The following is a 140545-nucleotide window of genomic DNA, read 5'->3' on the forward strand; positions in this document are numbered from 1 at the left end:
AGCGGCAGTCATAAAAAAATAAATAATTATGCAGAGACAGTCGACAAGAAAGCGGCATAAAAAGTGTGACTTACAAAGTGTGTTTACAGTGTTCAGCAAAAATGGTGAAAGCATTGTAAAGATAAATATTATTTTATAGAAAATGAAATTATGAAGATAAACATGAGAAAAAGTGTTTAGTGGGGAATAACAAAATATTATACCATAAATATCCATATATTTTGACTTATATCACGTTTCGGTAAATACACAAATGGGTTATTCCGTTTACTCTACTAATGCAACAGCTGTGATCCATTTATCTGCCCAGAGCAACAGGTGTATAAGCCCATAGATAATCCCCTCCGCCCAACCCATTTGTGTACATAATGCACCTCATATTTGCCCGGGCCAAATACACAGATTCCGCCGAGTTAATGTCGCATTAAGATGGCAATCCCCGACTCGGAAACCACATATATTCTGCCCCTGAAGTCGGGATCTGGGATGCGGGAGGTGGTCAGGAGATGGAGGGGCTGCAGAGATGGGGCAGATAAATTTTCATGTTGTCACACCTTGCAACTTGCATGCCACATAAATATATTTCCACCTCGAGCCGCCGAAAGGTGACACTGTCTGCATTTTTGTGCACCCCGGTCTCCTTTTTTACGTACTGGGGTGGGGTAAATAAAGATATCACCAGGTAGCACCACTCGATTTCGTATTCATGGGTATCCCCCGGAACCCCCGAAGCAGCTTCCTCGCACCTTTCAGCGGATTGAAAGTGAAATATTATTGAATGCCGCCAGAGAAAGAGGATGGGTCCTTCTCGGAACTGGCCGCATTTAATTTATTGGGAATATTTGATGTTTGATTTTGTTGGCTGCCCCATCCTTCTTCTCTTATCACCTTGGCATTGACATTTTATTTTTGGCAGACATTGCACTTTCGGATTGGAGTTGAAATACGAAAAATGCGAAAATAAATAAAGGAGAGGGAAATGTCGCTGAAATATTTGCTTATCAACAGAAAGCGAACTTCGCCTCTGCCAAAATATTGGTATTGTGCAACAGATGTGATATATAAGGATGGGGATGGGGTTACGATGAGATAAGTGTAGCTCGAACCCATAAAAATGAAATTTAGGTGGTAAATATGGACATTTTTTTAATCCAAATGGTTTTTTCAGCCATTTTAAAAATGTAAATACCATTTAATTTTGTAGTTACCTCCAACTAATTTAACTAAGAAAGTATATTATATTTTATATTTCTTGCGACAGTTACAAAATTTAAATAGTAATTATTTTTTAGTTATGCAAACATTTCCTTTATATTATTATCTATAACTTATTACTTCAACTTATTGTATTGTACTTTAATAAACGCCTTAAAAAAAATTTCCAGAAATCATTTCATTTAATTTCCTATAGAATATGGTGATTTTCTTAAGTGTAAATATACAAAACCCCAAATAAAAACAGCTTTAATTGGTATTAATTGAAAAATGGGCTATCATTTTTCCCCCTGCCGATCCTTAATCATATCCTTCTGAGATCCACTTAACCGGCGAGCAACCGATTAACAAGAAGTCCAATCTACGTAGAAATCAATTAGCAACTGCCGGTTTGCGGGCCAGAAAAGTGAAAATCCGGAGCAGACAGCATAATGCCACCCAGGAGCTGTCAATGGAAGTGGAGGGGACCACACAACTGGCCGAGGAGGAGGAGCAAATGAAGCCTGGTCACGCACAGGGGATGGACAAAGAGATAGAGATCCCTGTTCCCAGCTCGAATATGGAATTATTCAAATGCAGCCACAACATATAAATTCAAGTTAATCCGCACAGCTGGATGTCAGTTCCCCGGAGGCGAGCCAGCGGATCTGGTTAGTGGGGATCTATATGGTAGAGCCACGTTTATAACGCGAGCAAGGACTCAAAGCTGCCTGCCCGTTGATGGGCGCCAGCTTTTAATCATTATTAATTATCCCAGCCGAGGGTGAGGGAGTATAAATCACTTGTGCTGGCGCTGCACCATTTCCAGTGGGAGGAGCGGCTAATCTATTTCCAGCCAACTTGCAAAACGCTGAGAAATGCGGCTAATTACAGGGAAGGCAGTCAGGCATCAACAATTCATTTATTTCAACGTGAAATGGGAATGGTGCAATTAATTATTGTATAGAGATGGCTCTGCTGCGATCAGTCAGACCCGTTTTCATCGAAGCCCTCGATGGCTTGCATCTGAGGCCCATCGGAGAACTCTTTCTCCTCAGCTTTGTAGATGACGCACAGGTCCAAGTAGTCATTCCCGTTCAACTTGAGTAAGTCCCTAACTAGCTGCTCAGCTTCACTAAGTTTCAAGTCCTGCCTCCAGTGTTCCAGCAAATAGGACAGAATGTCATCTTCCTCGGTGCCCCTGACTGCATACATCACTTTACGCGATCCCTTACTCGACTTCAAGCTGTAGATGTGGAGGCCACTGCCGTCCTGACCAGCTGTTAGAGTATACACGGAATCCTCGTCCTTGTACTTCCAGCTCAGCATGTCCTGCACTTGGTCCACCGTAATTGTTTGTCCTAGATCTCGGGTTATGTATTCAACCTGGGCACACACTTGTAGGATTTTATCGCGATTGTTGGCGGATCGTGGGGCACACAAGCTGTGGATTGAAGGTAAAGATATTATAAATAATAAATATTTAATTTTAGGGATTAATAATATGATCAAGGTTTAAGTAAATAAAAAAAAAATGATATCATATATAATCTTGTTATATATTCTTAAATCTAGTAAGTATTTAAATATTTTTAGCTACGATTAAAATATGTCTTTAAGTAATAGATACTACCCACTACAAGAAAGTTTTAAGTCCAATATTTGATAATATATATATAAAATAATCTCACAAGATGCTGTCATCCAGGTGGTAGAGTAGATGATCCCTCGAATTGGTGGCCAGTACCAAGCCCTCATCACAGGCTAGACCCACCATGTTGCCATGGTTAAAATATCTGCGGGAATAAACATAAGAACAATAATTCAATCAAATATCGAATTCCAAACACAAACTTACGTTTTGAAATCTGACATTTTGCAGAAGTGATCCACGAGAAGCGTTCAAGCTGAAGTGCCAGTTAAGTGATCTGAAATAAACCGAAAAGTGAGATTACCAACTTGAAACGTGACCAAGGTCCAAGCAACGACCTCGAAAATTTGCTAAATTGGATTAAGGCAAAAATAGTGTCAGCGCCTGCGAAAAAAACGCAGAAAAACCTGTGTGGCCCAAAAGCGTGGATAACCATTGTCTGGAAGTAAGCGATATTGGCAGACCGAGGCTATCTGTCACCTACACTTGATGGCGTATCATCAGAAGACCCAGAAGATAATGATGATGGGGTTCCACCAACTGGTTCGCATTGACCAAGAATATCATCTATGCAGCGACTTCTGAGGCAGCTGCACCTGCTCCTCGAGGGAACTGGCCCTAAAAATAGACCCAACCAGTTGGCGGAGTCAAGACCAGAAGGCCTCGTAATCGCAGACACGGGAGATATTTTAACGAGCCCCATCAATTTTAAGCGACACTGTCCGCACAACCTTGTAATCGATGTGTTAATTAGCTTAGCCCAGGGACAGGGATTAACTAACCTGGAGTCCGAATGGATTACACTCTATTCCGCGTCAATTTACAACGAGATTCTGGATCTGAATGACGTTTGGTCATAATTAAGAGCCTACTTGATTGCGACTTAAAACAGGGCTAGCAACTTCTAAAGGGAGTTACCATTCATATGAATATAAAACTGACAGGGGTGATATGTATACTTTGATTAACGCATGATTTAATGTTTAATCTACAAAGTGTCATCAATTGTTTAAAAATACTCAATACTGTTAAATGAAAAAGGCTCATCAAGCGAATTATAACCTCATAAAATGTTTACTATTAATTAAATAAAAAAAACTTTTAAGGTAATTAACACATGCTAAAAATGTTTAATAAAAAAACTTTCAAGGTAATTAACACGTGCTAAAAAGTTTATTAATGGGAGTAAATATGGTCATAATCTATGGGTGTTAGTTCAATCAATTTTAATAATCACTAGCTGTCAGATATTTTTAAAGCCCCTCCCAATGATGCTCCTTCAGTTTCGACCCGATATCATTTTCCCATTTGACAAAATAATAATCGCGTGTGTGTCTCTCTTGACTTCCCCCTACATTATCATTATTATTATTATTGGTACTCGTCTGCATGTCTGGAATTTAATTTTTTCTGGCATTTACAAAACACTTCAACCCGTTTTGACAAGAGCCGGCGATGACAGCAATTACCATACGATTTGCATGACGTTTATGTTTATTTTCGCTTTGTATTCTCCTCCTCGACTGTCGTGAATATTTTGCCCCAGCCATTGTGTTCTTTTGGCCCCCAGTCGAAAGCGAAAAAATAAAAAAGAACGAACCTGCAAGTGCTCAGGTTGATTTCGATTTTGACAGCTGCCTGACTCACTCGGTTGGTCGCATTTTCGTTGGATTCGCATTTCATTAGCTCGTTATGGACCACCTACGGCCAACGCTGACAGACGACTGACTGAGCCCCCCCTTCCTCAGATCCCCGCCCATGGTTTTGGCCATTTGGCAGACCCACAGCGAAGCAATTAAGCCGCCTGGCATCGAAAACAATCCCAACCAATGGGGCAATTTAAGGTATTTACAAAAGCGTAAAAAGGTAAAGAAAACAAGGCTGGCTCCTCCCAATCAAAACAAGACGAAAACCACTCGAGGCCCTCTCCGAAATGTCAATCGTCCAAGTTAAAACTTAAGACCGTATGCGAAAAAGGCAGCCTCACCGAAGAAACAGTCCCTACTACCTGCCCTTAAAGTCGTATCATTCAGTTTTTCAAGCAGGCAGCAAAGCACAAAGGTTTAAAAAGAATAGGGCTTCTATCTCGTCGGGATATGATAAGTAAAATAATTTAAAGTATTACAAAAAGTTATAACACGAGAGTTAAGCAAGCAATTATGTTTATTACAGTTTTGATGGAATAGGTGGAAAGTTCAAAATACAAGATGTACATATTTTGAAATTAATGTTTCAGGAAATACAATTTTTATTAGTTTTGATGGAATGAGTGAAAAGTACAAATTACCTCATCACTTAATAATTAAAAACACATGTTTTTGTGAATCAAAAATCTTTGAAAATTAGTACAGCCTTTTAAGAATCAGAAAAAGGTTAAACGGAAGTTTACTGAATGATTTTTTGAGAATTGAATTCTTATGAGGATGTTATAAATGCTTTTAAAGTGTATGATTATTTTTTGGCCTTTGCCTCAGCTTTGGCATCATCCTCGTCGTCATCGTCCTGTCCCTGGATCTTGAAGTAGCACATGGAGAAGGTATCCTTGCCAGTGGACACAATTCGCACCCAATCGCGCAGGCTGTGCTTCTTGAGATAGCGCTTGGTCAGGTACTTGAAGTACCTCTTCGAGAAGTGCACACCGCTGTGGATGACCAACGTAGAGTTCTTGACCCTCTCGAAGGTCACCAGGTCGTTCAGCTGGTTGATCTTGCTCTTCACCTTGAGGTGGGTCTTCAAATACTTCTCCAAGTCGGCGACATCCAGAATCAAGTCCTCGGCCACGCAGTCGCAATCGATGACGAAGCGTTCCCAGACCTTCTTTTTGGGCAACTTTTTTCCGCGCAACACATTCTTCGGGCGTTTCGACTTGGGCTTTGGTTTGGTCAGGGCAGCAGTCTTTTTTCCAGTAATTTCAGGATCTGCTTCCGCTTTGGGTGCTACAACTTCCTTCTTTTCAGCGAGTTTCTTGGGCGGTTCAACGGGGGATGCCTTTTTGGGAGCTGGAGCTCCAGCTTTCTTTGCCGGAGGTGCTGACCTCTTTGTATTGGGCACCGGTACCGAGGGTTCCGAAGCTGCTCCTGACTTCTTTCCAGAAGATTCGGCTGCTTTTTTGGCCGAAGAGGCTTTTTCAAGGTTCTTTTTAGCCGTCTCATTCATGGCCAACTCCATTTTCTTTAGAGCCACGGCTGGAGCCTTGGCTACTTTTTTCGAAGAGGCTTTTTCAAGGTTCTTTTTAGCCGTCTCATTCATGGCCAACTCCATATTCTTTAGAGCCACGGCTGGAGCCTTGGCTACTTTTTTCGAAGACACTACAGGGGCAGAAGATTTCGCAGGAGCTGCGGTCTCTGCAGTGGCCACCTTAGGTTGGCCTTTCTTCGCCGGCTCTGCGGCCTTCGATTTGGCCTTGGGGGCGTTCTTTTTTCCAGTCGGCTGATTCATTTCTGCGTAAAAATTATTGTTACCTTTTGAACTGATCTTATTTTAGAACTTCTTACTTTATTTAATGAAAAAAAATTTTAATGAAAATATCTGAAAAACCAGGAGCACGTGACTTTCTTTGGAGGAATTTTTTAGGAAAAGGAATTTTTTAGTGTGGCCAAGAAGCTGTGTGCTTTTTTTGACCGTGTTTTGATGTTGCAAAAGGCTGCCAACTTGCTGGGCAGATAAGTCCCTAACGCGTGCCGGTTGCGACATTTGCTTATATTTTCAAAACTTATTACAACGTAAGTAAAATACGTAAGTGTGGCAAAACGTAAGTGTCAGTAAAAAAGCGAGATAGCTTCAGCGTGTCAGTGAAAAAGCGAGATGCAAGATGGAGAATGGAAGAAAGATTAGGAAAAGGATTAGAGTGGCCAAGTTCATTTAGACCTAGCTGTGTGCTTTTTTTTGACCAGTGTTGCCATCGATGGTTGTTTACGTAAATTGCGAATGGCAATTATTCGATTTCCCTTTGGCGGAATATTTGTAAAAACAGGAAAAATAAAGAAAAGGAGATTGTGGCGATGTTGACGCTCAGGTTTAACGCTGATTAATTGGCTCGAAATTATTATTACCACTTGTCGGCCAGGCATCAATTTGGCCTTGTTTGGCGTGTCGCCTCGAGTTCAGGTTCTGCAATTTGTAATTTTTATATTATACCTGCTCCCTTTTAAGCTGGTTTACTATAGGGTTTTGTACTTAAGTGAAATCGATTCAATCTTGAGGACACAGGTTCGAGATAAGTTACTTAAATTGGGAACTATAGGTGGCTTTACATTCTCACGAGGCCCCAGAGATAACTCACCTCTTCTAGACCCTTGAAAAATTGATTTCCAAAAGCCTGATTAAACTCTCATCACTTCCTTTTCTCTTTGTCTGCCAGTTCATTTATTTCCGAGTTGTACAAACATTTAGCTATCGCCTCAATATTTTTTAACCAAAAAGAAATCCCTAAATTGCATAACATATCGCTTTGCAACGAGCGCCATTTATCAAATTCAAATGAAAGAGTTGGCCACCAACTGGGATTTGGGATTGGGGATTGTGGGATGGGGATGCCACCTCCTATCGGCAGAAAAATAAAAACAAAAAAGTGCAAGGCAAAGTGAATTCCCGGGGAGCGTTTAATCAAAATTTACCGGCGAACGCGTTCGCTGACAATGAGAAATTGCAACAAATTCGCGCTACAGCGAAACCTTCTCTCTCCATCTGTCTCTTTCTGTCTCGGTGCAGCTGTCTCTTTCGCTCGCCACGGCCAAGAGCAAACAAGGCTTAAAAGGGGGCGGAAGTGGGGGTGGCAGAGTGTCGATAGCAGCGCAAACAAAGCGCCGCAGAAAGACCAAAGAAATGCTGCGATCACGTATACGCACCCCTGCCCACTTAAACTAAACCCCCCTCCAACCAGCCAACTTTAATACCCTTGAAGAGGGTGCTACTGTTTTGATGTCTTTTAAACTTTATAGCGATGTTGTACCCCTAGATATTAAGGATTGGGATTTTTGTTTGTTTTTCATATACTTGTGTTCTACATTTTCAACATGTTATTATCATATTACGTGACGTTAAAGCCTGTCATACATTTCTTATAAAGTAAGTAAAGAACCTATCACCAAATCTATCAACTAATTACTAACTTAAAACATCCTTTAATACTTAAGTTTTATAAGTTATTATTATTATTATAATATTATATGATATACAATATAGCCAGTTATTTTTAGTTGACGAACTTAAATGCCCCATGAAGCTTATTTTACCTTTACTTTTATATGTTAAAGCTCTTAAAAAAGATATTACAGTGCATTAAATCAATTTTATTAGGTCCTGCTAGAGTCGACTGAAAACCATAAATTCATATAATTTATAGGGAATTCAAAAAGTCAGCTCCGAATGACAGAACTCACCTTTCGGTTTCCCATCACTCCATGAAGCTCCTGCTGTTTGGATGCTACTCGATTTCCCTGCCGCCGACTGGATATTGTTTTCTGGCTTTGGGTTCTTTTTTCTTGGTTTTGTTTCGGTTGCGGATATGAAAAATGATGCCGAAACAATTTTTACAACCAAAAGCGCTCGCAGGCCTAACCTCTTTGCATCGTCCTCCTCGCGGATTCGGATATTCAGATATTCGGTATTCGGAGGCAGGTAAAAGCAAGTGGAGTCGAGCACTCGAAATTGATTGATGGGCCCGGCGATGGCGATGGGAAAACTGCACCGGTGGGCGTGACGCCTCCTCTTCCCCACCCCTTCCGTTACCCCTTCCGAACCCCTTCCGTACCCCTTCCAAAAGTGGGAGGAATGATCGGCGGAGTCGTGCGGCTTCTGGCCCGAAATCAATCTGGCTAAACGGTAGCAAATGGGCGGATGGAAAGCGGAAAATGGGATTGGCAGCGCGGAGGCGTTTTCAGCCTGGGAGTTTTGATCACCTTGACATCAGGTGGGCAGTGATCGTAGGAGGGTTTTCAGGAAGTGGAAGAGAGGGTGTAGCACAGTGAAGGGGCGGAAAATGCCTGTAAAATGATCTGATTTATGCCAGGAATTCACAGCGTGACAGTTAAAGTGTTCTATAATGTACCACTTAAAAATAAAATCAGTTGTTAAAAAACAATAATTATAAACATTCTATACTAAGCTATTATCTGCATTACTTATTTATGGGTTGATGGTACACATCTTAAATAACAAACAGTTATTTAAGAATAACTATTATTTATATTCCTTACTCAATTTTAAATACTTAATCTACCTGTTAAGGTTTTTATATAATACTTATTATCAGGAGAAAAAGCAGATGTCTACTAAATTGCTAGGATGATTGACGGATGATATCGGCATCTTAATTCAAACACATAAATATGAATCTTTCCCTATCCAAAAAAAGGGAATTGTAAAGATCAACCCAAATTGATATATTAAATATCAACAAAAACCAATCAAAGACCATTCGAACCGATTTTCCCCAGCTCCTAACACCTTTTATTGCCATAAATTTGCTGGCTTAGCCAAATTAATCAGGCTAATGAAATGCAAACCGCCAATTGAGATAGAAAATGCAAATCCAGCCTAGCAGACAAAGAGTTGCCAGTCTCCAAAGCCACAATATACGACTATAAAGTGCTCTAGTTGGCCAAAAAAGTAGAGGAAAAAACGATTACAAACTGACTCAACTCAACTCACAGAAAGACCAGGCCGAAATTGGAAATGTGCCAACTAAAATAAACAGTTATTGAGTTGACTGTTTGACACTTCCCGCTGCGATAGGCCAGGAAAATGGGAAATGGACACAACACCTGGTGGGTGACTGTTGCTGGGACTCCACTGCCCATTCCAACTGCAACTCAGTCTCCAGTCGCTCTATTAATTAAATTAAATTTCAATATAAATTCAAATGGGCAAAGCGTGCTCGCTTACGAGTTCTAATTGGGCAAGTGCGAGTCAATTAGACGGAGGGGGTCGGGAAAGCAGCGGGAAAACAACAAGAAAAGCGGAAAAGCCCGCCCATTGTGAGCCAGTAAGTCAGGATTTCAGAGGCAGGAGAATGCCCAGTGGCTTGCGGGTGGCGAGACCTAATTGTTTATTTATGGAAAGGCCTGCCTTTCGCAACTCTTTCCGAACGGGCCTCTGCCTCACATTTCATTAATCACGCAAATGCTTATCGCCTGACCGGCAGTAGGAGCTCCTTTTCCTCGAAGAGTTTTCCAGTCAAATCGTGGTCATAATTTGTCTGACTTGCTGGAAAAGCAATGCGAAATGCGCCTTGCATGACCAGGCCGAAACCCAGCCGAAACCCAAACCCAAACCCCTCATCACAATCATTCCGACTCCGCCTGCTGACCACTTCCGTGCCCGCCTGCATTTCTGTGGCCACCTCTGATTATGTGATGCTTCAATTCTGGGCCTGGCCAGGAAAAATGAAGGGATTTTGGGGCCAGAAGGGGGCAGAAATAATTCCACTAGTCGCCTAGTGTGTGAAAATTCTGTGGGAGGCTCTGAAGTGACGAGAAAATCTCGCCTGGGCTAGAAACATTCCTTTCGGCCAGACTGCATGAAGGTGTTAAGCGACCACTGAAAAACAGTAGTAAAAACTGTGGTAAACATAGTAATAAAGAATAATGGATTTTACATTACTTATTACCCTATATTACACCTATTAATTTACTTATTTAGAATATTTAATAATAATAGAAATAATAATAAAATTCAATAGCATTCATAATGACTTGGATATGATTTTTTTAAGACCCCTTCAAGAATGGGGTTTTTTAAGACATCCATTAAAACCTTACATGAGACGACTTAACCATGGAATATAATATTTGTTATAATTCATTGTTTGAAAATAGTACAGTTGTAATAATATCTGGAATTAAATATATTAATATTTAAGTGAACATAAATTTTAAATTTAAACATAAAAGATAGAGAAATTCTAAATTTTAAGGGAAAGCGATTAAAGATGACTATTTTTGACAGCACTTTTAATTTTTTATCTGCACTAGAAGGCCTCTTTTTTTAGAGGAAGCCATTCTGTTCCTTTTAGAATTTTCCCTGTTTTGTTTAGGGGCCCATTACAATCACTTAGCTTGATAGTGGCCCCCGGTCACATTGAACTCTGCTCTGGTCCACTCTCTAAATTAAGATATTATCAGATCTGCCAGTCGTAACTTATGTCATTTATGTCCACGATATCTTCGGACCCACCCACACTGTTCCTGTGCCATCTCTGTTCGAAAAAGATGGAGATTGCCCCAGGAACTGACTGGCCAGAAAAAGAAGAGAGCAGTCACCAGACAACCTGGCAGACACTGGGCTCCTTTTCGGCCATATTAGCAAGGCAAATTTCCCAAAAGGCGCAGGAAAAGCGCTCGAAAGAGCAGGCAGATGCGCCAACAAGTATGCAATACAATCTTGAAACTCGAATAACGGAAATAAAAATTATGAGCCTGGAATATTTTAGCGTTGGCAATTTGCATAAGAAAACCGTTACGAGAGCAAAGGAACTCCGGCCGGAGAAGTGGCCACAAGATTGGACGTTTTTTCGGGGGGTTTTGGATGGTATGGGGGTTACTGGGTCCTCGGAGCACGTGCCTAGTAGGCCACTCCCCCGAATGGCCGTGCACTTTATTGTTGTTTGGGCGTTGTAATTGATAAGTTAATTTACATTTTTATTGAATGGCCCAGGCAATTGTTGTGACTTGTCGTTGTGCTCTTTGTCACGAAGGTCAGGGCGCTTTGCATATTTCCCAGCCACCCACACACGCCCGTGTTCAGCATTTTCCCCATTTTCCCCTGCTTTTCCCATTTTCATGCATACCGAAATAAAAATGTTTTATATGCCTTGATCGTCTGTGGCCGGGTGAGTTAATAAAACGAATTTGTGGTTTATGTTCCTAGCAAGTCGGCCGTGTTTAATGCTCAATTGGGTGGAAAGTCTCGGCCAAATCCGAGAGGAACAATTGATAAATTTGCACAAACGAGTATATGTGTTGTGGTTAGTCATAAATCGAACACATCTGTTGTGAGAATCTAAATATTAAATGAGTTAAATTAAGTGCTCAATAAAACATGGCATACAAATTGGAGAAATTGCATGTTTTCCATTTTTATTTTCTACTGAGTGCATGAAAACCATACCAAATGGAGATGTGGAACATGTTTCTATTGTTCAACTTAAGAACATGTTTCCATTTATCCGTTGTGTCGAGGCTTGGAATTAAAATTATGACAAATAAAAATTAAACATTCATATGTTGTTAGGAAACTCAAAGCAATGTCTATTAAACAAGCTCAAAGATTGTTATATAAATTTGATATTCACACGGTAAATTTGTTATGTTTAATTTGAACCATTGAATTATGTAAATTTGATATTGAACAATGGTCTTTATTAGATTTCCTCATTTTGAAAAATCTATTAAATCGAAAGACACTGAAAATAGGAAATAATAATAGTTATTGTAAGATGAAACACCTAATACCCTTATTATAAGGTTAAGCTTATTGATATCATCAAAGCAATCATCTTATGATATCAATATCAAGTGTAATACGATTTTCTGTTAAATTCTCTTTGATGTGCTATTTGTTCTGGTGTTCCCTTACTATTCCACTCCTCCATAGAACTTTAAACCATTCCGTTTACAATTGTTATTAATTTAAATATTTACTCTCGCACGTTGAAATGGAATCCTTCAGCTTGCAATGCTTTCCCCGTTCGATGTTTGATTGTTTTTGCGCACTTCTTTTTCGCTGGGTCGAGTGCCTCTGCAAAGAATCGGGAATGCATATCCATTTCATGTTCCATCGCCCAGTCGTGCATGAAAAGTTAACGAGAATTGATGTTCCATGTATCGCCAAGGCAAAACAAAGCATAAATTTCTCTGAAGTCGCCCGTTGCCAGTTTTACATGCAGTTGCAGCCACAGTTTCTGTTGCTGCTGCTGCTGTGATGTTGCTGCTGCTCCTGTGATGTCGCTGCTGCTCCTGCCAACTTGCGACGAATGCAACTCTGTCGATATCGCACTGCCACCAAGTACATTGTTCAAATACACACACTCGCAGTCGGCGAAGGTCCCCCTATAGGTCCCCATATATGTCCCCCTATATGCCCTCCTATAGGTCCCCTCTATATATCCCCATCCCCATCCAAAACCCCCTCGCATTTGTTGTTTTTGCTTGGACGACGCGACGTTGCATAAATTTTCGGCCAACGAATTCAATTTGCGTAACGCATGCGGATGGGTCCCGAAATGGAAACGGGTTGAGAATGGATGGGGATTGCATTTGGGTTTGGAGGGTCGGAGTAAAATGGTCCCCGGGCTTCTTGGCCGAATTTACGCGTGCGACTTGTACTCTATATATATTTTAATTGTTGAAAAGTCCGCTGAAAAAGATTTTACATATTTTACTCTACTTTAAAAAACAATTTAAGCTATCATTCCCCCTAAATTAAAGACTGCCGCAGTCATTAATTAAATTATTTATGTGGAGCATATATATATTTATTTAGCAATTTAATACCTAAATAGCAAAACCGGTATAGATCAAAACCAATTTTTAGTGATGTATTAACACTTGGTCCAAGCCCACTTGATGCACTTGTCACATTGGCAACTCTGGTTGAAATAATTGTGGTGTATCTAATTATTCAATTAATTGTTTTTCCTTAAAAAGATACAGGGGCGTTTTATTGTCATATACTATTTCTTCCTGGTATATGATTAATCATAAAAAAATTACAATACATATGTTCTGAGATCTAAAACCCAGGGTAGGGTTGCCATACCACTTGGATGAACCCCAACTGATGCACTCGTCAGGCTGACAACTCTGGTCACGGGCCCAATCAGTGTCGCGTCTAATCCGGCTCCTCCTCCCTGAATCCCCATTCCAGCCAGGCCGAAACCAAAACCAAAGCCAAAGCCGAAACCCATGGCTGCATGCAAATCACCTCGTTGACTTGTGGCCACTGTGGGTGGGCAAACTGCCGCCAGGAGACTTAGACGTGTGGATCGCCATGCCCCTGTCTCCTCTGATTTGAGTTGATGAATTGCAGTTTTCAGCCGGCGACTGCCAAATGCGAAATGCGAAAAGCGAACTGCGGCCCCTTCTATTGGCACACGAACCGGGCTTGGAGCTCCAAGGAGTGGGTTAGGTTAGTCAAGTCGCCGATCTGGAGATGCAGCCCGCACAGAGATAATCGCTCTTGAGCTGATTACGTGGACAATGGACAAACAGGGAAAGGCGAAAGGAGAGCTCTTCAGCACAGCTGAGTGGGTCTGAGCCCAGGAGAAGATGCCCCCGAGGATGTGCTCACCCACATGTGGGATTGCTACTTGCGGTGACACCAAATGTAGCTCCATTTGGGTCTCTATCTGCTTTGAAACAGACGGGAAAATATGTGGCAAAACTTTTTACTGCACAGCAAAAAACACGGGTAAATTTAAGCGTATGAAGTTTACCATTGAATTTATAAAATAAATATTGAAAAAAAAAAAAATATAGAACAAACCGGTTACTTTACATGTTTATTTTAACCATGGAATAAAGTAATATTGATATTGAAAATTGCCTTTTATGAGTTTTTTCCTTCATACTCTGAAATCTATAAATTTTAAAAAAAGCTGCGAATTAAATATGATACTCTAAACCTTTTCAAGTACCACGGAATTTCGATCGAACAAGTATTATTCCTTAAAAAAAATTGTCTGATTTTAATGTTTTTCAAATAGTATTTATAAATCCTAATCATTTTAGTTCTGTTAAATTGTGATTGTCTTAAAAACCAACAGAGATATTTTTCCAAGTGATGTTCTCCTCAAAAAGTACATATATTCCACAGGAGAAGCCATAAATTCAGCAGGAAAGTGTGTCAATGGAATACGTCCATTATAAAGTGTCAAAATCCCAAAATATCCCGTGTACACATGACACACGCCAGTCAACGGCTTTCATCAAGTCGATTATACACAAATCTAGCCCTTCATCAATTTACGCTAAATTGAACCCGATATTTGTCCAACTCATTTCCATAATTTGGCATCAACAATTTATGCCATATTCTCGTATTCCGGGGCCGAAATGCAACTGTGCGGCCAAACAAAAGCTGCAAAACCCAATTAAATTCCAATCAGCCAGCCGCTCGGCTGCCTCAATTAGTCGCTCCGACCCAAATGGCAGTGGCCAATAGATTCGGATCCAGAATCGGAATGGGAATCGCTATCTGCAGATGTATCTGTATCTGTATCTGCATCTGTATCTGTATCGGTGGCAGCGGCAGTGGCTGCGTCAATTGAGCGCTAACAAAGATAAATGGCTGAAGCCACAAAATTGATTTGGTTGACAGATGAATTGCGGAGTCCGCTCATCCCCCTTTCCCCTTCCCCACCCCCTGCCTACCCCTTACCCCCTCCCCCCGCTGGATGTCAAATCTGCAACTGCAACAATAAGTGCAACACGATCTGCAAATGTTGCCGGTCAATGGGAATAAAATCAAAAGCATATTTCTCAATCATTCGTTTGAATGGTGGAAAATATTTCGAAATAAAATGGCAAATACAAGAAAAGGGGGCGTGGGCGGGGTAAGGGGCGTGGCTGCATCATTGGAATATCGAATGAAGCACTTAAATGCGTTTTCAGCCGACTCACAGGCTTCGATGCTGACCGGTTGCACTGTCAAATGCAATTACGCATACGCCATGGATGCCCGCTGCCATCAATGAGAATGAAAGGGGGGCGTGGGGGTGGAAAATCGAGGGGAAAATCGTGGCCCGAGGGGGGAAAACAGCGGCGAACGCTACTGCCAATTGACACTTTGACGCATAAATCAACTTTATTGTTTATTGATTTTTATGTTTGCCCGGCGTGTTTTTGTGTCATTTTATTAAATCTTTGTCTCCACAATCTGGGAACTCCACTCGTCCCCCCTCCGAATCTTCATTTCTGTTTGGCTGTTATTTATTTGAATTTATGCGATTTAAATGAAATTGGTCCATTGTTTGCCTCCGTGTTGGGCATCACTCAATGCAGTCAATGCATCAATACGTTGGAGCCATGGACATGTTCAACAATTCATAAATCGATTAAAGATGTTTTATTTTTCTGTTTTTGCGCACTGCACAATAAAAGCGAGAAATGTGGGCCAGGCAATAAATGTGAAAGGTTCTGGTCGGTTGTCCTACAAAAATCTTCTCAGTCGTTTTGAGTTTTGGGATTTGTGGTACAGGAAATTAAGAAATTTATACATCAAAATTGATTTAGCTAAGATGAGAGTTAAAATAAAATTCGTAGGTATATAATAACAAAACTAGTACAATCCCATGACAATATATATCTTCTTGTTATTATAAGTTAATACTATATACTCCTCCTTTTTATGCTACTCCTTTTCTAAGTCCGGTCCCTCAAAACTCCGAAAAATTCATTATGATAATCTTCCATCATCTACGATTACATCCCGCTCCCTCTGCGATGACGAATATCATTCACTTATTCAATCAAGGCACAACTGAAACGAATTCATGAGCCCGGCCAAAAAGTCAACCGGAAAAGCTTTTGAAATATAATGGGAATTCCGCAGAAACTTTTGCGCAGCGCAACTGTCAATGGCGAAAACTTAGTCCTGCCGAAAAACAGATATGGGGGTTATAGTTCCGGGGGAAGATGGGGGCCCACAGACCTAGACTCGACTGCCTTCCAAATTAAAATTTAAATGAGCTGCCGGCGGTGCCGCTTTCCATTCCCATCCCTCGCTGTTTTTCCGGCTCCCCTCGCAAACCCATCTCTGCATATTGACACGTGACAAAGTTGAGATGCCAATAAAATATAAAAAAAGCAGGGCTCCCGCCTTCGGCAATAGAATCGAATGACCTCCCCATTCCTTTGGCAAAACCTCCCGCCGATTTCCTAACTGAAGGCGTAAAATGTTCGAAACAATTTCAATAACCGTTTCCGGGTTTCGGGGAGGGGTTCCCAAAAGTGCTGGCGGAAAAGCTAATAGAAGATGCTACTGGAGCTGTCTGATGAGCGCCGAGTGAAATACTGAATTTAATTGAAAAACGCCTGGTGATGGAATCGATTTTGTTTTGTTTCTGTTTGAATATTGGTCCTCCGCTCGAGTTCTATTTGTAAACAGCCTGGGTAATTGAAAACGCCGCAGGTCTAAATAATTAATTGTGTTTTTCTATACAGATATATATAGAAACTGGGGTAACAAGCTGGAATGCCCAAGGATAAAGTTTTCAATCGAGCGAAACTATCACGAAATCCCGGCATTTCCAGGGGAAATCTGTTGTGCTAATATGACACAGCAACGCAGCTTTTCCAAACCCGGAAAAGCCACCTCCTTTCCACCTGGAAAACTAGTGGTTCCGCTCGCATGTTTTGGTTTTAATCTGCGACAGAGAGCATTAACTTTCCATCGCACACGGCACAGCACGTAAATTGCTTCACTTGGAGCTTCAGATGGCCCGAGGTCAGGACGATGATGTTGCAACCGGGAGACTTTTCCATCCCCTCCCCCTTTCTAGGGCAACCCCCAGCTGACAGGGGCTTAGAGTCCGTTTTCCGGGCGACATTTTATGAGCATTTTCCAAACCGAACGGGGAGAAGCTGGCTAACATGCTGGACATGTCAGCGAGCCATATTGAGGCTGGCTGTGAGCCACTTAGGACGTTGGGGGGAAGTTTAACGCCATTTTGGTGACAGGGCACAAAGTCCGGGCAGCATGATTGGGGCACAAAAATGGCATTTAAGGGATCCCGAAAAGAGGGTAGCTGGATTTGCCATTCAAAAGGCGAAGCAGGTCTACAACATATTTGGGTATAAAAAGACTTATCTTTTAAAAGTGAAGTATAATCTACTGTATTACAAATTATTAAATGTGTAACTAAAATAAAATATTCATTTAATAGGTATTTTTCGTAACTAAATCTATTTATATTAAAACTAATTTAATTATTTTATACACTCCTTATAACGAATAAAATTAAAATATCATAAGATCTCTTTTTTGCTTATAAATAAATCTACATTTTTCATAGATACTCGTTTGAAATTTGATAAAATCAATTATTTTAATAGTTACCATTAAATAGTATAAGAAAATATTTTTTATGTTATCCTTAAAAACATAAAAATCATATAGGTACCTTAAGAAAGTTAATAAGCAGTGTCCAGTACTTAATTTCACTATAGAAACGTGCGTTAAGAAGATTTCCAAATTACCAAAATTTGCTCTAAAATGCAACTGGCTTGGGTTTGTAATTTATTTGGTTTTAAGATACTTGAATAACTGAGCTTGGGGTACATTTTAAAGCATCTGAAAAGCAACCAAATTCCAACCCCAAACCAGACAGCAAAATGCTGTTAAGCTGTGAGATGGACTTCTGAGTTCATTTATTTTGCACTTGCTTAACTTTTTGACCAGTACTGGCACCTCAATAAAACAATTTAAAAGTCATCGTCGTCAGCGTTTGCACAGAAACCCCTGAAACAATTCTTGGCCCCAACTGCTGATTTTCTCCTGACCAAGTGAGCTGTCAGTATCTCCATTTATATTGTTGCACATTAGCTGCAGTCTGCAGATAGAGAGCTCCAGAAGAATTGGCCAGGAAGCCAGACACATGTGGCCCCACCGGCGGTCACAATGTCCAAATTAAGAGCTCAACTCAGCTCTGCTTTATACTTATGTTTAAAATTCCAATTTTCTTTTTTTTTTTTTGGAAGACGTCAGCCTATTTTTGCAGCAAATTGGGCAATCAAAAAGTTTGGCAAACAGGTAAATTGAAAAGAGAAGACAGGTTAAAAAACCTGGAATCCACATAATGCCATAAACCTGCTCGAATGATTGAATAATGGTAAATGAAATTTAAGCATTCAATTTTAATACATTTATTTAACCAACTTTGCAATGTTTTCCAAGGAAAAACAAAGCTGTTTTTAACTCAGAGCTATGAATATCTGATGGATGCAGTCACCTGTGCCAGCTGAAGTAGAGCCAAAAGTGTGAAAAAGAAATCACTAAGGGAGTAAGTAAGTAATTTCTTATTTCAGATTCTGTTTTTGCCAAAGTTGGGCAATTAGAGGAGCGCGCCAAATGGCCTCTGTAACTCAGTTGAGCTCAGCTCGGCTGAAAAGGCGCTAAAAAACACATTAAAATTAATTATGGGAAACACTCGACGCCATTTGCCAGATTTGGTGAGCAGTGGCTGCTGTATGACCATCATCTTTTTTGCCTCGCGCTTTTTGGCAACTAAAACGAAATGAATCCATATGTTTTTCCTGCCCGGCTTTTCCTAACACTCCGTCCTGCAAAAAGGGTCCCCCTTTCTCACTTCAAAGTTAATTATGTTGACATAGTCAGTTTCCGTAATTTCTTTCTTTGCAACCCTTTTATTAAAATGAGGGGCGGTTGCAGTATGAGCTCTCCTGTATTTTTTTGTATTTCTGCGACAGCCACGCCCCCCGGCGCCCCGGGTGGCCAGCGCCCCTCGCCCGCAGTTATTAAGAATTCATGCCACACCCAAAGTTCCACAAAGACGCCCACGGGTGGGTGGAAAATGGACGGGGAGGGTTGGGATCGGTCGACTGCCAAGTTACTCAAATTAATTAAGTTTCGCCTTTGCCAACATCGAGCATACGCCCCATTGCGCGACCGCCCACAATCAAGCCCACCTAGCACCCCAATTCCCCGAATCCCCTTTCCCCTTGCCCCATTTCCCATTTCCCAACCCCCTTCGCTGCAGGGTCTGCGGAGCTTTTAAATTTTTCAAGTGACATTCGCCAGACATTTTCCTCCATGTCTCATATTTTCTAACCGCAGTCGGCTTCAGCTCCAGCAGCGCCCCCTGCCGGCCAGGGCAGCCACTTTCAGAGGGGGGGCTCTACGAGTGTATGTGGGTGCCCTTTTTAAAATTTAAAATTAATTGCTTTGGCGCAGTTTTAATTATTAAAAAACTATTGATGGCACGGAAGTTGCACTTACAATGAGAAAAGGGAAACCCTAAAAAAACTGAACAGCGGACCAACTTTTCCACTCAGCACCACCCCATCAAAGTTGAGACTTTAAAAAGCTTTTTTCGAAGTTAAGCATCAACTGATGGATCGACAAAAGAGCAGTGGACAAACGGAGTGATACAGTCAAACTAATAAATATATTATTACCAACTGATATTATTATTATCTGCAACATTTTTTTATCAATTAGTTAATTAACGTTGTTGAAAAAAAAATAGCATCAAGTAACATGGAAAATATTTATCATAATGAAAAAGTAGTCCATTTAAGTGTCATATATTTATTAAGATTTATAAAAATTAAAAGTATGTTATTTATAAATACAATGATTGCAAAAATAACATATTTTCCTCACTATCTTTACTTAAGCCAATAATGTTGTTAATTTCGCTTTATTTATTTATTTTTTTCAAGGCCCTTAAAGGCTAAAAACAGAAGAAGACGTAGCCGCGCTTCAAATATTTTTTTCAACATTGTAACATATATACCAAACAGTAATATTTTAGTATTTGTTACCAAATAGTAATATTTCATAATTTGTTAGATATAATTCTATCCCAGTAATATTTAGTTTTAAGATAATATATAAAATAATATTGGAAAAGATATAGATGTATCCTAAATAAACTGTATATGTTTCCCATTTAATTTTCTTATTTAATTTGCGGTGCAGAAAATATAAAATCATCCTGGCATATAGTGGTTCCACAGTATTGGCAAATATTTTCCAGCCGAGTAGGACCTTATAGAGGCCCGACTGCCCCGGCGAACCGATAAGTCTCTGATGGCTTTGTTGTGTTCCGCGGCAGGCACGTTCCGCTGGTCTGGGCCGGCAATTAGCCGGGGATAAAATAAAATGAGTGCTTACTGCACTGACAACATTTAGCCAAATTAGCCGCTAAACACAGAAATAAAAAGCCAACATCAAGTCGGTTAATTGGGCAGCATCCATGTGGCCGAAATAAAACAGAAGAAACATCCAGGCGGGCGGCCATATTAGTGCCCGCGATGATGATGATGGTGGCAATTATACATGGGCCGAAAGGTGGGTGGGGTGGGGATTTCCCTGGCCGGGTTTTCCTTTTGGGTGGCTGCGTGTGGGTGTTGCTGTGGCACCACTTGGTCAACTGCACGTGCGGCTATCGCAAAGCCATACAACGTTGGCCAGCTGCAAAATTCAATTTGGCTATGCGCAAAAAATTAGCAACAATTTCCTAAAAATACAATGAGGCAGGCCTGTCCCGCGAACCCCCACCACCCACCTCCCATGGAAATCCCTCGTTTTCCCCACCTCTGCAATAACAAACAAGGCACGCAATATAATTGAGTGGATGCCAAAGTGTGGGTGACTCGGTGAGTGTGTGGTGGTGTGCGACAGAGAGGGGTATCCAGCGCAGAAAGAGACGGCAAAGGGTGCAGAGCAGCACGCGCTGTGGAAATGCGAAAATGGGCTTAGGTCAGTTGCCTGTATTTTCCTAGGCCGGGAAATTCACTCTCGATGACTAACGAAATTCAATTGGAAATGCTTGACAAGAATTAATGCTTATGAAATAAATGTATTTTTTAGAAATATTTTAAAAAGTGTTTCCTAAATACAATCGTTTATAAGGATTTTTAAACATTTCCCAAGACTTGACACTTTATCCATTTAAGTTATAAAGTAAGAGTGTATAAGTAAATGTGTATACTATCATATTAAAAAATGTTTAAGCAATATTATAAGCAAAACTTTATAAAATACCAATTTAAAATATTTACTTAGGCAGTTTAGTTATTCATTAACCTCAGCTTTAAAAGAGGAAAAATTAAAATGTACTTTTGAAAGCCCAATAAAATTATCATTAGGGCATTTTTGGCATCTCATTTTTTGGTAATCCTCGTTATCAATAGTAGCCATAAGTTTAGAAAGAACTGGAAGAATATGAGTGTATATATATTATGTTATTACCTTTTATAAGGCATAATTGCCTGTTTGATCTATAAAATAAATTTAAAAATATTTAAGTAAGAAATAAAATTCTTGGATAATGAGTTCATCTGACAATGGAGAGCGAAGGGCATACCGATAGTCGCTTTTGTTCGGTTATTGTTTCATTATTCCGCCCGTTCAAACGGCTCTCCATAGCTGGCCAATTTCAATTTTTGTTTTGCCTTTGTTTTAAACATTGTTGACGGCGCTGTTGTTGCCGTTGCAATTTCGAACATTTGTTAACGAATTTGTTTGCTTGTTGAACATTCTGAGCGTTCCGCACTTTTCGCATCGGGCATTGTTTGTTTGTCCGTTGTTGCACTGTTGCATTGTTGCAAGTGACGTGGCAGCAGAAATACCCTGTTCACTGCCACACCCACTCACACCCTCCGCCCCCTGGGGATTGCCTACGTGACGCGTTTAAAAAACAATCAATTTTAATTTCAATTTAAATTAGTTGCCGCCGTGCCCACCGCCCGCCCTTTTTGGCTTAATGCCCCTGCAATTCGCCATTAAATTATTTTTGCCCATTTATGCCACTGCCCTTTGCCACTTTTCGCGGCGACTGTAATGCAATTTAGCGCCGGCTGCCTCGCTCTATTGTTTAATTTCATTTATTACTAAATTCCGGCAAACAGTTGCGAAACTGAAAATGCAATAAATTTCACTTTAAAATGTTGCATGTTTTTGGAAACGCTTAACGACGAAGTTGTAAATCTACGAAATAAAAACTGAGCAAAACTAACATCTTGTTAAATTATTATTTCTGAAAATGTTCATTTATTATATATTTTTTTTTGGGCCATTGAATGTATATTATATAAATATTACGGTAAAGTTTTTTTTTTAATTTCCCAAAAAATTCTACACTTCCGAAACGCACTGTTTGTCAAATCTAAAAGCAAAACCTAGTTTTATTTGCATTTCAAATTGGATTTTGTTTCATTTCATTTCTAAATATTGCTCACCTCCGAACTTTTTCACATATTGCATTTGCAAATTACTAAGCATAAGCATATTAAAATTGCAAAAAGTAATAGTTTTTGTTTTTTCCAACATTTTTGTTTTAACAATTAAAAATGTGTGACTCGCTTTTACAATCGTTTCAATTTAATTTGGGATTAAAAAGCTAAACACGCGACGTCAAGAGATACATTTCTCGGATTTGCGGAGCAAACAAAACTCCAACTTTTATGTGGTGTCTAACTTTTGGTTAATCCCATCAGGGCCCGAACAGGTTTTTCCCCCACCCCAAACATATAATTTAGTTCGGGATTCGAGATCAAGTGTTGAGCTTAACCCGCAACCTAAATCAATCTGAGGCATTTGGGGAACTTCGGGGATTCCGGGATGCGAATGTATCTGCCGCTGGCGCTAAACTACTTAACAGCAAATTTTGCGTAATTTACGTCCTGGCCAGGGAGCAGATGGCATTCCTGTATCTGTATCCGAGGGATACATTCGCCTGGCAGCTGTGGCTGCAGCCGCAAACATGTGTTCCCTTAAGCAAGAAACAGATTTCTGGGAGGCGGGCTTTCAGTCCTGTGTTCTGGGTTAGGGGATAAATTATTGGGTGCGCCTTTTGGACTCCACCTCCTGTGTTCATCCCAAAGTATCTTTGTAGCCACACATCCCCACATCCTCGTACACATTTGCGTATCTGCGGTTGCGTGGTCTTAGCCAGAACCGAATCAAAGCATTTAATGGCGCTTTTAATCTTGTTAATCGCCCCTTTCTGGCCCGACTGAGATTTTCAGATAGTTTCGACCGCCGGATGCCTTGTTTATGTGGGCGTGGCCCGAGAAAATTGCCATGCTACGTAGCGGATATATAGTTAAGTTGTGATAAGCCCCAAAGGTTTAGCAGCCGGCAGTCGACTGGTCAGGCGAAGAAGCCCCCGAAATTGTTGCATACTTCCAGGCGTCTTTAAACGGAGCAACGGATCTGGACGAAAATAAAGAACTTTAACGTGGGTTAAGTCCAAGGGGAATAAAAGGAAATCATCTTATCCACTTTAGCGTCCGTCAAGGACAATTTTGACATGTTCAAATCCTTTTTGCACAGTCCTCTCCCTCACCCAATGAATATTATTTCTTTATGCAAATTTCCCCCGGAGCTGCCACTTGTTGGGTGCCAGGGAAACCAGGGAAAGGGAAGTCCTCCTTCGCCCATTTGCGTGATATTTTGTTGAGCAAGACAAATGATTTCCATTTAATTTATTTTCACTGCTCCGCTCGTTTTGCTTGGCTCGTGGCGGCAAAAGGATTTAGCTGAATAAATTATAGGTTGAAATTGTTACATCTTAGATGGGCAAAATGGGGGTATATAGTTGAAGACAAGTGCAAATAAAGTAAGGGCGCAAGCCGCTGACAAATGTTGGCCGAAAGTGGAAGCTCTTTGTGCAGCCAGCGATACGTTGAACAACTAATTTACCTCCTCTCTATGGCTGCTCTTGAAATGTCCCCAAGATCTAGTTACTAGGTTGTATATCATCGTTTTTATAAAGTTTCATATCACTTAATATGTTCAAGATGTGAAAACCTTCATTTATACGTTCTTTTCTCACTCCATTGCATTTTTCAATATCAATTTAACATTATTTAAAGGTTATAATGATACATGCATGTAATATTGATCTTGACAGAAAAGTTGTGAATATAAAACCGTTGTAGTTACTTAATCCCTAAATATAGATTTAAATGTTGTTCATATTTTATTTATTCAGGTAGGTACTGTAAAGATCACTTCCATTTCTATAAAAGACCATCTTTGGAATTGGTTCTATTCCCCGCAATCAATTTCTTTTTCCCATCAGACCCTTTAAGCTAGAAAATCCCCAGTGCTGCATTAATTAGCCAGGAGAGAGAACTTGGTCCGTATCAGGTATTTTCGGAGGGCTTATGCAAACACGGGCAGCTGGTCAACTGGAATCTTCCCTGCAGACGCACACACGTGTGATTCCCGATCCTCCCCAGCCTTTCCTCCCGCGATTTCCAAGTGGGGGCAACGCTCAGTGAAATTTCACACTTTGTCGCTTTGCATATGGGCACGTAAGTGCCAGTTGGCTGTTGGATGTTGCAAGTTGGCTGGGAGCAACAGGGGCACAGGGGGGAAATGGAGCTGCAAGCGATTACAAACGCGCCGACTTGTAAACGGCGGCCAATGTGCGGATTTCGCTTTTGGTTCTGCTTTTGGCCTTCTTTTCTGGCATCGCGTGCCGGGTTCGCGATAATGAAACCGAAAGGCAATGCGCACTGAGCCAACATCCAGCTTGAGCTCTCAAAACATTGCCAACCAGGGGAAACTTAATCGGGAAGTTCCCAAAAACAATAACTCAGGAATCAATAAAGGAGGTCGAAGCATATTAGGTGGTTTTGGTTTGGTTTTAAAACCCATTTAAATGTGTATGGCACTTTCACTACACCTAAAAAATTTAAGCAATAATCTTTAGAATCCAAGAAGTAGAACTTACATTTAAGAAAAAAGTTATTTAGCACTAGTACTACTAATCCATTTTTAAAAATTGCAATTAACTTCGAAACAGTGGTACAATTTTTTATGGATGTTTCTATCAACGTAATGTCTATATCATCTTAGAAGCTTGTACTTTGGTTACGAACTAGTTGATCCCAATTTAAATAACTCTTTAGAAAGTTGTATTTAATTTTAGAAATTCAATTTAGAAAAGCATTTAACCCTTTAAATTTAATTATTGTTAAAAAACATTTCATAACATTACACTTACTTTATGTGAAAAAAGTTTTCTTAAGGAGTAGGTAACTTTTTTAATTCATACAAAAATCCCAAAAAACTTGTATATTGTAAAAAGAAATGCTAGTAGATTTTATTTTGTATGCCGTTTTTTATATGTTATAGTGCGTTGGATGATTATTGGTTATTAATAAATAAGTAATGCAAGTAATCATAAAATGCATTGCCAAGACAGTTATATTCAGCTTGACTTGAACTTTAACCCTGCTCGACTTGTTTAAGACCTTTTTTAAATGAAAACGAAATCGAGAAATCGCTGTTGCAATCGCTCCTCCAACCGGGCGACTAATCAAGTGCGAATCCTTCGGCCAACTGGAATGTTTCCGACTCCTTTGGCGAGCTGCCCTCCAGGAGAGGTGGAGGAGGATGTGGAGGAGCTGAACCTGGAGAACAAGGAGAATCTGGATAGGAGGAGCTAGCGATGCGTGTAACTTTTTCAATTAATTTGGCTAAGCTTGAGAGAAGTTCTGAGTTGAGCTCGGCTGAGACATGGGGCCCCGATCCGCCACCATCCTCTTGGAATCCACCGAGCTCCGGCTGAAACTGTTTACGGCTGAGTTATTTCAAAAATGTTTTGCATATCAGATTGAGTCTCTGAATCTTGGCATGGTAGCCCCGGGGCGGCACTTAAACGCCTTCGTTTTAATTTAATAAGAGCTTGCCAGGCGAACTGATGCTGATTCAACTGGTAACTGGTAACTGGTAGCAGCTAGCTGCTCTGCATCCCAAATGAATGCAGTCCGCGAAAATCCTCCATCTGCGGATTCTCCGGACCTCCTCCTCCAACTTTAACTCCAAGTCGGACTTTGCTGCATGTCAAATTTGAATTTAGCTGCATTTTTACAACTGTTGCAAAGTCTCTTTCAGTTTTTCAGTATTCAGTTTGTAGTTTTCAACTCCCCGCTCCGGATCTGCATTTGGAATCTGCCGGTGGCGGCAGTGGAAATCGCATGTGAGCCAAGTCAGACAGTTGGCAATTTGCATAAATTTAGATTAGTGACATCTGACGTGAGTCTCTGATATGCGGAGCCCGGCTCCTCCAAGCGGCATTAAGTGGGGGACTCGGGGCTTGGGAGATGGAGCCGATTGCCACCTCCTAATTCTCCGACCAGATAAGACCCGACTTCTGTTCTCCCTGCTCCGATGGAACTGCCGCCGACAATGGAATATGATTTATGGAGTGCACTCGGGATGGGGCAAGGAATCGGGCCGAGGGGCTGCGTGAAATTCAACAGCTCAAGTGGAAAATTAATCGCATGCAAGCTCATTATGAGCATTAGTTGACTGTTTGTTAATTGTCGCCAAACGGGAAGCAGGATAACAGCAGAAGGAGCAGTTTCGGGTCTCAGGAAGGCAGGAAACCAACTTGAGCTGCATGCGAAATTGCCTGCAATATTTCAATCAAACTTGAGCCGACACAGAGCTTAGCTAATTGCATCAGAAATGGTACAGCCCCAAAAGAGCAGGCGATTTCACAGAAAATTACGAAATAGTATGGTTATAAGTTCGATAACTAACAACTATTTATATAAGATATGCTTAGCTTACAAAGTTACCTAGTTAACGAAGGGTCGTAGGAATATTTGTGGCTTCTTGTTGGGATCGAAGTGCTCAAATCCCTTGCTCCAATCATAGCCCAGGGCATAGGCGAAGATCTGACCATCGCCGCTGATGGAGCACCTGGTAATCGATTGATCATGCACTTGGCTCTGCATCAACCTGCCGGTCATCCCGCTGCCCCAAAAGCAGAACACCCCATCGGATCCCACGGTGACCATGTTGTTCGTCACCCTGTTGATCTTCACCTCGTTCACCACATGGGTGTCCAGGAAGCCATTTGAAACCTCCGAGCGATGGCACCTGGTGGGCACACAGCCGCTTCTCTTGGTCAAACTCTGTTCGTACACCATGCCGTTTGTTTTGGCCAGGAACCAGCTGGTTTGACCCGTCTGCTTGGCCTGAAAGATGGCCAGGGATCGCACCTGGTGATTTCCCAATCCAGGGGACTTGAGCCGCGCCTGCTCCACGGGTCCTCCATCCAGGCTGAAGGCCAGGACGGACTGATCGGCGCAGGCCACCACTGCCACTGGATGGAGGACATCGGCGGCGAAGCTGCGCTCGGGAAGATACTTTTTGGCCAGTTCCGAGGAAGTACGAGGATCCCAAAACTACGGAAATAGGGGAAAAATATTTTAGCATGAGAAAAATATACGATTTTTAGAGTTAAGTCAGTGGAGAGTTTGTATCGTGTGGGTAGACCGCGCTGCTGGCAACCACTTCAAGAAATTAAAGAAATGTTTACATTCCCCTAAAATGTAATCTATAACTTACCCTAATGGTCTTGTCCCAGGAGGTAGTCATCAGGTACGATCCCACCCAATGGCAAGTGCGTGCTCCTTGGTCATGGACACCCACCCTCCTCAGCTGGTTGGACTCCAAATCCCACTCGTTCACGGAGCCGTTGGTATCGGCCAGGTATATCTTACTGCCCGAATCGTTCCAAGCGGCATCCAGAGGAACGCCATCCAGGGACTTCATGACCTTGGGCTCCACCTTATCCGATTGCACTTCCCAAATGCGAACCGACTTATCCCAACTTCCGGCGAAGATGGCGTTCCAGGAACTCGTTCCCGGTGCGAATTCCAGGGCAGAAACGGAATCGGTGGGCGGATCGGGCAGTTCGTAAACCTTCTTCTGCTCTGCGCTTTTTTGGTTTGATTGATACATAATTGTAATACAGCTATGTCTCTTTGATTTATAAAAATTGCTTATAGTAAAGTTCTTTGGCGACAAACATATGAATAACTCTTAATGTGGAGATTGACATACATTTCAAAGCGCGTACGATGTTCTATCTCACATGGTAAACTTAAATAGGTTTTAGCACTAGAAAGTGTGGGTACTTTTTTGTTAACTAAGCGGAGTAGTAAAGGGATTCAAATACTTTAAAGCAGACTCTATTTTAACCCAGTTAAAGCATATTCTTCGACAGGATTTCGAGAGATGTTCAAACATTTTCAGTTACTTAAATTACATTCACAAAATTAAAAACGTATGCAAATGGGAAGCCCTCGAACCTTGGTATTATCGGATTTGTATGAAAGTTAAATCAAGCGCACTGATGGTTTCCCTGTTGTGTGGATTTTGTGGCAAAGACTAAAGCTGCGGATCGAAAAAGGCGGTGGCAACCGAAACAATTCCCCAGCCAATATGCGAGCGGGAATTCCAATAAAATGAACAGCAAACCAAACAGTGGCCCCCCTTTTCGTCCATGGACGTGCAATCCCTGCGAACGTGCAAATATTTTAACTAAAATGGCGAAGAGCAAGTTACTTTTATCTGCTTTGGCGCAAAAGTACGAATCGGTATTTGCGAGGGGGTGCGGTGCCACCCACCGCCCCTGGAATGCCACGCCCCCTGCATACACACACACACGCTGTTTTTCAGTCAACATAATTTAACTACTTTTATGGGCCAAGTAATACGCCGCTGTTTGGGGGGGAAAAGTGCCCCCACCGACCCACTGAACTCTTCCCTCCTCACCACGTGTTTTCAGGTTTAAATTTTAGCATTTTCTTTCATCTCACGCGTCTCGTGTGCAATATTCACAATGTATTTTACACACCATGTGTTTGCGAGTGTTTGAACCCCCTCGAGCACCCACCACCCACCGCTACGCCCCTGGAAGCCCTTCGCCCGAGTTTATTGGCTTCGCAGCATACTTTGAAATTTACTGAGCTTCCCTTGTAATGCCTTGCTATATTGAAATTAATTACAAACAAAGGATGCTCCTTTGGGCCCGGAGGAAACAGCATGCTGTGCTATGTCTCATCCGAAACAAGCCACCCCCTTCCCACCGCCCATGGATCACTTTCAGCCGTGATGAAACGAATGTTTCGCCAGCGGGTTCTAATTTCTGATGTTTGTCTCGCATCAAGTAAATTGCGGCAATTTATATATATATATATATTTGAGGGCAAAAGGTACATAAACAAACTATTTAAATTGAATTTTTTGCAATTCCACGCTTAACTTACTTAACTCATTTGGCTATAATTGTTATTTTGATAATTGGCAATTGTTGTTTTTTCCTCATTTTTTCATCAAATTAAGTTCAAATGAAAAACTTTAAAGCCATCGAGGCCCAACAAAAAGCCGATAATTAAATTCCCAAATGTGCAACACAATTCAGAGCAATCTTATTTACACTTAATAAATATTATATTATCCAGCCCGCAAGGGAAAAAATTGCAAAAACATCGGGGAATATTAATGGTAATTGAAAAAGCCTTTGAAAAAAGTATTTATTTACGTGAGCTGCTCGTATCTATTGTTATTAAGTAGTATATTTGTTGAGTCTACAAAATACGTTCGCAATGGTATTACATTAATCTACATTATACATTAATTAAATCAAAATATTTATTGACTTTTGGGTTGTTTCCCATTGTGCAGCCTAAAAATCAATCACCAGTGAAAAACCCAACCAAGGCTAATTAAAAATGCTTTACTAAAACCCGGCAAAGGGAATTTGTTCGATTGTGTAAACAATTTGGCAAGAAAAACAGGGCTGAAACGAGGAATTTTCTCGTTTTGGCCGGGATAATTGCATAAGCACCAGATAAATGCATTTGTTTGCCCAACTTTGATGAAGTTCAACAAAAGTCGGCTGGCAGCTGAGGAGGAAGTGTCTTGAACCCGCTCAAGGCCGCTGATAAAAGTCAACACAAAATGTTGAGAATAAACAGAGAAAGTTGCGAGTATATAAGGCATGGTATGTATGTTTCTGAAGAAAGGGAAAAACAATATTCGCATATTTGCACATTACAAATATAGGAGAGAAACGCCTCCCGAGAAGACAATTAAAAGAGCTTCAAATTGCGAGGGATTTTCCCGGCCGAGATTTTCAAGACACGCTGCGCACATTTAGCCAAATTTGATTTGGCCCAGACAGACTGAATAAAATGTTTTATCCCAGGGATTTCTTTTTCAGCGCCCTTTGTTCGTCAGATGATGTCTAGCCAGATGCTAATGAAATTTTCCCCGTTTATGGCGCTGAAAATTGTCCTGCCACAGGAATTTAAAACCTAATCCCGAGAAGGGGACTTTTCTGAAGGCAGAGCGATAACTAAAACAAAACATTCGATTCAATTTCAGGTCGCAGCTGTGAAAAGAAGCTGGGAATAGAAAGAAAACCAACGAAATTTAACAGGCGTTAGAGGGTTTTGAATTTACATATTTATGGGACAGTTTAATGAAACTTTTAAAAATAATAATAAAACTCTACATTTTATATAATTTAAATTTTTACATTCCCTGTGTTTATTCTTAAAGGATGATATATTTCATGGGCATTAGTATGAAGGCATTAATCTACGGAGCAAAAAATATTTATAAGTTTCTAAATTAGAAATTCTAATGACAATCAAATGGACCCTCTAATTTAAAACATATATCATAGAAGTCTATAGTAGCTACACCCAAAATCGCAAAAAAACATTTTCTTTATGAGATGATATTTCTAAAATCCAGGGCGAATATTTTTTTTAACGTAGATCTCGCACGTTTTCTATACTTTTTATGGGGATATATCTCTCCGTCAGCATATCCATTTCGATGGATCCTTTTCTCACGCTGCCATCTCTGAGTCTGGCATCATTCGAAGGCGTCGACTGCGGTGGGACGGATGTGCGGTCGAAATTAAAAAGGAGTTTAGCCAAATTGCTATTGAAGCGCCGAGAAGCGAGCGAGCAGCGGGAAAATTCGGGCGGGGAAAGGCGTGAAGCGTGGCTTTTGCTCCTGCGGTTTATTTGGGCAAAGTGCCAGTCCACAGGAGACCAAACAGTTGCTACTCATTCGGTTGGCCAAAGGGCCAAATTGCAACTGGGGGGACGGGGTGGATGGACGGGGCTACTGGGGAGCAGGATTTCAAGGGGGCGTGTAAGGATGCTATCTGTTCAGTCGGGCGACAGTTTAATTGGGTTAGCAACGTCAACGGCCTGTCCACTGCTGGATCATTGGCGCTGACATGGGCCGCCACATCCCCCTGAATCCGCCACCCATCCTGGTTTCAGCACCCAACACCCAACGCCCACCACCCATCATCACCATCACCATCACCACACCACCCATCGATTTTCCTGTGCCTCACTCGCTTTGGATTATTTCGTAATTAAACGCAAATGCAGATACCAAACTCACTCTTTCGCTGTTTTTCGCGCACTTTTATATTACCCTGCTCTCCTAGGGTACTTTAAAGGGTATATTAAACTAGTATAATAAGTTCCTGATCAGAAAAAGCAATATCTTGGGATCTGTTGATAAAGTCAAAATATTAAATCCAAAAAAATTCCAGAACAACTTACCTATTTTGAATTTTAAATTATAATGTTGGATGATAATTTGTCAATCCAGATCTCTAAATATTTTTAAAGTAATCTCATATAGCTATATATTTGGATATATTTATTAAACCACAGAGTTCTAGACTATCTGCTATCTATCTATCTATCCACATATCTAAATACTTTTTTAATAAATATTTTGAGGGTATCTTTAAAGTCTTGCTTGATATATGCCTTACCTTTTTTTTGGTATTTCATCAAACATCCCATTAAAGCCTCTTTTTGTGCGCCACATTTTGATATTCCTTTTTTTGGCCTTCATCGATTGTTGCTCTTGTGGCTGACTGTTTTTGTGGCTCTACTCGCTGGTGGAGGAATTAAATGGTTGATTTCACCTGTGCCGCTCACCTCGCTGCTTTGATCACTTAAATGTTAATGACCTTGTGGGAGGTATTTCCACCAGAAAGGAGAATTTCGTTTCAAGCTTAAATTGCGTTGGCAACTGTAGGGGAAATGGAGAAAACTATGGAGAAATTATCTAAAGGGAATTTGTTTACCTTTATTACTGTTTACCTTTATTACCCACCTTCTAAAAGGAAAGGTAATTAGAACTATTAACGATTTTTAACTATGGAGAAATTAACTAAAGGAATTTTGGTATAGCATTTAGGTATTCAGTTTTCAGGTATTCTCTACCTTATAAAAGGAAGGGTAATTATAACTTTTAAATATATATATGTTTCCTAGCTAAGCTCGAGATTATAGTTGGCTATAATAATTTCATTACAAAATTGACTCTTAATATTTGTTTTATCCTTAATACTGCTGTACATTTATATTCAATTTAAAGCCCAATTCATGCACACGAGTTGTTTAAGCCCTTGTTTGCTGGCCAAATTTTCCAAAACATTTCATTCGCGGGCGGAGACCTTAACCCATCGCCAAGCTGCTTATGTTGTTTGCATTTTGTTAAACAAAAAATTAAATAACAGCTCCCGCAAACACCCCGCACACACACTTTCGCGCCCCCAGGGACGGTAAGTGCTATTATTTGTTATTTGGTAAATGCAACAAATGCCCCGCCCATGCGGAATGGAGGGGGATCGGAGATCGGGGGACCCAGGGACCCGCAGAACCGCGATGGCAGCAGCAAAAACAGCAACAAATTGCAATATCTGCCAGGACACGGGAACGAGGACATGGGGACCTGCATCCAGGCGTGGCATCATAATTAATTCAAATTTGAATTTCCTTTTGGCGCAATGCACGCGCCATTTTACATAGAACGCAGGGGCGGCGGGGCAAAAGAAAGGGGGGTAGCTAGCGGTGGGTGGCTCTGCCACGCCCACATGTGTGGCATGTTACGGCATTGGGGCCCAGCATAATAAACTGTTTAAATATTTAGTCGAAACGAGTTTTTAATACTCGTTGGCGCTTTTAGCAGCTGCCAGCGGTCAGTGAGCAGGGGTAAGGGTTGGGTCAAAGGTCGCCCGAAAACCTGAGAAGGAAGAGGTACAGAGGGCCACAAAAAAAGGGCAGCTTCCGCCATGTGGCAGCTTTTAAAACCCAAGTCCCGTATAATTACCGACTGCCCAAAAAAAATCCATAAGAAACTTAAGAAGGAGCAGAAGTACACTCATCAATTTATAATAACGAACAACATTTATGTACATTGTACAAATATAATAATGGTTTAAAAATATGGTTAGATACAATTTTTTAAAACTGAAAATAATCTTTTGCCTCGTTCTACGTTCTATGTTTTTTATCATAAGCCTCCTCGTTTGAAATTAAAATTCATTTTCATACACTTGATGCAGACTAAATTAAATTGAAAGTGAGCAAAACTCTCTGTTAATGGCATTCATTGCCATTTAATTTGCATTTAAGTTCTTCTAATGTTCGTATTCTCGGCTGCCTGCCCTTAAAAACCATCAAATAATATTCAGCAGGAACTAATTTGCTGTTCATGAACAAGAGCACTTTCTCTCTGGAGTTTTGTGTGCACTTTCCGATTGCCGGAGCAGAAAAACCCAAAACTAAAACGAACCCAAAGCAGCCACAAAATTGCAAAACGCAAGAAAACTCACAGTGGCAAATGCAGCATTTGTTTCTTGCGCAATTAATGAACAGCATGTGCTTTGTGGATGATGGGGAGTTTGCTTATATGGGGGTACTGCATGTACCGCCTGTCATTTGGCTGAGTGCCGGCATGCGATCTCCTCGAGCTCGTGGACGAGGTGCGAAATGTGGCACGCATCACGGCCAAAAACCTGTCTAGTGCATTTTTCGTTTAATTATTTATGACCTGCGTAGACGAACAGCTGCCTCAGCACTATGACCCTGGGGCCCCGTTTCGCTAATAAATTTTAAATGCCATTTGCATATAACAAAAATAGCCCACAGCTACACAGATCGTAACTAATTTCTCTATCAACGGCTATGACAAAGTGTCAAGATGGAGAGATTTAATTGCTTCCAATATCTTACGAAAATAAACAGTGATTAAATAAATTTTCATCATAAACTTAAGCCTAACAAATGGCTTACTTTCAAAATTACTTGAACACTTGGTAAAATTAAATACATTTTCATCGAAAGGTTTGAGACCAACAAATACATACCACTTAGTGATAAAATCAATTTAAACTTTGGCAAATATGTATACAATAATATTAATAAGCACAATAATACAAATATAATCAATTTGAAAAACTGTCACACTACGCAAATAGAAGACTTCGCCTCGCCCTCTAATTTAAATTTTAAGAACAATGGTAATGGAAAATTTAGAAAGAATGATTTCCAGCCATCAGCGCCAAAAAGAATTGCCCCAACAACCGCCAATCATTCAAGTCCGTCAGCCAGTCAGTCAGTCAGTCAGCATTCCATCAGGATGCATCTCCGGGCGCCCAGCCGAGCAACTGGGTCACCGGGTGATTTTAGCTAAAAATGGTCTTGCTTCGCGCAAAATGCATTTCGCCGGCAAATGACGCGTGCCTCTTGCCTGACAGCCATTGTAGTTGCTGCATTTGTGCGGGGTGGTGCACTGGTGGCGCAAGGACCCTCGGCTGATCCACCACTGGCACTCGAACTGACAGCCGGCAAAACCCTAATTGAAATGGAGCTGAAGAATGAGTTTCCAGCTGGCCCGTGAGCTGTGGCGTAATTAGAAAATGAGCATGGAAATATTTGCGTGTGAAAGCCGCAGACGGCAGATAAATGAATTTGGTTCGAGGCGAAGCTGAAATGGCACGCAAGTTAGTTGGTATATGCCATGTTTGTGGAACAGACTGACTCACCTAATAAATATTTTGCAAACTACATGGTCTCCTGTTTGTTGACGACGGCCCTCTTGAGACACTCGAGAGACTCGTTGTCCTGGACAACACCATCAACCACTTCCCAACGTATTTCACCCAAAGTTCCCCTTTTCTTTCTCTGAAAACACTTGATCAGCCAGCGACCTTTTTGCAACAGTGTAAAAGCACTGGGATACTCAATAATGACGATTGTGCCCAAAAACATAGCCATCTCCACGATGCGCTGTAGGTAGCGATGGCAGATCCATTTCTAAAAGATAAGAATATAAATAAAATAAAAAGTTGCACTGAGTAAGTGGGAGAGCTTACAGGATCTGAGTGTTTTTCAATGTAGAAATCGTTCATAAAACTGGCCGTCACATATTGCATGGATATAAAATCGGAGAGCTATTTAAACAAATTGGAAAATTATAAAATTAGTTTTCTCATTAGTATAAACACAAATATATAAATATAAATTATAAATATATAATATAAATTATAGTACAAACCGTTTCCAAATGGCTAATAATCAGAACCGACTGGTTGACATTGGTGGCCAGGGCCAATTGAAAGGCCACCATTAGCAAGTCCTGGATATTGTGATCAGTATAAGCCCAATAAATGTTGCTTGTATCACCGGCGGCTCTTATGGTGGTCCTCACTTTGGTCAAATCGAAGTCGTCGATATTCTTAATATATAAAAATAATATAAGTTAATGGAAGAACATTTTTTGGGCCTTTGAAATGTGTGCTCACCATAGGACGCAGTTGATCCTTATTGTTAAGACAAGGAACCAAAAACCAAACGGTGTACTCGTTAACCGTGATGTACTCGAATATGCGGCGCACCTGATCAAACACCTCCAATATAAACTTTCGCTCCGCCAAACGCACTGCCTCATTGACATGTAGACATGTTTTGACCAACTTGCAGACCACATCCTGTGGTTGCATCGCCTGGCGATCAAAGAGCTTGACGAAGGTCTCGAAGGGACTGTCGGGATCTCTGAAGGAAAAGGCAGACAGTGAATTAAGATTTGAAAATAAGACTGCATTTAAGGACTAAAAAATTAGTCTCTATAATCCAATTACACATCGGGACCAATAAAACCTACTTGAAGTTGCTGTAGGCGTCGCCACCGCCGTCGCTTTGGATAACCTTCAGCCAGTTGCCGGAGCACTCCTGGTAGAGATGCCTCAAATAGTTGGTGGAGTGCTCGGGCCGCACAAAGAACTTGGCGTGAAAGTCCTGGATGCTGGCGGTTTCGCTCCTGCCCCCATTCATCTGATAGGACACAGAGTCCAGGGAGGAGAAGGAATCGAAGCGGCGCTTCACGGTCACACTGATTACATTGGACTGGAGCATCCTCAAGGAGGCCTCCTTGACCTTGCGCTCATTTCGCCTCTTCAGACGCTCCATTGCCTGCTTTGAGGTGCTGGGCGTCTCATCCAGATCGCTTAACACCTCCTCGGTTGTCTGGGTGATGTCTCCCTTTGCCATTGGATGCAGCTCGAACTTCATGGAAACGCTTCCCTTGCCAATTGTGAGCATCGGAACCTTGGAAAGACTTTCCTCATCCGGATATGTGAGGGAGCAGAGCAGAAGGATGGCCTGTCCCACGGGACTAATAGCCGGTATATCCACTGGCAGATCCTTGAACACTTCATAGATGATTATATGCACATTGTCAGCGGTCGGGAAATTTATGTTCACTGATTCGCAACCCAAACAATCGTTGATACTCAGCTGAAAGGATACATATCACTGATTATCCGAACTTTTTAAATATTACCTTAACTCACGGAAATAAGGTTTAGTTTGTGATTTCTATTTAGGGCAGCGCCTCTTGACATGGTTAATTTTAATTGCAAACCGATCCTAACTTTTGCTCAAACTTTTTTTCAGCGTCCTTTAGTGTTGGACAGTGCTCAAATATGTTGCGACCTTTTCTAGCAAACTATCGATAGTTTTACCTTATCGACTTATCAACTATCGATACGCGGTTATAGCGACTATACAAAAGTGCTGGAAAATGTTCCCGAGAATTCAAAACTTAATTTTTAAAAATACAACGAAAGAACTAGTGACAATGTTTTATGAATAATCAGCAAACTTGAAGATATAATGGAAAATATGAATCTTGCATTTAAATAATATAGTTGAAGTAGGAAATATATTTGTTACTAACAAATTTAAGCTGATGGATTTATGTAGCCTACTTCGGTGACTTTGTTTAGGGATGTATTTAGTCTTAATCTATTATTATATAAAACCTGCTTTCATTTAAATCCAGGTGATCTCTGGCCACTACTTTGTTGGGATTAAAATGGCTTGGGGACTGGGACCTCCACCCATTTGTAGTACACTTTTTTCCCGGCCTAACGTGAATTTATGAATCAGCAAGGAATCAACATTATTATGAGCCATGGGAAGTGAGCCATTAAATTGGCTTGGCCAGGACAACCGACCTGGTGCATAAAATTAGGATTAACGGCTTTCTAAGTGCCATCAAACCCCCAACTGCCGCAACTCCCAAATGCACGCACTGAGCAACAATTAGTCCGAAAGTCTGCATAAAATGCGAGCTGGCCTTGGTAACTTTTAAAAAGCTTACTTGTTGTTTCACAGAGAGATATTAAATTTAAGGCAACGAAAACAAAAGCGACCGAACAAAACCAAAATTGTGATTTTCTTTTAATTTTTATGACACTGTCGGCAGAGTTTTCGCCAGCGATTTTACGACTCGAAAAGAAAAAAGGAAAAGTACACTGATAAAAAATATGGGAATAGTTAAAATAAACATATTCATTAATTAAATACATAATTATCATTATTATTATCAACTGCTACCTTTAAAAATTAAGTACAAAATTAACGAAGATTTTAATTAAGATTAATCTTAATGATTTACATTAAAAATATATGAATCAAGTTAAAAATATAAGGTAAATGTCAGTAAAAACATTAACTATAATTGTAAGATTTTACATTAATAAAAACTACATACATATAGGAGAATCTTACTACTTTCTTTTATCAGTGTGGAAAGGAAGAACATTTCCTTATCGCTGCTTTTGATGATGCCCAAGGAAATCATTTATATTTCTGGGCTCCTCTCTCCTTCCTTTTGGCCAATTTTATGCTTCTTTGCATTTTTAATGATGATTGCCATTTCTGTATTATTTTCCCTGGCGATTTATGACCTCTGCGGGCAGGACCACACGTCACGCATTTAATTGCGATTTAATAGCCCAAATGATCGCCAAAAACTTTTGTGCGAACTTGGCACTGCATTCAACTATTCTGTGATATGTGTGGTCGGTCGAAAATTGTGGAGAGGAGGTTCCGATTCCCTGGCAGCTCGTAAAGCCAGCGAAATTATTGCAATTTAACGGACAACGCCGATCCACCCGAATGACCAGCAATTAGATGCCAGCCTTGGGCAAAGTAATTCCTGGCTTCGGATTCTCCAGAGAACCAAGGAACCAGAAAGCCAGAGAGCCCGAGAAGAGGTTCCAGTCCAGTAGTCGTTGGGGCTTTATCGCCAACATAAATATCCTCAGATAAAAGCGCGAAAAAAGCGAAACAGCATTCTTCGGCTGCGGGGGAATCCCCCCAATTGCAATGTCCAGAAATTATAGCAATTTGCTTGTCAAATTGTTGCCGACTTGGGCAATAAATCGTTGGCTTTATGGGCCGCTCCGCGTCGCCAGGTGATCGCGATAGAGTTGTTTTAGAAATAAATCCGCCAAAAAGGCTCTTGGCCCGGCCGACGATCCTCTTTAGTGGTTCGTAAACTTGTAAAATGTGCAATTTCGTCGGCCGGCTTTTACTTAAGTCGATCTTATTTTTCCTTTGCCCGACTGATTTCGCTAATTTAATGGTGCTTTGCCAGCAGTCCAGCCAATTGAATAGTTGGCAAAATCGCCGGGGGATCCAGATCGATGGGGAGCGATTGAAATATTGTTATGGTGATTTACCTGGCAGTGGGTGGTAATTTGCGATGTTTACGAGAGAAATGATGATTGGTTGTTGAGCAGGCTAATTTGATTGGAATGTGCCAAAGAATTTAATAAAAATAAACACGACTTAGCGCTTATTATCTTATGCTTTCATTAAATAGTAGTCTCTTTATTACATATATGATAAAATTTATTTTTAATTCATTTGCGATAATAAAGAAGTAGTAGTTTATTTGGAGTTCCTCTTTAGATATTTTTCTGACTAAATCTATTTTCAAATATTTTTCAAAGCGCTCTCACAAAATTAAAACTAAAAATTTAGCCATTTGCATTCAACGTTCAAGCATCTAATGTGAATTCTTTCTCCCAACATATGTAAGTACATTCCACTCCATTCCATTCCCAATCCGAAATTCTGACCATGATTCGCATCTGCAATTACGAACATTTTTATTGGCTCGCCTCTTGGGAAACCGCTTGCACCTGCTATTGTTCCTATTTTTACAGGGTACACGTATACAACTCGATGTAGCAGCTTACATCAGCTATAACGATGTTTATCTTACTTTGTAAAATTGTGAATTTAAAATATTTATATATTTTTTTTAAGAGATTGCTTCATAAACTTACTTTAGATGTATCAAAATTAGATAGGTAGATAGCCCTGAAAAGTTGTATATAAACAGCTCTACCATTATAGAAATAAAATAAACACATCAAATTTGATTTACTTTAATTTAGATTTTCAAATTTCATTGGGATTATATTGCATATATCGGTAAGCAGACTCCCATTAGTCATACATTTTGCGATACCTAATGAAGTGTAGATTTATAGACAGCTTTTAAAAGGTATCTTGAGGTCGTTCAACTCAAGTGAAGCGTTTCGCATTGTTGTTGCTGTGGCATACCAGAACCTTGAAGTTGCTGTAACACTCGTAATTCGAAATGTTTACGGTACATTTAATTTCATTTGGATTATTACAATATGCTTTAGGAGGCGACTCCGTTCTTCCCGGGTTCCTGTCCTCCCTGCTCCTCCTCCAATCTCCAATCTCCAGCTCCAACATCCACCTCCATGCTCCATTTGCCAGGCCGAACAATGAGCCATGAAGATTGGGTGGAGCGGTGGATTAAAGGGGCAAATACCCAGACTCCCGAACCCGGACCCGAACCCAAAACCCCAATCCAAATCCCCCCGCTCGCCCCGTTTTTGGGCAGGTGTAGCGATGTAGCAAACGGACATATTTCATTGTTGTTGCCAAAGTGTAATTGCGAATTCCAGACAAATGTGAAATTTGAATTTACAAGTTTAACTTTTCTTGTGAAATCATTTGTTTGGGCTGCTTCTGTGGAACTCTCGTCACTGCTCCTTTTGTGGGGTTTATTTCGTTGTGCGACTCAAGTGTGCAGTTGGCAATTCTCGACTTAGTTCATTTGTTCCATTTCAACGCTTGCCAGCTGAAGAAGTCCTTCGGGAGGAGGATAAAAGGAAGGATGAGGGGTTCCATCTCCATCTTTTCGGGTTCGGCATAAACAAATGTACTCATGTCGCTGCTCCTTTCTCTACTTTCTGCTTTCATCTCGCTCTCTACACTCACATACATCCCTTTCACTTCGATTGTCCCATTTTCGTTGCCACATTTCCGGATTGTGGTACTTCGTTCTGGCCAAAAATGGAAAGGTATATTGTCTGTGTTGAGGAACAGGCGTAGATAAACAAGGTGATTATCTTATTTTGATTCACAAATAGGTAAACCTTTCTTATAAGAAGGTTTTTATGATGATTCTTTGTCAAATTGAGTTTAATTTATTCTTAATTTTATTAGTGTAGCAATACACCTAGATTAATAAATATAAATAAATAATTTAAAAATGAAAAGAAATACGTATGAATGCCAATATGATTGTAATGATTATAATAAAAATCGGAATTTATATGATGAGTAGGTGATAAGTAAATGTTGTATGCATAGTAGATTCACATTATCTTTTTAAATATGTTATATATTTATTTAAAAAGATATAAAGATCTTAATCAAAAAAATATGATACAATCAAATACCATCTTTTGGGATATTTACAGACTTATAAAATAATAAATTATAAATATACTACATAATTTACATTAAACACGTATACGTAATAAAATTCAAAAAATTGTTTAATGGCTATAAAAAGATTATATCATAGATAAATAAGGATAATATAATATATTTTTGATTTAAACAAACTTTTTAAATGGCAAGGTAAAGTAGAAATAAAATATACTTTAAAATTTAAAGACTTTGACCCTAAAACAATTTCCAATATTTTATTACGTATACGTTTATCTTCACGATCTAAAAGAAACCCTTTTGGAAACTATAATCCCTTTAGAAGGTATTGCAAAGGCGCATTATTCCAACCTAGAGCTGGGTGCCTCTAGCGTATGGCTTATTTTGTTTCCTGCTTTCTGTTCCTTGAAGGACGGCATCCGGATTCAGCTGCAGCCGGAGAAGGCTTAGGCCGAGATCCCGGAATGCTCCACCTCAACGTGCCGCAAAAGACCGCCACGAATGGAGGGTCCTCCAAGGCGAGGATATGCGGAATTCGTAGGGATTCGATGGCTCCTTCGTTTGGCATTCTAGTTTGGCTCTTGTACACTTGCCCGGCATTTTGTTAGCTGAAAGGTTGGGTGTTTTGTGTGTGCGCTGGGGAGTGTGTTTTTTGTCCGGTCTTTTGTGCTCGAGCGTTGTGCCGAAAAAGTTGCATTTCACGTCTTGTTGGACTCGGACTTGCTCCTTTCTTGCACTCTGCAGTGCCGCTGATTTGGCTTCTTCATATTTTGCTGCCATGGAGCCACCAAAGTGGTGCGTTCCGGTTTGCCGCATAAAACACACTGCCACGCCTCCGGCCGCACACGCCCACCGCCCACCGCCCACCGCCCCCCTGCACACACGTACGCACACAAATACAATTAGAGACTTGGTTTGTTGGTTCAACTTGTTTGCTTACATTCAACTTTATTTCACTTCTGCTGCGATGGTTTCTTTCAGCCACTATCCCCCAACTCAACCCGTTCAGTTGGCCCAGTCGAGTTGGGTTGGCAGTGTGCAAAGTTTTTGGCCAACTTGCAGCAGCTCCATTGTGTTTTCCAAGGCCGGAAGAGCGGATTCTGATTCTACAAAAAGTGGGTGCCACGGGTAGCAGTCGGAAGCGCCTTAACTTAATTCTGCTGGATTTCTATGCATCCTCCAGCGAACGGGCGCTGGCACTCTCTGTTTGCTTAAATGTTGTATAATTCACTGATTTCTCTGTGGTTCTGTTGCCATTGTTGGATTTTTGTTGATGCTCCTGGCTGTGTGTGCTTCTTTGTGTGGCCATATTTGTGATTACATTACGTATACGTACGTATACGTAATGCTCACTTGGCGAGCTGCAGCAACTTTGCGGTAAGTCCTCAAGAAACGGAATAATTGGAGGGATTACTAATGAATGGTGGACATCAGGTTAAGCCATAAAAATGTTATCAAAGCATACAAATAAAGATAATGTATTGGATTACAGGTAATTATCTTTACTGTTAACAAGATGGGAACTTCTATTATTTTAGACAATTTTTCTACTCATTACTTCTAAATTCTGACAGGAATTGTATTTTCTATTGTGATATCCTTCATTTTACTAGCATTAATTTTCCTTTATTTTTGGGAATCGATTTGAACCGAAATATGTTGAATTTTTTAGAGCCATAAGTTCCTTCTCTGTTTTGGTATATACCTTGATCATCACTTTTCAATTCAATAAAATCTATAACAATTTTACATTGGTTGCTCTCCTTTTTCGACCCAAATTGTTTTCCCTTATTTCTGGAGCCTGGCATTTTGGCATCTTCCTTCAGCCTACTTTTGTTCAGTAGATTGCAATAAAATAACCCAAAATACTTTAACCAGGCCAATCCCAATTCCTGTCGATTTCCTCATGGAAAACGTAAGAAAACGAACATGGCCTGAACATTGTAAATTGTTGTCCGAAAATTTATTGGCAGCACTTATCAGATTCACTCATAAATCTGCAAAAAGCCCGTCTCCAAAGCCGTGCTTGCCATCTCTTTCGCTCCTTGGCGATGCGTGGGTGGGGGTTTTTGTGTGTGAGTGGGAGTATCTGTGTGAGAAGTAGAGTACACACGGAGAAAAAATGAGAAGTAAAGAATTTTGAAGTTCCAATATTTTCTTATATATTTGTGGATTGTGCAGCTAGACCCATTAAACAAGATCCATTATATGTCAAAATATATTTTAAACTATTTTTATACTTCCAATATTTATAAGCTAGTCAAAAAAAATGGCAAGTACAGTAAAACTTCTATAGCTCAACCGACCATATGCAACCAAAAAAATAATTGGAGTTATAGAGTTATAATACTGTTTGTTTCCACAATATCATAATTACTTTAAAACCTAATCTAATTTTTGTTTTGTTAGAAAATTTGTGTCCGATCAGGGATGTCTGAAAAATGATATCACACTAGATCTTAGGTATTTTTGTTACCAATAAAAGTTTGATTATAAATAAAGTTAAACTTATAGAGCTATCGAATTAGAGAAGCTTGACCTATTGGCCTTCAATCATACTAGCAGTTACCATGAGTTTCTTTTTAGTGTATGGTGTGGGTGGGTGGATTGTGCGAGACATTTATTTGCATGCCTCGCCCGATTTTGCCTCTCTTTCGGTGCTCCATTTCGGTCGCACAATCCACAAATTAACATGACATTTTTACAAGCCCAAACATGTGTACACATGGGCCCGAAAGTGAACCGAACCACTCGAAATTAATAGCCAGCAAAGCAGCATCGGGCGCACATAAGCCGCTCATTGGATGCTGATGTGGATGTGGATGTGAATGTGAATGTGGATGTGGATGTGGCCTAAATGGTCGGTGGGACCTTCGGCCGGACATTTATGGACATGGCCGAAAAAGTCAAACATTTGAACAGTCGGGGGCGTAGAACACCGGAGCGTCGAACAGGTTGCCATTTTATGCATCCATAAATTTAATTACTCAAAGCTACAAAATGTGAAAAACAAAAGGCCATTAGCTCAGGTGGAAAATGACTGCAGACGAACTTCCATATCCCGAATTTCCTCTATTTGAAGTTTATAGGGCTATCCGGCCATTATGCTCTATATTCTAAAAATAAATTTAATGACTATAATAATTAAATGTTGTAGCTTTACAAAAGTTAAAAGTCTTCAAAGTTTTCTTTAAAGAACAAGCTATAGATATTGTCATTATAGAAACTATTACATTATCTTATAACTTATCTTACCTCTGTAATTATTTCAATGGAATATACATTGATAAACGTGTATGTAATAAATATTACCAATTTAAAGATAAGTAAACTTTAAAGGTGAATTTTGGAAATACTTCTCTTAATACTTACCTTAAAAGGTAAGTCATAAATCAATAGAATTAATTTAAATTAAGTCATTATAATAACCCAAAACAACATGCTTCAAACATTATTTTAGTTAAGGAACTTAACCTGTGCTTCTTTCTCTTTCACCCCCTATACCGTTCCCCTTCACTCCAATTTGGATGTTCGATAATCTGGGCCAAGAGACGTGCATACCCATTCAAGATGCAGGTTTTTCATTGACAGGAGACGAGTCCATAAGACTGAGACCTCAAACATGGGAGGAGACAGCCATATAGAGAGGGGAAAAATCATGACAAAACATTTGGCCAACGAGTTTTCATTTTCTTTGTGTGGTGTGGTGCATTTTTTGCTTCATTCTTTTCCTTTTTTTATTTTTTTGGTTCCACTTGAATGAGAATGACGAGAGGACGTCGACGATGATGAAGTTATCAGGCAGAAACAAGCCGAAAGTTGGCACAGTTTCAAAAAGTTTGGCCCACATAGAACGTAGGACCGAGATGAGGGGCTAACAATCAGAAAAGCAGACTGCAAATTCTAAAACAAGGCACACGAACTTTGCATCGAGCGAAAGAGACGGCATTGGTGGGGGAGAAAGAGACGGGGCTAAGTCGGGGAGAAAGAGATGGGGCTTACCGGGGCACCGAGGACATCAGGCATTTCCGTCCAAGTGCGAATGAGTTTAGCTCTCGGATCTCTGTCAATAGCGAGGAGTGGCACATGGACAGGAGCCACAGGAACTGCCGGCAAAAACAACAGCGACACCAGGGGCAACAACAACAAATACAGCAGATACAACAACAATACCAGAAACAACAACGACAGCAGTTGACAAATGCAACAAACGACAAGTTAAAATTCATGTTCATTGTAGTTGCCACAAGTTTGCCTTTGCTGAGGTTAAAACACAACATTTCTCGACTTCAAACCAACAAGCTGGGAATGTAAATGGTAATTGACAAACAGCAGCTTAAGTATTTTAAAATGATTTTATGTGTAGTACTTTCGGTAAGCTAGGGATAAATTAAGAAACATTGTCAGATACTTGAAGGAAAATCAAAGTTTTTAGGGTCTTACAAACGAATGCCATTTGCCAGATGCTTAAAAATATATGCATAACTGTTATACTAGCTCAATCAATTTAGGTACTGGATTATGCAGTTTATTCCTTATAGAAAACCTGATGATATTTGAATAATCCTAATCTATTTGCAAAAACCTACAGCTCATCTGAAGCCAAGTATTTCAATTATTAAAATTATTTTTAAAAAAATTAAAAAGCCATCCTGTTGGCAGCTTTCATTTCACTCACCAATCCAAAACAAAACATTTGCGCAATACAAGTGGCCGGAATATTTCACAGCCTGATATCTGCAGATGGAAAGTGTTTCTGCCACCTCACCTGACTGACTGACTTCCGTTTCGTTCCACTCTAGACAATAATATGACGTACATGTTGGGGCCAACATGAAGTTAGCCCGCAAAATAATAAAATGGCTATAATAAATTTCTGTTTTCTGTTTTGCAAAATATTTCCAGGAATTCGGGGATGGATTGTATGCCAGCCAGCCTTTCAAGCGGAAATTGCACATTTTGCAGAAAGTGCTCCCCCGGGGGAATCGGGATGAGATGGAGTATAAAAGGAATTAGGAATGCAATTTGAGGTTATGTTGGCAATGTGCAACCGGGCTAACTGTACCACCACCAACATGGCTGAGCACTGAAAGAAAATTATCTAGCCCTTTTCCAATTAAAAAATCATTTGAATTATATAATACATAAATTTGAATATAACAGGTGAGATATTTTGAGTGAAGTAAGGCCAATGGACACCCAAGTTTATGAATAAGAAATATGAGTTCATGCTATAAGGACCGTTCAGTAGATAGTTTATAGTTTATAGAATAAACAAAATGGGGATACAATTCAAAAGGGCTTTTCCTAGGAATGTGTGTTGCTTTTGTCCTTAAACTGTATCTTTGTTTAATTGAAAACTTCACAAAATTTCTGCAAGTGCATGGCACCACCAACTCATGCTGACCACATCTGTATGCGCATTTGTTTAGATGAGAGACGGTATGTGTGTGTGTCAGTTAGACAAACAGACAGTTGGACTGACACTTGGACAGATGTTGGGATACGTAGAGAGCCTGGAAGTTGGACCCGGCTAAGGTCTGACAGCTGGACCCAGAACTCCTGCTCCGCCACCGCCCCCGGAAAACCCTTTCCCAGATATTAATAGACGAAATTTGAGTATTGCTTCCGTCATGAATAAAATTTTGCATCCAGGGGCAGCTGCAGCAGCGCAAGGGGAACGATGCAAGGAGCCCCCCGAAAACTTTTGACAACCCTCCCCTGGTTCCACACACCGCCACTCTCTCGAAAACTTCTCATCCAGAGTTGGACCATTCGCATTGTCCAGGACTGCAGTTTCCTTGCCCAAAACTTTTCAAATTGTCCATTCAACGTCCATTCAGCTGTCTGTTTTTGTGGCTTCGTTTTCCCATTTTTATTTTTACTTTTTACTTTTCTTTTAATTTTAATGACGCCCTCTGAAAAATGTAAAACGCTTGCATTGCCCCAGAGCTAAAAACAATTTCGGGTATGTGCATTTTATGGCCGCATCGGGATTCTTCCGTTTCCAATGGGTGGAGATGATTGCCCCTCACGTCTTTTCTTGTGGTTTTAGTTTTATTTCAGAAAGGAATCAAATGGGAGCTTGATAGTGAGGCTTGAAATTGTACTGATTCGAATGTGTTTGCAAAATCACCATAAGCTTTTCTTCAAAAACAAAGCTGCACAATAAGTCACAGCCTGAGCTACTATAGACACTTAAAAATACTTTTTATTCTATTCCCCCAAGCATTTTTAAGACCAAATCTCAATTGAAAAATGCAATCTGCATTTAATATCCAACTTAATCAATCAAAAACAAAAACCGATTTGGCCACAATAGTTACGGCCATCAAATGAAAACTCCGGCACTGCAAAATTCAAAATGCAGAAATTGAAAGAAACGCAGCGAAACGAACTGAGCTGAAACCACAGAACGAAATGCGGTAACACGCAAAACTTTGCTGAATCAACTACTAAAAGATTTATGGTATCAAAATAGTGCCACATAAAATATTCACACCTTGGCCCGGCTGCCAGAATCTAACGACTCCGGAGGGAAAGGGATTTTCCGTGGGTCGGAAAACGAGGAGAAAGCCAACCAACTGATGCCTTTGCCCCGATAAAGCCATTGTTTATACTCCGCACAGCGACTGGCTTGTGGATTGCATTTTGGCCATAAGTTGGCAACATTTTTTATGCGTTCATCATGCGGTCAGCATAAATTTTTCATCGCCACTGCCACTTTTCCTTCGTTCAATTTTCCTGCCCCTGCCCCCAGACATGTTGCCAATTTTGATGTCTGACGGCCATAAATCAAGCCGTTTAAAGTCGCCAGAAGAAAAACTAGCCCCGAATAATTCCTTTTTGGCCAGAACATATAAACAATTTATTCCACACCAATATGTTTGTGACCATGTTCAGTGTTCTTGTGTGTTTCAGTGTCTGTGGGGTTGTATGCTTGCGTAGGGGAAGTCGTGGAACAAAGTACGTATAGGCGAGTGCAATTTGAGAGACACCAATCATGAAAAAGTACGAACAACCAACTTATGATGGGCTCAAGGGTCATCAACGCCAATGGGGGACCTTGCTAACCGATTTTCCTGGAAAGAAAATAAATTGTTATTACTATAGGGTTTTATAGATTTGTAATAGAAACTTTCTTAGCTGAATCGTAGTAAAGTAACTTCAATGTAAAGCACGATAAAATGTATATAGTAGTGCCCCAGCGGACAAGGTTTTTTCTCGAAAAATTTAGAAAGGGTGATTCACTAAAGAATCGCAAGTTGTTATACGGACGCTCCCTTAAACGGACAAAGATTTTCCTAACCTTTAAATTTATGATTCAAATCGTATCAAAGATTACTTTGGCCTTAAAATTAATGATTCAAAAAGACAAACAAAAATCCGTATACGGAAAAAGGTTTTACCGAACCTTGAAATATATGATTTTATCTGGGGAAGGTTTAAGGTTTACTACTCACCACAATTGAATGTTTGATTGCCCTTGCCGCACTTTGGAGATTCGTGCATGGATGGTGTGCTGTGGGTCAGAAATTAAAAGGGATTGCTATATACCGGATTAGGATGCTGAACCCCTGGGCAAGATCTACTTACTTCAGTCCATTTCGAAGTTCCCGGTACATGCCAGAGGGCGCCATGTCGTAGGAGGGCTTCATCCGGTTGACCTGCTGCTGTTGCTGGTGGTGATGGCTCTGCTGCTGCTGGTAATGGTGTTGCTGGGGATACTGCGCCTGGTGGTTCTGGATGGGTTGGCTGTACTGCCACATGTTGCCGTTGGTCATCATCTGGCCGGAGTTGGGATTGGAGCTCCAGTTACCAGGATGCGAAGGTGATGAGGGACAGGATGCAGCCATGCCCCCACCATTACCTCCGCCAGTCAGGCGACCTTGGTGCATCTGGGTGGTGGAGCCAGACTGACCGTACTGTTGCATCGGCTGACCCATCTGACCCATCGAGGTCATGGGCTGCAGGTCGGGCAGCACCGCATTGATCCCGGGGGCGTCGACGGCTCCCATGGGATTACCCATCATGGGCATCATAGTCATGCTGCTCAGGGGCGTAACTGCTCCAATGGGCAGCTGAGTGGTCATCGTGGACATGGGAGTCATCTGGTTTCCAGCGGGCATCATGCCCAGCGGCATACCCTGCATGGGGTATGAGGACATCTGGGAGCCACCCGACATGGGCATCTGCATCTGCAGATTCATCTGCGGTGGGTTCAGGGGCTGCATGGCCATCGACTGTCCCTGACCCTGTCCAGGACTCATGCTCAGCGGATACTGAGGGACGCTCTTCATCTGAAAGAAACGAAAAGTATTCATTAAGAAACACTATAGAGCTCATACGGATGCTCTCTTAAGCGGACATGAATGTACGACTTAGTTCGTATTATTGAAAAAAAGTACTATATTTTCACCTTAGAATCCGCGTACATGCCGTAATCAGCTTCGTAGGGCACTGAGCAAAAATTCATTTTCAATTTGTGGAAAATTCGTGTCAAATTCCGAAAAAAATTATACAAAAAATTTTAACTCTAAATTTTTTATACCAATTTTAGAATTTTTGGTTTTACTTTTTTTTATAGATCTGAATCTTACGATGAACGAAATACGAATGAGGTAAGGACCGAGTAACTTCCCAAACTTCTGACAATGGAGAGAAAGGTCTACTAAGATCTCTGTAGAAATATATACAAAAAGGGGAGACATAACATTTGCATCGCACTGGCTTTGAAAAACTAAAAAATGAAATCATTGAAAATGTCAGTGTAATTTGGTTTTTAGGTTATCAAAAATTTGTTGTTATCAAATCGATTAAATGGGACGAAAAGGCCACAAAAACAGGAAGAAAGTCGAAGTGCACTTGAGTGGCCATCATCCTGAGAAAAAAAATTTAAAAAAGCTTGGCAAGAAGAAGCCCCAAAAGATGCACCACATCTGCTCCCAGTGTCAGTGTCACACCCATTCCCGCCCAAGGATTCAAACCTCGAAGGTCTTCCACGACAACTGCTGCAAGTACAAGATTCGTCCGCGACCCATGAGAACCAACCAGTGCAATCTGGCCACCCAGTGTCCCTCTCGCACGATCCCCATCTCCGCCTCTGTGCCGCTCCTGCGACATCCTGTCCAGCGGAAGGTGGTTCGTCTGCCGGAAACCGTGGTCATGGACATGCGGAATACGGAGGACGCCCGCCGAGTGACGGTCGGTAATAAAAATACCCTTATCCGAACCATTGTCCCAGTTCCGGAGATTGAAAATGGAGGGAGTCTGGAGGAACTTCGTCAAATAGATCTGAGGCCACGGCATGCTTATAGAACGGGAAGGGAAAGACCTATACCCAGCGACTTGGATCTCTAATAAGGAATAAGGAAATATGTTCCTTCTAAAAAGGTCTCTCTTGCCAGTGAAAGCTAATAAATATTACTTCGTTTCGCATACAAAGCGCTATTTTGTTTATCATTAGTTTTTTAGCAAAAAAACACTAAATCTCTATCTTATTGCCGAATAAATTTCAGAATGGACACCGAAAAGCTCCACTTCTACAATCCGTAATTTGTTTTAATGGGCACCGATTTAGAAGTGGGATACCTCTATGAATTCGTGATTAAATTCTCTTATATTCTACATTTAAATCTATCTTTTACCCGATGGCCAAAATTTAAACCCATTTTCATGTTCGATTTATCCTTGTTTCCAATGGGCTCAGAAAGGGAACCCAAAACTCCACTTCTAGATTTCATAACTTGAGTTATATGCATCCGATTAAGAACTGGGATGCCTCTATTAATTCGTGATTAAATTCTCTTATATTCTACATTAAAATCTATCAATTTAACGATGGTCACAATTTTAACCCATTTTCATGTTCGATTTATTCATGTTTCCTAAGGGCTCAGAATGGGAACCCAAAACTGCACTTCTAGATTTCATATTTTGAGTTATATAAAGCCGATTCAGAAGTGGGATGCCTCTATGAATTCGTGGTTAAATTCTCTAATGCTCTACATTACAATCTATCTTCTTAACGATGGTCAAAATTTTAACCCATTTTTATGTTCGATATATCCTTGTTTCCAATGGGTTCAGAACGCGAACCCAAAACTTCACTTGTACATTTCATAGCTTTAGATATATGCACCCGATTTAGAAGTGGGATGCCTCTTAGAATTCATGGATAAATTCTCTAATGTTCTACATTAAAATATATCTCTTTAACGATGGTCAAAATTTTAGCCCATTTTGATGTTCGATTTACTCTTGTTTCCAATGGGTTCAGAATGGGAACCCAAAACTGCACATCTAGATTTCATAACTTGAGTTATATAAATCCGATTTAGAAGTGGGATGCCTCTATGAACTCGTGGTTAAATTCTCTTATATTTTACATTAAAATCTATCTTTTCAACGGTGGTCAAAATTTTAACCCATTTTCATGTTCGATTTATCCTTGTTTCCAATGGGATCAGAATGGGAACCCAAAACTGCACTTCTAGATTTCATAACTTGAGTTATATAAACCCGATTAAGAAGTGGGATGCCTCTATGAATACGTCATTAAATTCTTTAATATTCTACATTAAAATCTATCTTTATATCGATGGTCAAAATTCTAGCCCATTTTCATGTTCGATTTATCCATGTTTCCAATGGGCTCAGAATGGGAACCCAAAACTGCACTTCTAGATTTCATAACTTGAGTTATATTTACCCGATTTAGAAGAGGGATGCCTCTATGAATTCGTGGTTAAATTCTCTCATATTTTACATTAAAATCTATATTTTCAACGGTGGTCAAAATTTTAACCCATTTTCATGTTCGATTTATCCTTGTTTCCAATGGGATCAGAATGGAAACCCAAAACTGCACTTCTAAATTCCATAACATTAGTTATATAAATCCGATTTAGAAGTGGGATACCTCTATGAATTCGTGATTAAATTCTCTAATATTCTACATTAAAATCTATCTTTTTAACGATGGTCAAAATTTGAACCCATTTTCATGTTCGATTTATCGTTGTTTCCAATGGGCTCAGAATGGGATCCCAAAACTGCACTTCTAGATTTCATAACTTGAGTTATATAAATCCGATTTAGAAGTGGGATGCCCCTATGAATTCGTGGTAAAATTCTCTAATGTTCTAAATTAAAATCTATCTTTTTAACGATGGTCAAAATTTGAACCCATTTTCATGTTCGATTTATCGTTGTTTCCAATGGGATCAGAATGGGAACCCAAAACTGCACTTCTAGATTTCATAACTTGAGTTATATAAATCCGATTTAGAAGTGGGATGCCTCTATGAATTCGTGGTAAAATTCTCTAATGTTCTAAATTAAAATCTATCTTCTTAACGATGGTCAAAATTTTAGCCCATTTACATGTTTGATTTATCCTTGTTTCCAATGGGTTTAGAACCGGAACCAAAAACTGCACTTTCACATTTCATAACTTGAGTTATATTAACCTTTATAAATTTGTGGTTGATTAAGAAATTTTTATTTTTCAAAAAAGTTCTTCTTGCCAATAAAAGTTAATTCACAAATTTTCCCTTTTCATACAAAGCGGTATGTTTAACCTAACTTAAGGGTATTTAACTGAATCCAATATTTAAGCTTACACTGTATTATACTGTTTACGAAACTAACTCTCTATTGCACTACACATTATTTCTACTTGCTCCTTCCGCGAAACACACACCATTACCCCCGGGAGTAGGGATTATTTAAGTACCTTTAACTAGTTGCTTGGCCCCATGGGCATATCGTGATCATCCATAAGGCCACGCCCTCCGCCAGTCAGCCCCCGCCCCTTCAACCCACCCAGGCTGTCCAGGACAATTAATTTTGCCCCGGCTTGTCAGCTTATTGTTTATCTACATAAATACGGAACACGGAGAACGGCTGCCCTGAGCTGTCGTGTCATTTATTCTGCTCCTCCGCCCGTTCGACTTTCGATATCCTTACGGCCGCGGTGCAGTTGCCACACCATTTATGCCATTAAGTCATTAGCTTTGTTTAACAAATAACAAACTGTCAATGAGTGATTAACGATGTTTTTCGCATGAACTGCAATTAGCCGCCGCCGTGGACGCTTGCCAGCCGGAGTTCTTCTGTTCCTTCCTGACAAATGGGTGTGATTTCGCTCCCGGCGGTGTTTCGCTGGATCCGAGGTGCACTGGGTGGATGTGGAAGTGGACGTGGATCTGGATGTGGATTGATGGGTGATGGGTGGCGGCTGTGGTGCTGGCGGGGTTACCGGGTGACAAGCACTCGTTATTGATGCGCCCCCAAGTTGCCGTCACTTGGCAATTATTGTGTATTGTGCTCCAAGTCAACGGCATTTGCCATAGTCATAGACATAGTCGTGGAACAGTCACACTCAAACTCATCACAGTCACCGTTGAACAAGCAGAGGTGGCACACTCAGCAGTCAAGATATGTTGACTAATTTCATAGGGAAATAATACAGAGCTAACAAACCTATGGTTAACAAACCCTTTACTATTATTGTAACACGCCCTGATGGTCTATAAAATGAAATACCATTAAAATCGATTAAATTAATGATTCTAGAATGTTCCTTTAATAATTTTTAAGCTGATTAGCATTAATAATGTTAGGTAGAACTTGTACAGCAACAGCAGTAATAAGATTGGCTCTACGTTGATTCCTAACAGTTGGAAAGACACTATTGCTTATAAGAACCAGTACATTTAACAAACCTTTGCCAAATATAATAACTCCTTCAGCAAATATAAATAATTTTTTGGCGTTCAAATCATATTCTCCTAAAATATTTTATTTCTGTTTCGGCAACACTTGTGGTAATATCCCTGTTTAGCACACATTAGCCCAACATACGAAGTGTAAAGTATAAATAATAATTAAGAAGCTCTAATGGATTTGACTTAACTTTGGATCCTAAAAGTTGAAAAGGCACTTTTATGAATATAGATTGTGTAAAGTTCACACTGTAAACCCTTCCTTATAGACATTATTTCAGGAATACCCCAGACATTATACCTGCCAACTCTGATGGTGATCTGGAGTGGGTGGAAAAGAAGGAGCAGCAGCGTCAACGCAATTATACCCGTTGACAAGTGTAATGTCAGCCAACCGCGGCTGCCATTCTCATTGGCATCTCGACGAAGCTCCATTTGCCAACCATCCCGCTGTTCCTCCTGCTCCTCCGCTGCTCCTCCTCTGCTCCTCCTGCTGTTCCTGCTGTCGACGTGACGCGCTTCATCACTCACTCGCTGGCTGCTAACACGCTCCCCAGTTACCCACTTAGCCAGCCCACTCCACTTAGCCACTCTGCTCCACGGGAGGACTGTGACTGGCGCCCAGCTCATTTCGATCCCTGCACTATGTTTCCATGTCCAGGAGCGGAGCAGGAGAAATAAAAATGGGGCCTAATAACTAAAATGATTAGTGAATTAATCAGAACCATGAAACTTTTTAGAACTCACAGTAATCTTTCTATATTGCACTTCTTTAAAATACCAAAACAACCTCTTGATATCAATAATATCCCCTTAAAAATATGGTATGTAATATTTGATTAACAATGTAGAAATCTGAAAAATCACTTAAGTATAATAAAATGTTAAAAAAAATGTTGGTTTTAAACCTTGAAAACCTATGGGAATTTGGTGCCTAAAAAATATTAGGCTTAAGGTCTTATAAGGACAGAAGAACGTCTCTGAGACCTTAAAACCTAGTTTTAGTTTAACATACGGATAAGAAATAGTCACCTAATTTATTCCATTTATTAAGGGCGATCTTCCCGTTCGCTTGTTAAACTAAGTGTAGGCTTTAAACTTCAATGTTAAATACTTTTTTAGGTTTAAAGCGTACTTTAAATTTAACATGTGGACTAGTACTATAATAGTATTATGATAGTTAGCATTCCCTACTAAAAAAAAGCACATTCGAAGAAGCCTTGAACCGCTCCTGGCTAGATATATTTACACTGTAATTATTATGCAAAATGCAATTGAGTCCATTATTTACGATATTGTTAAACTTCGTGAGCTGAGTGCTAAATGGGGTGAACCACATTGGATGGCGACAACAAAAGTTTCAATATATATACATTGCTAATTCCATATTTCTATGTACATTTTACATACAAATATTTGTAATCAGGCAGCACAATATAAATGAGTTTGTGTGCGGTCGCTAATTGCCTTTGCCAGAAAGTTAATTACGGCGAAATTTGAAAATTTCAAAATTGGACTTGTCAAAAACATTTTGACGTTTCCCCCCAGCCACCCCGAAATTCAGCCCTCAGTCGGAGGAAATTAGTTTTACAAACTTTTGCGTTTTTGCATTCGCACTGTTTTGGTTTCAGTTGACTTTTAACTAAAAGTTGCTCCCCCATTGTTGGGCTTCGACACTCATTATGCCGCATTATTATGACTATTAGCACTCGAATATCAAACATAAATGAGGAAATGCCATTCATCAATTGGAGTGTTGATGTCCATTTGCATTAAGGGCAAACATTTGCGCGAGCTAATTAAATAGGTGCGAATGTCGGATTCAAAAAACTGCATTTAATTTGCAAGCGAAACTAATTGTAAAATCAGCATTTCAGTTGGTTTTCAGCGATATATAATTTGTGATTTGATTTTTGCCGGTGTCAGGGTGAGCAGGAAATTAAAATGTCGATGACTTTTAAATAACTATACAAGCTAAAGCTAGTTAGGAATGAATACAAACTCTTGCTGCAGTTAACGAACACTACACCATATACTTAATACTATACCTTTGTTAAAGATTTAACGAGCTACCGGGAAATTTGCATTGTTCAGAGCAGCGAGAACACAATCTTTTTGCTCATTACAGGGGAGATACTGAGCAAATAGGGAGGACTTCGGGAGAAACTTTGTCGGTACCCTCCTCATTACTCATTAGACATGCTAAGGTCTTTGATTTAACACCTCACAGAGGAGCCGAGCTGGGGAGACAAAGGCCTCATTAATTAGGAATGTTAAGATGATGAAAACTAATCTGCTAAAAGCACACTCTCGCTACTTTTTAGCACCCCCATACCCGGTTATGCCCGCCTTCTGAATCCTTTAGGTGAGTCATTTGTCTGCCAGGATCAACCGGGATGGTGGGGTTTTTGTAGAAGGGGAGTGGCTTTGGAGGCGTCATTGTTTGGCACCGGTTCACATGCTTTTAATGCACTTGCAAGGAGGCCCCGGCTGCAGCTTCACCTTCGACAATGTTGCTGGATAAGCACAGACGGCAGAACACGGGCAACAAACTAAACCAGCTCCGAGGACCTGCGGAAGCGAAGGATCCCAGGACCAAGGACGTCAGGTTGAAATCTGTGCAAATCACAAAATTGGAAAAATCGAGGCGAAACGTGGGGAGGGGGGATCTGAAACACTGGAGAGACGAGCTAAATGCCAAGCGAAGTAGAAGCCGGAATCAGAATCGAGTCCTCCATTAGAGTTGGCCATAAAATAAGCAACTTGTATCGGTAGCTGCAGCTCCGCCAGTGGCCTCCGCTTTCCCAGCTCATTTTCCACATGGAGAAAAAGGTTTCCTCAAAGTGGAAACCAAACCACAGTGAAAAAACTATAAATTCAAGTCCAAAATGTATAGACGTTGGTTCTTCTTTTTTTATTTTAGCCAAATTGTTAATACTGTTGGGTAATCTATTGAGAATTTGGATTAATAGACCTATTGGAAAATGTAAGACTTCCTTACATATTTAAATAAATTCAGCTTGTGATAATATGCACTACAATTTCCATCCCAAAGTAATTGGTTATGTTTATTATGGCTATAAGACACCTACATAAATTTCGATAAATTGATTTGATTAATTTTCAAATTTGCAAAAAAGGTCTTCTGCTTTAATTTGAATGATTTATAATATTAATTTCTTTCTGGTAATACTTAAGGCCTTATGACACTGGCTTAAATTGTATTTATTGAAAAAGGTCCACAGATCAATCATATATTTTTTACCATTTACATATACATAGATATAATGTGGGTATAATACTTACTTTTTAAATAAAATCAGTTAGTTAGCTCAAATTTATGCTTGTGTCATGTGGCCATTAACTTCATAGCTGTGAAATACTTCCCAAAATTCTGTTATTTTCCTTAAATTGAATCCAAAATATTTCTCTCACTGCACTCGTAAGCTCATGATGCCCCAATGCATGACGCTTGGCTGAGTGCAAATTCAATTAACTTGTTACAACACAAGCTAAGGATCAGCTTTGGCATCAGCATCTGCCCAGACGGGATTGGGATTTGTATCTGTGTGCACCGGAATCTGGGCCTGCAGATACTGCTGCGCCAAAGGAGAGTCCGGAAAAGGGCTTTCTTGGCCTCCGTCCTCCGCCGACTTTTGTTTATTCTATTTCGAATTTTAATTCCAATCAAATTGGTTTTTGCGGTGCGCGCTCAAACAAACAGTTATTCGATTTAGGCCCCTCGTTGGAAAATGCATTTTTCCTCATTCAATTAATAAAAGATTGCGAAGGCAAACATCCATAACCAAGTGACATTTACATTGGCATTGATGGACGGCCACAAATGGAACTTCTGGAGCCAAAGCCATTACATTTCGCATGCAATTCTCAGCAACTCAAATTGAAATTAATAATGAAATGCCAATTACTCAATGGATTAGCAGAGATGGAGATGCAAATAGATCTGCTGAATATTTTGAGGGTAAATTTACAGAAAGCTTTTAGAGCTTAGAGAACAACATTTTATTTTATTTCAGTTCCCACAAACCGTTTTTAAATAGGCCAACTGCAAAAGTTAAATTCCTGCCAAAACCCCTTTGTCCTAACTCAAATTTGGCTTTAAATAAAATTCCATTTCACCCGCTCAACTGACAACAGCCGACGGGCAAAATATTCAGCTTGGCCCCTTTTTTCCGCCATTTTCGACAGTACCTTAAAAATATATCCCCATCGCAGCGGTCCATAATTTATGGCCTGTCCCAATGCCCGCTTCCATTATGAATTCATTAGCACCTGAGGGCTACGCAAAAGAACAGGGAAAGCTGAAAAAAAGGGGGAAGTGAGTTGACGTTTCCAACAGAATACCAAAAAAAGGGTCTCCCGAAAGCCAAAGTTCGGCGGCATGTTTCAATAGGTTAAAAATTAGGGCTCGACTTTCGGCACTTTAAAGTGGCTTAAGCACGGGATTCTTTTCAATGCGACCCGGTCGTATATTTGCATATCCCGAATTGTTATACTAAACCAACAGACAGCTCTGAATCGGAATCAGGATCGAAATCCCCTCGACTGAAACTGATTTGCCCGGGACGCTGCATCGTGTGGGACGTGCTCCGCCGTTTTGGCCGCAAATCGATGGTCCTGTTGGCCAACAGCTGCAGCTCCCAACTGGCTGGCTGCATTCGCAATTAGATGGCCGACTGGGTCTCTCAAGGATTCGCCGAGATTTTGCGGCGCTAAACAGCTAAATGGCCGTGACAGCTGCAATCGAACTGGGATGGCTGGCCAGCCAGCAATTTATTTTTCTGTTAGCCAAATCTTGCGCCATTTTATGACGTCTGCTCCTTGGGTTCCAAGGACCCCCGGTCCCTGTCCCTGGTCCGTGTCACCTTTAAGGCGTTGCCAGCAAATCAACGTCACGTCCGCCAATCCAAGGCGTCCATAAAAAATGTCTCCGTGTCTGGGTTCCCATCCTGCAGCCTGCCATCCTGAATCCTCGTCCTGCCAGTCTCCATTTCTCTGTCCGCACGAGTTGAGGAATAGTTTTGCTGACTGCTGCAGAAGTAGCCATCGCCATCTAAAGTCACCCTTTTACCCGTTTTCTGGGCGGACATGTGTGCTCAGGTTCGTCTACGTGCCTCGATCTGCTTACAAGTTCAGAGTTCCCCGGCGTTTCCTGTGGGCAAGGTCATCGGGGGTCAGCGAGTGGGGTGGTGGGGTTGTATATCCAGTTTATTTGTCGCAGTTGACAAATTGATATGGATTGAATGGGAAATCTGTTGCAGCGACAATCGTAGATGTAACTCGATATAATCGATCTAAATAATTGACCAATTCAATGATTTTTTCAATCTATTTCAAGGTAGGTTTGTTTTCATAGTTATACTTTTAGCGAATCTCAAGATGGTTTGTGGCTTTTAAATGAATACAATACTAAAAGATTATTATATTAAGTAAAATAAGCTAAATATATTCTTCCTCAATATTTACACAAACCTTGAACTCCACACATGCAAATATTATATGATAGTAATAACCAAACGAATTTATAAACCATATCTCGTCCGTCACATAGATGGGAACCTTGAAATATGATGATATTTCAGATGTTTCTTTTAAAAGCTATTTAGTTTTGTTTTTTTTATTTATTTTTTATCACTAAACCTTTTCTAAATTTTCTTTAGATGGTATAGGCTAAAAAAAACAATATTCTAGCAAATAATAATTCTCAATCTTATATCTTATCGAAAACGTTCCCTTGAGAATATTAAAACGCAATCAATTCAGATTGATAAATCATGTGTCCTCCATCTGATGGTCGGGTAACCTTTCGCTATAATTGCCCCTTGCCTTGTGTGAATGAAGTTTTACCTTTCGGCACTTGAAATGTCAAGAGTTCATTGCGTTTCCGCCTGAACTTTTCAACGATTCTCGTATCCCATATCTCGTATCGATTGTCGGAACACGGAGAAATCGGCCCATTCAATAAGTCAGAGTTCGGCATTTGTCATGAATCAGTACCACTCCTTCACAGGTCTTAACCCCCTGTCGCCCACCCTGGCTTTCCTGTCTGCTAATGTCGTTGCACATTTAAGTCCACGTGACCATCGTGTGTATCCACCGGAGAGCCCCCTTCGAGGGGGCTCCTCCGCCCATGTGCTGCTGAGTGTTCGTCGGTTTGTTTCACTTCAATCAGTTGTCGGTTGACTGCTTTCGTTAAGTGCCATCTTTGCATGTGTCCGGGGATCCCTTTGCCCCTTTAACATGTCCGTCACATGAGGATGGCACGCAATGCAGAACGCCCCCCCTTTCGACCCCCTTCACAGACGCCCCTGGTCCCCACAGCCACATTGCAAATTATTTGGGTCTGTCACAGGCGTGATTTGGACTTTTGATTACTTGATTACGTTTGCAATGCGTTTCCTCTCTTTCTGTGGCACTGGACACTGGACACTTGCTGGGTTTTTCCGATGCCATCTGGCCGGGTCTTTGACATCCCTTCTCCGACTCCCTTCCATTTTACACACTCAAAAAAAATAGAAAGATACATTTTGGACTGCAATCCGATTTATATCTATTTTAAATAAATATGATACCTACTCTTTCCGTAAGTTCGTGCTCATTAAAAAGAATATGTATTATCGACATCCAATGTTAATAGCTATATTATCTAAGCAACTTCTTATTCCTTGGGATTTATAAAATAATTATATTTTATAAATTAGAATTTTTGAAACCAGAAACATCCAAAAAAACTGGTGGTTAACTTAACGTTTTGTATAAATAATTAAGATAATAAATCCTTCCTCCTCGTTTAAAAACATGAAGCTTTTATTTAATTACATTTTTATAAACAAAACAAAACACATTAAAATAAAGAAGAAAAATATTTTAATAAAAAATTGACAAGAATATTTAAAATTAATAAATAAACTTTGAAAAACAATTGCTGGTTGAAAACCAAGGAAAAAATATTAAAATTTAATATAAAATCCTTGGATCTACTTCGTTTTCTTATCTGTGTGTGCTATGTCTTTCTTCTATCGATTTATTTCTCTGAGTGCACCAATGGCACCGACAAACGCCATCATCGGATGCGGGCTGGCTCTCGTCAATGATTTAAATGGAGGTCAAGTGGAATTCTCTTGATTGACGCAGCACATTGAACGGTTCGCACTGCCTTCCTCCGACTTGCCCATCTTCTCAGCCCATCCGAGTCAATCTTTTAGCCAAAATGTAATTTGCACATTGATTACATGAAGAGAAAATGAGTAACGCTGCAATTTAGTGCCGCAAATGAAGTGAAACCGATCGGCAATTTGTTGATAGTTTTGTCCCCAGCTGCGTCACAGATTACAATTGTGGGCGGGGAGGGATTTGGGTTGTTAGATGACTGAGATTGGTTACTCGGATGAGTCATGGATTGGAGCAGGTTAGAGGCAAGTCGGCTGACTAGGACTGACTAGGAAGAAGACAAGATATTTCTCCAGCAAATTTATAATTTATTGTTAGCATTATATAAATAAATAAATATATAACTGAAAGCCTAGTTTCTGTGACTTTGTTTATCAACAACATATCAATATGAATATGGGTCTGCAAAGATGTGGCTATCCTAGCAACCTTTTATAAGGTTCTCCGTTTACAGCAACCCTATTCCTACATGTCAAAGAAAATCAGTGTTTCTTCGGAAGTGAAAGTGTTCAGTTGCTAACGAAAAAATGGAAGCGATTCTTGTGCCGACGGACAATTGTCCCAACATGGAGGAAATGCAACTGCATACATCCATTAAAAAACCGGTGAGTTCTTGAGTAATATGCTCATATTGAAAAGGAATTAAGTATATATTACTCAGGAAACTTGCTGCTCCAGTGGAAAACGGGATACCTTTGTGAGCCTCCTGGAGGCAACTCCGTACGAATCCTATAAAGAGGATCTGGACAGGGCCAATATCCTGCTGGCGGCCTGTTTGGCTAACATGGCCTACAAAGAGCACGGCAAACTGCGCAGAGCCCTACAGACCAAGCTTGTAGATATTATCAAGGCACTGGAGGACTACAAGGGATCTGGCGAACTTAACCTCCGGTTAATCAAGGGATTCACCCTGATGCTATCACCCAGCACGGCCCAAAAAGCAGATACGTTTTTTGTCAGCATTCTCAAACATAAGTCGAACCATATTTTAGCCCTGATTGGCCGTGGGTGCTTGGCATTCGATCGCCAGGACTACTTAGGATCCCTGGGCTACTTTAAGAGCGTCCTGATGGCAGATCCTCGAGGTCCCGCGGATGTTCGCGTAGGGATAGCCCACTGTTTTTGGAGAATGGGTGATCTGAACCGAGCCCGACAACTCTTCGAGATGGCTTTAGAGCAGAATAGCCGTTGTATCAATGCCCTAATTGGAATGGCCATTCTAAAACTTAACCAAGGCGACAAGCGTCCCTACAATGAGGGTTTAAGTCTCCTCGAAAAGGCCTTCCAAATTGATAAGCAGCATTCAAGTACTCTAAGTAACCTTGCTACTCATTACTATTCCATTGGCGATCACCTAATGGTGCTGAGGCTGGCTGGAAATGCGATTAGGTTCACGGATGTCCCGGAGCTGAAATCTCAACTTTGTTACCAGGTGGCCAGGAGTCATCACGCCAGTGGGGAATTCGAATTCGCCATGAAATACTATCGGGATGCCGTGGAACTCGCACCTGAAGGCTTTGTGCTTCCCTTTATGGGACTCGCCCAACTTTACCTGAGGGACGGCAAATTCGACAAAGCCAAGATCTGCCTGAGATACTTCCTCAAGTTTCTACCGAACGAGTCCAACGCAATGCGGCTATTGGACAGAATTAATCTCAACAAAAGGTCCAACAAGTCATGGAAAAATCTACCCAAGAGTGCCGCCAAAAACTCCACAAAGAGAGGTGCTTCCAAAGAATCGGATAAAGGTTTGGCTAAGAAACCAAAGTCATAACAAATCTACAAGTTCTAATAATGACGTTGATTTGGGAGAAGGCAAAATAACAAATCCCTATAACAATTGAAACATTCAAAAAATAATTAAAAAAATTAATTTCTTAATAAAATAATTTTAAACTGGATTTTGTTTTCCTCATCTGATACGAGTATATATACTTTATAGGGTTAAAAACGATTCCTTATACCTGTTACATACCTTGTATTCGTCGCAACATACACTATAAAATCGGAATGTTTCCGAATAAGCAATTCAACTCCATGACAAAAGCTAACATGACATTGAGAAATCGGCCCTAAGTGCTATAGATTAAAGTACTCCCCTAAGTACACCCTTCCTTTTCCACCAGACCTCTGCCAATATTGACCCACCCTAGTGAACTATGCGAAATGCTGAACACCTGCAAAAGGGGCCAAAGATCCTGCCGGCAGACAGTTTCCTTCGGCGGCTCCGGCACGTTTGGCTTTAACCAACAGAAAGCCGCTTAATTGGCGGCCATTTGACCGGCGGCGGTGTTCACTCCTCCCCGCCCATTATCGTGTATAAATCAGTCAACACCCAGTCGCTCAATTTTCAACACTTGACTATTAAAAACTTTGGCGAATTTATTTAAGCAGTCGGGAGTGGAGTGGCGTCTCCCGGAGGCGCCAGTCGGGATCCGGAGTTCGCCGAGTTAATTGCTCGCTTCCATGTTGTTTATTCTTGGTATTTTAAAGAAAATAATTCATAAATTAATTTGGACATGGGGGAAATATGAGCGAAAAATACCAGAAATATTCGTTGGCCGCGCGGTGCGGAGAAAACGTTTTATGAAAAATCACCTCATAAATTTGCAGCTACGTGAACGGCAGCAATTATGATGGGTAGTGTACGGATGGGCAGGGGGTTTTGAAGAGGAGGGGCTTACGTGACCAGGTCGAAGAATCAACATCCACTTTTATTTACTCAACAATTTGGCAACCTTTTTGTTAACAACTTATCAAAAATTATGTCAAAATTGCAGCGCCCAGAGGGCCTGGGATGGCTGGATGTTGCATGGGTTAAGGTTAACCCACTGCGTCCTGGCCGTTGCCGCTGATTGGCATTCAAGCACTTCATTACAGCAATTGCCCCATTGAAGCCCAGCTCCCAGTGCGAGGAATTGAAATTTCACGCAAGTTGAGCACACAACAAGGAGTTGCCCGTAAGTGGGGGGTTAAAAGGGAAAAGGGATCAGGCAGGGCCCCGGGTAGGGGTTAAGGGGGCGCAGCGGCAAAAGGGGGTGTGGCAGCAAAAGGGAGTGCAACACATGCAAAGCAATTTAAATGTCGGCCATCGCCTGAGTACCCGCTCGATTTTGCACTGGGAAAAACTGTGCATAAGTGTCATATCATAATAATAATAACAATAATTATAAATTGAGTTTTAGAAATGAAGAATGTTTATATTATTAATAACTTTGTAACTATATATTGTCATTCTATACTTTTTTTTCCCTGGAAAACATTATAATACAGTGGTACTCGCAAAACCCTTAGACCCACTAAAGTATGCAATGGTTTTTTAAGATATCTATCTGTCTTTTAGGAAAATATTTATAAAGTAGTTTTCAAAACCTATGTTATGTTTTGAACTCTACCAAAGGAACTAGAATATATTGAAGCTTAAGAAAAACCTTATTTTGCTAAATTCAGATAACTAAATTAATCAAGTGAACAGACAGTTAAGAAATATCTATTAATCAAACCTTTATGCAAAATCCTAATGTATTCAAATTTTATCCAAACATAAATATTTAAGATTTAAATATTTTGTAATGGAAAATGATAAGATGCTTTAAAAAAAAGACTATTAAATATGTAAAAAAACAAATCTATCCAATTATAAAGTTCAATTTGGAGAATGGCGTCTGAAGAATTCGCGGTACATTTGGTTGAAGCTTAAATCTATCTTGTGTGTGTTAGGTTATGTGGTCCTTTTTGGGTCCTTATTTATGTATTATATTACACTTTTTTCTCAGTGCTTGGCCATTGGACATGCTCCCGTTTTTGCGTTGTTGACCGCTGAGTGATGCAGGTTGCCCCCTCCTTCCTGACCAACCCTTTTCAGCTTGTTTGGGGCTCCTCGCGTTTTTCGCGCCGCGCAAGCCGATAATTTATTAAAGGCGATTATTATGGCCTGGTTCGAACGAGTTTGCACTCGTCTGGGAACTGGGAACTGGGAACCGAGAATGGAAATGGGTTGGGGAGTGGGGAATGGGAATGGGACCTGCGTGTTGTGGTAATTTACTGCCAGAGGCAAAGGGGAAAAGGCGGCCCACAAGGGGTTAAAAAAAATAAAAGAGACGATCCATTGGGATCCCTGGCAGTGTTGTACTTTGAGGTATTTACATATGAAATGTGTTAAATTGAGCTCTTTTTTAGCGCAAGTTTGTTTTAGCGAACAAATTGCTGCCACCCCGCTGCCCCTCGTGAAATTATAGTTTCAACATTCCGGCAACTCAGTCGCGGGGCCCCACATAATCGGCCGACGATTTGATTAAAAAATCGCACAATCATCGCAACGAGGACCTGACCACAAAGGCGCCCCAAGGGTCCCTCGGCGAATGACGATGACGTCGGCGATGGCTCCTTCAACTAATGAAAAATTTGCATATCCCATGTACAGCACCCCCTCTGAAACCCCTTCCCCCTCCCGAAAGCTGAAAGTTTGTTTTGTTTGGGGGGCGTGGCATCGTAAAGTGCATTCAACTGGGCGAATTTTTAAAACAGCACATTTGTGCCGCCCTCCTGTTAGTTTTTGTTTGTTGCCTTTTCACTTTGTGGTGCAAATTTTAATTGCTTTTATTTGAAATTAAAATTAAAGAGAGGTTTAAAGAGGTCTGCAAAATTATAGGACGCGGTAAAAACTGCATTTAATAGAGCTTTTTATATACTTTGATATACTACTTGGTTTTTGTTGTAGGAAATTTTACAGAGACTCACTTAAATCAGTATGAATATATTCATCAAAGTTTAGTTAAGCTGGTTATAAAATGATTTTTAAGTGATTTGATCAAGTGTGCAGTGCCTTTTAAATCCTAGGAAACTTAATGATTAAGCATAATTTATTGGTGGGTTGAGCGATAATATTTAACATGAAAAATGAGTTTAAATCAATTTATAAATTCTTAAAATCATCATAACTAGAAAAATCAAAATAAGAATGAAAATAAAAGGCCTAACTAAACGACAGGAAGTTTGCTTAAACCCTAAACTGTGCTAAATGTTTATCGATAGTCAATAGATTTCGTCATCCCAAAAGAAAACTTTGTATCTTTTTCAGCAACCCCATTAGAGCGCCTTAAGTAAGCCACTCAAATCAGAATTGACAGCGCAATCAAATCTACGATCCTAGTCCTAGTTCCTCCCAGTTGGTTTGGCCAATGGCTAGGATGGCTATCTTTCCATATCCCTATTCCAATCCCACCCCTTTTGGTCATGGAGCCTACTTTTTATGGGCCGCAAAACTTTACGCAAGCTTCCGTTTTGTGTTTCTGCTTTTTTCGGTCCCTTTGGTCTCCCTGAGGAAATGTCCAATTTGACAGCCGAGACGCCCAAATTGAAGACATGTGCTGAATTTTATGGCTTTTAAATAAGAAACCATAAAAGCCAACAAAACAAAAGGACAGTCGACAGGAAAAGGAGCAAAAGGAGTCAACAAACCGGAAATTGTCAAAGGAATCAAACTAAACGGAAAGCGAAAACAGCTCGAATGTACAATATATATATTTATTTAAAAATAGAATGATAAGATTTTATGCGCGTTTCGGGCAACGAAATGGAAAGTCCTTAGGGGCGAGTACTTCATAATGAATGAACACTGTTCCGAGGCGACGCCTTTCTGTCTTGGTTAGAGTTACACGAGTCGCTGGGGAGGGCTGACTTCGTTAACTTGGCCACAGAGGGTCAGGGGTCAACCCAAGGGGAGGAGCCGCGGTCAGGGGTCAACGATAAAAGGTAATGAAAACAAACGAAACGAAACGAGACGAAAATGAAACGCATTGCAATGCCAAATGTTTTTATCTCGCTTTGACTTAAAGGAAAGCCCTCTTTCCCACTGACTTACCTACCAGTAAATGCTATTTACACATCACAAAAAATAAAGGAATGCAACACTGAAAAATGTGGAATAGTAAAAATAAAACAAGGAAGCACTTAGCCGATTACCTCGACTATCAGATACCCCTTACTCAGCTAAAGGGACCACAGGGAAATGGAGATATCTCGATACCCACAATCTCAATATATGGTTATGTGTATGTCAGATTACTAACAATTCTTTGATAGTATATCAATCATAAAAAAGAACTTTTCACACTAAAATCGAAGCATACAATTTTTAAATTTATTTAATAGTTGGAAATCCGTGCCTAAAATTAAATGAAAAGTAAAAAATAGAGGGACTAGTATTTTATACTAACATGAAATCTTTGGATTTACTACCCTTTTTATCAGTGAAGATGGAAATGCTGGAAAAACGAGGAGACGACAACAAAACGAATTCATGATTCTGCCAAGCTAAACGCTGCCAGTGATAATGGTTGGAAATACTGAAAAACTACAGAGCCAGGGAAGAGGAAAAGCCAACTGTTGGTAGTAAAAGCATTTAGATTTCACTTAAAAGAAACTAAAAATGCAAAACGAATGCCGTGCAGCCCCCTCAAAGCGATGATGGAAGGAAATGAAATAGTAAAGGTGTAAGAAAATCAAGGTGGAAAATGGAGAGGGAAATGGTTTTTCGGGGGGTACGAGCATGACCACAGTCCAATGGGGGTACACAATTCCCATTCAGAGGAAAAGCGGGTCTGAGAATTGCAGGAGTGAAGCTAAAAGCTTTGCAATCTTTGTTAATTGCGGGGTGCACAATGAAAATTTTGGTAGGGGGTGACTGGAGGTGGTAGACCCATCTGAAATTTCCTAGAACCTCAATTAAGACGAAAGCTCAAAGGGGAAAAACGGAATGCTCAGACAATGAGAGAGCAAAAGTTAAATGATTTAAATGTTCCCAACTGGGAAGTTAGCAAGGGAAAAATGCGGAATGATGTCTGATTTCGATGAAATAGGTAAGCATTGTTGGCCCTTTATTTTCCTCTTGGGGAACCCTCTTCGGAAAAGCCTCTTATCGAAGGCCCAGTTCATTCCCCCACTTATCCATCGATATAACCGATAATCGTCTCTTCTAAGCCGGGCACAAATCACTGCGATTTCTCGTTTTCCCCTAAAAGCGGTGTTGTCCATCCGATGAAGCGGATACTTAATGTCTCTTCTGGAGTACAGTTCAACTTCATTAGGGACTCCTTAACAAGGAGGTACAATAATACCAGTCTGGAAATGTTTACTCTAGAACCCAATTTTAATGACTATTAGTTTCTGAGCCCCTGAATATGTTTTTTAGAAACGCTCTTAAAAAATTAATAAGCATATATGAAGAACATTTTTTAAAGATATTATTTTCTTAGTTCTTTAATATTTATTTTTTTTATTATATGGTTAGTGAAAATCAAGCAAAACACATTTTCCCCTTCCAAAGACCATATAATTTTAGAATTTTTATAGGGTTGGTCAAGATTCAAGCATTCCTCTCTTAAAGACCGCATAGCCTTCAATCCCCATTTTTATCTCAGTAAGTAAACGCAACTAACTAGTCGTTATTTATACGTCGGGTGTTCCATAGAAGTACGACTGTAACTCTTTATTTTCCCGGCTATCCCTGCTCTTTGTTTGTGATTCCCTTTCGTAGTTGCCTGGGCATAGTGTGACAAAATCGCTTGAGCCGGCTTAACGAGGCTTGTAATTGAATTATGCGATTTCATTGTGATTATTTCCAAAGCTCCCTTTCTTATAGAAGAGGGCGAAAGCGGAGCACTGCCTGGTTGCCTTGTCACTTCTGAGTAATGAGATACATAAAAGTTATTTAAACTTTTAAATCCGCGTCGCTGCCTTTTACTTTAGCATTTCATTTCGCCCCCTCCCAGTTTTCCATCGGCGCCTGTTGGAATGCTACGCCTTTGGGAAAGGGAAGAGGAAAGGGGGCTCAGGGCAGGAGGCTAGTTAAACGTTTGAAAAGTTTTCCAACTGAGCCGCTGAAATGATTTGGAAAATTACAACAACCAAGGACCGCAGCAGGCTGAGCAGAGCAGATCAGAGGAGCTGACAAGGAAATACAAATGAGTCGTCGTTTTTACGGCCGCCCCTGAAGAATGCTGCTGTTGACAGTCGCTCTCACCCCTTGTTTTCCCGAAAACCCCCACCCCCACCCACGCTTTCGTGCATTTTCCACATGCCAGAGGAAAGGGTTGATTGGCATTTCTCGCAGAGTAAGCAAAAGTTTTTCTTCTCCTCGCTATATTTTTTTTGCCCCGACGTTTCTTTGTTTCACTGGGGCGCCAACACCTCCCTGTCAGCCACCCACACACTCAAACAAACGTCAATCACTCGGGAAAACCTGGCACGAATTCGGAAAAGTGTTGGAAAACGGCTTAGTCTTGGATAATATTATCCCAAGCAAAAGTTACACCTTTTTGAGGGAATGTTATCCATTGGCGAAATTCTTTTTTATAATAATGAGTCTTAGTCTTTATAAACATATTACAAGGAAGAACGCTATAGTCGAGTACCTCGACTATCAGATACCCGTTACTCAGCTATATGGAGATATGCAAGCAGCAAAGCGAGATTAAAATGCGCCACCTACCGGCGGTATACAGATTTAAGCGTTATGGGCGTTAGAGTGGGCGTGGCAAATTTTTTTTTGGATCAATCGATAGGTATCGACGAGACCAATACATTTCAGTTAAAATTTTTTATCTAGCATGAAAATTGTGGGCGTCACAGGTTTTCGCGGTTTGTGGGCGTTAAAGTGGGCGTGGCAAACTTTTTTTGGGTCAATCGATAGTTATTGATGAGAACAATACATTACAGTTAAAATTTTTATTCTAGCATCAAAACTGTAGGAGCCACAGTTTTGGGCGGTTTGTGGGCGTTAGAGTGGGCGTGGCACTGTGCCGAAACAAACTTGCGCTGCGTAAGAAGCTCAGGAATCTGCACGCCAAATCTCAATAGCCTAGCTCCCATAGTTTCCGAGATCTCAGCGTTCATCCGGACGGACAGACAGACGGACAGACGGACAGACGGACAGACGGACAGACGGACATGGCTAGATCGACTCGGCTAGTGATCCTGATCAAGAATATATATACTTTGTGGGGTCGGAAACGCTTCCTTCTGCCTGTTACATACTTTCCGACGAATCTAGTATACCCTTTTACTCTACGAGTAACGGGTATAATAACTTGTGTAAAAATATTTCAGGGAAATATTAAACCTTTTTTATAGAATGTTACCCAACACTCGTGCTTTAAATACGAAAAACATTCAACTTAGAAACACTTGTAATATTCCAACAAATATTTTGTATTTTTATTTTTTGGATGGTCATAAATTACTTTATAAGACAATATTGGATATACAAATTTTGTTGGCAAAGATTTATTAGAAAATACATGTTGGGACTACCTCATAATTAATTTATATTCTTAAGAAGTTTTTCTTGAGTGTAGTTCTTGGCACATAGTCAAGTGTTTCATTTTTTGGCTGATTGCGAGGGCTTGGCTTGGTACATCCCTCTATCTCCTTCTATTCGGGGAACGGGGGCTCCCCAGCCCCATTACCCCCCGGCTCATTGCCTTTGTGGGCGCCTATTTGGCCTGGTTGAAGCTCTCTGTCTCTGACGGCCTCCAACGGAATGCCGAAAATTCATTTGTATTTCAAAATCCCTTTTTGATGAACTCTACGTTTTCCTCCTGCTCGTGTTTGCCAGCCGGTTGCTGTTTTTTCCTGTCCCCAGTACGCCAACGTGTTCCCCCCTGGATTTCCATCTGTCGTCGCCCCTGCCCTCAGCCCCCCTACTCACTTTCTATTTTCCTGCTTTTCCTGGTGTAATGCGATTCCCTAAAATGTTTAAAGTTACGAAAGAAAAGTACTCACTTTATTACACTTCATTTGTTTTATTTTATCCTTTTACACTTGTCATTATATGTATCTATATTATTTCTTTAGGCCAAAATGTTTTTTAAGAGAATACATTTCCGTTTCTAGTTTTAAGAATTATTAACCTTATTTTGACGAAGGAATATATATATAATGACAAGGAACTTATAATTCTAATATCTATCTTCTTCATAAAAAACTTACCTAACCATTAAACGCATTTTTATACTATAACAAAAATATAAGAAAATTCTTTTCAATGCATATTTCAGGGTTTTCGGGTAACATGTATACCGGTGTGTATTTCTCTTATTAGTTTACAAGAAACAGAAGTATTCAAGTTCAACGAGAATTACTTTACCCGCTTTATAAAAGAACTGAAGAGAGTCAAGAGACGTGGTCCCTGAAGGAGTGGAGTAGACCATAATGTCTGGGCTGGGAAAACTGTTTTTCCAGCAGTTCTCCCCGCCAGCCTGATCCCCAATTCAGACGCCATAAATTATCATGGTAATGTAGATTTGTGCGAGACGCCAGAAGGGTCCGTATCCGGCCGTATTATGCCGGAATCAGAGCCAGAACCAGAATCACAGGACCCGGACCGGCCTCAATTACCTTTTGTCTTTGGCCGAGGAAAGTACCAGTACTCGTTGAATCATAATTGCAGTTGCGGATGGCCCTTGAAAAACTTTAATTGCTTGGTTGGGGATGGATTGGGGTGGGTGTGTGTATTATGTAGTGAGTGGGTGGCGGCCTTAAACCGATTTATTTGATTTATGGGCTGTAGGTGCTTAGTGCTGCCAGACAGGTTCCCCTCTGCAGTTCGCATTTCGCCAAATTGAATCAATAAATGTAGCTCGCAAAAAAGGGGAAAACTTTTGCGATTATAATTTATTGTGTTTTTACCCCCACAACAGTGGGTTTTTTTTGCACTTGCAATTAATGTCAGACACACAGACGACAAGGAGCGGAGAAAGAGACGCAGACAGCGCCGACGAAAGAGACAGAAACATAGAGGAGACGAATAAAAAACAATAAAAGCGAATTACATTAAAATTACACAATCAGCAAAAAGCAGCGACGAAAGAAGAAAATGGAAATGGAAACCTTGTTACACTGTACTGAAAAAAGCGACGAATTGTGACAAGTTTGGGAGGCTGAATATTGTATACCCTGTAAAAATCCTTATCGCAGTACAATACCATTTCAGAAACTATTATAATGGAAAATTATTTAGGAACTGCAGCTGTAAAGGGTTTCTTAAAAAAGTATTATTTAAATAAATCACAAAAATAAAATCACATATACGACACTTAAAACATTTCTAGTCAAATATACGATGTATGATATTAAAATAACTGTATGCTATAGACTTTATAAGTTAAGGAACCATTTTTGGAGAATTAAGAACATGGCCAATATTAGATTAGTGTATCTGATACTATACTCTGTAGTACCAAAGTCAGATCTTATCGAACTAGTTGTGCCCCCTGTAAGGGTATAAAAAGTGAAACGATGGTGGGGTGGGTTAGGTGGATTATTTCAGCGGGGAGTCTTGGCAACAGGTTCTTGAAACGCAATTGAAATTGTTGCTAAACGAGTTTTAATTAGACAGGCGAAGCTCGGCTGCTGCAGCTAAAAGCGGCTAAAACAATGAGCTGGCGGCGGGATGAAAGTCAGGTAATTCCGCAAAGGGGCAACTAATGGTATCCTAATTAGATGATAGTCGGACCAGTCAATGCGAATGATGTGCTGAATTGTGAATGATGTCTGTGTGTCCTTGTTGCCGAGTCCCCTGCGCTAAAATCAAATCGGAACTGCAGCGAAAAAAGTTCACTTAATTACTTTCTTTGGCGAATTAGCAAAGACGGAAATGAACGCGGAGATGAGTGGAAAAGTGCAGAAGGGCCTGAGAGAATGGGGAGCGGATGATTCTCCAGAGACAAGACCCACAGAACTGGCAATAAAATAGCTAATCACTGCTGATGGGACTGCTGAGTGGAGTGCCAGGGGATGGACTAAATAACAAGTGAGCAGCGCGAAATTAACTTGCTGATTTGGAGAAAGATGGTTAAAAAAAGAATTGGGGCCTAGGGAGTTTCGTGAATTTATAGTACATCATTGAGAACAAAAACATTTTATAATATTTCAAGGCAAACACAGCTCTTAAAATGACAAATTATAATATTGTATTAAATGATAGGATTCCTGTCACTTTCCAGTACTTTCTAGTAATTCAAGTTACATGATCGTTTTACCACTGAAAAATAAATCAAAAGCTGTTATAGAATCGGTACGAAAATGAGTAACAACCTACAGTCTAATAATACGTACATCATTCCAGCTTCCATGCGCCCAGATGGCTCATGGCGAAAAGCTCGTAGGGTGAAGGAGGGCTACGTTCCACCGGAGGAGGTTCCACTGTACAAGGTCAGGTTCAAGGATGCAGAGCCCTCTGTCAAGTGCCCAATGTTTATTTTAAACGAGGCCAGAAACAGGAATGTGTGGGAAGAAGCCAGAAAGCAGAATTGTACCAATCAGCCTTCTATTAACAGAGAGGTCAACTTGATATCGAGGACCCTTGAAGACACTCTGAAGATACAATAAACTTATGAAGCTTCTACTTTCTTAATAAACTGACAGCTTTAAAATACCAATTATTTCTATACTTATCCTTTACAAAGAAGATCTTAAAACCCTTAAAAACATGGACCTTTTGAAGTGTTTTGGGTTGAAATAAATTTAATAAATAATATCCAATTAAAAAAATGGCTTTTAAATAGAATTTTAAATATTAAAGAAATAAATTATCTATTTATAGTTTTACTCGATGCCTTTAAAGGCCAACATAATAAATATTTAACAATAAAACATAATTGCTATTTTGAATTTTTTGAGTTATGCTTCCGTTTCCGCTCAACTTTAATATGGCCCGCAAGAAGTCGACACTTAATTAAGCCAATGAGGTAATTATCATGAATAAATCATGGGCAGCTAAATGAAATGAATGAGCCCATAAGCGATGTGGCAGGCACGTGAAGTGGAGACACCTTCTGCTCCTCCTCTCTTAGAGACCCGGTCCTTTAGGCATACCCACTATACTGTCCAGACCCAAAAACAGACGGACATTTGTCGCTGGGCGAGATTGATTGAGCGTAACCTCGACGCGTTTCTCATTGTCGGGCGAATCGCAGAAATTTCTTGGCGTTTCGCTGTGTGTTAAATTGCTGGAATCGCTGGGGATTGCGAATGGGAATGGGATTGGGACTCCCAGCCCCTGGACAAACCATCTAGGCTGTGGCCACCGATGCATGCCATCCATCTGGTCTTGTATCTTTTTTTTTGGTATTTTGTATTTCCTTTTTTTCTATACCTATAGATATATATACCCCCGTTTGAGGATTGCGCGAGCTGACAACGGAATTGATTTAATGCCTTTTTTCCAGCAGCCACAGGTGGAGTCCAGTTGTCCAGCTGTCCAGTTGTCCAGCTGGGTCTTGGCTGTCGTCCGCATCTCACCGATTCGACTGGCTCCCCTTAATTGGGCTCACTTTGGCGGTGGCTGGGCCACTTTTTTCCACATCCCGCCTGGCAGAAAACATTTTAATTATGGCCGAGTGATAGGAACAATCGTATGGGCATTCCTGGGGTCCAGAGGCGGGGTTTTGATAAGCGCATAATTGCCTTCAATTAAGCTGGGTAGCTGGCGGCAAAAACTTGTGGGACACCTTCAAGTCCAAGTTAATTGAGTTCTCCTGAGTTAAGAGGAGGCTGGGAAATGCCAACGATTTGTTAAAAAAAGTAAACTATAGTTGATTTTAAAGTTTATATATCAACTCTGTATTAACCGTAATATTTATTTACTATTTGAATACTAATAAATAAACATTAATTTAAGAGTCTTTAAGGTCTTTTTACTAAAAGTTTTTTATGCTCTTTTGGTTACATAATATTTATGTCAGGCAAAAAATATTATTTTACGATTGCATTGCACTGGTATGTTTCCAGAAATAACAATGGGCAGAATATTTCAATAAAGTTTTTATTGGTTTATTTTATTAACCTGAACCAAAGCCAGCTGAAACCATTTTTAAACAATTGCACAGAGTCCTTTGAAAATAAACACAGCTCAGGTGTCACAGAATTTTCTAGTGCCAGCCAGAGAATATATCACAGGGCATCAATTATCTCAATCGGGCTTGCGTTTAAAATTAAATCGTGACATGTCGACCCAATCTGTGTAGACTTTTGAAAGTCCCCCCATCCACCCCATTCAACTGGAAAATACCATGCACTTTGCTGTTCTCTTTCATTTCCAACTCTGAAATTTTCATTTTCCAAACTAACAAAACAAAAATCAAAAACAAGAGCAGTCGGAGAAAAGGAATTTGCATTTTCCTCACATTTTTTATGGTAAAATTGAAACATTTATTTATAAACAGAGGACAGGCCAGGCTGAAATCGATAAATAAAAATAGGATAAAACGGCAACAAAGGACGAAACATCAAAAATGAAACGGCATTTCAATCAACACACAAAAGTGTACCATCGAGTGGATTGGGAAGGGAATGGGAATGGGAATGGGCATGGGTTCGGTTTTGGGATTGGTATTGGGAGGAGGAATGGCTTGCAGCAAGCCCGGATTCTGGTTTTGGTCGAGTTTTTGCCGATTTTATAGAGTATTTCTTTTTTTTCGGTTTCTGTTCTGATTTACCCCACTTTTTGTTTGTTGCCAGCAAAATGTTTTCACACCAACTTGGCCGGAGAAGATTTTTTCAGGGCATTTAGCTCGCTTTTGTGATTTATTCGATGCTTTTCGGCATGTTGCATAAAAAGAGCAGCGGGGGCGGTGCTTACTGGCCTTTTTGTTTTAATTAAAATACCAACTTTAATCAATCGCCAAGGCCCGTATCGGAAATTGGGAAAATGCAGCTGGAGGAGGGTCACTTTAATGCCCCAGCATTTAAATGAATTTCAAGATGAGCAACGTCGAGCTGGAGTACGGGTTGTTTGAGTTCGACGAGCTCTTGTCCACAATTGGTTTTCCATCAAACAAATTGAAACACTCGCTCAGTCACTCAGTTAGTCAGTTAGTCAGTTAGTCAGTCAGTCAGTCGGTCGACTCTCTTGACTGCACTTAACTTAAAAACGTTTCATTTTATATGGTCCTCCTGGTCCTGGTCCCCACATCTCCTCGGTGCTTCGTCTCCGGGGACTTTGGTCGAGGTTGAGGTTGGGCTTGGGGTTGGTCTCGGGCTTTGGGGTCGGGGATTGCGCCCATAAAGTATGCAACTTCATTGATAACATTTATTTCAAATGCACTCAAAAACCACTCAATAGTATGAAATTTGTTGCAGTTTACCTGCTCTACACACACCCACTCGAACCACACATGTGTGTATACTCCATCCCTGGGGAAAGTGTGGAGCGTGCTCGTATCGCATGTCGCCGCTTTAGCCCTGGCAAATGAGCAGCCAGATGAGCATTCAAATACTGGGTGTACTAGACTTGGGTATACCTCTTACAATACTATCAAAAATAGTTTTATTCATCTGTTCACTTTTATCAACTAGCACAAAAAATTATTTAAAAACTTGCTTGCCCATTCTGTAGATTAACATATGTACATTTTTGATATGCCTTAAAAAGTCCTTCTTAAGTGGCCAAATAATGTAAGTCAAGCTTTTAAATCTTCTCCCCTTGGTTAATATTTTTTCGTATAATAATGACATTTGTATCTCAACCATATTACCCCTCTAGGAGGAGCTTTTGATTTCTTTGTCCCAATAAATGTAAAAACATTTTCCCGTATTACTACATTTTCCTCTAGTCCTACCAGTTACAAAATAATCATATTTTCCGAAAATGTACTTCAAAAAATTCAAACAAATGTTTTGCCAAAAACATCATATCATTTTGATATGGAATATGCCTGGGTATAAATAGTTCTTTATTATATTTCCCACATGCTTTGCATGTCTGCCCTTTCCCGCCCCAAAAAGAATGTAACAATATATTTTGCCTTTGTATTACATAAATTTCATTGAAGTGCTTCCATTCATTTCCGTTCGATATGTGTGCAGGCAGGCTCTATAAATATTTCACTGGGGAGATCGGCAAAAACACACACGTGCAGGGAAATTCAAGGATTTACATATATATCTTCACATATATCGATGGGAAAAGCAGCTGCCGCGTGCCTATCAGGTTGACATTCAATTAAACTAAACCTGGCCAGGTCCCAAGGGCTTTCCAGCCATCTCGTACCCGTAACCTTGAGCCACTGTAAATGGCATCTTTCATCTGGCACTTGAGTGAGTTTTCCCAAAGATACTAGTAAATGTGTGTAGTAGGGTGGTTGAGGGGTCCTTGAATTAATTAGTTGTTTAAAATAAAATATTATATTTTATTATTGACCATTTAAAACATCAAGTTCTTAAAAATAACTTATACGTCAAGTATGCCAGCTTGAGTTTTGTCTTAGAAAACCGTTTACCCATTTATAGTCTTTTAAATTTATTGATTTCGTGGGAAAAATCATTAAATAGGGGAAGATAATAAGGGTTGATAATAATCAAATACTTAGATTAAAATACATTTTTGGTCAATGGCAACAGTGCGTATAAGTAATAAGTCAATGAGCAGACCCTTTAATAGATTTTTTCAACAAATTTCTTTGGGTATTCCTTAAATGTGAACCGCCCTGATATTCATATACATATTGCACCCAACACTCGAACGCATTTCACTTATCCTTGAACACAGAAGTATTGCATTCTTGTTTAATTACACTCATATTTTTCAAAGGCCTAGAAATTCTTAACAGTCGGTTGCAATCACTTACTTTGCGTCCGGAAATTAATTGCATTTGAGGAATTTTATTGGTAAACGCTTCATCGAATGTCTTTCTTTTGTTATTTAATTGCAAATTAAAAACTTGACAGCACAATCATTTGGTTCAATTACCGAAGATGTTACATGTGTTTGCTAAGCTTTGAGAAATCAAATAAATAATCTGAGTACCTTGACTTTAAAGCTCCTCTGCGTGGCATTAAATTACATTTGCACTGCCTGAAATTTCTGGGAAATATATTGCCAGGGCTTACCAAATGATTTAGCCGTCTGCCCACAATTTCATTCCCAATTAATGTTAGTTGTGCGGCCTTTAAACCTGATTATATTGCATGCTTCCCTTTGTTTGATATTTCCCCGGCCGCTTCATCAGCAGCCATAATTTCCATTATAACTTATTGTCTTTCTAATTGAATGAACCGTGGACGGAAGGGGGGACCGTGGGCGGCCTTGCCCGTGGCAAAAATCTATTCATTGTTGTATTTGCATACAATATGCCTGTTATTACACATGGATATGGCCAAAACATATATAGTTTTGTCCGACGGAATTCGGTTGTTTGTGTCTGGGCTGAATGGCTAAAATACGGCCAGTTGGCTTGCCAGGGTCGATTTTTGCATAAATTAGGCATGCCTCGCTTACAAAGGGGTTTTGTATTTGTATTTGGAGGAGTTTCCAGGCTCTGCAAATTAGGTTACGTCGTCAATGTTGTGGAAAATAAAATAAATACACTTAGTGTACGTGTTCGTGCGATTATGAGGAAAAGTGCTCGCCAGATGGGCAGATTTGACCCAAATTCCCGCCGGATGCCACACATGCAAAAGTGCAATTTCATTAAATGCCCAAAAAGACATAACAATGCAAAGAACTCTGCACAGATAACAAATTACTTGCCATGAATAACAATAAGGTGCAGGCCCCCTCTTCGGCACCCAATCTTCTTATGTTGCAACTGTAATGAATATCAGATGATGACGATAATGATAGAAGTGCAACGGAGCGACTTTCACGATGACAATGCTGACAAGCCGATGAACAAAAAAGATATGAGCCGGAATTTCCACTGGGCCTGGTGGATGTGTTCCAGAAGGTGTTCTGGTAAACAAATTTTTAATACAAAAATTAAAAACTTCGGATTCATATCTATAAAAATTTGTAGCCATTGTTTGATAAAGTATTAAAATCATTTATAAGAGTGATATATAGAAATGCTTCTTAGAACTAGTCAAGCATAAGGGTTAAATGGTTAATTATTAAAATATTACGTATTATTTTTATCATGGAACAATATAATTTTGATAATGGGAAAAAGTATTTCATCGACTTCCTCTCTTCCTTCTATCGAAAGTGTTCAAACAGAATGAAAACATTGTAATATCATTTTCCGAAAACATTCTCGGATGTGAAACTGAACTTGTAAGGATTGAAAGCTGGCTTGAGAGACATACTCCAATCATTTTTGTCTTTTTCGAGAACAGCTCCATGGCAAATTGCCAGTGCCAAACTGGAAAACAATGAGTAAAATTTCATTACCGGACGATGGGACGATTTCCACTACAAAGATGAGAACGCTGATGGGATGGCACAAAAAGGGGTAATAGAGCAGGGGCGGGACTTCGGAGGAGGAGAAGGAGGTGCTGCAATCTTGACGGGCATTGAAATTGAAAAGAAAATGAATGAAATGTCGAGGAGGGGGTAAAATGGGGGGGGTTCTGTAGAATCAGGACCCAGAGAACAGCTTACTTGGCTGAGCTCCCTGTGAAGTCCTTTCCCAGTTGTCGGTCCTCATTGCCATTCTTGCTGCCTGTCAACGCGACTGTCATCTCGTCCCGCTGCATCCTCCTGAAACCCCCCAGTTATCCTCTGGTTATTTGCATTAAAAATATTATTCATTGCAATCACAAGGATTTGCGCAAAAATGCCTGCAATGAGCCGTTGTCGCTACACAAAATGCAATTGCCGGGAAAAAAGGATGAGAAGTGATGGGATGAATCCTTTTTGTCTCCGGCGGAATAAGCGAATAATGATATAACTGTGACACAGTTTAACTGACGGCACTTGTAGCACTCGAAGAGCGATTTGAATTTCACAAGACTAACGATGGCAAATCAATGAATAAAATTCATCAATGGTTATTGAACATCCAACTTCACAAGCTGTTTTTAAATGCAAAAGAAATTATAAATCATTTGCATTGCAGTTAACAATATTATTTTCCAAAATGTTAATGGCCTCAATCCGCTTACAACCCATTCAACTTGTTAAAGGCATAAACCCATCAGCAAATTAAAAATATCGTATTAATAAGAAATCTTCCTTTAATCGATTAAACTGGTTAAAAGTGGCCATATGCACAATAAGCTGGCCGACAACATATCCGCTTTCTTGTTTTATTCTGGCCAATGATGTACAATAATTGAGGCGATTTCAATGGTCTATAATTAACTGGCTTTGATAGCTGATTTCCATAATTGCCTTTTCCACTGGGCCGGCAACTAATTGCCGCGAATTTAAACAGATATGCGACTAATGTGCAGTTGCCGCCAAAGTAGCAATAAATGGAGAACACACAACGGCAACATCTAGCAGCAACATCGCCCAGCAGCAGCAACACCAACAGCAACAGCAACGGCGACAGCGACAACAGCAACAGCAGCGGCAGCATCAACAACATCTGCACTTTGATGTTGCCTCATGTTGCACGAGGACCATGGCCGGGGGAGAGGGGGATTCAGGGGGCTCTGGGGCCTCCAGAAGGCAAGCCAAACTGGCAGCCCAGAGCTGATAAATTGGAAGTGCATTTGACGCTGCTGGCGGAGAAGATGTTGCCGCTGTTCCACTGCACAAATGGCTTGGAAATTTGTTTGTTCTTAAATATAAATATTTATTGGGTGGAAGGACAGGGAAGCCATTCAATTAGATATTAGGTTTAAGATTGTTAAACTCACTAACAACTTTAAGGCAAGACGAATATTATGTCTTTAAGGGGAAGTCATACGGAACAAATGCTTGAAATTAATGTCAGACTTAGACCTCCAACTTATTCCCATCATCCCCTATTGAAGGCCTTTAACATCTTAATTTACAATTGTAAGTTTATCTATAAGTAATTTATTAATATCATGTAGCCATAACTTAAATGGCTTTGTAAATTTTCCTTAGGAACTTCGTCCATACCAAAAGTGTCAAGGATATTATAAGAATTCTTTATAAAGTTTAAATATCATTGAAATATTAAGACAGTTTGAATGTTATTGTTTAATTTTTATATCAGTTCATCTTATATTTGTAATTTTTATTATTTACTTATCAATATTTTCTTACTATTTACACTCTATTATTCCTTATTTTCCTCTGTGTATGGTTTTTGTTGCTGCTGCCGTTCCTAATATGGGTGATGATGTTGCTGTTGCATTTGCATTCGCTGTCGCTGCTGCTGTTCTTGTTGCAGTTGCAGTTGGTCTTGGTCTTGGTGATGGTGTTGCATATCAGCGTCCCTCCGCCTCAGTCGGTTAATGAAACTGCCAGGCGAGGCATCGCTGCCACATCCGCCGTCTCCCGAGCAGCCATCCAGCTGTCTCCGTCTGTCCGTCCCTGCCCCCGGAGCAATGCCTTGGCCAAGTGTTGCTGCTGCAGCTTCGGCCTGTGACAGCGGCAACATCATCATCACCAGCAGGCAACATACCATCCTATGCCACCCCGCCCCCCAGGATCCCCACCCACCGAGCCGACGAACAGTCACGCTTGCTTGTCAAACACTCTGGCAGACTCTTACGATCTCCGCCGGCTTCGGTTGCACCTCCTCCTCCATCTCCACCGGCTCCTCATCCTCCTCGCAACATGGCAAAATCCATTTGCATATTTGCATCCTTATGCCTGACAGTTAACGCCCCCAGCCCCCAAACCCCCCGATTTTCCACCTTTTCCAAGCGGCGCGCTTTTAACGACAAAGTGTGAAATTTCATTGAATTTGAGCTCGTTGACAAAAGTGGAATGGCTGCAACAGCAACAACTGCAGCAGCAACATTGCAGGTGTTGCAACTTGCTGTTGCTGCTGCTCTCGTTGTTTTGCAAATTAATTTAAATTATGGTTGTTTTTTTTTTGGACAAGCTTTTTATGCCACATTAGCTGAAGGCTGGGGGAAATTTTGAAATGGAGAAGGGAACCAGCTAATTTGTTGGAAATTGATAGCCGCAATTAGTCTGCTATTGAAAACGACCCCATTGCTGTGAAAACATCCACTTTATTAAAGTATGCTAATTTTTTTGAACAGGCAGTGTAAATCGAATCTCCAACAAGGTGTTCGTCAAAAAAATAAAGATATTAATCATATCTCTGAAGAATTCGCGTTTATACTCATGCTGTCAAAAGGCAATACAGGTAAGCTAAACCAGTTACTCATTTATAAGTAACATTTTGTGCATTAAATGTTGTTTTAAAAATATCACAGCAGGCAATTCAGAGCGATTTAAACTTAAGCCACTACAAAAATCTAAATTATACTCGTTTACGGAAATAGTTTTGACCCATTAACCCATGTTGCAGCATTTTTTCCGCCACTTTTACTCCACTTACCCGCAATGAGAATTCTCCGAACTTGAGCCGCACGACTTTGGCTTTAAGTAATTTTCTAATGACACCACAGAGGAAAAATGACTCTCGGGGACTTGGGGGTTACCCAAGTTGTCTCCCGTCCCCATCGCCCCTTATTTTCCTGCTCCTGCTCATTTTCCGGGCGGCTCCTGCTGGCGACGTTCATTAGATTAAAAGCAATTTACAGTAAAACTTTTTGCCACAAAACGCCTTCTGCCCCGATGTTCCTACTCCCCATTTTCCCCACCCCAGTCCCCCCGTTGAGTTGCTGCTTCACACACGTGCTGCAACTCACATGTGCCCCAAAACGCCGTGCAAATGTTGCCACCAACTCCTCAAACACTAACAAAAAATATTAAAATTAGTAAATGGAACCCTTAACTTATAATATAAAACGTAAGCATATAATACAAAATATAGTGATATGTAAGCGATGACTTTAAAATGTTTAGATACATTATTTATAAAGAATATAGTTAAAACACTTCCAAGAACTAAAAATATTTTTCTTTCATATCATCAATATATTTTTAAAATATCCAAATGAAGGGTTATAATTCAAATACCAGAAAGCCACAGACCAATATTTTATACAGATAAAATACTGTTTTCCAATAAAACCATATAAACCAGAGTTTGATTAAATGATCTTATTCCTTGGAATAAATATAACACTCTATAATATTCATAGATGCCTAATTCCGAATAGATATATACAAAAACAAATTTCTAAATTTTGTATTATTAAAAATTATTTTGTTCTGTGTAGTCATTTGGTGTTTTTTTTTTGAATTCAACAAATTTGCGGATTTGGTTTGTAATTTATTAAATTTATCGCATGCTCAGAGCGCCTTAGCAGTCTTGGAACGAGGGGAAACCCACCCAGTGGGTGATGGGAGTGGATGACCTACGCCTGCTAATGTCTGCGGTTGCGCTTTTCCGGATGGGATGCTATGGGATGGCATGGAATGGCAAGTTACTGGGCCCCCGGACAGGGTCTCCAGGCAGTGGCATCTGCAACATTTGTTGATGACAACCCAAAGACACAGAGTGCAACATTTCGTGGAACATTTCGTTGGCCGTATTTTGTGTGCGGCACGCCCATTTAGGGAAGTCATTCGGAGCTTAGAAGTTATTATTTTGATTTATAGAAAAAGTTCGTTTGGCGAGCGAAAGTTGCTCGTATATTTTGCACAGTGAAGGGGGAGGGGTGCTCAGGGAGTTGAGAAATTAGTAGATAGAAGTTGTTTTTATTATAAGTGGAGGGAACTTTGAAATGTTCCATGCTTTTAAAAAGGTTACAGGATTAGAATAAATGGCTGAGCATATGGTTCCATATTATATATTTTTGTAATACTAAACTCCACAGTTAATAATATAATTTCATAAATATACATGAAATGTACGAGTTCTTAGCTCACAAATAGAAAATTTTGTACATAGATATACCAAAAAGAGTTACTATACAGCAAATTTTCGTTTGATAACATTACATGTCTAAACCGTTTCTAATTTAGTCTGGACATTGTCTTCGGTAAGTTTTCTCTTGGTCCATCCACTGGAGCAGGGCAAATCTTTATCAGGGCTGTCTTTATGATCTTTCTTTTTATCCAGGTGCCCCGTTCCGCAATACGAGTCATGAAGCTCGGAACAATCCGTGTTGCAGATATTCCGCCATCCTGTCGAATTAATGTGGTAAAGGCGAACTATTCCCCCTGAATAGGCATCTTTACTTGTAGCATGATATATCGCTCGTCTGGCCAGATCATAGGCCTCCTGATCGCTGAGATCGTGACGGTATCCGGTGTCCAGAACCCCAAGGGCATATGGGGATCCACTCCCGACGGAGAAGACCTGGCCATGTGACCTCATGCCCTCCGAGTCCACGTAAATTAACTTGGGTCCCTCGTCGTCGAAGCCAGCCAACATCATGCCCATCACCAGACCCATGCCCTTGTACTCCGTGGAGATGTTGCAGATAATCCTGGCTGCCGTATCCACAGTCATGCGTTTCCGGTACCGAAGTTGGTGCAGCCGGCACTCCTTGGCCAAAACTCGATCCCAGTAGACGCAGTCGGCAGCTCCACCGGCCAAAGTGCCCAACATATAGTCGTTCAGCTCCACTATTTTCTTCATCGTCTGGGAACCAATATATTGCCCAGAAGTGGCTCTCGAATCCGCACACAATATCACTCCTCCACGGTACTTGAAGCCCAAAGTGGTGGTGCCATGGTCAAAATCCATGCGAATTCCACAATGGGAAAGAATCTTTGGCAGATTCTCAGCGGGCTGCCAGAAAATATGGTATTTATTATTATTAAAAAGTTTTATATTGATATAGTCACTCTTTCAAATGGTGGCGCCATCAGGGCATAGGGATTTTCAAAATTACTGGTGGCCTCGCGAAGTCGCTCCTGCTGCCATTCGGATTGCAAGTCATCGAAGCGCCTCATAAAGGGCATTCGATTCATGCCGCAAATGGCTTCCAGAGCCATTATATGTAAAAGTGTACTGGGTAGTCGGGAAATAAAAACTAAGTAAAATGTTTGGGGACCTAAATCTCCAAGGGAACTAAAATATATGAAACATGAAGCGAGAGTCAGGCTTATTTTCTTCCTCTTTGCTTAACATTAATGTTGTAAGGAATGTTGTTTTTAAAATATGACACTTTTTAGAAATATTAAGATTATATGTTTAACAGAGTGCAGTAGAAGAAAAGTGAATCTTTAGATTTATTAATTGTTGCACCTATGGCTTAAAATTGCTTTTTAGAATCTGATACAAGCGGAACTAAACTTTAATTAAGAATATATCTATGTATGTAGCTATTGTGCCTTGCATCTTTCATAGTATATTTTAAGATCTTAATAATTTAATTTGTACTTCGGAAGTAGTAGATCTATCTTATTTAAAAGCCTACTAAAAATCACTTGAGATTCAGTAACCAAGTGTGAGTTCCAATAAGTTATGGTGGGATAGGTGTGTGGTCACTTAAAAAATGTAGGTCAGGTGGCAAGTAAGTAAGTCCACTCACCATAAAGAGTAGACGAGATCAGATTCGCAGTTCCCATCAAACTTTACCGTTCCGATGAAAGTTTCGCTCCAATGAGTAATGCGCAGTGGCAAGGCCAGTCTCCGATTCCAAATCCATTGGCATTTCATGGTTAGTGGGTGAGAGGTGCCGTTGGACATTCCATTACCACCCAAGTGGAATCGAATGGACCTTCAGTGGGCAGTGGATAGTGGATAGTGGGAAGTGGTGGCGCCACCGCAGAGATACACGACATTTTAATTGGACTGCCCGGGACGGGACATCATCGCCACCTGCGGAGAGATGCGAAAATCAGCCTAAAAACGGATGAGAAATGGAAGGTGTTTTCGCAGCGACCACGCCCCCTTGCAGGGGCAGTGGCAAACGGATTAGCCACTAATTAAACGCCAATTGGAAATGTTTGCTAAACTGTTTGAGTCCGCGGGTCGTCGAGTGGGGTTCGGCTCCCTGATATATGTCGACTCCCACTCCCACTTTTGGACTCCCCAGCTTCAGATCCCACTCCCACTGCCTCCATTAGCGGACGCCACGTGTCACTGATCTAAATTTATGCAAATTGCCGAGGACTTGGGATTCTGATTCCCCCGACTCCCCATCACCCATCCGCCACATTGGCACATTTCATTTTTGCACGCGCTTTCGATTGCATTTTGCATTCCTGCCCTTCCCTTCTAATGGAAAATGCAGGGGGTGGCAGAAAATCAGGGAAAAGAGGAATGGCTGCAGAAGAAAAATCGAGGGAAAAAAGAGCCGAGTTGGATAAGCCTTTGCTTCCTACGAAATACCACCGCTGTCATACCCTGCATAGGGATTATATATTTTATAAAATAACTTTATTTGATTTTGTCACGACTAATAACATTAAAGTTCTTATGGAATAGCAGACAGAAAGGTAAGCTGAAACGTTTTAAAAGGTTATACGATGTTTTCAACTTGCTTATAAACTTTTATAAACCTCTAAAATCAAACACATTTTTATAACCATCGAGACCTGTTGTTAAATTAGGCAAAGATGGTTTGTATTTTTTCAAAAGTCTTTAGAGGTATCCAGAATATAATAATATAATTTATAGAGTATATAGCAAAAGTAAAAGATATTTGGTTCCTAAAAGGCTTTTAGATCTACTTAAAAAGAAAACCTTCGTAGAATTTTCCATATGTAGAAGTAAAATAAAAAGAAAATCAGAGGAATACTATTTGTTATTCCAACCATATATTTTCTAAAGTGTAAACGTCAAGAGGAATATCCAAAAACAAAGTATTTATAAGAAAAATATATTTTAAAATATTGTAGTTCATTGGATAGGTATTTCTTCTATATGGAACTTTTTAAGACTCCTTATATTATTTAAAAAATGCCATACCATGTTAAGGAATACTATTTAGCAAGTGCATTTATAGATTCGACTTCTAAAGCTGAAATTGTCCCCTTGTTTGTAGCTGCTGGATAGTTTAGACTGCCAGCGCTGATTATTAAATCACAGGGCAGGGACAAACTGAAGCCGGGGCAGCAATCTGATATGCAAAATCTCGTCTATCCCAGACGAGATGCTACTCCACGAACTCCTCCTGGCCATCAGTCCACCCGTTTCCCCCTTCGCGGCATCTGTCCTGCGTTAATTACAGCCCAGTTTTGTGCACTGGCAACAACTTGTTAAAAATTTCCGCTGCCAGTTTATTAGAGGGCAACTAACTAAGGCAGCAGCGTGGAAGTATCCCCATTCCCTTTCCTTTTTTAGCCTGAAGTGGCTGGCAAATTACTTAGTCTGAACCTGTTTTAATGACTAAAATGACGCCAAGTCAAGAGCGAGTAAGGGATTTGGCAAACTTGAGCTTTCCGTCTGCAACTTATTGCAGAGATGGGTATGAAAAAGAGATATAATTTACTACTGTGACATCCAAGAAATTTAATGTGACAAAAAACTTAATTAACATTAAACTAAATACTAAACTATAGATAAACTATCAAAACTGAATTCAGCTTCCTTCTTCCCTTCAAAGTAACTAAATACCAGACAATGAATAACTTTGCCCTCGATCCAGTTACTAAACTTTCCTGAGCCATAAAAAATTAACCACCTTGTTGACAAGCCTAAGAATATTCCCCAAATCTTTTCAAAGAGTTCTTTTTAAGCTCTCGATTTACAAAAACAAAACTCTTTTGGGAATTTCTAAAATAAAATTCAACTAAGGCACTTTTGGCAACGAATATTTTATTTCACTTTCGTTTTATTTACTTTTGCCGCTTAGCATTATTGTTTTAAAATCCTTCAAATCCGTTGTTTTACTGCTTATTGTCCGCCCCAACCAGCCCACCAACTTTGTTGGCAGCAAGTTTTAAGCTTGCTTAAGGCGCCCAACAAGACTTGGTCCCGGAATTACGGAAAACTTTCCCATGCAGTTGGATGAATGGGGCATCAAATACCAGCCACCCACCGAACCGCCGAACCACTGAGCCCCAACCACCGCCGTCCAATTTGTAGTTCATCATCTGTCCCGCGGACCTGTCAAAGCCTTGTGCGAAATATGACAGTGCGCCTAATTGAGGGAGCCAAAAGGCGGCGGGGATTCCCCGAAAACAGTTTTGACATTTGCATTTAATTTATTTTAATTGAAAAAGGCCCGCAAAACGGATTAGCTTGTCGAATTCACTTGCTGTCCCAGAATTTTCAAAAAAAGTGCACAACAAAAAATACTTCCTGAAATAATAAACATTTTGGAAATCAATCCAATAAAAATCTGGCCCAATATTATCAAAAATAAAAATCCATAAACAAATGGTACCAAATTCTTAGATAAAGTCTGTAGTACACTACAAACATCACATAACTACATTAAATAAAATACAGAGATATATAACTTTCTTGAATGAGTAACATTTTAAAAACTATTGTTCCTGTAAATAAACTATCCTCTATTTAAATTCCTAAAATTTCTATCTCATCTGCTTTTGGAGATATATTTTTTGTGTACCATGTAGAGGACAGTCAAGTTGGAAATTGTATAACTTTTACGCGAAAGTTGCTTATTAGGTCAAGTTGGTCTGACAGCTTGGCAATCCGGCGGAATCAAAGTCAAAACAAAACCAAACTATTTTTACAGTCGGCAGCCGTCCCTGTAACAAAGTATAGCATTTTTACGATGATGCATTAAATTAAAAACTTTGGCCCAGAGTGAAGTAGGGTCCATTAGCTGGCCCAAAAACACACGAGGGCGAAAATGCAATGCCACGCGGCGGCAGCAGCTTATTTATGGGCGAGATTAAAATTTTTTAAATGGAAAGTAATTCCCCGAGTGCGGCCATAAAACAAACTCGCCAGCCCCTCAAACTTTTTCATCATCTCTTTTGGATTCGACATCTTGAGAGGGCGGAATAACTTCTTGTTGGTTTTAACGACTTTGCATTGGTTTTCATGGCCGAAATACCGAAAGCCGGCGAGCTGGCTTTTATGGTTGACACAACATATTTGCCGGCATTCCAAGGCAATTGGCAACTCTCACATATCCGGAGATACACATCGACTTCCCCATCCTAATTGTTGCGCCCAGGATTTTATGGCACTTTGAGAGCCATTAATCCGAATTTGATATCTGCCTAATTAGTTTTCCCTGCTTGGCTTTTATGGTCGACAGCCTCGTAAATTTTCATGATCGATTCGGGCGGCAAAGCGCGAAAAGAAAACTCCACCCGCCCACCAATAAGGATCCTCACACATTGTTTTTCGGTTGGTGTATAATTGAATTTAATTAATAATACTAATTATTCCTCTTCAGCTTTCCTTTTTCGCGTCGGTTTGCTTTTGGGACAGGAGGATAGGCGGTCCATGTAGAACTCTATTACCATGTCGGGAATGATCCGCATGACTTTTTCCGCTGGCATTTGTTCCAAGTTTGACTGGCCTTTGAACTTGATGAAGTAAAATACACTTCCATTCGGATCCGTAAAAACTGAATCAATTCTTTCTACCAGCCAGTCCCTCGAAAGGCCATTGGACATGATCTAAAATGAAATAAAGATATAGGTTTAAGTGGCTATAAGTTTTTTTATTATATATACCCTTTTAAAAGGTATCTTTTAAATCTTTAAGCCCGGTAACACTGGAAAGCGCCAATAATGTTAAGTTAAAAGGTACAAAATGGTGTCTAGGTACGTATCCGGGTACTGCACAACATTGGGTGGGTATTTTTTGTATCTGCAGGTCTGGTAACACTGAAGTGTGCAAGGAATCCCATGGTGCACTGCCCCTTGGCAGTCCCTCTTTTGCTTCCACGTCAAACAATGCGAAATGCACTTTGATTGTTGTTGACCAACAAACAGGCACGCGTCCATCTCATCTCCATGGACAGTAGCGAAAAGTGGTAGTGACCAGAGGTGCTGCTAATGTGGCTGCCACTTTGTTAGCACGTTTTCGCGTTTTGGGCCAAGGCTTTTTGCCACATTTTCGCAGACGGCCTTTGTCCATTTGCGATGGGGAACCGAAAGACAGATGCAGCTCCGCCTGGAATTCCACTCGATTCAATCAAAGCAATGACATTTTCCTTTCCTCAATTGAGGACCAGGAAACCATGCTGCCTCTGCTCTACGATTAAATGGGGACAATCACCTGCTCTGGACACTTTTAATGCCAATCAGGCGAGAAATCGCATGCCAAGGCGATTATATAGCAACTCACCGCTTAAATTAGAAAGATTCACTTCAGCAGGTTTATTTCTTTAACTTTTTTATTTTCAGCAGATCTGAACTAGTTTTCAGCTGTTCCATGCAATCGCTTTCAGTGTTGGTAGTCGGCCAAATTGCCATGGCAATGTGTTATCGATATTTCCTATTACATAATTGAGGTTATTTTTTATACCGTAGCGAACACTTTTTGCCTTGCCTTTAATTACGAACTGTCGCACCTGAGGCCAATTATCGGGGAGGGAAAAAAAGAATAACACGAAGTGCCTGCAGAGGTAAAACATTTTAATTAATTGAATTGTGCATGTCATGCCGATAGGTCGATGTTTCCGCACACATGTAAATATTTCAATGACTTTAATTAACCAAAAACGTGGCAATTAATTGACTTTGCCCGCTCAATTTAATTAATATTTGTTGTTGCCTATTTGCCAAAGGATGTGCAACATTTGGCTGCAATTAGGTCGGGATTTTGCCCGCTAGGCATTAATCAAATTGTGCGGGGATGGCCAGAAGGGTTTGAAAAATGGCGGGTAAACAACTGATTAAGAACATTTTTCAGCACTGTTTTCCGAGGTTTTTCGCACAATTTTTGTCTTTTCTTTTTTGGGGGAAAACCGCTTAGGAAAGTGTCAGGCGAAATGAAATTCTTTATTTTAATAATGCAAGTTTGCACATTTTTAATTGTGCTGCCGACAGCTGCAAGAACTTGGCTGCTCACTTGACCCACAAAGGTGCGGCCACTGCAATTGTGGGTGAAAGCCGGGCGAAAGTGGGTGGGGTCAGGTGTGCGGTGGAGAGGTGGAGAGGTGAAAGTGGGTGGCCAGGTAAGGCGACAAAAACCGCGCTTGCCATAAAGGGACGCTGCAAGGACATTACGACTAAATGTAAACAGCTTAATTAAAAAATAAAACTCCGCTCGGCACGTACAAGGAAAAATAACCCTGTGTCGGAGGGGAAAACCCACACATAACACCACCCACAACCCACCACCCACTTGGAAAAGCGGGAGGGGACTTTCCCAGCATGTGTGTGACGCGCTCTCTTTATTTGCTTAAATGCACAAAAGTGTTTTTAATTTAATTTTTCGTCTTTTCGCACACACTCTCTTCTACTTTGCTCTTTGGTGCAGCTCCTAATTAAAATGAAAGTAATTTTTCATCAGCCACTGGGGTAAAGTAAAATAATTTTCTTGCCGCCCCCCTCGGCACCCATTGAAGTGCTCATTAAAAATGTTTCAAACCAGTTTCAGTCTTAAATGTACGTTTGTAGCTCTAAAAAAAATAAAACGTAAACTGAAATGTTTGCCATGTTTTTAGCGAGGAAATTTGAAATTATTTGCTCGGCAGTCTGGCGCCAGCTTTCCCACATTTTCCACTGTCGTCATCGTCGTCGTCAGCTGTTCAAGTGTTTTTCCAAGTCGAAACTTTTCTTTTAAATATTTTCCATACTTATCCCCAGTCATGTGCTGCAAAAGTTTTATGCATACGCATTAATGTGAAAAGTGGGTGGAGTTGGAGAAAATGGGAGATACATACTCCCTTTGGATGGTCCTCGGAAAATGCAAGTACCCTCACTCACTGCATATGTGGAAAAATCCATCGACGACGAAGGGTAATTAAAAAGTTTTCCGCTGATAACTTTGTTTTTAGGCTTTGTTACATATCATTCCATTACTTATTGGGGGGTAAACGCTTTGAATCAGTAATGCAAATAATCGATCGAAAAAGTTGATCAAGTTTCAAATAAGAGCATTGTTCTAAAATATATTTAAATTATTCACAAAAAATACATTCATATTTAATAAAATAAAATAAAGTACTAATGATCACGGTAATCCAAAGAAAAAGCGCTTACTGCTTTATAGTAAAGCTCTTAGATTTGATTTCCATAATCTCCTTATCCAGAAGAACAGGAACTGCCCTCGCAGTGCAGTCAGCCATGAAGTGCATGTTTCCCCAATTTGCATGCCAAATTGTTTACTTCTCTCATTTCAATGTGCTTTATCAATTTGAATTTGAGTTGAGTTGCATGTTTGGGTTCTCTTAGAAGAAAAGGCCGGCATGTGAATTAGTTTCCCAATGAAATTTCCGCAAGAAACCATGAAAAATTGCTGCAGATTTCGCGGGATAAGCAACAATTTGATTTAGCGAGTTGACTGCACTGGAATGTCATGCATAAAGTTTTGTAGCTCTCTTCATGGGCGCACACAAATGGCTTTCCCCCAACCCAGCCCCAAAAAGAAAATACCACCCAGCCACCCACTCGAACACCTTTGATATCCACAGCCACCCATCCGGAACACCTCCTCCAAATGGCGCTATCAAAGCCGGCGAATGTCTATTTAATTGTGTCTGCTACGGTGTCGGCATGTCGATGTTTGGACGCCCCACCCACTCTCAGATGGGCGGTGGGCAGTGGGTGGATACTGGTGGGTGGTAACGGGTGTTTTCCAGGCGGCAGCATCAAATGCACTTTAGCCCAGGGTCCCGTTAACTGACACGGCATACTGATGGCCAGTGATGCGATCTATAGATTAATATACACCATGTTCATGTAGCTAGAAACAAAATTTACAATTAAACTGAAGGCCAGATTTCAGAATTATTAATTTGGTGTTGTTAAAAAACAATATTTTATATATTTTAAATTCAATTTGAAAAAAAAAATTGGTTGCAATTTTTAATCACCTTAGCAACTACTTTACAAATTACAATAAATTAGTTTTATAAATATGCAAATAGTTTTAGCTATAATATATACAATTTTTCTGTATATCGAAATATTTTATAGGTAAATTTAATTTTTTGTATTTAATTATGGTATATTATACAATATCAGTACAAAATGCAAAACATTTTTTTTTAATTAGGTTTGACTACCCAAGAAAATTTTCAGTCTACTCTTTGTTAAAAAAACTAATGTACTATTGCATACTTCAAAATATCTAAACTATCACTGCGAACAACAAATTGGAAGAATTGGAGTGACCCAGTATTTCAGAAATAATCAATTTCAAGAATAGTATTTCTCGATAACATATTCTTACAAGGAAGATACCTAAAAATTTGTTTTTTAAGGAATGAAAAAGTTTTACCCGTGAAGAAAAAGATTATGATCGTTGATACGTGTAGACGAAGATTAATTAATGAGAAATCTGCGTTTCGCTGAAGAACTAGTTCGATATTAATATAGTCATAAGTATATCGATATGTGAAAGGGCTGCAGCATTCTTATTGTCTTTATACACTTTTCACATCTTGTTAGCAAACCACCATTTTCTCACTGGCAAGTTTATATCGGCATTTAAAATTGTAATAATATATATTTTTAATATTTTATTTTACTTTTTATAACAATTCAATGTTTTTTTTTCGAAAGGCCAAGCCCAGCTAGAAAAGTGCCAAGTGATTGACACCGATGGTGGTTTTCGCTTGAAGTCGCAGGTGTTGCAACTGAGAGTCTGCGGTGTGGTTGCCACACCTGCAATTTAAGTCGCTAGTACATACATACACGCCGATGGGAGAGTGGGTGGGTGGAAAGGTGAGTGGAGAGGTGTTCGTGTGGGTGGTAAATGAAGTCATAAAGTCTGATTTCGCCTGTTCATGCTCATTATCACGTAGCGATATCGTGTAATCGTCATGCTCACGATAATGATGATGTTAACCAAGTGGATCGCTGCACCGTGTACACCCCTTCCACAACCCCTTCTTTACCCCTTCCACACTGGTTTTCCCCTCTCTTTCCCTCTGGCTAAATCTTTTCCCATTTATTTTCCAGCATCTGCGCCACGCTAGTAAACTTTCTGACCAAAACTGACACATTCATGAAACAATTTAAAAAGTCATTGTCATCGCAGGATATAGTTCGCGTCTCCTTTTTTAACTGTCCTGTCAATGGCACCGTCATTTGTTTTGTTGCCCATTACGGTCAGTGTCCCGAGTTGAAAACAAAATTGTCATTGCTCAGCTCCAAGCAAGTGCTCCTCGGGTGAGGGCTTTACTCCGATTGGAGCTGAAGTATGTGCCGAGCCATAGCCATCCGTTCCGCCAGTGCCCTATATAGGGCACTTCCGCTTGGTCAAGGAGTTCAGCTCCTTACTGCCCTTATTTCCGAAGATAGGGTGTCCTTAGGTCGTGGCCTTCAAATCCCTGCCAAGTTTTGTTTGCCCCTCGAAACTTTTTAACTACGGGGTTTCAGTGCCTTTGTTTTCGCCGCTTACGTGACAGAGCAATTTTGAAAATAATTTCAAGTCTTCAAGCTAAAAGGCTCTCTGTAATAGTCGGGTAGCTAGTTAATGAAAAAAACATCAGAGTATTAAAGATGTAATAGAAAAAGCTTAAACGTACTTAAAATTGTGTTTAAAATGGAATAGAATACGAATTTTAAATCTACGTCAATATTGGGGTAATACGTTCCGTTGTGGTAATGAACTCTGTTTATTTAAAATGCCAAATTTAAGTTTATCTTAAGTTCCCGCAAAAATTAGTAAGTCATCAACAGCTTAAGGGGAATTTCTAAAGAAAATAAAATATGAAAATCGAATTCTTTATCTATAATCTCCATTAATCGATGGTGTTTTGGCTCGCAAACGTTTACTTAAACTACATATATTAGGATACATATACCAACATAGAAAAAAATATTTATTTCAAAAGTTAGTCCACCCAAGAATTAGTAACTCATTAAATGGGTACTTACTCCAGCTGAATGCTCGCCAGGGGAATTTCCCAAGGAATGCCCGCACAATTTTGATTAAGGGACAATAACCTTGCAGCAAATGTTGCAGAAATTCATTATTGCATCGTAATGATGAAAGGGCCAAAAATAAAGGAGCGAGGAGCAGATGGCAATGGCTCCCTACAGTGTAATTTGTGCGAGCCAAAGCCACAGGATTTTATTGAGCGGAAAATTAAAAGCATAAAATTGCACGCTTTAAATTTGAGTGCAGCGGCAAAGTGAAAAGTGTGGCAAGCAGCAAGCAGCAAGTGGCAAGTGGCAGCAGCAGAAGCCGCACCCGCAAAGTGTCGGGGCATATCGTGGAGTCCAAGATTGCGCCAAGGAAGAGGGAAATCAATGGGTTTTCCAGGCCCTTTTCCCACCCATCGCCGGTGCAACCTGCAATCTGTGGTTTTTGGACTCACGCGCATACTAAATTCAACTTATTGACAGGCTTGCACTGAAACGTGTTCCGATAAGCGGCCAGGTGAGTGAGTTGCACCTGTAGCCCCTCGTTTCCTTTCCTGGAAGCTGGCTGGAAAGATTTCCCCACTGAATAATGGGCATATCGGCATTACTTCGCCCATGAATCTTGCCAGCGACGGGGGACAAATGTTAATTACAAATTTATGACAATTCTGGCGTGGGAAAATATCAGGTTTCTTCTAGGAACCCCTTAAGACGTCTATAAATTGGAGAACATTTGTCTTAGACAAATTATCAGTCTTCTTTTGAAACACTTTTATTGAAAAACCAAGAAATATTCTATGTTTAAGTCATGTAATTAAAATAATATTATCTTTTGACTATGATTTGCCGATTTTTATTTTCACTATTCGTTTTTATATCAGTGACTCTGAATAAGCAAATTAAAAAGGTGTCAAGTGCTCACTCTTATTTGCATATCTTAGCATAAGTTTTCTAACGGCTTTATTACATTTTAATTAATATGCAGTTTTGTTTTTGAAGGGTTGACCCAATAATTTACAATTTTATACCTAAATATTACAGCACGAGGATACTTCTCCAAGTAAATGACTAAGTAAACACATTCTAGTCCAGGCTGCGGCCCATCCTGGTCATAACAGGAGGCATCCACTCCTCGAACTGGGGAATCTCGAACAGCGGATGGTGGTTGAGGATGTCGAAGCGAACCACCTTATAGGTGGAGATGAGCCACTGGCCCATGCAGCGACTGTTGTCCCGCACATTGCCCATTTTGGTGGGTTCCACTGAGTAGTCCCGTCGGAAGCGCATGAAGACCTCGGCAAAGATCAGGGGATGTGGAACCCTTAGGTGGGCGGGATCCACATAGTCCTTGAGTAGCTCGGCCATCTCCTTAAGTTCCGCTGTCGACCGGAAGTCGTTGGATCGCCTCAGTGCCACAAAGACCACATCGATAAAGGCGAACCGATGGTCGTAGTGCCGGAGGAGCTGCACTTTCAGAGGAATGGCCCGCCGGAAATGGACCTTATCGAAGCGCATCATCTTGAGCCTCCAGTCGGGAGGATCGTCCAGTAGATCATGCTTGATCTGCTTGAAGCCCATGGGCGTACTGCATCTTTCCACATTTCGGTTACGACGACGCCTCACAAAGTCCGTGAAAACGGCTGCCGCCTGGAGGGAATTCTCTATGAAGTGCCTTTCCGAGAAGTCCCAATCCCACATGAATTTCAGCCGGAGCAGGGACAACTTGGTGGCCAGACGACTCAGCGGACTGTAGAAATATACCATCAGGGGCAGGGACACCTGGTGCGGCTCATCCTTGGCCACGGAGAAGTCCAGCTCGAGGTCCAGTGATCTACCCGGACTATTATCCTCTTTCCGCGGAGCCTGGAAGCTATGGCGCACCTGGAGGGGAGCTCTTCCGTGAGTCGCCGGTGGGCTTGGAGTTCGCCTGGGAACCCTCATCGATCGCTGCAGCACATGACCGTAGCAGGAGCACTTGTTCATCAGCAACCGGTGTATCCTCATCATTACATAGTTTAATTTGGTTAGAATTTTGTCAAAAGAAGAAGCCGGAATATTCAAACTGAACGGAATACATGTGTACGTCAGCACTTGGCATTGAATGCTCGGAGCGGGGATTGAATGATAGACAATCCCTGCCACTTCAATTAATCCCGCATTGTGGATTTCACTGAAAGAAATTTAAATTAATTATTTTATATTAAAATATTTGAAAGAACTAACTTCTTGTTTATATACGCAATAATTCCCAACTTCATTTACAGAACTACATACCTTAATAAGTTCCTTAATAGGATACTTTTATAGACTTTCTTAAGAAAAAGGTTAATTTATCTTATAAATAATGTAATGTTCCTTGGTTTTTCGTAAATACCTTTGGGGTTTAAAACCATTGGAAATGTATTCATATTATATCATATCATATCATTTCATATCATATCGCATCGTATCGTATCCTATCATATCATATCATACCATATATCATATGTTATATATATCCTTTATTTTCCCAGTGCAATTTCCCATATTGGCAAAACAACAATAAGGTCCTAATTGAGCCGACATGGAAGGGAACTCAATCCGCCCGAGAGACAGGTGGGAGGAACTACATTATTCGCCCGACTCCCGAAGGAGATGTGCCTGGGCCTCCATTGATTCGGCAGCATGCAATTATCGAATGCATTAGCAAATGCAGAGTGCCTCCGAAAGCCTCCACTCACCTTTAGCCCACCCAGCCCACCTGGCTCACCCACCCGCATTTGTTTGCCCAGGCGTTCATTTATCCCGGTCCGGGCGAAGGAAAACAAACAATGGCAAACAGGGAGACACGCCCACCTGGCATCCCAAATAGAGCATCCGCCCACCGACTTCTACATCGGTTTAATTGTTTGACAATTGATTTCTATTGGAGGGGGGACCTCTCCACAATAAATGCAAATGTTTTCGGGATAATTAAATGAAAGTCTATTGCATGTGTGCAACTCACGAAATATTAGTCAAAACAAGGCACTTGATACTTTGTAATCAGCAGAGTAACTTAAAACACCGGCAATACAAAATAGCCCAATTAATTTATTATTGAAGAGGTTAACGATTGAAACTGATATGGCCTTTAGCCTTTACACAATGTTTCAAATACACTGGTAAAAGAATAGAAAATAAATTAATGTTGAACTCAGTACGCAGATAATTAATTTAACTATTTAATTTGGCTAACAGTATATAGGTGGTAAGTGAAATAATTAATCTTGCTTCAAAACAATTTATATTTTATTTATAGGTATAAACAACTTTCGAAGCAGCAAAATGTAATTTTATATTAATAGGTTCTTCAGTAAATATCGAACAGCCTAATGATTTATGTTTCTGCAAATTTGTAGCATATAAAATATTACGCATTTCACGTAAAAATAAACAAGCTTTATAAAACTTTTGTGTACTTGTTCAATTATTTAACAAAAGGACACATAAATAACTGCAGAATTTTGCAAAATCCTTTAAAAAGTACAGTTGCCTCCGATGAGTATGCAAATCCCTGGTAAAACCGATTCAGTTTGATGCCTACGACCGCTTTAACTAATTCAGAAGACAACGGGAATGTCCATCCATCCATGTTTGATGCCGTAGATTTATCAAACGAAATATGAAATGAACGAAACGGAATAAACCTACGACAATGGAGTTTGGAGTATGAATGTTTCAGAGGGCAAGAGGGGATTTTCGGGATCACACACGGCCAACGGAGATGGTGTTCCGTAGCATTTGGGCACACAAAATCCCCTGTAATCCCCGGGAAAATAGAGGGAAAAACAGAGAGAAGTATCGCAATAAAATATGTTAAGTAAATACAAAAGGGGAGAAAGGACAGGGAAAACTAAACAATAAGCCAAAAAGTACGCTTGATTAAGTTTAACTTCCGGTCTGTTATAAATTGAGCATTTATGTGGGATTTGTTTGCGAAAACAGTTTCTACTTTGTTGGCCCTGGAACCGGCCAAAAATCTATGGCATCCATCCATCGGCTTGCCAAACGAGACAGATGTTTAGGCCAACTCACACACGCACACTGGCGTATGTCTATTTCCGGCGGAAGTGGTGAATAAAACATGAAACGAAATAAAATGATGGCCCAGAGGCAGAGGTGGAAAAGCGAACTTTTAGTGGCCAAAAGTGAACATCCGTCGGCGAGGCCAGAGATTTTCCTACTGCTTTCGGCATTGTTGAATTTTATTTTGTTTACTTGGGCGCAAATGGCAAAATTATTCCTGAACCAGCCAATCGAAGGGTAGAATAAAAATTAAATGGCAAACATTTTATCGAGCAATGCAAAGGAGTCTGGCTGCAACTCCTGGCACCTAATATCCGTAGATAAAATATTCAATTTCCCCCGATGACAAACATAGGAAATAACCATCAGAGATTCACCTGCTCGAAAGATAAGTTATAGAACGGCCTAGTATGCAAACATCTGTTAACATTAGGCCATACTGACTTGGCCAATGAACATCTTAAGCAGGCAATTGAGTCGGCAAACTGAATATTATAATCATTCGGTCGTTGAAATCCCAATTATCGTTATTGCCTTCAGCAGACAAGATATTGCCATCCTTATTTGACCATTAACTGCAATTCAGGGACCAAAATCCATTTCAGAGAGTGCTTCATTAACGATCTGTGGCTTCGTTGACCGCAAATTATTTTACCAGGATTTGCACTTTTGCTGCAAAAGAGCCAATGCAGCTAATTCCGAAATTCCAATTTCAAGAGCTTTCAGCCGGATAAGACTCCAAGTGGCCCAAAATATATGGGCAAGTGTGGCTTAAGAATTTATATATTTTTAATCCTCAGCCGATAGAAGACGGTATCAATATTGGTAGACATTTATTGAATACATTTTTATCGAGATTGAAGGAACAAAAGACTAAGCCCCACAAAATATTTTAGGTTGAGAATATTTTACTTATTTTATTATTGGCTGTTAGTATGCAAAAGTCGGTAAGACAGTTTTAAATTTTTGTTTGGCATTATCGACAATAGTAAGCGATACACTTGCTGCCAAAGCCATAGATGGGATCATATTGTCTTGTGCTGGGAGAACGGGAAGGACATTGCTTAAAGGAGTTGAAGGAGTTAAAAGAGTTGAAAGATTTAAAAGGATTGGACGACGGACAGGGAAACCTGAAGCTCCTGCAGGTGGGTTTGCACTTTGGGGGATTTGCAAATCTGCAGACCAAATCATTTGATGGATAGCCCCGCTTCATCTCCATTTTAGGCGGGGGTAAGCCCTTCGATTTCTTTTTTTCTGGTTTATTGGCACTGGGTTTCTTTTCTTCTGGTTTTTTTTCGCCTGGTTGCCTTTCACCCTCGTTCTTCTTACTTGGTTTCTTCTCACCTGGTTTCTTCTCACCCTGTTCCTTTAAAAGCACCTCGGAAACTCGGCTCTCGAAGACCGCAGTAATTTTGTCATTCGATTTCTCGCCATTGGGCCTTTTTACAGAAGCCTCCTTTCTATTGGTAACCCTCACGTGCACGGTGCTCACATTGTCGTAGTCAGAGGGTAATCTCTCCTCTTCTTCTGGCACCTCAGGTTTAATTTCCTCATCTTTATCGTCCGAATTGTCACTACTTAACATGACAAAGGGTTTGCTAGGAAGAAAATTAATATCAATGACGTGGTACCTTAAAGATTTTAAGTAAAAAATTTAAGAACAGCGAACATTCTAGGACTGTCTTTATATAATCAAAAAAAAAAAAAAAAATATATATATAATGCTTGTATTTAATTCTCTTGTTCATTATAAGATGGTTTTTTACACCAACCCTACCTTGTATCATCATCATTGCCGATAGAGGTATTTTGTTCAGACTTCGTAGCACTGCTTTGGGGCGACAACGGTGGACTGATATCTCTTCCGGATTCAGAGCGGCTCATGTCTTCCCTGGGTGTGCGGTAAATGGACTTATGGGAAGTCGGAGATCCTCGAGAGGGTGTGAGGGAAATGGGTGATCGGGTTCCAGGTGATCGGGAAGTAGGTGATCGGGAAATAGGAGATCGGGGAGTGGGTGTACGAGTCTTTGATAAGCGGGGTGCTGGTGATCCCAGAGCACTTCTGCCCTTCTTAGTGGATTTCTTCACAGTCTCCTGGGAGTCACCAAAATCACGCTCAAATGTCTCATATTGGTAATAGAGCAGTTCACCCGTTTCGGCTTTAGAATCGACTTTAGGAACTTCCGCCTTTGCAGACTCCATTATGGGCTCCAACTCCGATGGGCGCAGCGCTCGAAGGGGTACGATGTTGTCTTCTTTGGACTCGTCTTTAATGGTATTATTTTCATGTTTTTCCTCCTGTACCTTTTTTCTAGTCGGAGTCTCTGTGATATGTTCACGGGCTGTGGTTGGGAAATGGCTGACGGACTGAACTCGTTCGATGTAAATGTCCTTTGCGCCGGTGTGATGCTTGACCTCCACTTCTTTTGTCGTGAATTCGGTGACCGCTATATATTCAACCGATGGATCCTTAGGCTCCTCGGGAGTTGGGGACTGGGACTGATCTTTTGTGCTCTTACACTCCGTCTCATCCGTTTGAACGCCCATTTCATGAGTTACACAGTAGCAGGGTCTTCTTCTCATTCCGTTTTGTCCATTGTAATGGTCGTCTTCGAAATCTTCTTGGCATACATTTCCAGGATGTTTATGGAACAAGATTCCAGGAGGTGTTTGGAAATAGTTTTGCGGAGATTGCTGACAGAAGTTTTGAGGAGGCACCTGGTAACAACACTTTCGAGGAGATTGCTGTGAAAATTGCTGTGTAGTTTGTTGTGGATTTTGCTGCCGATATTCCTGGTTAGCTTGCCCAGGAGATTGCTGCCCATAGATAATATTTCTAAGGGGCTGGCAATTCCATTTTAGAGGAGATTCCTGGGGAAGTTTCTGAGAGTTTCCCTGGTGGAAATTCTGAGAAACTTCCTGAGGAACTGATCTTTTCGGCCAGCAAGGTCTTTGACAGTTGTCAAATGACGGTTGATTCTCCTGCGGCAAGCCACCCATGTTGCAGCATTTTGCAGAGGGGGTGCACTTTTCTTGGCAATTCATCAGGTGACTGGACATACGCATTTCAAACCGGCAACGAGGACATTGGCATGGTTCACTCATTGATCTACAGTCTTGCATCCTTATAGCCATTGTTTAAACAACACTTATCACGTATCATTGAACAACGGTCAACGAGGACTTTCAGGCTTCGAACAAACTAATTTTATTTTGGAAAAACATCGAAAATGTTGTTTTTTAGATGTATTAGACAAGGCATGCCTGGAAATTATTTAAAATCCTTATTTTTCAAATTGAATCTGACAGATTCCAAAGAAGAAATCTGACTATTAGTTATGATATAGGAGATTCTTAAAATTTAATTATTGGACGTTGGTTTCCTATGTTCGGTACAAACAACTGGACCTACTCCCCTATAAATGTTTTAAAATGTAGGAAAGATTTTATTCAAACGTAGAAAAGTTAATCATAAGAACCATTGCCTTTACCTTTAGCTCGTGACACAAAAACTAGTTTTTATTCCCCACATGTTCTGATCGAGAACTTTTGATTTTTGCAACTTATTTTTTTAGAAACTGTAAATTGTAGAGTACAAAATTTGGACACGGAACCAGAATGAGTTTCCACAAAAAGTTGAATGACTTCCATCGGAAGTTGGACTTGGCCAAATGGTATATGGGCGTGTCCACACAACAGGAGACGGTGATGTTAACCATGTCGGAGAGCCTTCGGGATGACTTTGAGCAGGGGACGGGTGAGAAGATGTTCAAGGCCCTGACTGCCCTGGGAATCCAACCGGTTATATCCAAGAAGAAGATCAGTCGGATGGTTCAGCTGAGCAGGAACAATATCCTGGCCTTTCTCTACTTTGTGATGGAGGGTTACTATAAGACGTGCCAGAAGGATGGTGTCTATAGCATTAACGAACAGTTGCTGATGAATGCCATAGCCAAGATCGATATGTTGGCCACCATTCGAGGTCTGGACACTGTGCTGCCGAGGCCCCCAAAAAAACTACCCGAGCTCGAAACTCAGTCGCTGGATTCCGTGAGCGAACCAGAGCGTCCATCGAAGAAGCGCTCCAAGAAGTCCCCCTACTTCCAAAGTCAACCGAAACCCGTTCAAAGGACCTCCTGTTTGACCACCAAGCTCCCGGACTTTGTGGTATCCTTTAAGTTTTGGCCCAACAACGGACCACCCAATTATGGCAAGGACGAAGAGGAGCCTTGGTATGCCCTCTACCGACTGAATCCTGGCCAGCGTTTGATCAAGAAAACCCTCTCCGAGACTCTGGAACGTTATTTTAAACTGGGTGGCTTAGAGGGAAATCAGGAGGAGAAAGAGGGTAAGCCCAAGAGTCGGGAACCCGAGGCAAATATGTGTCTGGTGCACAAAGGTCAGGTGGTGCAATCGCAGCTGTTGAGGGATGAACTGGCGGTCAAGGCAAGGGATCGCTGCCTGGAACTGCTCGACGTGGCAGAACCGTATCGAAAACTCAGGAAGGCGAGGATAGTGGCCCAGTTGGAGCACGACATCGATATTATCATGGCACGCCATCGCAACGCGATGCACTGCGACCAGACCAAAGTGCTGACCATTGAGAATGCCGATTGCGTCCTGTGCCAGAAGATGCTGGTATCGCAGCCCTGGCCAGATCCCAAGGATCAGGGTAATCTGGCTTTGGTGGGCGAGGATATCAGCGTGGCCCACACGGCAGCCATCGATACTTACCGGGGGAAGAGACTCGAGGGAGGAGGAGGCAAGCCGGTAAGTTTTAGTCTTAAGATCTCGAAAAAAATTATATCGATTGTACCACTTTCCAATATCTGTTTTACATTATATAATGGTTAAAACTATCTAATACTTCCCTTTACAGAAAAATAAGGACAAGAAGGGTAAGAAGGCAAAAAAGGTAGAGCCTCCGCCTGAACCTCCGAAAGAAGAGCCCAAGAAGGTATCGACCTGGAAGCCTCCACCTCGCAAACTGGCCAACAGTGCCTTCCGTATGCACAACATCGACTTCAATGAGAAGTCCTTGGAGAAATGTAGGACCATTCTAGATCCCACGGATTGCGAGCTTCCTCCGGCGCCAAGAAAGTCGGCTGTATCATTTGTTTTGGCCAAAGGAAAAATCCAATCGAACTCCGAAACGTGCAAAATGCGCGCCACCACAAAGCCGGTTAAGAAGAAGTTCTTCCGAGGACCGCGATCCAATAAGCCCTACAAGTTCAAGTACCATCGGGTCTTCCAAACCGGTCAACCCAGACCCTTTGACTTGAAAAAGATAGTGACCAAGTCGTTTGTGAAGGCGTTGGGTAAATCGGAGGAGGAACGTGGGCATAATAACTGTAATTATGATTGCCTAATAAGGGAGATGATGATTGAGGACGAGGTGCCTCCGGAAAATGAAACGGAGAAGAAAGTGGCTCCAGAGCCCCAAGCCCCACTCGACTTATTCGATGATCTCGATGGGGACATGACCTCCGATGACAGCCGGGAGACCCTGGATCATTCAAGCAACCACAGCTGTCGCAGCCGTGTGGACTACAAGGCGGAGATTGTGGATGCGGTGGTGCGATGTGCCAACGCCATTTGGCAGAAGCAGGCCACCATAAAGCGGGCCGAGATGGAGCGTATGGGTAGGTTGACCCCGCGAAAGGCCCTCACCTACAAGGAGACCAACAAGTTCGATCCCGACAATGCGGAACAGATGAACCAGTTGCTCAAGGACGGCCTACGTGCCCTCCGCAAGGAACCTCGCTTTGTGCTGGCCAGTCTGCCGGAGGCCCACAAGCTACCCATCCTGAGGGAGTGGGTCAAGAGGAGGTACGGAAAGACCTACAGCCAGAAGGAGCTCGACGAGAGTATTTTGGAGGCGAACCGGATTTTCGAACTGGTCACCATATGCCAGAGCAGTCCCCCGGATCCGGATCTTATGGGTATTGATCGTCTGCCCAGATCTCAGGAGAACTTTGACAACTACAAGCGGATCAAAAATAAGGTGAGTCATTCGAAAGTAGTTACAAATTGAATGTATATTACATTCCAAATATAATAATTTAAGGCTAAACAACTAAAGTAATTATAATCTATCTTGCTCTTTGCAGGCTGCTATCGTGAAGAAAACCTTCCATGACCAGCTAAACGAGCGTTACTTGGAGACCGTCGGTTCCGCCTGGTATGCGATGGGCAACTATTTGGTGCCCGGGGGACCTCCTCGCAGGACCTTTTTCGCCTACATAGCCTCGAACCCGCAGGAGATAATGCGAGCGAAGGTTTGGAACGGAGAGTTTCGAAATAACCGCGCCTTCCGTGAGAAGAGGAAGGAACAGGAGAGGCTTTTGGGCAAGGTGGATAGTTAGAAATAAAAACACTTTGGTATTTCAGTCTCAGATGTATTTGGGTTTGTTGCGGGCCACTCTCTTCCCGGTGATTCCCTTGCTGGCCAAGTACTCCAGGATGGAGCGCTTGGTGTGCGCCTTCAGTTGGCAGACGTCGAACTCCAGCTCCTTGTTGCAGTTTTCGGCGTTTTCCATCCTTCGGATTAGGTGAATCACATGGAGCAGCACTTCGCCGTCCAGCTGTTGAATCTTGGCATGCAAATCTAGATCCTCTTCGGTAGTGAAGGGATTCTGGTGACTTACAGGTGCTGAGAAGGTCGGCGAAGTCCATTCTGGGGGATTTTTCCTAATGGAAGAGTAAACCTCTAGAGTGCTCGGTTCATTTTCTGTCGATGTCGAGTCATCCGATTCATCCGATTCATCCGATTCATCCGAGGAGCTCGAGGAACTCTCATTTTCAGTACTCACTACTTTGCCATTGGTTATGTATAACTGAACTTGGGCATACATTTCCTCGAAAATAATCTGCAGCTTTTTGGCCATTTGGTAGCACAGGTGGCCAGGATTCGTATACAAGTAGGTGTTGTAGAAAATCAGCCTCACATCCTTCACAAAATCCGCGGCACTCTGATAGCAGCCCGCATTCACACGATACCTTACGGTAGATAGATCCATGGGTTCCTTTACAATGTCATGGTAGTCGTTTAGACCCAAAAGCTGGGCATCCAGAGGTTCGTAGAAGACCCAGGCTATATGTTTGTAGGAACTGGAGAACAATCTCTTGATAATGGCCTTGCAGGCATTAATTTCCGGCGAAGAACTCTTTTGTTTTCCAGACATCCTAAAAAAGCTTGGGATAGCTGAAAATTCCTTGTGAAAATTAATATCTCCTACCTTTTTGACACAAGGAAAAACAGCTTGAGGGAAAACCCAAAGGTCTATAGTATATTTTAGCAAAGCTGTCATCTTTCACACACTGTTTTTTTAGTATTTTTAGTTAGGATTTAGGATTGCCACCTCAACCCGAGAGGAAAAGTCAATCCACAATTGCGGTTAGGACAGCAAACAAATTCAGTTAATTATGCAAGTGTTTCTGCTCCGTCCAAAAATGTATTTGAATTTTGTGTGGGTTGTTGGTCCTTTTGGGAAATGCTTTTTCCCAATCCCTAGCCCAGGGGTAGTTAATCTAATTTTTTGGGACCCATGCAAACAGTCCCTTTTTCCGGTGAACGTATTTGGACAACTCCCTTCGAGATATTAGGCCCACAAATATTTATGGTCAACTAGCTGATGTCAGCTATTTTTGGGGCCATAAATATTATGTCAAAATATACAACATGCATCATTTTTGGGCAAATATTTGTAGGGCTTTCATTTGGATAGTCAACAAGTTGGGTTTATAAAAAGTTTAGCAGAAATCCTGTTTAAAGACATCTAACAGTAAGATTAAATTCCACATGCGTCTGGAGGGGAAGTCCTGTGGCTCTCTTCCACTGTTAGCTTGCAATCCACAAATGAGAGGAAAACAGGCTCAGGTTTTCTTTTCTCTCGCTGTTAACTTACCTGCCACAAAAAGTGAAAATTGGGGGGCAATTCAGCCGAGTCTTGGCTATATCTTGGGGCATCTCTTCAGTCTGCTGCTGGGGTTTTAAGGGAATGGTCCTAACAGTGGGTCAATCTCCTGAGGAATGGATTACACTCCACTGACCCACTTGCGTCTGTTCAATACTATCAATATTTTTTGGTACTTAACCTGAAGACCACGCATAATATTTTAATTTCGATAATAAAAAAAAATATTTTTTATCTGAAACTCAATATTATTTATATTTACATTTAAGACTTTAGAAATTAATTCATGTATATAAACTATAGACTATGCAATAAAAGATTGTAGTGCTACAACTTTGAGTATAAGTACTCGGATAAAATATTAGATTCTTGTAAATGGTTTTCTCCACTTGGTACACATTTTGTTATGATAGTTAAAAGCTGTTATTTTTAATAACATTTTGTGAGATATATGATTTCTATATTATAAGGTGTAAGTTACAAGTGTTATTCATAAGCGTAAATACCATCTTTTTCCCAGTAAATCTTTCTTAGCCCTCGACGTAAGATTCTTTTGATCTTGTCGATACGTCAAGGGCTGTCTTCTTTTCATTTGGTATTCCGTGGTAAACATTTCCCTTTCTATCGCCGATTTCTAGATAAAAATCTTTTTCATTTTTTACACACCAGTAAAACTGCGACACTCAATCAGTTGGCATATGAAATTATACACCTCGGGACTGGGGCAGGTGCTAAAAGGATCGCCGGAGGGATAGGAACAGGGGAAAAAACGTGTGAGGCTGTCAAAGACAGTCCATCCCCCACTTTTCCCTTATCCAGAGCATCCCTACCAGGCCATCCCGCATCATCATCCCATTGGAACCAGGCAATATATGGATAAATATAAGAAAAAGCGGCAGCGGCGGCAAAAAAAGCGGCAATATGAAAGCCCTGCAGAAAAAGAGGGGAAAAGAAGTACCAGCATTGGAGAACTCCGAGGAGATATGAGAAATGTACATTTGGACAGGCTACACAAGCTGCCCTCTGAGTGAGCGTGAACGAGATGGGGCGAGCGGAGCGAAAGAGAGGGGGATACCAGAGCGAAAGAGACAGGCACAGCCAGTCAGATGTCAAACATTCTTTTGACACTTTGTCATAGCATCTCTCGGTGACACTTGTCAGCAGTCGGATTCGCATTTCGGTGGAATGGATGCGCCGCAGTTGATTTATACTGCCTTGTATGTATATTTGTTCCTATATTCATATGTGTACCCGCTCGTATCTTAATAGCATTTACTTATGAGTCGCCAGGATTCAATTTTGCTAATGCTCGATGAGACCTGGAAGATATTCCCTAACTTATACGCCTGACGAACTATCTTTGGAGAATCTTTGAAGAATCTAACAATTTATAATATAAGCACTAATATTATTTTTGAATCTACCATCTTCTAGAAATAAGTTCCAAGCAAATTTTAAGATTTAAAATACTTTATTTTATGAATGTGAAGTGGATAAACACATTTTATGATTTATAGAACACAATATTTTTGATTTATTTTAAGACATGTACGGTCTATAATTCGTACAGAACTATTAAGATCCGTAGATTACCACTTGGGACCTAATACCAGCCGACCGGGCTGAGGTAAATCTGATCGTGACCGTGGTGGCACCCACACCGCCGGCGGTAATTTCGGCAGTAGCCCCTCGATTTCTCATCAGATCCGTGATTTTGATGTATGTTATGGTCTTAGCCGTTCCAGCTTGCGTTAGAGTGTACGTCCTCGTAGTAGTACCAAACAACGCTTTAGGTCTTGTTATAGTCTCACTAGCGATGAGGGTATCAGCTGTAGCTTGTACTCCAAAAGTATAGTCGTTTCCTTCACTATTTCGGAAAGCCGCATCTATGATGCAGATGTGTGTGCCAACCAATATTAAAAACACGCCGAAGAGGTACATTTTTCGGAAGGTTGTTGTTCTTTGGTCAAGAGATGAAAGCTAACTGTTGGTTAAGACAATGCAGCGATTCGCTTTTATAGGGCTGCCTCGTGTGTTAAATTTCGGAGGTTACAGATGGCCTATATCGATAATGGAAAAGGTCGAGAGGTGTCTGTAACACATGGGCAAACATATCTTAAACGCGACACATTCTATCTAGTAACACGATGAAAATGAAATAACTTTTGAGAAAATCAAGTTCCCGACTATCGGATACCCGCCCTCTTTCATCATTACAAATTTTGGGTGCCACAAATATTTAAATAAGAAGAGAATTCTGATGTGATTATACAGTGTTTCGATATTAAACAGGTTTCAATGCATTTGTTGAATCTCATTATCTATCAAGAAAGTAAAATTTTCACACTGACACTTGTCAGCAGTCGGATTCGCATTTCAGTGGAATGGATGCGCCGCAGTTGATTTATACTGCCTTGTATGTATATTTATTCCTAAATTCATATGTGTACCCGAGTCGCCTGGATTCAATTTTGCTAATGCTCGATGAGACCTGGAAGATAACTATTCCCTATCTTTTACGCCTGACGAACTATCTTTGGAGAATCTTTGAAGAATCTTATTGAAGAGTGTTTTGTTTCTTGCCTTACAATTTATAATATAAGCCGTAATAAAATTTTTGATAATATTTGTTGAAAAAGTTATGTAATTGAATCATTTTTTATTTTCTTACTTTCAGATATCGAACAGTACATTTTATCAAGTATTTACCATCTTCTAGAAATAAGTTCCAAGCAAATTTTAAGATTTAAAATACTTTATTTTATGAATGTGAAGTGGATGAACACATTTTATAATTTATATGAACACAATATTTTTGATTTATTTTAAGACATGTACGGTCTATAATTCGTACAGAACTATTAAGATCCGTAGATTACCACTTGGGACCTAATACCAGCCGACCGGGCTGAGGTAAATCTGATCGTGACCGTGGTGGCACCCACACCGCCGGCGGTAATATCGGCAGTAGCACCTCGAGCTCTCATCAGATCCGTGATTTTGATGTATGTTATGGTCCTAGCCGTTCCAGCTTGCGTTAGAGTGTACGTCCTCGTAGTAGTACCAAACAACGCTTTAGGTCTTGTTACAGTCTCACTAGCGATGAGGCTATCAGTTGTAGCTTGTACTCCAAAAGTATAGTCGTTTCCTTCACCATTTCCGAAAGCCGCATCTATGAAGCAGATGTGTGTGCCAACCAATAGTAAAAAGACGCCGAGAAGGTACATTTTTCGGAGGGTTGTTGTTCTTTGGTGAAGGGATGAAAGCTAACTGTTGGTTAAGACAATGCAGCGATTCGCTTTTATAGGGCTGCCTCGTGTGTTAAATTTCGGAGGTTACAGATGGCCTATATCGATAATGGAAAAGGTCGAGAAGTGTCTGAAACACATGGGCAAACATATCTTGAACGCGACATTCTATCTAGTTACACGATGAAAATGAAATCACTTTTGAGAAAATCAAGTTCCCGACTATCGGATACCCGCCCTTTTCCATCATTACAAATTTTGGGTGCCACAAATATTCAAATAAGAAGAGCACTCGGATGTGATTATATCGTGCTTTAATACCAATCAGAAGATATCAGTCAATTTACAGAACTGGTTTCGATATTAAACAGGTTTCAATGCATTTGCTGAATCTCATTACCTATGGAGAAAGTGAAATTTTCTTCGAATTGTGTATCAGTTGATTTTTTATTAGCCCATAATAAATTTTTAAGGTTATTCTACTATTAAAATATATAACAGAGAATTGTAAAGTAATCAATAGATTGTAGAGTAACTAACTGAACCTATTCTTCCTCAAAAGACTGTTATAAAGTGAATTACAAACACAAAAATTAATCGAATGTAGTGTCATTAGATAAGTGTATTGCAACAGAAAACCATTTCCAAGAATCCATATCATATCCACTTTTTATGGCCAAACCTTGTTAAAGAGCATGGTATCTTCAATAACTTGATTAAAAACAAGAATCAGCGCTTTATCAAAAAGTTTTGAGGTCTAGTATATATCTCGACGTTCAAACAAATATACAATGTAATATGGGTTGACAAGACTCTTTGCAAGCAGTTTGCTAAGGTTGTTTCTTAAAACTTCTTATCAATATTAAGTTCCCCACCTGTTTTCACGTGTCAATAATGAAAAGATTTATGTGTTGTTTTATTTTGATTCGTATACCGATATTTTTGTCTTGTTTACTTTTAGTTTTTAATGATTGAATAAAGGAAAAAGTACTTTTTTCCTAAACATTTTTCAGAATAATTTTTTTTCGTTCTCCTTAATATCAATTTAGGAATGGGACCCTCTTACTAAGCCTTTTTCCAGTAAATCTTTAAAATGTACCATCTAAAATATGATAATTAGGTCCTTAGCAACATTGGCTTTCCTGTGCAAAGGGGTTGGGGGGTTTCCAAAGCTTGAACCAACTCAATTAGCGCCCCGAATTGAACGAACAGTTTTGCTGTTTAACTAGCAAGTTGACGGCCATTTATCAGGGAATCTAATCTAATCCTTTTACTGGTCAAATAAATTAAAATGGAAAGCCTTTTTCGGCAGCCAGGCACCACTAAATTACACCAAAGATAATTAACCTGTAGGGGCTGCGGATTTTGCGAGGAGCGGGAAAGTTGGAGTCTCGATGGGGTTCTGCGGCACTTTATTAGGTCTTCGACCCAAAACAGCGGAAGCGGAAACGACGGAGGAGCATCATCACCGATGCCCAAGGACGAAGGACCCAGAACCCAGAACCCAGGACCAAGGAGCGAAAGGAGCGAACTGAAATTACAAAATGGCGCAAATTATTGCGGCACAGACTCGACCTCGTTGGCTATTTCCGTCGGCAGGCATTTTTCCAAATGAAGTTTGCAAGTAATCATGAAAAAGGTAATTTAATAAAAGCAAAATCGAGCAAAATAAAACTAATTTACGGCCTGAAATTGCCTGTGAAAAGGGAGTGAAAACACAGAAAAATGTTTGCCAAAGGAGGCTGAGGTCGCCGAGTCCTTTGAAGTTCAAGGTTAAGCACACTTTCCCCATTTTTCCCGGGCTTTCCACTGCGGTCCATCCGGCCGTAATAATGGACTTGTGAAAAGCAGCAAAGAGCAAGGATCGATTCAATAAAGGATAATCCGTCGCATGCATAAGCTCCTTGAGTGGCTGAGTCCCCGACGAGCGACCCAGTGCCACATGTCCGGCAACTGCACAGCAGCAACATCGGGAGCAACGGCAGCAACGTCAGCAGCGACAGCAACACCAGGAGCTACAGCAGCAACATCAAGACCCACAACAGCAGCAATGCCAAATAAGCGGCTCAAAAGGGTCGCAAAAAACGAGCAACAAAAAAAATGACACTGTAGCAAAATGATTTCCTCAAATTTTACCATAGTCCACAACTATTTTCCTTTCTCGGAAAATATGTTTGGGGGATCTTCATTTGTAATGTTGTCAAAATTATAGAAATGGTTTTAGTTATTTTCCTATGCTAAGTCAGTTCTTCGAATAATTTCATTTCACTTTTTAGTACTATCATCATTATAGAAATTGAACTACAATATATACAGTAAACAACATAATTATTATTATTATTATTTATATGTTTTGAAAATATTATGGTTTGTTTTTAAGCACTATGCATTTTATACAAACATTCTTCTCTAATTACACCATATTATAAACAGCAACTTAATCATAATGAACACTACCTTTTACATTTTTTATAACATTTTTTAAAAGTGGTTTCGAACCCTACAAAACCCTTCATAGCCACACATACGACAAAACAATTTAAGAGGTTATTTATTCCACAGATTTTTGTGCCCCATCCGCTCCAATTTTCCACTTTGCTCATTTTTGCTGGCTTGCGTCCAAGCTCTGAAAATATTTGGCCACAAAATGTTACAAGGCCAAGAACTGCAGCAGAAAATATGGCTAAAAATGCTAGAGGACAACATGTTAAAGTTTAAGCAAATATGTTTGCCAGTGAGCAAAGTACACCCCCATTGGCCCTTGGCCCCCAAATATACCAGATTCACCCACCCAATGCAGCATTTTACGGGCAAGCAAACATTTTTGGCTCCCTTGCTGGGATGCGAATCGAAATCAAAGCATTTAAGCAGGAATTTCAGTGTGTGTGTGTCCTTTTGCATTATTTAAAAGTTGCTTTAATGCCATTTTATGTTTCGGCACGCCAGCGAAAGTGGAGCAAACCATCTGGGAGCCACTACGGCGGCGGGGAAAGTTTTCTGGCCTACGCAAATGAGACCCAATTCCGCAAGGAGTGCTGCCAAGGAGCAGGTTCGAGCAGTAGGTCACCACCAGAGGAGCCTTATATGCCTTATGTATTCCGAGGTCGGCAGAAGAACGTTTAAGGAGAGCTTAAGAATTACGTTTCTTATGTGTCTAGCTTGGGCGGTAAGTACTTTGCAATTATTGCAGGTTTTGGTTTGCTAGTCTAAATACTAAAAAAATAATTTTTGGTTTCAAATTTCTTAAGACAAATTACAGAGAAACAAATAATAGTAATATATTATTTTTGAAATAGTTGAAATTGGGTTTATACAGAAATCCTTGTTAAAGAATCACTGTTTCCTATTTGGTAATTCCTAAAATTATGGATATATATATACTCGTTGTTCGCAAAGTAAATAGTTAATAACCAAAGTATAACCAATCTTTAATCAATCTAATCAACACAATGTTCCGGTTTTTCATATTTGTGCTTGGGAATTTCCCTGTTCCTTCATATTTTCCCTATTTGCTTGATGTTGGCGTTGCGGCTATCTGCTAAATTCCACATAAGCGTTACCCATTGGACCATATACCACATGCAAAAATAACAATCTGTTTCCATGGCTCTCGCAGCTGGTATTCCTTACCCTCTGACCATCGCCATGCGGCCACTGAACATAATCTAAAACAGAAATGTTAAAATCCATTTTAATTTCTATTATGCAAATTTGCTCAAGTGCCATGTGTCGGGTTGTCGGGGCGACGTCAGATTTTTAGCCCACTCCAGACTAGAAGTGGTCTGCCCCACTCGCAGCACAACCATTCGAGATGGAAAAGTGGTTCAGTCTAGTCGGGTTCGGGTTCGGTTCGCCTTGCCCCGAATGCATAATAACTTTATTACGGTGGGGATGGAAGATGGTATGGGGTCCAAGATGAGGGGTGCGAATCGAGGACTGGACTGGTCTCCCAGAAAAAACACAGTCGACCTTTTATAACTTGAACTATTGGATGCTGAAAATAAGTTTGGTACTTTGGGAACTGGAATGTCGGAGTATTGGAATTTTCGGATCTATAGTCTTGATAAAATCTATTATCAATGTGTCCTATTAATATTAAGGAATGCAGTTCAATAAAATCTTTGGATTCTAACATCTACAGCATTGATAATATAATTATAGTAAGAATATAAAGTGTTTACTGTACTGCATTCACATTCGACCTTTATTTATATCATCATATTGATAATACCAAACTTTCATGGTTCATATTCACATTTAGAAATGCTATACAAGATATGGTATTGATGATGATATAGAATTGGTACCATTAATATTTCTTATCAAATCTATAAAACAAAATATTATTCAACGATTACCTCTTGATAAAGATAGGAACGTATAAAATATAGATGTCCTACTGTAGACGGTGACCTGGAGCTCTGGCTCCCGTGGCATATGCGGCAAACTTTCTGCTAAAATAATGTTGGTTGAAAAATTTGAATGCAGAAATTTCATAGCTGCATCCTTTCATTTTTGACATGGCCAATTCAATTTGTGAAAATATGGCACAAAGGCGACCGACAAAACAAACCGGCGAACCCGACATACTGGCACATATATAGTGAGCCACATAAAGTGGATAGTTATGAGGCCAGGGGAGGAGCCCAATTTAAACGCTTGCCGAGTGACACATGCTGGGAGACTGGAGACTGGAGACAGGACACGGGACAGTTGGGAGCTGAGCTGGGGATCGGAGGAAATGGAGGACAGGAGATGGAGTTGCGACAGGAGCCACATGGCTGACGACAAAGCAAAGTGGGTCAAAAAGAGGAAAAATGCGAGGCATTTCTCGCGGGTGTCACACACACATATGCGCCACTCCTGCTCCTTCGCGCACATGTTAAACATCCTCGCGCCCTTGTCATGGTCTCCACCCACTTTGACCCACCACCCACAACCCACCTCGAAACGCCACCCCCTCTCCCGCGTCTCGCGCCACAAAGGCCCAGCGGTGTCAGCGGCGGCACTTTGACATTTTTGGAGCAATGTGCCCTGCGGCTTGAGCGGGATGAGGAATGCTGACTAGGGGGGTGTGGGGAGGGGGCGGATGCGAGGGGGGTGGATTGGGAGGGGGAGGAAGTGTGCGGAAGCTCAGGCCGAGGGCACGCCCTCTGCTCGGGTGAAAGCCAAATCATGTGCGGCAACAACAACAGCAAATGAACAAAATCAACGCAAATTCACTTGAAATCAAAAGTAACCAGGGTTTGGATACTCTTAAAAATAAGTTCTTAAAAAATAAAATATATAATGTTTTCCTTAAGAGTAATAAATAATCGAGACTTGCATTACTGCCAATCTGACCTGTCTTCATTGAACTCTTTTTCCGACTTTATCTACTTAATCAAAAAAGTTCCATTTAAGAAAACTGTAGACTAAGAAAAAAAATCGAATCCTTAAGAAACTTTTATTAGTCTATCCATTTTGTAGATATCTAGATTTGAATAAAACCACAATGAGTTGGAAAATAATAAAAAGGTGACTTATCCATGTAAGGAGTTTCTTTTTTTCCGATAAGTAAAAACATTTCTGAAGCTTACTTAACTAACTTATATATTAACTATTACTTAAATTAATAAATTTAAAAAAAAGTAATGTATCGATTTAAGTAAATACAATAATTGCTTTAAGCCAATTGAACTGATTTACTTATTTTATTTTATTGAACCTAGCTATTAATCCTAATCTCCTGACTATATCATCTTCTGGAACAGGCTTATAAAATTAACCATATATTTTAAAATATAAGGGCACATAGGAATTATATTAACAGCCTTTAAATAGATAGTTTGTCAAAATCCCCGAGATAGGCAATATACCCTCCAAACCCAGAGAACCCCAATGCAACATGCAAATAGAATAAACGGAGCAGGATCTGAGGAATGGGGAATACGAAATGTGGCGAATGGAGGGCGAAATTGGGACGGGGGACGCCGGGGAATTAAAGGAACCACGACATTGATTTCGCATTTGGCATTCGTTGCCGCCGTTTGGAGACCGGAGTTCGGGGATTCCCCCGGGGAGCGGTGCGAATCAGCTTACGTATGTCAATGGCGTTCGTTTCCTTTTGTAATAAAATTTTATGAGCCGCCGTCGCCTCGGCATTGTCAATTTTTATTGTTATTGTTTCGGCAACATAAACTTGAAATCGATTAGAGGGAAAGGGAGGGGAGTTCGAGGGGAACAGAACCAAAAGTTTCCACAAGTCAAAAGCTCAAGTGACAAAGTTTTATTTTGATTTATGGCCCGGAATCAGGAAAGCGCATAGAATTGCTCCAAGATCTTTGTTCTCCAGCCATTCCCGCCAAGAAATCAAAAGTCATCGTCAGTTGGCCAGATAAGTAAAAGCCAGAGAAAATAAAAAACGAACCGAAACCAAAAGCCAAAACTTGGCCAGCAGGCTGAACAAATAAATCACACAAATTAAACACAGAGTCCAATGCAATTTGACGTCGCAAGTTGCAAAGTTCTTCCGCAAGGAGGGGGGGATTTTTTGGTGGTTTTCGGGTGGTTTTTGGGAGGTTTTTGGGTGGTTTTTTTGCGGTGGTTCCGCAGAAATGAAGACGCAGCAGATTGCGCCCGCCGCTTTTATGATGCGGCCAGCAAAAGTTGGTTCTTAGTCCGGCTTATTTGCGCGTCGCCTTCATCCGGAGATTCTTTCCGCCCAGTTTTTTCCTTTTTTATGCATTTCCCTTAATTGCATCAACTTGGAAATTGTTTGACCAGGGAATTGGCCAAATAAATTGTTGACAAAGAGGGTAAGCGATATGCTGCGGGGGATGAGTGGCTATATTAGCCTTTACACGTTGGATTAACTTTTTTAAGTTTGGGAAATAGCCCATTAAACATTATAACAACATAAAGTTTCTTGAAAAGATGTGGCATATACAAGGTGCCGTAGAAGTATATAAAAAGTAAGAGTAATTTAAAACTGAATCTTAAAACACATTGTGGTATTTAGAAAATTTTATTAGAATTAAAAATTCAGATGCAGTTTTTACAAATGCTTAAAAAGAAATAGTATAATTTTATTAGGAAATAGTAATTTGGAAAGAATTAAATTGCGTTTTTATTATAAATTATAACAGAATTTATAATGGATTTAATTTGAAAATCTCATATAGTACTTTACTTTTTAAACAATGGGAATTAAGGTATCCATCATTAGGCCTTTGAAATCAGTGCCTGAAAGTATGCGGTAAAAACTTTTAAAAGTAATTTCAGAGCCCTATTTATTTGTAGGCACCTTCTATTAACCACCTTGAGGTTATTCTTACCCACAAATAATGCTCTAATGTTATGTGCCCAAATCCCCAAGCATACTTCCCAGTTCCACTGCCGGCTAATCAGTTCGATTTATCAAATTCCCATTAACAATCGATAAATTCGAGTCGCCAATTTCCGCTATCTGGCAGTCAATGATTGTGGCACTCCAGCTCCGAAGTTTCCGATTCGAGACCCGGTCCCCAATAAGAAGATGATGAGGTGGGGGATCAACGCATTCACACGTAAGTCGTTTGTAATTTAGTCGAGTTCATAATCATAATAATTATGGGTGTGTGCGAAGCGAGGGGTGAGTGTAATTCAGCTTATGGCAAAGTACTGTTCGGAGTTTTGCCGTTTCCGTTTCAGTTTTCCTTTATTTTCCTTTTTTTTTGTGCTGATATTACTGAACGCGCGCTTTTTCCCTCGCATTTCCTGCATGTCCATAACATGCGCAAATAACATAATTCGTGGCATTAAAATCAATTTTCATCTTTCCCCAGACGCCGTCAATTGTAGCAGCTGCTTCCATCTGCTTTCCCCTGACTGAATTTCCTCGCAGTTTTCTCCGCTTGGATTCGCTTCCGTTCTATTTGCCATGAATTGGCCATGGCATTGTCGTGAAAATAATGCAAATAGTAATTTCTGGAATTGCCTTTTTGGCTGCCATAGTCAACTTCTGGAAATAGCCATTGCCGTAGTAGCCATAGCCAGAGATTTCTGGCGGCGAAGCCTCCTCTAATGACAATGGGCATCATTTTCATTCCCGTTCCAAATTTATTCCGTCGTTGTCTGCGGTCTGCGAAATGGCGCCCAGCAACAATGTTCCCTAAAATTGTCGACCAGACAATATTTTCCACACAACAACAATCATAATGGACAGGCTGTGGGGAAAATTCAGGGAGTGGGTCCATATATTTAGCCAGGCACTTCGGTCTTAAAGTTTACCCTAAACAAGGTACAAAGGTTTCATGATTTCTAAATTCAATTTTTCTACAAAGTTTTAAATTGTTTAAAATATTTTACAAATTATAGGAAACCCAACATACAGTTTTGTACTTGCGTGAACAGATTAATGTCTTTATTCTTTGAATATTTGCTTAAGAAATCTTCATAGAACTAGGTAAAATATGTGGCATTGCTTAAAAATCATCTTATCTTTTGTTTTCCACGATATTATTATAATACTATGTTATTAAGCTGTTACTAAAAAAGAACATCTCTGTTCAAAATTTATTGTTGCATACTTTTAGACACTTTCATAAGTGATTTCAAAATAGTAGTAATTTCTGTGGTAGCCTAAACAAAGTTTAAGGTTTACCCACTACACTGTTTTTCTCAAGACAATCAAGATGGACACTTTGCCAAGTGGGTGCACATCCAAGCACTTTAATCTGCAAGATCCATTTTCAAAAAATCCCTTATCTAGAGATTCAATCCCTTAAAGGCTTAACCGAAAGTGTCAAAGCCAGGAGGAGTGGCAGAAGGGGCGGAGGGACTTTCCTGAGAGGGTTCTCAAAGTGAAATAAACATTACAAAATAATATAAATGCGAAATATATATGGCAAGTAGAGCGAAGAGGGGCTGCGGAATACAGAATGTGTGAAAAATGAAGGGAAATGCCGCGACGCAGAGGCGGAAATGAAAAATGCACGAGTAAGAAGGAACGGAAATGCTACCAACGGCGATAAGAATGCTTAACAGCAGCAACTACAACAACCAGAACTTAAGGGAACAGAAGACGCAGAAGCCGTAGAAGAAGTAAACCAACAATGAAGAAAAGAGTAATGCTTCAAGAGTGGTACAAAACATTGCGACTGAGAAGTGGATGGGGTTCCAAGGGGGTAGCAACTGAAAAGAAATGAATTACAAGTCAAATATTGCATTAATGAAAAAGGGTTTTAAAATCAAGGATTTATTTATGTAGGTACCAACATTTTGTATTTTTATTTACAAAAGTTATGTTATGTTATCATTGCAACAACTCAATTCATTAAATAATGCCGCAAACATCGATTGTGGCTTGAAACACATTAAAAGTGGTGTCAAAAAGTATGCTTTGATATATTTAAAGTAAGGTAGTCCTTAATAAAGAGAGTGACCTATTTTTCATAGCATACTTTTAGACACCTCTTTCACAATTTCTGAACTATTCTAATTTTCTGTGGCTCTCAGATACAATATTAGTACAAGTATTCCAATATCATGTAAATACAAATACATTCTACGTTTCTTGGGATTTTCATTTACCACCTCAACAGTTCTTAAGATTTTATAGATCACTCCCTTCCTCTTGTTCTTATCCTTTACTAATTTGTCAATGGAAACGAAAATATAAGCCCTTCACGTCCTCTGAATTCATTGTTTTGTTTTCATGAGTTTTCCACTCTCATCTTAGTTGCTCCACTTGTGACTCCATTGGCTCAGTTGTGAGCATGTGTCATTCAATTGCAAGTTAAGCGGCAAATTGAGAGCCCCGAGGGCCATCTGACGTCGCCTGATTTGCGCTAATTGCGAGTGCAAACGCCCGTGAATGCGTCCTCGAGTGGGGAACTCAACTGCAGTCTACAGACCACTTGCACTTCCACCTTCGACAGCAACTCCACCCTCGCCTTTTAACCCACTCAAAACGGGAAGCAGAACGTGCCATTTGGCCAGATCATCAGGGCACGGTAGAAAAATATTACTTACACTTTTTTATAATTATTATTAAATATACCATACATTTACAATATTATCTTAAAAAAGATTTCTCAAAGTATGCTACAATATATTTTGAGTGAAAAAGTCCTTAGAAAATCCATATCCCATTTTTACAGCATACTTTTAGGCTCCTTTCTATAAATTAGTACATTTTTCTGGTTTGATATGTTTTTTCTTCATTTTTTTGGTGTGTACCATTGGATTTCTCTTCATGTTTTAAATGTAATACATGGGTTTTGGTTGACCAAATAATTCGAGGTAGTATAAGTACAATTTTTCTCTCTCTGTGCTAGCTCTTACTTCCCTTTAATCCTCTTCAAGAAGTTCTTTCTGCAAGCGGAAATTTCAGGGTGCCAAATAAATTTCTGCAGCGTGTCTGTTTGGCTTTTCACACCCTCCAACTTTTGGCTTTTTCGAAAAAAGGGGTATTCCCTGAGCACAACAAAAGGCTCGAAGGAAAGATAAAAAAGAAAGGGACACCGGCGAGACACGAAATGAGTCATTAGGCAATAAGCAAAAAATAAAGCAGTTAGGAAACAACAGCCAGAAATTTGCACACGCGCTATCAATTTGAGGCTCAAACAATGGGACATTTTACCCCTTCAGCGGGCTATTTGTCTCCGCTTTTCCGCTTTCTTTTTATTGTTTTTTGGACGCGTGCCGGCAATCAAAAATAATAAACACCCCTAATTTTGAGGACTAGCAGGAAGAATTGATGGCGTTGATAAGCACAGTGTCCCCGTCGAGATGAACCCCACTCCCCAGCCCATCAAAATGACATCCCCACACTCCTCAGTTTCGGTCTCTCATTAAAATCAACACCCAGCTCTGCTGATGATATTTCAGACCTCGTCATCGTCGCAGCGTCATTAATATTTGGCGCTTAGGCAAATGCAGCCGCATGAATTGTGGCTAAATCCACCCCACTCTTTGCTCTCCACTCGCAGCATCCTGTTTTGGGTGGTTCGGCCACCCCATGGTTATTATGCACTGGGAAAAATACCATCCTAAACCGGTAGTATTAAAACACAAGTCTTATAATGTTACTAACTAAAAGTTCGTTTTATAGATCTTTTTTATAAATACTAAGTCGAGAAAGGGGCTCTAAAAATATCAATTACTATCAATTTTATTAGATCCAAATTTAAAATATTTTCCTAAGGTTTTTAAATCTTAGATAACTCTTACAATGTTTAAAAAATATAAGTTCTTAATTTTTTCTCATTGAGGAATTTCTAAAGCATTTTCTATTATCCCACCGTTATTATTATCGTGAAGTAAGCAAAAATCTCAAGTGGTTTAAAGATTCTTGAATTGTGATAATTAAGCTTAGTTCTATCGAATTCATAATACATTGTAGCATAAGACACCTTTTACTAATAAAAACGCTGCGTTTTGTTATTTATACTTAGATCTTCCGTGTTCAGAAAATATCACTGCATACTTTTAGACACTTTGAAGGTTGTTTTTAGTTTTTAAGTGATTTTAAATATGTGTGATTGATTAAATACAGTGATTGATTTACAAAACATATCTCTTTTTGTATTGTGTGTTCCCCGATTATCCCCATTAATTAGACCACAATTTCTGTCAGTGCATGCACAATGGCAGGATGACGCGTTGTTTTGTCCCATTTGCAGAGGGAGCAGGATCAGGGGCAGGAGAAGGAGCACATGCAAAAGCAAAAGCAGCAGCAGAAACAGGACCAAAAGCAGGAGCAGGAGCAACAGAGATTTGGATCTTTTGGTCTATTGTTTGCAGCATCGAAATAATGCCGTTTCATGCATATGCATTCACGACGGGCTATCAGGGGTGGGGCAAATCGGGGGTTCCTGGGATATAGAATAGGGAGAAGCACTGTGCAGACAATCAAATTTGATGTCAGAATGTGCCGGCGAATAAAAGCGGTCTGTTTAATATGCATATATGCATCACAGTCCCAGTTTCGGTTCCAGTTTTCATGTTATCCCGCTCTTCCCACTCTTTATAATAGCCCCAACCAAACTTTATACCCCACTCATCCTTTTCAGCCATGTATGTGTATGTACTTGCCAAAGCGCATCAAAATAATGAGCAGCCGCCCGTAAATATGCTTTAAAATTTTACGAGTTGTCATGGGGGATTAATGGGAGCCAAAAGGATATAGGGCTGGGTTTCCATTGTTCAGCAGAGTTGCCACGAACGAAAATTGAAGGCAGATTAGCCTGATTGTGTACCAGTATCAAGTGGTGAAACGTAATTCCGATTGGATATGAGAAATACACGAAAATGCATATCAATATTGAACCCTCTTATGAAATGTCCAAGACTATGTTATGATATATTTAAAACACGAATGTATTTTTGACAACATACTTTTAACCACCTTTTTGAAAGATTTTCAATTCATAAGAGTTCTTTGTGGATATTTCTAAAAGTAAACCTATCTGATATAAATATTTCCATATTTCCATTAGTAAATTACAAATATTTTTGCCCCAATTAAAATAATAGTTTTCCTCAGTTTAAGCATGGTATTGCATATATTTCAAATCCACAATAGTTTTCTCTGTTTCCTTCTGTCCTAAAATCAGGTGTAGAACAGCGAAGTGGATGAGGTCTTCCTGGTCATGGTCTTGGACTTTGAAGCCTTTTCCTATTGGTTTTTCCCTTCGATGCGTGCTAAAAGTGTTTTTCTTTGGAAGCTTTCTTTTTGCTCTCTTTCAGGGTAAACAGAAACTCGCCAACAACAAAAACAACAACAGAAATCAACTATAAGAGGCACTTAAAAGAAACACATAGAAGAGCCGGAGAAAGTGACTTGAAAAAGGAGGAGAAAGTGGCTCGAGGAAAAAGGGAACTCGATGCCGTTTCCTCGACTGGTTGCTTCTGTTTTTGTTGCCAATGTTGTTCCAAATGGGAGGTCGGGGGATTTGCTTTGCACTGCCAAGGTCAGAACCCACCCAAAGTGGGGCCAATCAAGTGCTCGTTGAGGTGGTCAAGTGAATTATTGAGGCATGGGTTACATGACTTGGACGAGTCAAATTTGCATTAGCATCAAGTGGCTGACACTCTCAATATTTATAGAGGTGTCGAGCGATTCCATTTCGATGATTGCTTATCGATTTAATGGAAATTAGCTATCATAACAATTAGGCACTCAAGTGTATCAAACTGGGAAATGTATTGGTTTTGAAGGAAATATACAATAAGTAAATAATTTTAATATTACAAAGTGATTTAAAAATTACAAAAATGAATCATTTAAGCATATAAATCATTTTTAAAGAGATTGTCTTTGTAGGCCCCCACCTTAGCCCGATATATAGATACATCCGTAAGATTCTCAAAATGCTTACAAATGCTTTTACGCACTCCAAAGATTGCAACACACACAGTTACTAATAATGCCACTAAAGTGCTGCTTGCGCCAGATGGCGCCACACAAATTTAACTTCTACAAGGGAAATTTTCGTTGCAAGTGCAGCAATAAAATATTTGCAATTTAATTAAACGAAATTAAACAATCCAGCCAGCATTTGTGCAAACATGTGTGGCAATTGTGCTTGCCTCGTAATCTAAATTTGTAAGTTGCCATCTCTTTGCCCTCCCTGCCCCCTGTACCCCTTTTTCACCGCCTCTGGCCTGAGCTGTCCGTCCGTCTCTCTCTTGGCCGGACAAGGGGAAGTTTTCGGGCTGCTGGTCCTGTTTCCACTTTTGTGGCAACTTTCTTGAATGTCTCACAGCCTGGAGGCGCCAGCAAGAAATAGTTTTCACCTTCTATTTCTTTCCGCCCAGAATTCAAACAAAAGTGCCAGGGCTGCGGGGAAGGAAGCAATAAATGTAAAGCAAAGTAAGAAAAGTTTTTACTCTGATTATGATAAGGGCGGCGGGGTGCGGCTGGAGCACTCGCATTTGGTCAGCAAATCGATTCGATTCGGATTGTGAATATGCAACAGACCCCGCACAATCAAAACATGCTAGCCAGTGCAGAAATATTTGCATAAATATTTGCACACGCAACCACCGAACCGACCGGCCAAAGTCAATAAAGGGGATTTTCACATTGGCCAAAAGTTTTTAATGAATTTATTTTCCCTTGGCGGCATTAAAACAACGAACAATGAACACCTCCCACCTCCGACCTGCCTTAATTTACGACATCAACAAAATGTAATACACAAGTTAGACAATAAAAAGCATCGACATCTCCCATCGAAAGGCAAACAAACCAGCTGCACAGCACGGAAAATGGAAAATGGAAAATCGGAAAGCCCAGGAACAATGAAGCTGCAAAGCTTACAAGGGGAAAAAATGCACTAATTGAAATATATTTCCCAGTCACGGACTTAATTTCAAAGAAAACTTGGCAGGTGAAAAGGTCAGTCATGAAGAGGTTTCCAAGTTCATTGTGGGCTTTAAACTGCATTCTAAAATGATGTATTCAAGAAGTTATGAAAGGAGCTCTTCGCAGGGAAAATGAGTAATAAAAAGAGTGTCTTTTAAATTTCGTAAGCTTCTCATAGGCGAAAACATAAAAACAAATAAATTGCTTATAGAAGAAATAAAAAGAGGAGTATTTAATTAATACTTAGTACCACTTATTGCTTTAATACTACAATTTCAAGTTGTTAGAATGTGCTTTGTTCTAGCCCTTAAAATTGGTAGATTTTAATGTTCAAGAAATGAATTCGAGAACTAAATAATTTTCTTTTAAGATTTAGTTACGGAAGAAAAATTACTCATACGACACGTATGCTTTTAATCAAAGGCAACGGTACGTATGAGTGATACTATTTGATGCCAATGCGTTGATCCTTAATCGTTGTTTATTGATCAATTTTGGAACGCTCTAAATAAGGACCTAAAAAATGTCGATTAAATTGTGTAATGTAGATGACCCAAAAAAGGATGCAACAATATATTCCACTTGCTTAATTTAACTATTTAAAGTTTAAATTCATTTTATTTCAATTTTAAACAAATAATAGATTAGCATATCTTTTCTTTTCTTTTCAAAATGCTTTAAATATATAATAACTTTGTTAGAAGCACTCATCACTTAACAATTCCTTTTGATACAATTGACAGCCATTTATAAAGCAATTTGAGAAGCAAAAGAAAACCTGGCAACACAATAGTAATCACGTTTTCAACTCCTTGGGAGTAGCAATTGACCCGATTGCCGGCCATGCGGCATAATCGACAATCGTTGCCAGGAATTGATAATCTAAACACTCCAATTGAATTGCAATTGCAGCTACACACAAATAATTTGTCTCACTTAAATGGGGTAGATGGGGCATAAGCTTGTCGTATTCAATTAGGGGTAATTAGACCATTTTCCATTTTCCAATGGACAGCGAGTGGAGGAGTGTGCCACGTGAACAGAAATCCAAGTCCATGTATGCGTGTATCTATGGACTCGCACACCCACTGGACAGATAGACAAAGATAGATACACCCGCACACAGGAGCAATCTGCGAGGCACGCATCGAGAAATTCAATTTTAATGCGGCTATTACATAATTTGATCCCTGCCCTGCCAGACACTGAATGCATATTAATTAACGTTCAGAATTTGATTGTGTGCCAAACTGCAACGGCAGCTGAAGGATCCCCGAAATGCAGCCAAGGCGTATTCCATCTGAAATCCAGAATTATCCCCAGGCATCCTGCACTCAAAAGAGCCAACCAGGCATAAAACTTTCCCCTCAAATTACTTACACACTAGCCTCGGGGTGGGGCAATAAAAAAATACATCAATATTAAATGGGGAAACATCACATTTAAACACTCAAAAGCAGAAGCAAAAGATCAAGTCTTGTATGTACATTTTAAGTGGCATCAGTTAATCAATATTAATATTTTTTAACCACCAAGGAGAAGTGAACAAAGGTAATAGTTTTTAGTGTGAAATTTTAATGATATCAATTATATATATATTAAAAATTATAATAATAAGAAAGAACAAAATTGCTGGTCCTTTTATTGAAAAAATATAAAAAATGTCGAACATATTATTTTGGATAGCACAATCTGCATATAATTTTTAAAGGACACTTCAGTCGTGCAATTAATTTGACATTTCCGCCGTATTCTCTTTCGTTGGCGTCGCGTTCAGATTCAATTAATTTGTGACAAATAAATAAGCAAAAAGTAGCGCTAAAATGCCGATGTCCAGCGTAAATATTTAACATGAAATAATCCGGCATCGCAGACCGTGTGTGTCGAAAAACATTTGCACATCAACTGGACCAAATTGTTCTGCTCTGTTTCTGCTCTGTTCTGTTCTGTTCTACACGCACGTCAAGCTGGCATCACATTTAATTAATTTAATAACCGCTTTTAACAAGCATTAATAGCGTTAATTTTTCTGACAGGGCCACTTTTCATTTGCATTTGCATTTATGTATGCATTTCCCGGCAATTTTTAACGCGGCATATGTGTAACGATGCATACTATATAAGATGTATGTGCATACGCATTCCCTTTGTGGTCTCAATTATGGGTCATCAATTGATTGATTCAGCGCGATATTTACTTGAATGAACTTTGCTTCCGAATGATTGTCAAGAGAATTTTTTAAATGACTTTTTGTAGTTCTCAGTATAATTATTGGCTATGGTGAGAGGGATGGAATTTATTTCGGGGGGCTAACATTATCTTGGGTTCGATTTCTCAATGTCATGTTAATTTTTTAGTTGTTATATGTTAGAAATTTAAAATGAGCTATATTGTTTGGAATGAAAAATTCTCAATGTGATGTTTGTTGAAAAGCAAGACCTAATTAAAAGAATTAAACTAATGTTTTCCAAACCAACATTATAAGCTAACATGACATTGGGAATTCGGCCTTTTTAATGACATGTCAATTTAATTGATTTAAAATTTGTCAGAAATTCAGCTACGATAACATGAAGCAGCATGTCAAAATGCCATGTCGTTCCTAACCGCCTCCTCAGCTCAAAATATTTTCTATTAATTGTATTAATTTGATGGCTAAGCTTTCAATCGAATTAGATTTCAACGTCTCCAGGCGATTGTCAGCTGTAATCCTTCAAAATATTCCTAATTGCCTTTTGATGCAGTCAACAAAGAAAACAAATCAGTGATTCTTGGTAACTGCAAGTTTAAGTGGCTGCGATACAAGATTGCATAGGCCATCAAATTGGTTGCAATTGGCAGTTACTTTCGCCTGATTGACGCCTTAAGACTCACTTTTGCACTGCTATCCACTAACCCCCTGGCACATCAATTACAACCGATTAATTTGTCTAATTGGCAGCCAGCTTGTGAATCCCAGGATCCGCTGGAATCCCATTCAGATGACAAACAAAGGGGATAACTAAATGCCGGGCCGCCATTTCCATGTTCTTTCCACATGTCATCGTCATCATCGGTGGGTATATGGCATTTGGCAGTGAGGAATACATATTTTGACGTACCCGTGTAAACGTCAAATGCCAGAAAGGACCAAGCCAAGCAGCTCCGCCAAAACAAAGGAGCTGCTGGATGGATGGTGTCGGTGTGTGTCCCGTTTCCCGTGTCAGGCAATCCACAGTCCACGTCCACCAGTCAAAGTCCTGACTGGACCCGTTTCTGACAGCCGGCCTCCTTGAGTCCCATTCCCTGACCCCTGACCCCTCCCAACTCCCATTCCTTATTCCTTTCAATGCCGGCTCCAAGATTTCATCGCCATCGCCTTAATTAATGCCGAGAACATGGATCCTGACAGCTCCCAGAATCTTGGCCAGAATTAGTTGACACAGGTGCCTACCCCTGAAAATCCTTCAAACTATTTCAGGATGCATGTGCTTAAAAATAGTAAGGTTTCAAGTAAGGAAAGTAAGTGGAATAAAGATCTTGAAAAGCTTTATGTATCTAAATTTAATTTATAAAAGAACAATTTTAAGATTGCTAAACTCTTAGCTCAAATCAAATAAAATAATGTTATTATTAAAATTGGCAGTTAATAAATAGTAAACTTTTTATAAACGTTTTTCAATAGCCCTTATAAAATCACTGGAACAGTCTTTCTGCCATTTCTGATTTACTTTGCCCAGATAAAGTGCTTTTTGTAGAGCTTCTTCGAAGGTTTTTATGTCTTTTAACTGCTCCTTAAGTTGTTCCAATTCTTCCGCACTTCGAAGATTTCCAACCAAAATGAGCAATAGTTCTGTGAGCTCTTTCTTTTTGAATTTTTCACTAAAGAGGATTATTGAGGTAAGTTTTGTAATTTGATATGTGATAAACTTACCCCAAAGTCTTCGCATGACTTAGGATATAGTTGCCTGTGGGAGAAACCAAATGGTCCCTACTCAAAGCCGTTTTTACTGCCAGCATGCAACAATCGCTTAAAGGTTTCTCATCGGAATGTAGAGTAAAGTTCAGAAACTGCTCGAAATTCGTATAGTTTCGACTGCAACCGAGAGACGATGCCAATATCCTTCTTTGAGATTCATTCGTAGTGTTCTGGAAATGTCCATATACATTCTCGAATTCCGAATCGCCTCCTTGTTCTAGAAAAGAACAGTAGGCCACCTGTTGGAAATTGGAGGGCAGTTCCAGATTATCACCATTTCGATGGGATATAGTCAGGATCTTGGCCTGATCTGTGCAATCATCTACGTGATAACGACAGGCCTGGGAATACACAAAATGAGCAAATGGAATATCCTTGATGGCAGTGTTTGATCCTGTTATTCCGGATAGCTTTGGAAAGCTCTTGTACAAGGGCAATAGTAGCTTTTGCATGTAGATCTAAGTAAAGAAACAATAGTTTATTATGGTAATCAAAACTTTAAGTAAACTCACCTTTAATTGCTTTGCATCCTCATCATCCAATAAAGGTCCCAGTTTATTTAATATATTTACAGCCCTCTGCCAGGGTCCAAGTTCCCGCTCTCTTTCCAGATATCTCAAAAGATCAAAGGCTATATCATATGTGTGTATTTGCACTGCAGCCAATGCCAAGAGATCATCTAGCAGTTGAGCTCTGTTTAGTCTATGAATACCACCAAAGTTGGGATCATTCAATAGGCTTTTCATTATCAAGCGCCAGTTTTTTTCATCATAGTTAACCCTAAAAATGGCGCTAACTTGGGGATTGAGGATGATCCATTCATCGGAGGATGGGGTTTCCAGCAACTGCAGATTTTGTGTGGACAAAGGGCACTCCAACCAAAACTTTGGGATAGTTTGATCAAAGTCGGGTAGATTTTGTCTTATAAAACTCAAGGGTACCCACCAGCAGGATGAATCACTGCCGATTTCCTGGCCTTTGAAAAATCTGGTTTGCTTGAAGGTTAAACTACCCGTCTCGTAGTTGCGGTTAAGGGTAACCAAGGGATATCCACCCTGCAGGGTCCAAGAATCCATGGCCATACTCAGACTAAAGTCCAAGGGAATTACTTCATTTTCCAGGGCAGCCTCTTGAAGGGAGTTCCAGAGATCCCCTTGATCCACATTTCTCAAGTAGTATCTGCTCAAATAAGAACGAATTCCCTGGAAAAATGCCTCCTCTCCAAGCAGCTTATGCAACATGCGCATGGTCAACGATCCCTTTTGGTAAACATATTCCGTAAATTGCCCGAGAATCTCTGAAGGATCTTTCACGTCCTTCGAAATAGCGGGTACAGTACCATTCGAGTCCTTATCAAAAAAGTTTGCCAAATCCATATCTATAAATCGTTCACCTCTTGTTAGTTCAGGCTGTAAAGCATCCAATGCCAAATAGCCAAAATAGGTGGAGGGACCCTCTTTTAACCAAAGATCATTCCACCATTTCATGGTAACCAGATTTCCAAACCACTGATGGGCATATTCATGGGCAACAGTAGAGCTTGTTCGATCCTTCTGCTGCTGAAGATTATATCCCATGTTTTGAGGTAACCTCTCTTCGTTGTAGGTGACCAGACCCCAGTTCTCCATTGCCGTAAATCTGTGAGTGGGCACTGTAAGCTGATCGATTTTTACCAGAGGGAAATCCATTTGAAATAGATTCTCATAAAATGCTAACAGTTTGGGAGCTATTTCTAAGGAAATAATTTCCTGGTCCAATAACTTTGGCTGCATCCAGTTGCGGAAGATCACTCTGTTGTGGGTCGTACTTTCTTGGGTGGCTGCGTTTTTCAGATCATGTACAGCATAGGCTACTAAATAAGTCGAGGTCCTCAGAAGCGGTTCGTGATCGCACCAAACATAGTTTTCCAGACTTTCACTGAAGCAAGTAGATAGGGACAGTAAGAATTCTCTTTATCTCATTGAACAGAGAGAGTATATACTTACTGATCTTGACATGCAAGAATGGGTGTACCGCTAAGACCCGTATAATTTTTGTGATAACCCAGAGTCACATTGAAGGTAGATTTCCAGGAGGGTTCATCAAAGCAGGGAAATGCCTGCCTGGCAAATGTAGGCGAAAATTGGGTGACTGCAAGATGACTAAAGCAAACTTGTTATATACATAACCTAAGAAATATTAATCTTTAAACTTACTGAACTTCTTTGGTAATCGCATCCGTGTAGTTACTTTTGTAGTAACCACTTTGGGAATCATTTAGCCTGGCTTCAAAGTGCATTTCCAACTGATAGTTCTTACTTTTCTCCAATTCACGACTTAAATGCAGGGTATAGAAATTATACACCTCATTTGTTTCAATGCTAGTAACGCTAATTATTTCTTGATCAGACCTAACTGACGTACGATCCTCATCAATCTTTAAATTTGCGGAGTGTAAAGTTATATTTTTGGTCGACTCCCTTGCTAGAATGTCTACTTTTACAGAACCCTCAAATCTTTGATCTGTACTATTTAAATGGGTAAGAACTCGCAGATTGTAGTGTAGAGGTTCCAGTGCATTAGGCAAGCGATAATGATCGTACGTAGCCCATGTAGAAGGAATTACGAAGATCAAGAGAACCAATAAATATTTGTTGAGCTGCGACATGCTGTAGAAGAAAAATGGGAATTAACTGACCAGTAACTTCGTTTTGTGAAAGGTTTTACATAATGCTAGCCCTTAAGTAAGAATGGTTCATCAACTAATCATGCACCGATTATAATTATATAAACCACTTTATAATATAAAACCACTGCTTTCTAATATCATATTACAAAAACCAATTAAACTGTATGTATACCAATTTATGCGTGACATACATATATATTTTTATATAATGTTTATAGTTGCTCTGATATCAAATATTTCAGAGTAGAAGATTATATGATTGTATATAAAATTATAAATCTTTTTGCAAGGGTATACGAATTTCGAATAATGCAGTGTAAGACTGTAGGTAGGCCTCGACTCACTCTTCACTAGTTTATTTAATTCTTTGGTTATTCTTTTTTGTTTGGAATATGTTTTTGAGGTTTATGCGTGGTTCGAGCACCTCCAAAATTATGTGTTTAGCGCGGGGTGGTGGCTATAGCTATGCTCCAACCACTTCCCAATCGCTCCACCCCGCAGCACTGCAACTTCACCGTGGAGTATGCCACATGTCGAGGAGGCGGCTCCGTTGGAAACTTGGGATGATGCAGTTGCTCAGTGGACTAAGGCACCGTTACTGCCTGTGGCGCCTCCGCCGCCTGCTGGGCGTGGCCTTCGACGAGGACGGATTCCAGGAGGGCACCCGCCAGGCGGCGGCCACCATGATCGAGGCAGTGCGTCAAGCGGATTGGCCCTGCATCCGAAGCTGCTGCACGGAGCGCGGATCGGCGGATATATACGGGTTGTCCCAGGTGCGCAGTTCCTACGCGAGCTTGGTGCGATTCCAGAGGGAGCACCTGAGACATGCCCTCCCGGTGAGAGTGGTTCGTCGGTGGATCGACGGACGTTGCTATGTCCTGGTGGACATGCTCTTCGTCGGCCTGCGGAATCTGCTGGATCTTGGTAGTGCCGAGGAGAAGCAGGAAATGATCCAGCGGATTCAGGGCGTCCTGGCAGATTCGCAGATCGAAGAACAGTTCGATCCCAATAATTGCCGACTTGCTATAGCCGAACTGGTGCTCACCTTCTGTAAAGAACTGGGGGAACCCTCCAGAGTGGATCCTCCAGATTCAGAGTCGGAATCGGATTCAGTTAAAGATATTGCAAGTGAAGAGCAGGAGAATGGCTGGCTAGTGGACTCCTACAAAGTGCACCGCTTCAAGCTGATTAGCTTCAGTCCAAAAACACTCAACTTTCGCGTTATAGAATTTATGAAACCGGTTCAGCCAAAGTAACCCGAATTGTCTCTGTTCATAAGGTGTTTTTACTGAGACACTCGAAGCAATTGCAGTCACGTGCCAATCAATGCTGGTTCAACGATCGCTATTACCAAATTAGCAATATTTTTAACCGACTGCGAACATTACGCGACTCAGGTCTGAAGAGAACTGATCGGTCTGGAGGGCAACCTGATATATTTAAAGCTTAACTTCGAGAGGTGTGTTGTGTGTCAGCTTTCACTGTTATTTTAGTAAAGTTTTTCCTACGTGCACTCTTTTATTTTGGATAATGAGTTATCGGAAAATTATTCATAAATAAATTAAATGGTTTTAAAAACTATAATAGGTTTTAAGTATGAATATATTATGAGCTGAAGCCCTTCAGTTTTGACACATTATTATTTTTGCTTTTACACAGCTCCACTAAAAAAAGAGAAGGTCGTTTAATAGTATCTTTTAATAGTCAGTAACGAATATATTTAGGGCTAGTAATGCTACCTCGTTAAGGAAAAAAGTGTTTCAAAAAACCCTAAAGCAGCAAGTAAAAAAGACTTAACTCAGTAAAGTTCTGGCCAGTACTGGGTATCAACTGCATTTTATTAATCCTTGTATCTGATAATTAAAACTGGAACTCAAGCCAGAAAGGAGAACAAAGCAGTCGCCTTTTAATTTGAGCCGGAGAGTAAGAATAATTTGTCAAGCTGCTCCGGCTCTTAACCCATGTTCGCACACTTACACTCCAGATGCCGCTGGCTGTAAGAGTGAACTATTTGTGTCCGGAGCCCAAGGATGTGAAATGGCAGGGGGAACTACAGGGAGCAGAAGGAAAATCACGGCGTGTCGCTTTCGAATGGAACATAAAAAATTGAGGGCTTAATTAAAAAGCAAAAATGTACTGCGATTTTCCGCTTTTTTAACGCCAACAGCAGCAACTTCGGCAGCCATGGCCCCAAACCCGAATCCTTAACCCCCCAAAAAAGGAAAAACGGAACACATTTTCCAGGGCCAGGGACCAAAAAGAAGGGAAGAGCAGCAAAAACTACTTGCTGGCGACTTTTTATGTGCCCCATGTTCCTTGGAACACCAAGGAAAACCAAGTTCCATTTGAAATTTCCGGGCCTCATGTGTCTTTTTATTTCGTCTCCTTTTCTCCTGCCCCGTGTTGGGCGCCTTTCCTTCACTTACAAATTAAGCTTTTTCATTGCCTTTCTTTTTTGCTTTCTCTGTTTTCATTTTTTGGCAGGCCAAGACCATGACTTTTGTTGTTAATTAAAGTTACGGCTAAAAACGTGAAACTCTCAAGTGCTCATTAAAATTGAAATGCGACTGCAGGAACAAAACCAGGAGCTAGTGTGTGCCAAATAATGATGTTTCAGCCAGGACTAAATGGGACTATAAAGCTCAAACTTTTTTCAGGTACAAAATTCGAATTGACTTGTGGTACTGGTAAAATTAAAACTTGTTGTTCGTCATGAGAGCTAACTTAGGGATTTAAATATTCTACAAAGCAAGGTAAATGACGACCTTCAACATTTTTTGTTTTTAAAAGACTACTGTGACTCTGACATAGAACCAGAAAAACAAAAAAATCGAGTATTTACATATGTTTACAATGTATCTAAACATCAGTCGAATAAGAATTAGAAAAAAATATTAGGATGCCTTGAAAATTAAAATATCACAAGGTCAATTAAACTGATTTCTTTGAGCTATGACTAAGAACATATGGATTTAAAGAAGGATTAATTATAATGCTGTATAACAAATAAACCTAGTGTTTAAAATGTGGCACTCCTTTTATGCAGGAATTCACAAATCATTTGTTTGCCAAGTCCAGTTACAGTTCCAGTTGCAGTCGCAGGACTCTACATAAACTAGCAGAGCTCTCCTCCCGAAATCAGGGCAATTGCAGAGCTTTAAAGTGCTGCTTGGCAGGCCACATAAATAAATGTTTGCACATTTACTTTACAAGGCTTCCCTCCCTCCAGTTTTTCAGTTTCTGTTCCCGGATTGCGGGTGTTGTGTTCGCTTTGTTGCTCCCAGCACGTTCATAACTCAACTCCTGCTCCAAGGATGCGATTGCGGAGGAGGATGTACCTATAGATGTGGCTAGGATGTGCCGGAGGTGTTGCTTCCCAGACGCTTTATTTACTCGCCATTCGAAGCCGCCTCCAAGTTGCAGTCCCGATACTTTCGAACTGGGTAGCGTATATTGTATTGTTTCTTCCCGTTCCGCTGGCTGTATGCGATTCTCCGGAGAGAGATTGCCATAACTTTGTATAGTGTAATGGCAATGCAATTGGATAAATTTGGCAGCACGATGAACTGCACCCATCGCCGGGGATCGAGGGCAGTTAGTGGGAGCTCAAATTGCAAGACAAAAAGCTCCGGAGCCCAAGTCAATTTGGCCAAGTCTCACTGGCGGTCAAAATACGGAATGATGCAGTGAACCCTGGACTAACTGAATGGAATCGCTGCAATCACGTCCCCAATGGGCATATTAGTATTAGTAGCTGACGAGGATGGATTAGGATGAGCTGCAGGGGTGGTAACTAACTGCAATCTAATTCTGTGTCGGTGGGAGGACATTTATCGGTATGGTTTTTACAGGGTATCGGTCAATTGGGGGTAGTTACCTTAGGTAGATGTTATATAGAAGGGGGTTTTTATGATAAAAAGTCTTTTACAGAAAGGAGATTGATACATAAAATATTAAAAAAGATATGTACATATAATAAGATAGGGGAATAAATAGGAATTTAATAGAAAGAAGATAAGTAAATTAATTATAAAGTAAGGTAAGTTAAGTAAAGTACTCCAAAATGTTTTGACTGTAGTCTGTAAAGCTGTTTTAACTTAAGACTCAACTCTTAAAAACTTTATAATAAACAATTCAGGGAGTTGGTAATAGTGATCCAAAACAAGAAAATCAAAGTCAGGGTATTGCAAGTGTTGATCAATACCTCATCTTCTGGCTTATGCCGGCTATAGGGTTATAAGCTGAGCCGACAATGGCCCAAGTGCGACGAGGCACTGGCTCCATTTTCAGGGCAGTTAGCAGAATGTCACGTAGCAAATGCGACAGCGTGGTCAACATAATGAATGGGGCGGCCACCCGCTCCGCCCCTCGAACCACGCCCCCTCCCCGCCCTTATCCGCCTTTGGGACAAAGAGTGCAGTATCCTGCAGGTGCAGACTGCGAGTCCTTAGCCCCGAAAAGGTGCTGCCATCGTGACTATTTTTCAGATACATCTGGATATTTTCCAAGTCTACTTTCTGGTGATTTTTTAAATATGTTAAGCTGTTGGTAAAAGATGCCTTATGACACTGACTGGACTAATTTTAAAAGAGAGAATAAGATGGATCCCCTAACAACATTTTATAAACTTATCATTAAATCAATAAATAAATAATGCTTAGGTTGTCATGAGTCAGTTAGTGAAAAAAACATGTCAGCTTCATAAGATCTTAAATTTTCAATAAATAGTTTACCTCTCTTTAATAAAAACCATTGCATACCCTAGCCATTTTAAAATTATTATTTACTCTATTAGTTAATAAGTTAACTAACATCGAGTGTATTTATCATAATTTATCTGTTTATCAAATTCAAAAATAATATTTTATCTTTCGAGCTTATCAAGACTTAAAGATGTAAGAACATCATCTCTTCTTAGTACTTTGAAATAAAGATAAACATGTTTAAATATGTTTTAATCTAAAATTCTTAAATCTAAATAACAATCCAACAATTATTCAAAACTTTAGAATAGCTATAAGCAGATTCTCAAGTTATACCAGTTCTTAGACCTTCTTGAGGACATAATGGCCCACAATTAATGCCAAGAACCAAAATAGCTATAAGCTAGTTCTTAAGCTCCACCCACTCCTGAAACATCTTGTGGGCACCTCCGCCCGGATCTGCCCTTCGCATCGGCGGTATCCATTCGTGTCTGGTGTCCACTGATTGCTCTGGCGGGCGATTGCAATAACCTTTGCCCATGTCGACCATGTCACGACATCTCCGCTCGGCATGGTATGGTTTTCGGGGCCGGGCCAAAAAGGAGCCCTCAGACAGTTGGCTCCGAAAAATGTGTCGATGCACGTGACATTTTCGGATGCAATTTGCAATTTGATTTCGCTCCCCGGGGTTTTCGGGGGCTGGGGAGCCCCGATCCAGGCTGCAGGTTGCAGGTTGCAAGTTGCAGATTCAGTTTGTTGCCTAAGTTCAAGGATCAAATTGATTCCCCCGTTTGGCAGCAGCAGGTGTGAGATGTGAGCTGCGTCTTTGCATTGTTACACTTGACCAATTCGGATTGCAATTACACACCTGACTGTTTTCCCGCCCCCTTTTTCGGAGCTGACTTTGGGTCTGCAAAGGTGAAAACGCCATAGTTTCTGGGGGTCAGGTGTGTGTGAGGGTGGATGGGCTGGCTGAAAATTGCCGAACAACGATTTGTGTTGGTTTTGGCTTGTTTTTCAATCTACTTTCTTTGTTTGCCGCCGCCTTCATGCCACACCACTACTTAGTCTGTTTATTGTTTCTGCTGCGCGCTGTGCAATTTGTGGGGATTATTTGTGTGGGGCAAATCGGAGGAGTGCCATCGAGAAAGTGGAAGACGGACAATTAGGAGACAAGTGGACGGGACACTGGGTTAATTGAAATCTTCTTTGGGGGTATGGCTTAATCACGAAATTATGCTGGGCACCCCAGTTCTTTCGTTTCTCTTTTACCTCGTTTAATAAAAACATGGAAAAATAACAACCGGAATTAAATAAGGGTAGTATTTTAGGTACTGATTCCAATGCTTCCTAAAAAATGCTAGAACTAGTAATGCCTTTCATTGCAATAGCTCTTAGATCGTGGAATTATTTATAGTACCCAATTAAACTTAAATACAATAATATTCTTTTCATAAATATGCACAATTTTCTAAAATTTAGTTACTCATTAGTTAGTTTCGAGTAGGTAGCATTATATATAAAGGATAAAGTATCAAAGAGTGATTAGTTTCTATTATTTCTTTGCTTAATAACAAATAATTTAAACTTGTTATTCATTTATTTACTAATGAAAGCTCCTAGGAAATAGCAAAGTGTACTTATACTTGCACTCAGCCTCTGAAGTTAATAGCACCCTTGTTAACGGACGTGTATAGTGCCTTAACCCCCGAGCCCCAACTTCCCATCCCTGGTTCGACTTCTCAGGTCACTTGATTGACCTTCTGTGAGTGGCAAACGGTGTTGAGTGTCAGTCAGCTGCAACACTCCGCCCAATTTCCATCTCCATCCGGCCAATCCTTGGGCCTTCGATTAGTGGGGAACCTAATTGGGGCATCGAACCAGGCCCGGAGAAATCTGTCGGCTGGGTTACATTTGTGTTTCAATCACCGTACATTAGGCACACTGCTCTGACCTGCTTGGGAAAACTCAAGATGAAGAAAGCCGGGGATTTGTAAGAGTGTTGGAAAGGGTTTCCTAATTCCATCGATTCATATCCCTTCTTTAAATAGCCTTTCCCTGCTCAACAATCGGGATCTTCTGAAGACCCCCTCCGGAAATTCTATAGTGAACTTCCTAGTGAAACCAATGAGTGTTGAGATGAATACGGCAGATAAGTTAATCACGGGGGCCAGGCGCCAGCGGATGATGGAGCTTTTCGAGCAGGATCGAGCCTGGGAGGCTGCCGAGTTGTCCCGATTCGGACTGAGCTGCATCAAGGCCCCGGATTGCTATCCCTGCTGCACTCCCTTCGAGTGCTCGAAAGCCAAGTTCTAGGAACCGCTTATTTCCTAATGTGTTTGGGAGATACGAATTGTATTTCTCTGTTAGGTATTTTGGTCTTCTGTCAGAGAGTTAAATCTGTAAATAGATCAGAATAAATCAAATGAGAATAATATCTTAATGTTTTGGAAATGATAGGCCCCATTCAATTTGATCCCAATTATGATTAGGTTACTACTACTTTTTTGAGAAATACATATTTGGTTAGCCTGGTTTATTATAACAAGGGTTCTTCTTTAACAGCGTTCACAAAAAAGCAACGTTATAATTTTGTGATCTTAAGTAAATGTTTAAAAATGGTATACCATAGTCATATTAAAGTCTACCAAACCAAATCATTACTACCAACATATTAAATAATATTTTTTTTTAAATGAAAATTAAAACTATCCCCCAAGAACGAATTAAATGTAATCTTCAGTTATTCGTTACTTATTTGCATTGTTCATGCTTTGAAAGATCTGAAAAACACCTATTTTCCCGGTTCCTGCGGTCAACTGTCGGCTGTGTAATAAATTGATTCGCTGGGCCTTGTCTGGGGCCATTAATCTATTTCCCGGGCAGCGCGCCACGCCCCCAGCTGGATTTGTTGTTCATTGTTTAATGAATGGCAGGCAAATTTCGGCGCCTTTGTTTCGAGATAAAACCCTTTTGGGCGGATCGTGTTTTTCTGTAGGACTTCCCTCCATTTTTTTGCCTTTTTGGGGAACAAAACACAACTGATTATGGCGGCAGGCCTAGCTCAATAAAAGCGCCACTTGCCGGGATTAATTGAAAGCCAAGGGAGAAAGCATGCTTTTTGCTCACTTTAGTTCGGTTTTGGTTTCGGTTTGGTTTCGGATTCCTTTTTTTCCTGGAGGATAATCCTGCGACCGCCCTCCATCATCATTTGTCATTGTCATCTAACGGAGTGTGATGGCCCGCTCCATTTTGCAATAGATGAGATAAGAGGTGGCCATGCTCTCCTCTTCCCCATCCCGATTTCGCTCAGTGCACTCGGCTGCACTTCCCGCCTGACTTTTGAGCGTGATTTTCTTTTCCGTGTGCATTCAGCGATGCGCTAATCAAATTATAAATCGTGCCCATTGGAAAGTCGTTCGATGCAGGGACCCCGGTCCCCGAGAGTCGACATTGTCATCATCAGCACGGGCAATCATAACTCGCACAAAGGGAAAGACTGCATTTTCCCCACTTTTCTCGCCACTTTTCCGCCATTTTTTTCAGGTCCCATTTGAGGTGCTGGTGAGGCCATAATGGATGTCGGGGCAGCTGCAACTGGGTCGTAGGTCCATTTGCACTCTTGCCCTTAGCTCGTTGTTTTTTCAAATATTTATACCCTCTCTAGGCACTGGGAATATATATTACATCCTTAAAATCATTTATACCGAGATGGATAAGTCAGAAATGATTTTAGAATATAATTAAAGTTAATGAATGGTTTTACGTGTTTCATCTCTTAACATTATAAACGTATTTTACCTTTTTATATGATTAAAACTTTTAATCTAAATTAGTTAAATCTACTGTATCAATGAACCGGAACTTCGATTTATTACTAAATATCAGATGGAAAGTTGGTAAATGTTTTCTTTATATCATAGATTAATACGGCTACTATAACTCGTAAATTAAGTTGAGGACTAGATTTTAACTAGGTGCCAAAAGAAGGTGTATCCTAACAGGGTATCCATACATCCTGAACCCAACAAATGCAGTTCTTGCTTGTTTTTTTTTCTTATGTAATGTTTTTCCACGAGTAATGGAGAAGGGCACCGGGAGGAGGGTGATGAAATGGGAGGTTCTGGGCTCAGGTGTTGGCCTGGAACATTTCACATGGGTCGCATTAAACAATGCCCATTTCTTTAATTAACAATTTGCATTTGCTGTGTTTCCCCGATTTTTTTCTGAACCCTCTTTGTTGCTCTTAATTGGTGTTTACTTTGGTCGGCTGTTGTTTTATGTTCACTTGCAATAATAGAGCTCCGCTTTCAGTAATTCCACCAGGGACTGGCTGGTATGTAGGTATACGTATCGATGCAGGACTTGCCCCCTTATGATCCCCCTTATAATCCCTAGCTGATGGAACTCTCCTGCATTCCCCTGGCCTTTGTTTGCCGTCTTTTTTGCTAATGACTGGAAATCCCATCCAATCATCCAAACTGCTTGGAACTTTGTTTGCGGCTCGACCTCCGGATTCTCCCCTTGGGACGGAGATAGTAATTTATTTCTTAAAAAGTGAAATCCATTAACACAAATTCTTTGGCCCACTATCTTTTCACATCTCGGTTCGCTCCCCCAAACGGGCTCCCCTTTTTTTCTATATCTTTATGTCTTGCCCTGACCATTCACGTGGCTCCTATGTTCCGGTTTTCCAGATTTTTCCAGCTTTTCCGCCTGCTGCTCGGCTACAGAAAAATTGCAATCACCTTTGTGATTGTGTTCTGCCTTTCAGCTTTATCGCTCGGCATTCAACAGTTCTCGCTTTGTGCACTAAAAGTATTAAATTTCTTCAAATATTCTCGGTAAACATGTATGTGTGTA

General features: G+C 40.4%; 17 protein-coding genes across 19 annotated transcripts; 5 read left to right on the plus strand and 12 right to left on the minus strand.

The window, feature by feature from the left end:
- Window positions 1–2101: 2101 nt before the first annotated feature.
- Window positions 2102–3759, minus strand: yip3 (yippee interacting protein 3). The gene is made up of 4 exons (XM_017072770.4): window positions 3628–3759; window positions 3053–3122; window positions 2886–2990; window positions 2102–2638 (listed from the first exon to the last, which is right to left on the minus strand). Exons 2-4 carry the CDS (start codon window positions 3067–3069, stop codon window positions 2179–2181), a joined length of 582 nt encoding a protein of 193 aa, XP_016928259.2. The 5' UTR covers window positions 3070–3122; window positions 3628–3759; the 3' UTR covers window positions 2102–2178.
- Window positions 3760–5061: 1302 nt separating this feature from the next.
- Window positions 5062–6462, minus strand: RpL22-like (Ribosomal protein L22-like). The gene is made up of 2 exons (XM_017072585.4): window positions 6340–6462; window positions 5062–6285 (listed from the first exon to the last, which is right to left on the minus strand). Exon 2 carries the CDS (start codon window positions 6281–6283, stop codon window positions 5297–5299), a length of 987 nt encoding a protein of 328 aa, XP_016928074.3. The 5' UTR covers window positions 6284–6285; window positions 6340–6462; the 3' UTR covers window positions 5062–5296.
- A 20652-nt stretch (window positions 6463–27114) lies between these two features.
- On the minus strand, window positions 27115–28443 carry LOC108008266 (protein Rae1). The gene is made up of 2 exons (XM_017072054.3): window positions 27905–28443; window positions 27115–27741 (listed from the first exon to the last, which is right to left on the minus strand). The coding sequence occupies exons 1-2, from the start codon at window positions 28298–28300 to the stop codon at window positions 27130–27132; spliced, it is 1008 nt and encodes a 335-aa protein (XP_016927543.2). The 5' UTR covers window positions 28301–28443; the 3' UTR covers window positions 27115–27129.
- Window positions 28444–34567: 6124 nt separating this feature from the next.
- Window positions 34568–37415, minus strand: ord (orientation disruptor). The gene is made up of 7 exons (XM_017072559.4): window positions 37026–37415; window positions 36338–36969; window positions 35979–36228; window positions 35732–35911; window positions 35550–35627; window positions 35220–35490; window positions 34568–35161 (listed from the first exon to the last, which is right to left on the minus strand). The coding sequence occupies exons 1-6, from the start codon at window positions 37074–37076 to the stop codon at window positions 35239–35241; spliced, it is 1443 nt and encodes a 480-aa protein (XP_016928048.2). The 5' UTR covers window positions 37077–37415; the 3' UTR covers window positions 34568–35161; window positions 35220–35238.
- A 10665-nt stretch (window positions 37416–48080) lies between these two features.
- On the minus strand, window positions 48081–49861 carry LOC108008693 (uncharacterized). 2 transcript variants are annotated; one of them, XR_001767409.4, is made up of 4 exons: window positions 49661–49861; window positions 48838–49541; window positions 48705–48790; window positions 48081–48323 (listed from the first exon to the last, which is right to left on the minus strand). XR_001767409.4 is itself a non-coding variant. In XM_017072589.4 (4 exons), exons 1-4 carry the CDS (start codon window positions 49715–49717, stop codon window positions 48289–48291), a joined length of 855 nt encoding a protein of 284 aa, XP_016928078.2. In that variant the 5' UTR covers window positions 49718–49860; the 3' UTR covers window positions 48081–48288. The 2 variants fall into 2 exon arrangements, 1 of the variants encoding a protein (XP_016928078.2); XM_017072589.4 differs by having other exon boundaries at window positions 48705–48763; window positions 49661–49860.
- A 115-nt stretch (window positions 49862–49976) lies between these two features.
- Window positions 49977–50691, plus strand: atlas. The gene has a single exon (XM_017072776.4). It carries the CDS (start codon window positions 50062–50064, stop codon window positions 50599–50601), a length of 540 nt encoding a protein of 179 aa, XP_016928265.2. The 5' UTR covers window positions 49977–50061; the 3' UTR covers window positions 50602–50691.
- A 10941-nt stretch (window positions 50692–61632) lies between these two features.
- LOC108008863 (RNA polymerase-associated protein CTR9 homolog) lies at window positions 61633–63061 on the plus strand. The gene is made up of 2 exons (XM_017072766.4): window positions 61633–61765; window positions 61822–63061. Exons 1-2 carry the CDS (start codon window positions 61688–61690, stop codon window positions 62932–62934), a joined length of 1191 nt encoding a protein of 396 aa, XP_016928255.2. The 5' UTR covers window positions 61633–61687; the 3' UTR covers window positions 62935–63061.
- Window positions 63062–83809: 20748 nt separating this feature from the next.
- Window positions 83810–84960, minus strand: Prosbeta5R1 (Proteasome beta5 subunit-related 1). The gene is made up of 2 exons (XM_017072653.4): window positions 84736–84960; window positions 83810–84679 (listed from the first exon to the last, which is right to left on the minus strand). Exons 1-2 carry the CDS (start codon window positions 84883–84885, stop codon window positions 83888–83890), a joined length of 942 nt encoding a protein of 313 aa, XP_016928142.2. The 5' UTR covers window positions 84886–84960; the 3' UTR covers window positions 83810–83887.
- Window positions 84961–95744: 10784 nt separating this feature from the next.
- Window positions 95745–96913, minus strand: LOC108008753 (uncharacterized). Its single transcript, XM_017072651.4, has one exon. It carries the CDS (start codon window positions 96814–96816, stop codon window positions 95893–95895), a length of 924 nt encoding a protein of 307 aa, XP_016928140.2. The 5' UTR covers window positions 96817–96913; the 3' UTR covers window positions 95745–95892.
- A 2904-nt stretch (window positions 96914–99817) lies between these two features.
- LOC108008641 (neurofilament medium polypeptide) lies at window positions 99818–102152 on the minus strand. Of its 2 annotated transcripts, none has more exons than XM_017072522.4 (2): window positions 100634–102152; window positions 99818–100433 (listed from the first exon to the last, which is right to left on the minus strand). In XM_017072522.4, the coding sequence occupies exons 1-2, from the start codon at window positions 101989–101991 to the stop codon at window positions 99833–99835; spliced, it is 1959 nt and encodes a 652-aa protein (XP_016928011.3). In that variant the 5' UTR covers window positions 101992–102152; the 3' UTR covers window positions 99818–99832. The 2 variants fall into 2 exon arrangements, with proteins under 2 accessions (XP_016928011.3, XP_016928010.3); XM_017072521.4 differs by having other exon boundaries at window positions 99818–100454; window positions 100634–102148.
- Window positions 102153–102337: 185 nt separating this feature from the next.
- LOC108010326 (uncharacterized) lies at window positions 102338–105221 on the plus strand. The gene is made up of 3 exons (XM_017075252.4): window positions 102338–103626; window positions 103736–104860; window positions 104967–105221. Exons 1-3 carry the CDS (start codon window positions 102475–102477, stop codon window positions 105219–105221), a joined length of 2532 nt encoding a protein of 843 aa, XP_016930741.2. The 5' UTR covers window positions 102338–102474.
- Window position 105222: 1 nt separating this feature from the next.
- Window positions 105223–106176, minus strand: tbrd-3 (testis-specifically expressed bromodomain containing protein-3). Its single transcript, XM_017075253.3, has 2 exons — window positions 106095–106176; window positions 105223–106041 (listed from the first exon to the last, which is right to left on the minus strand). The coding sequence occupies exon 2, from the start codon at window positions 106038–106040 to the stop codon at window positions 105249–105251; it is 792 nt and encodes a 263-aa protein (XP_016930742.2). The 5' UTR covers window position 106041; window positions 106095–106176; the 3' UTR covers window positions 105223–105248.
- Window positions 106177–108294: 2118 nt separating this feature from the next.
- Window positions 108295–108767, minus strand: LOC108008993 (uncharacterized). Its single transcript, XM_017072937.4, has one exon. It carries the CDS (start codon window positions 108711–108713, stop codon window positions 108348–108350), a length of 366 nt encoding a protein of 121 aa, XP_016928426.1. The 5' UTR covers window positions 108714–108767; the 3' UTR covers window positions 108295–108347.
- A 742-nt stretch (window positions 108768–109509) lies between these two features.
- On the minus strand, window positions 109510–110061 carry LOC108008961 (uncharacterized). The gene has a single exon (XM_017072872.4). It carries the CDS (start codon window positions 109997–109999, stop codon window positions 109634–109636), a length of 366 nt encoding a protein of 121 aa, XP_016928361.2. The 5' UTR covers window positions 110000–110061; the 3' UTR covers window positions 109510–109633.
- A 15846-nt stretch (window positions 110062–125907) lies between these two features.
- On the minus strand, window positions 125908–132165 carry LOC108008267 (aminopeptidase N). The gene is made up of 6 exons (XM_017072056.4): window positions 132025–132165; window positions 130507–130959; window positions 130297–130452; window positions 128824–130228; window positions 128267–128769; window positions 125908–128214 (listed from the first exon to the last, which is right to left on the minus strand). Exons 2-6 carry the CDS (start codon window positions 130956–130958, stop codon window positions 127998–128000), a joined length of 2733 nt encoding a protein of 910 aa, XP_016927545.2. The 5' UTR covers window position 130959; window positions 132025–132165; the 3' UTR covers window positions 125908–127997.
- LOC108010330 (uncharacterized) lies at window positions 131298–132500 on the plus strand. The gene has a single exon (XM_017075258.4). The coding sequence runs from the start codon at window positions 131372–131374 to the stop codon at window positions 132233–132235; it is 864 nt and encodes a 287-aa protein (XP_016930747.2). The 5' UTR covers window positions 131298–131371; the 3' UTR covers window positions 132236–132500.
- Window positions 132501–137539: 5039 nt separating this feature from the next.
- On the plus strand, window positions 137540–138092 carry LOC108008900 (uncharacterized). The gene is made up of 2 exons (XM_017072805.4): window positions 137540–137675; window positions 137734–138092. Exons 1-2 carry the CDS (start codon window positions 137656–137658, stop codon window positions 137996–137998), a joined length of 285 nt encoding a protein of 94 aa, XP_016928294.1. The 5' UTR covers window positions 137540–137655; the 3' UTR covers window positions 137999–138092.
- Window positions 138093–140545: the final 2453 nt, after the last annotated feature.

Source organism: Drosophila suzukii, chromosome 2R, assembly GCF_043229965.1.
Source record: "Drosophila suzukii chromosome 2R, CBGP_Dsuzu_IsoJpt1.0, whole genome shotgun sequence".
Taxonomy (NCBI): Eukaryota; Metazoa; Arthropoda; class Insecta; order Diptera; family Drosophilidae; genus Drosophila; species Drosophila suzukii.

Bases quoted from the DNA above. Each gene is read 5' to 3' on its own strand.
- yip3 (XM_017072770.4), bottom strand. The intron at 2,639-2,885 runs GTGAGATTATTT...TTCAATCCACAG, and splicing joins CACCTGGATGACAGCATCTT to CTTGTGTGCCCCACGATCCG.
- RpL22-like (XM_017072585.4), bottom strand. From the start codon at position 6,283: ATGAATCAGCCGACTGGAAAAAAGAACGCCCCCAAGGCCAAATCGAAG.
- LOC108008266 (XM_017072054.3), bottom strand. From the start codon at position 28,300: ATGTATCAATCAAACCAAAAAAGCGCAGAGCAGAAGAAGGTTTACGAA. The intron at 27,742-27,904 runs GTAAGTTATAGA...CTATTTCCGTAG, and splicing joins CCTGGGACAAGACCATTAGG to TTTTGGGATCCTCGTACTTC.
- ord (XM_017072559.4), bottom strand. From the start codon at position 37,076: ATGTCAAGAGGCGCTGCCCTAAATAGAAATCACAAACTAAACCTTATT. The intron at 35,912-35,978 runs GTGAGCACACAT...TTATATATTAAG, and splicing joins AGGATCAACTGCGTCCTATG to AATATCGACGACTTCGATTT. The intron at 35,491-35,549 runs GTAAGCTCTCCC...CTTATCTTTTAG, and splicing joins TTGAAAAACACTCAGATCCT to AAATGGATCTGCCATCGCTA.
- LOC108008693 (XM_017072589.4), bottom strand. From the start codon at position 49,717: ATGAATTTTTGCTCAGTGCCCTACGAAGCTGATTACGGCATGTACGCG. The intron at 49,542-49,660 runs GTGAAAATATAG...CGTTTCTTTCAG, and splicing joins GCATGTACGCGGATTCTAAG to ATGAAGAGCGTCCCTCAGTA. The intron at 48,324-48,704 runs GTGAGTAGTAAA...TTTTCTTTCCAG, and splicing joins CAATCAAACATTCAATTGTG to GAAAATCGGTTAGCAAGGTC.
- atlas (XM_017072776.4), top strand. From the start codon at position 50,062: ATGGGACGAAAAGGCCACAAAAACAGGAAGAAAGTCGAAGTGCACTTG.
- LOC108008863 (XM_017072766.4), top strand. From the start codon at position 61,688: ATGGAAGCGATTCTTGTGCCGACGGACAATTGTCCCAACATGGAGGAA. The intron at 61,766-61,821 runs GTGAGTTCTTGA...TATATTACTCAG, and splicing joins ATACATCCATTAAAAAACCG to GAAACTTGCTGCTCCAGTGG.
- Prosbeta5R1 (XM_017072653.4), bottom strand. From the start codon at position 84,885: ATGGCTCTGGAAGCCATTTGCGGCATGAATCGAATGCCCTTTATGAGG. The intron at 84,680-84,735 runs GTGACTATATCA...ATTTTCTGGCAG, and splicing joins TGGCGCCACCATTTGAAAGA to CCCGCTGAGAATCTGCCAAA.
- LOC108008753 (XM_017072651.4), bottom strand. From the start codon at position 96,816: ATGATGAGGATACACCGGTTGCTGATGAACAAGTGCTCCTGCTACGGT.
- LOC108008641 (XM_017072521.4), bottom strand. From the start codon at position 101,991: ATGGCTATAAGGATGCAAGACTGTAGATCAATGAGTGAACCATGCCAA. The intron at 100,455-100,633 runs GTAGGGTTGGTG...TTTTCTTCCTAG, and splicing joins GGCAATGATGATGATACAAG to CAAACCCTTTGTCATGTTAA.
- LOC108010326 (XM_017075252.4), top strand. From the start codon at position 102,475: ATGAGTTTCCACAAAAAGTTGAATGACTTCCATCGGAAGTTGGACTTG. The intron at 103,627-103,735 runs GTAAGTTTTAGT...TTCCCTTTACAG, and splicing joins AGGGAGGAGGAGGCAAGCCG to AAAAATAAGGACAAGAAGGG. The intron at 104,861-104,966 runs GTGAGTCATTCG...TGCTCTTTGCAG, and splicing joins ACAAGCGGATCAAAAATAAG to GCTGCTATCGTGAAGAAAAC.
- tbrd-3 (XM_017075253.3), bottom strand. From the start codon at position 106,040: ATGTCTGGAAAACAAAAGAGTTCTTCGCCGGAAATTAATGCCTGCAAG.
- LOC108008993 (XM_017072937.4), bottom strand. From the start codon at position 108,713: ATGTACCTCTTCGGCGTGTTTTTAATATTGGTTGGCACACACATCTGC.
- LOC108008961 (XM_017072872.4), bottom strand. From the start codon at position 109,999: ATGTACCTTCTCGGCGTCTTTTTACTATTGGTTGGCACACACATCTGC.
- LOC108008267 (XM_017072056.4), bottom strand. From the start codon at position 130,958: ATGTCGCAGCTCAACAAATATTTATTGGTTCTCTTGATCTTCGTAATT. The intron at 130,453-130,506 runs GTAAGTTTAAAG...AGTTTGCTTTAG, and splicing joins GCGATTACCAAAGAAGTTCA to TCATCTTGCAGTCACCCAAT. The intron at 130,229-130,296 runs GTAAGTATATAC...TACTTGCTTCAG, and splicing joins ATTCTTGCATGTCAAGATCA to TGAAAGTCTGGAAAACTATG.
- LOC108010330 (XM_017075258.4), top strand. From the start codon at position 131,372: ATGTTTTTGAGGTTTATGCGTGGTTCGAGCACCTCCAAAATTATGTGT.
- LOC108008900 (XM_017072805.4), top strand. From the start codon at position 137,656: ATGAAGAAAGCCGGGGATTT. The intron at 137,676-137,733 runs GTAAGAGTGTTG...TTCTTTAAATAG, and splicing joins ATGAAGAAAGCCGGGGATTT to CCTTTCCCTGCTCAACAATC.